General features: G+C 41.5%; 2 protein-coding genes, 1 long non-coding RNA gene and 2 pseudogenes across 5 annotated transcripts; 3 read left to right on the forward strand and 2 right to left on the reverse strand.

Moving 5' to 3' along the window:
- Positions 1-15,704: 15,704 nt before the first annotated feature.
- Positions 15,705-17,159, reverse strand: LOC306655952 (eukaryotic initiation factor 4A-III-like; annotated as a pseudogene). The gene has a single exon. The product of its transcript is annotated as a eukaryotic initiation factor 4A-III-like (transcript).
- A 12,498-nt stretch (positions 17,160-29,657) lies between these two features.
- METTL16 (methyltransferase 16, RNA N6-adenosine) lies at positions 29,658-91,366 on the forward strand. Its single transcript, XM_079130856.1, has 9 exons — positions 29,658-29,807; positions 46,627-46,826; positions 51,563-51,703; positions 56,127-56,242; positions 61,519-61,661; positions 76,557-76,626; positions 77,546-77,635; positions 89,490-89,663; positions 89,809-91,366. Exons 1-9 carry the CDS (start codon positions 29,680-29,682, stop codon positions 90,430-90,432), a joined length of 1,686 nt encoding a protein of 561 aa, XP_078986982.1. The 5' UTR covers positions 29,658-29,679; the 3' UTR covers positions 90,433-91,366.
- LOC306656103 (large ribosomal subunit protein uL24-like) lies at positions 70,332-73,850 on the reverse strand (annotated as a pseudogene). Its single transcript has one exon. The product of its transcript is annotated as a large ribosomal subunit protein uL24-like (transcript).
- Positions 91,367-91,941: 575 nt separating the features above from the next.
- Positions 91,942-98,063, forward strand: LOC306656121. Its single transcript, XR_013762410.1, has 2 exons — positions 91,942-94,324; positions 94,404-98,063. It is a non-coding gene; the product is annotated as an uncharacterized lncRNA (long non-coding RNA).
- A 6,273-nt stretch (positions 98,064-104,336) lies between these two features.
- MNT (MAX network transcriptional repressor) lies at positions 104,337-121,001 on the forward strand. The gene is made up of 6 exons (XM_079130855.1): positions 104,337-104,792; positions 110,497-111,076; positions 111,633-111,674; positions 111,830-111,941; positions 117,025-117,217; positions 117,411-121,001. Exons 1-6 carry the CDS (start codon positions 104,720-104,722, stop codon positions 118,181-118,183), a joined length of 1,773 nt encoding a protein of 590 aa, XP_078986981.1. The 5' UTR covers positions 104,337-104,719; the 3' UTR covers positions 118,184-121,001.
- Positions 121,002-121,896: the final 895 nt, after the last annotated feature.

Below are 121,896 nucleotides of genomic sequence, written 5' to 3' on the forward strand. Positions count from 1 at the left end.
TTTCATTCTCACCAGCCATATTTCAATAGGCACACGTGACTAGTGGCTACCATTATTGAACAGTGCAGAATAGAACATTTCCATCATCACAAGAAAGTTCTGTCAGTCTCTAACAAAGATCAAAGACTTGGAGTGCGTAGGTGAAATTGAGTTCCTTGCAGTAAAATGTGATGATTAAGATGATAGCCTCTAGATCCAGACACTTGAGTTAAGATCCTGCTCTACTGCTTATTATCTATATGACTTTGGGCAACTTAATTTCTGTGCCTCAGTTTCCTCATCTGTAGAGTGTAAGATAATGATAGTCACTACTTTATGAGTTGTTATAAACATCAAATGGTTAATATCTACAAAGTGCCTAGGAAAGTTCCCAACACATGGTAAACACTTAGTAAAATACTTTGGTTTGCCTGTTAGCTACTAACAAATGAAGTTGATTATTTCAAATTAAAAACCTAAGTTTCTGGCTTTTCTTGGTGTTGTTCCTTTTGCAAGGCCTGCCAATCCTGGCTTATGTTCCTGCACTGCTATGGTTGCATGGAACAGAGTAGCAGATGCCCAGGTAAGATGGAGCACAGACTAACCAGTTGCTCACATGATTTTTTTTAGGGGGTTACGGCATCTGTTCCACTCTGAGCATGCGCCTTTTTCTATTTTGCACAAAGGCCTAGAGTCAGCTATTGGGCCACTCTGGGGGAGGTGGTGAACACCTGGATATGAAAGGATGTCTTAAGGCAAGTCATTATTTAGGACAGTGATACCTAATGTTCAATTTTAAGCTATAATCCAAACTGTTAGAGTGTTTTCATTCTGTACCTCAAATCTTCAGTAAAGTCTGATGCACATTATAGTTTGAGGATCATATACAGTATTTTGGAGGAAAAAGGAATGAGGTGGTCCAGCATGAAACAAAAATTATGGAGAAAGTAGAATAGAACTTAGAATGAAGACCAAAAATTTCAAATAAAAATGAATTGCAGTAGTGCATGCCTGTAATACCAGTTAATTGGGAGGCTGAGGTAGAAGGCTCCCAAGTTCAAAGCCAGACTCAGCAACTTACTGAGACCCTGTCTCAAAATAAAAAAGGGCTGGGGATGTGGCTCAGTAGTTAAGTGCCTCTGGGTTCAATCCCTGGTGCAAAAAAAAAAAAAAAAAAAAAAAAAAAGGAAAGAAAGAAGGAAGAGAAGGAAAAAAGAAAAAAAAACCCTTGAAAACTTTTAGGAGTTTTTTTGTTTGTTTTCCTTTAGTACCTGGGATTGAACCCAGGGAAACTTTGTCACTGAACTACAGCCACAGAACTTTTTATTTTTTATTTTGAGACAGAGTTTCACTAAGTTACTGAGGGCTGGTCTTGAATTTCCGATCCTCCTTGTCTTGGTCTCCAAAATTGCTATGCCACTGTGCCCAGCACATCAGTGATTCTTGAGGAGGGGAGACATAATCAAACTCTACACAGGCACTTCTTCAGGCCACACAGGTGCATGTATCAGTCAGGGATCAGGTGAGGAAACAATCACTTTCAGTATTTGAAAACAGAATGGATTTTTTAAAACAATATTTTTATTAGTTGTCAATGGACCTTTATTTTATTTATTTATTTACATGCAGTGCTGAGAATTGAACACAGTGTCTCACACATGCTAGGCAGGTACTCTACCACTGGCCACGACCCCAGGCCTCAGGATGGATTTTAAAACAAGGATTTTCTGACATATTTAATCTATATTATACAAAGATTATCAAATCCCTGAAAGAACAGGAGAAGAAGGCTCAAGGTTTACTTTCATGACTCCCAGAACACTCCCAGGGGAGCCATTACCTCTGTCACCCTCCGGAACATCAAGTTCTAGCACGTACTGTTTTATCTACAATCCATGTACCAGGAAGCTGGGAGCAGGAAGTTGGCGCCACTGCCCCAACCTGGATAGGAATGTAGAAATCTGCCACTGCTACCTCTGTAGCTTCATTTCAACATCCTGGAACCTGGAGACCTGACATTGACATTGAATGACCTTGCTTGACAGAAGCAGACAGCCAAGAGCAGCAAGAATATGGCATGCTCTCCACCTCGCTTCTACTTAAAAAAAAAACAAACAACCCCCCTACAACTGAGTACCCAATTTGCACCCAGATTCTGAGCTGCATGCCACCTTAAAGTGCAGTTTTATCTTTCCAGACTGTGCAACTCAGGAAGACCCACTGGAATAGACACTGAGAGCCCACATGCCATATTCAACATAGAGATTCTTTTAGTCTGTCACCTCTAGGAAATCATCCTTTTTTGCATTATGGGCAGAGCTATTTTGCCCTCTCTGCTATCTATGTCCCTGTCTTCTAATAATAGTCCCCTGACTTTCCTTTAAGGAATCACCTCTCCCACTTGCAGTCATGTGGATGGGTGAAACTGACCCCAGGCCCCAATCCCAAAGCAGGGCATATGTCCCAGCCATGAGCAACTAGTGCACCATTTCCCATTCTTGTTCAATATGTAATTCCTTAGAGAACATGTGAAGGGGTGTGATATATCTCTGAAGACAGCCAGGAAGAGAAGGGACAGCCACATATCCTAGACTATTGAGATATGTACTAACCTAGAGGCCAGGGGCAGAATACTATGATTAATTGCCGTTTTCTGAGATTTGGCAATTGTCTGATTACAGTGATCCAGGTGAGCAAATCATTCACCGGTGTCTTTCAGAATTCCAAACTATCTACAAAGAAGACAATCCTTATTTCAAATATTTTGCACTTTGATTAAATAAAGCATTAGCACACCGTCTCAATATTTTATTTGAAAAGTCTCCATCACATCTTTAGACTCATCTCAACCTTCCCTCCAACACCACACACACACACACACACACACACACACACACACACACACACACACACACACAGAGCTCTATCATTCACTTTCATTCTTTTTAGGTTATGGTCTTCAATCTTTAGAAGTTGGATCACTCACCTCTCCAGTTTTGAACACATGAACACTCAATTAAAAGAAAGAAGTAGAGATGTAGCTCAGTGGTAGAGGTCTTGCCTTGCATGCATGAGGTCCTGGGTTCAATCCTCAGTACTATCAAAAAACAAGATAAAAAGGACTGAGGATGTGGCTCAGTGGTAAAGCCCCCCTAGATTTAATCTCCAATACCAAAAAATTATTATTATTATTATTATTATCATTAAAAAGAGAAAAGAGTGGCAGAGAATAGTTACGTGCTTACAAAGTTCCCTGGTGACTATGTATACTTGGAGAGGCGAGACTGCTTTCCACTTGTTCAGTCCGGTTCTGTTGAGGGCCTGGGCAGGCTACAATGGAAACAGCTGTGAGTTGAGACCAGTGGTCTGACTCTGAAGAGCCAAATGAGTAATTCTCTCTGAACCTCAATTTCTCATTTGGTGAAATAAATGGATTAGAGCCCTTTATTTTTTACTTTTGATGATTAAAGTCATATTAGGTCAGTAGTAATTTGAAGGTATTATAACGCAAATCATAGAATAGTTTACTTTAGAAACACCCTATAAGTGAAAAAGACAAATAGCATTGTATTAAAGCAAGGAACTTGCTCTGAACTAGGAGTCAGGAAACTGGGGCTTCAGCACTTGCTATGTTATAAAAGGAATATCGCTGGCCAAGCCATTTGGCTTCTCTAGGCTCTAAAGTGTGGGGAGTTGCCACAGGTGATCTCTAATGGCTTTTCAGCTCTGAGACCCCATATAAGTTCATGATTCAAAATCACCAAGAGGGTGCCAGTCCCAATGTTTTGTTGAGGAAGTGAATCAGAAGGGAAAGTGAATGCTCTCAGTGGCTAAACAGGTTGCACCTGAGAGATTTCTGTATTCATAGTAGGTTCCCCTGCCATTTGTCACCATCTCACTCCCAAAGTCTCATATTCTGACTTCAGGATAGGAGCTGGTGCATCTGAAGCCTGAAGTCAGTTAAATGAGCAGGACTTTGAGTTCTGCTGAATCTTTCCAAGGCTGGAGTCCAGGGGTTGACAACCAGATTTTCCCAGCAGTTTATCAGGGCCCATTATTAGCCCAGCCCAGGTGACTACATGGCAGTGGACTTTGTTAAGTGTCCCAGAAGTGCCACTTTGGCTGGCACCCTCATCCATGTCAGGCCTTATGCCCCAGTGGACCTGTCTCCAAGTCTGTCTGTAGTGAAGGTCAGTAATGCACCCTCCAGGAGATTTTTCTAGACAGAGAGGTGACACTAGGGGCAGGCAGCAAGCCCCTCCCCTCCTTTTTTTTTTTTTGTTTTTGTTTTTTGGTGCTGGGGATTGAATTTAGGAGCTATATCACTGAGCTATATCCCCAGCCCTTTTCTTTTTAATTTTTTTTTTAAATTGTCAATGAACTCTTTTATTCTATTTATTTATTTATTTATTTATTTATTTATTTATTTATTTATTTATATGCAGTACTGAAAATTGAACCCCGTGCCTCACATATGCTACGCAGGTGCTCTACTACTGAGCCACAACCCAGCCCTCCTCAGACCTTTGCATTTTTTATTTTGAGAAAGGGTCTCCTTAAGGTACCAAGGCTGGCCTTAAACTTGGAATCTTTCTGCTTCAGCCTTCCAAATTGCTGGGATTACAGGCATGAGTCACTGGCCCTGCACCTGAACAGCCAAGGTTCATTTTTAAAAGAATGTTGACTAAGGAAACCTGGTAGGGAGAGAATATGGATTGTGGGAAGAAACAAAGGAAGGGGGAGGGGGAATAAGAGTGGGGAATGCTGGAGTTACCCATGGAAGAAGAGCAGGGTTCAAACCGAGTGAAGTGAAAAGAAGCAGGGAGTCCAACAGTTCTATTTGTATGCAGTTAGATCTTGATGTGAATAAGATTAAAATGTATAAAATATCAAAACATCATGTTGCCACATATGCTTTATTAGAGTATCTTAGTTCTGTTAATCCACTACAGAATGTGATTGGAAATAATGTGGTATGAGAAAGAGACTAATAGATAAAATTTCAGGATTGTCATCATTTTCAATAACTGCATGATATCTGATTATATAGATGTATGAAACATTTCTTTATTACTAGATATTTAAATCCTGTCTATTTCGAATATTATAAACATGCTTCTTTGAATCTCCTGGCATTATATCCTTGTATACCTACCTGATTATTTCTTTCAGATAAATTCTCAAAATTAAGGTGGAAGGTCAAAGTTTTTGTTTGTTTAGTACCGGGGGTTGAACTCAGGAGCACTCAAACACAGAGCCACATCCCCAGCCCGAGTTGCTTAGAACTTTTTGCAGTACTGGGGATCGAACTCAGGGCCTTGATGCTTGTGAGGCAGGCACTCTACCAGCTGAGCTATCTCCCCACCCCTTGAAACTCGTTTTGAACTCCTGATTCTCCTGCCTCAGCCTCCAGAGCTGATGGGATTACAAAGTGTATGCCACTGTGCCCAGCTTCAAAGTATTTTTTTATAAATATGAACATACTGACAACTTTCCTGCAGAAATATTACATTAGTTTTTTCTCTGCTAACCAAGTCTAATGCCTGATCACCTTTGAATTAACAGCTTTGGTACGTTTGGTATTAAGATCATGGTTGAAACTGGGCATTGTGATGCACGTCTATAATCTCAGCAATTTGGGAGACTGAGGCAGGAGGATCGAAAGTTTGAGGTTAGTCTCAGCAACTTAGTGAGACTGTCTCAAAGTAATAAAATAAAAAGGGCTGGGGATGTGGTAAAGCATCCATGGGTTCAATCCCCAATACCACCAAAAAAAAAAAAAAAAAAAAAAAAAAATCATAGTTATACCTCTCCTCCTCCTCCTACTCCTCCTCCTTTGTCTTCTCCTCTGCCGCCTCCTCCTCCTTCTTCTTTTGCTGAACCCAGGGCTTCATGCATGCTGGGGAAGGACTTTACCACTGAGCTATATCCCCAGTCCTTGCACTTTTCTTCTTTAACATCAAAACTGTATATATTTTATCCTTTGACTCAGTAATTCCATTTGTGGAAAATTTTTCATAAAAATATTCAAACTGCACACACATCAAGGGTTTATACTGATAGATACATAGGTAGATAACAAATTTTTCTTTCTCTCTGAGGAAACCAATTGCTTTGGGCAATGACTCCTTTTGTTCCTGAGGACTGGAAAGGGTAACCCTTAATTGTGCCAGAGCCTTCTCCCATCTTTGTTCACTGAGAAGGGAGGGGTAGGAGATTACCTCCAGGTCCTTGGACAGAGCCACACTGCTCCAACCCTCAGTCTGCAGCATTCCTCTCTTGAAGGGGAAGCACCTGCATATGGCACTTTCTACCCTCTGCCTCCAGACTCTTGCCTCACCCTCCTCTGATGCCAGGCTGGTACACAGCTGTCTGTCCCACCCTGTCTGTCAAAGGTCACAGATGACATTTGGTGCTCAATGCTTTTGCAGCATTATTTATGACAGAATATTATGTATTAAATGTATACATAATGTATATTAAATATATACATATTATATATTAAATATATTATGTATTAAATATATACATATTTATGCATGTAGGTGTGTATTATTTTGAGCCTGATTTGATGCATGGCTAAGTTTTGAACAGGTTGGAAGAGAAGGAGAATAAAGGGTTTTTTCCCCAGGGACTGGGGTTGTGGTTCAGTGGAAGAGTGCTTGCCTAGCATGTGTGAGGCACTAGGTTTGATTCTCAGCATCACATATAAATAAATGAATAGAATAAAAGTTCATCAACATCTAATACAAACAAAAGGGGGTGGGGTTTCCAGCCTTATTTATCTCTGTCCCTCTGAGTGACTTTAAGTTAGTCTTCAGTTGTCTCCTTCTTGTTGCCTGGCAGGTAAATAAATGTCAGGTGATGTCATGGACAGAATTAGTCAAGAAATGACAGATCTGTTGAATGGGAAGCTTTGTTCATGGGCAAGACAGGAAGACTGAGTAGTCTGAATTTTAAGTCATTGTTTCTCAAAGTGTGATCCTTGGATCAGCAAGTCTCAAACATTTCTTCTTAGAAATGCAAATTCTCAGGCCCCACCCCAGATCTACTGAATCAGCAATTCTGGGGTACAGCTGGCAATGAGTATTTCTAGCAAGCTCTCTAGGGATTCACTAAAGTCTGATGACTACATTCTTTGTTTTATTTTTTTTTAATCAAGGCCTTTTTTTTGTACAAGGATTGAACCAGGGGCACTTAACCACTGAGTCACATCCCCATCCCTTTTTTATATTTTTATTTAGAGATGATCTCTCTGAATTACTTAGGGCCTTGTTAAGGTTGCTGAGACTGGCTTTGAACTCAGTCCTCCTGCCTCACCTCCCATGCTGCTGGGATCGCAAGCATTTGCCATCTCATCTCACCCAGCAGATCAAAGATTTTTTAATTAAAAAAAAAAAAAAATTGACAGTTTTAGACTCACAGACTTGTAAAGATAGTATAGATAGTGCCATGTACTTATTCTACACCCAGTTTCTCCTATTAATATCATATATTAATATGGTACATTTGGAGAAATACTTTTCTAATTAATAATCACTGAAGAGCTGGCTTTAGATTGGCCAATGGGGTGGTATCAGTCTGTAGGCTGGAAAGAACTAAGAAAGACACTGATTATTACCTTTGCATCTGTGATTAAGTGGTGATAAAGATATATGTTATTGATGTTATATAACTATTGATATTTCATGTTATTAAGGGTGACATAAAGTATTGTTATTGATATAATGTAACCATTCATATTTCATGTTATTTATTTCATTTGACCCTCAATATACATCTGTGCAATATACCAAGAAGTTATCCCCACCTTACAGATGAAAAAACGAGGACCAGAAAGATTTTTTTTTAAAGTTTTTATTAGTGTATTGTAGTTGATACATAATGCTGGGATTCATTTTGACATAATAGTTCATGCACGGAATATAATTTGCTCCATTTCAGTCCCCATTACTTCCTCTTTTCCTTCCTTTCCCTCCTCCTCCCTCCCCCATGCTCTTTCTATACTTCATTGGAGACCACAAAGATTAAATAACTTGCCCAACATTCTACAACTAATAAAAGCTGATGTTTATTGAACTTTTCCAATGAGTCAATGAGTTAAGTTTTACTGATAATCTACCAGTAACATATTAATATCTTATGTATCTATTATCTCATTTAAACCCCAACCGAATTTTTATAAGGGTAAGCACTACTATTATATTTCTTATAGACAAGTCAGTGGAAACCTGGAAAACCTAAGAAGCTTACCCTTGGACACACTGAAATAAAGAAGCTGCAATTCAAACTTGGGAAGTCTAACTCAAGGGACCTGCCTGTAAACCATTAAACTATAGAATAAGTATGGTGGTTTGTAATGTATTAATCTGGACAGGCCAAATTATATTTCCCAGAATCCCTTTCTGGTGCATTTCTAGGTAGAATGGGCCTCAAGAGAGATTATTGTGGAAGATTAGTAGGGCAGAGGTGAAGCAATTTTGTAGCTGACACATTGGTTGCTGCTGTCTCATCTCACTTGGTGTGGAGCAGTGGCCATTTCTGTTAACTGCTTTACCTTTCAGTAAGTCCTTTTTTCACTTTGTCTGAATCCAGGTCACATGTGGGTGTCTAGCTCTGTGCAGAGAGCACTGGCTTCTCCAGGCTATCTACACACCAACTAGAAGCAACAAGGACTTGCCAGGCATGGTGGCATTCACCTGTAATCGCAGCAACTCAGGAGGCTGAGCCAGGAGGACCACGCATTCAAGGCCAGCCTCAGCAATTTAGGGAGACCCTCAGCAACTTAGGCAAGATCCTGTCTCAAAATAAAAAATAAAAAGGCCTGGGGATGTGGCTGTGTGTTTATAGCACCTCTAGGTTCAATCCCTAGTGCTCACAGGTACACACACACTCAAAAGAACTAACATGGGTTTGGGTTTGTTTTTCATGGGCTCCAGCTTATGCTTGTGAATTTCAGCTTATTCTTGTTTTCTTCCTTTTTACCAATTGCCTACCCTGTGGACTTCAAGCTCCAGCATCAGCTGTGAGGACAACTGCCTTGTACAAACTGCTTAATCAGCTGTCTTCGTTTTGCATGGCAATTCAGGACCGTAGAAATTGACTGCAAGCTGAAACCACGCAGAACTGTCTTAATCAATGAGGGGAAAGCATGGTTAATCTGTGAACTTTCAATATTTTGGTTAAAAACAAATTAATTTTATTTTTATTTTTTTGGTACTGGGGATTGAACCCACGGGCATTTTACCACTGAGCTACATCCCCGGTCTTTTTATTTTTTATTTTGAGGCAGAATTTCACTAAGTTGCCAGGGTTTGGCCTTCAATTTGAAATCCTCCTGCCTCAGTCTCAAAGTGGATGGAATTACAGCCATATGCTACTGTGCTGGGTGGTAAAAATATTAAAAACTCTCTTACTGTCAGTTGCTAATTAATAGGGAAAATGAAAAAAAAGTCTAGTATTTATTTAGTACACTATAATTGAACATTAGAAACCATTGAAAATTAAGATGTCAGCCAGGCATGGTGGTGGATGCCTGTAATCCCAGCAAGTTAGGCTGAGGCAGGAGGCTCCAAGTTTAGAGACTGCCTCAGCAATTTAGTGAGACCCTATCTCAAAATAAAAAATAAAAGGAGTAGGGAGCTGGGCACGGTGGTGCACGCCTGTATTACCAGCAGCTCTGGAGGCTGAAGTAGGAGGATCATGAGTTCAAAGCTCAGCCTCAGTAATTTACTAAGGCCCTAAGCAACTCAACAAGATCCTGTCTCTAATGAAATATAAAAAAGGGCTGGGACTGTAACTTAGTGGTAAGGAGTCCTGGGTTCAATCCCAGTACCAAAAGAAAAAAAAAATATATTTTTTTGGCTGGAACTTAGTGGCTTGCTTCTATTTTAAAATACAGTGGAATGGGTGCAGCAGCCCATGCCTGTAATTCCAGCTACTTGGGAGGGTGAGGCAGGAGGATTGCAAGTTCAAAGCCAGCATCAGCAACTTAGTGAGACCCTGTTTCAAAATAAAAAATAAAAAGGAATGGGGATGTGATTGAGTGGTGCCTCTGGATTAAATTCCCAGTACCAAAAAAAAAATATATATATATATATATATATATTTAAATTATATATATATATTTTTTTGGGGGGTGCTGGGGATCGAACCCAGGGTCTTGTGCTTATAAGGCAAGCACTCTACTGTCTGAGCTATCTCCCCAGCCCCCTATATATAGTTTTCAATACACACACATACACGTATATGAGAAGTAATGGTATTTGACTTCTGAGAGAATGTCATAAAAGACATTGAGGTTTCCTCTTGGCTTTCTCTCTTGGATAATTCATTCTGGGTGTTATCATGATCTACCATATGGTGAGGACACTCAAGCAGCCCCATGAAAAGGTCTACATGGCAAGGAACTGAGGCCTCCTGCCAACCCCATGTGAATGAAGATCATGAAAGTGGATTCTGCAGTCCTAGTCACCTGTAGATGAGTGTAGATCTAGCTGACATCTTTAGTATGTGTGTTTCTTTCTTTTATAAATGTTTTATTTCATTTTTTGATTGATATAATAATTACACAAATTTATGGGCTATAATGTGATATTTTGATACATGTATACATTGTGTAATGATCCAATCAGTGTGATTAACATGCCCATCATCTTGAGCATTTATTGTTGTGATAAAACATTTGAAATATCTGTTTCTCACTGTTTTGAAATATACAGTACATTAAGTTTAGTTGCCGTACTATGCAATAGAACACCAGAACTGATTCCTCCTATCTAACTATAACATTATATGCATTAACCAACTTCCAGTTCATATATTTTTCTCCCCCAGTTGATATCTGACTGTAACCTCATGAGAAATCATGAGCCAGACCACTTAATTAAGTTCCTCCGAAATTCCTAGCCCTAGAGACTGTGTGAGATAATAATGATTATGGTTGTTAAGTCACTATATTTTGAGGTAATTTGTTATGCAGCAATAGATAAAATCAGTAATTAGATTAAATAATCCAATTATAAGAAAAGATTCTCAAGGTGGATGAAAGAAATATATGGACACACACACACACACACACACACACACACACACACACACGAACGTCTTATTATGTTGCCCAGGCTAGTCTTGAATTGTGGTCTATTCCCACAATTAAAAATAAAAAATTACCCCATTTGTGTACAATGAATCAATGTGTCTGTAAAAATAAAATATTTTAATAAAAAAATTAAATTAAGAAAAAATTAAAAAAATAAAAATTAGGGGTTGGTTTGCGACTCAGGGGTAGAGCGCTTGCCTAGCATTTGTGAGGCATTGGGTTCGATCTTCAGCACTGCCAAAAAAATAAATAAAATCAAAATAAAGGTATTATGTTCATCTGAGAACTAAAATTTTAAGTAAAATAAATAAAATAAAATTAGAGGTAGGACCCTGGTGGCACATGCTCGTAATCCTCGAAACTCAGCAAGCTAAGACACGAGGATTACAAGTTTGAGGTCAGATAGGGTCATTTAGGGAGAACCCTGATTCAAAATAAAAATATAAAGGTCTGTGGATATAGCTTAATGGTAGAATGCAACGCTTAGCATACGTGAAATCATGGGATTGATTCCTAGCACCAAAGAAAGAAATTAATTTCAAAGATTCACTGTTCAAAACCTACAGGAAATTTTTTTTTTTTTTTTGGTGGTACTAGAGATTAAACCCAGGGGCTATCTATCACTGAGCTACATACTCAGCCCTTTTATTTTTTTATTTGATTTGCTTTGCTTTGCTTTGTTTTGTAGTACTGGGGTTTGAATCCAGGAGTGCTCTACAGTTGAGCGACATTTTCAGTCCTTTTATTAAGAGACAAGTTTTCCCTCAATTGCCTTATGAGCCTCATATTTTGTGATCGCCTACCTCAGCCCCCTGAGTAGATGGGATTACAGACATGAGTGTCTGTGTCCAGCTATTTAACCATTTCATTCAGAAACTATTCTAACTATATTATACCCACTTCTTTCCTAAGTGTATGTTAACAAACATATTCTTTAGCTTCTTCTTTAGGCTATACAGTTACAGCAATATCAGTTATTCTAATATCAGAGAAGCAATTAGAGAAATTAAAATATACATAACTATTTGTTCCTGTACCAACTAAATCTTTCCAATTTTCTGTGATTTTTAAGTTCTTCTCTGCCATTAAAAAAAAAAAAAAAAAAAAAGTCTTTTCCCTACATTTCAGACTATTGGCAGTCACCTTAAGTATTATGTGTTTTCTTAAGCAGCTGCTGACCAGATTTTTCTAATTTACTACTTTATTTTTTTTTTCCTGAGAGTTAAGAAAAGAGATTATCAGGCAGATTAGAACTTCAAATTTGCAGTTCTCCTGCCTCAGCCTCCTGAGTAGATGGGATTATAGAGCTACCCCATTGCACCTGTTCTGACCAGGGTTCTTATAACCTGATGTCCTTAAACTTGAATAAGAAAATAATTACATCTCTATTTTCACTAACCAATATCTGAAATGTAGCGTTTCTTTTAATTATGAATGTGGGGAAACAATTATTGTACTACCATGCCGTTTTTCATCAGTAATCAGATAATTTCATATCATATTGTGGTTGCTGCTATTGTTGAAATACTGTTTATGCTTATTGTTACTTCAAAAGTATAAAGTTACTAGATTCAGGGCTCGGTTTGTGGCTCAGTGGTAGAGCACTTGCCTAGTATATGTGAGGCACTGGGTCCGAGCCTCAGCACCACATAAAAATAAATAAATAAAATAAAGGTATTGTGTCCATCTACAACTTAAAAAAATTGTTTTAAAAGTTACTAAATTCATCACTAGATCTTCATATTTAATGTGCTTTTCAAAAAATCATACATTACTATATTATATCTGGTTTAAAAATATTTAATTGTCATACACCAAATTCCCCAGACTGGTAGAAGAAACAAAGGAAAGAACATAGAGGGGCTTTGAGACTGAGAGCAGGAGCCCTGAGTCCCCTGGAGAAAGAGCCGAGAGTTTCCGTCACCAAGCAGGGCTTGGAAACAGCCAACAAAGTCATTGTGACCTACGGGGACCAGCGCTTGAATTGCATGATGGGTCCCCCCAACAAAAGCCCTCCCAAAGCCAACTAGGCAGCTAAAGCAGGAACATGACAAGTTTGAGGCCAGCATGGGCAACTTACTGAGACTTGTCTCAAATAAAAACAAAAAAAGGCTGGTGATGTAGCTCTGTGGTAGAACACCACTGGTTAATCCTCAGAACCACTACCAAAAAGAAAAAAAATGAAAAGAAAATACTCCTACCCAAACTGTGCATAACTCATGGAGATGAGACTCCAAAAAAACCAAGCCCTATTTCTTATACAACTAAGGCTTTAGGGCTGAAGTTTGTGGTAGCTACAAAGGTCCTTCTAGGGACTGAAAATCTTATAGGTCTTTTGTGCATTGTAAATACAAACAGTATGAAAAAACATATGAATGCCTGGTGTTCAGAATTGTAAGATCTCATTTGGAATTGTATTTACTGTAACATTAAATGAAAAACAAGAACTACCCTTTGTATTAAAGTCATGTGGCCTTATAAATGATAAACAGTTGAATAATTAAAAAAAACAAACCCCTCTAATTGGATTGTACTCGGTCTTTGGTGAGATTCCTGAATAGTGAGTGGCTAAGTTTCAGATGGGGACTGAAGCATAGCAGTCTTTATGCCTGGGCTGGGAGAGGACATGTCCCTGGGAGAGCAGTCCTGGCCTCTCCAACTGCTGCCTCCAAGGTCAGGGAACCAAACTAGGATTCCAGACATCCTTCAGTGAGTCTGTCTTCACTCCTTCTGGTAGAGACTACATTGGTAGCCTTACTGCCGAACTCAGTCCTCTCTTACCTCCCATTTCTGCATTTCATAAACTCTCAATACATGGAGCTGAAAGAAGGAACCAGGCAAAAGTTTGCTTTCTTCCTTTTCTCCTAGTTTTGTCCATAAATTCCCTCCCTGAAACATAAGACCCCTTTGGAGGTGACAAGGAGAACCAACCCTGCCCACTTCGAGAGCCTCCTTTCCCCACTTCTGTTTGCATTCTCTGGGCCTCTTCTACCCTCAACCTACCCAACGCTGGTAGGGAGAAGCATAGGGTGGGGGGTAGGACCAGTGTCTAACTTTTTTGTGATTTCCTGAACCCTGACCTGTCCTCTCTACAGCAAGGACTAGTATGGAAGAAGAGTCCTAAGTCTCTGCTTGTCAAGCTGTGCAATGAACCGACTGACAGGTAAGGCAGTCTCTTCCCACCCCAGAAGGGTGTCAACCTCATGAAACAATTTTAATATCCAGAGTCTTCTGGGGTTTGAGTGTCTTGGCCCTGGATGGAGCTTGGGCAAGACTGTAGATCCTTCTCCCTTATTTTACGCAAGCAACAGGGAGGCAAGGTGATAGAGACAAAGAGAACTGAGTTCAACTTCAACATCTGCCACTAAAGAGCTAAGTATCCCTGGCCCGTTCCAGTCTCCTAGTCAGTTTAGGCTTTTGCTTTTCCATCTTTAAGACAAATGAGGAGCTGGTGTGGTGGCACACACTTGAAATCCCAGAGACTCAGGAGGCTGAGGCAGGAAGATCACAAGTTCAAGACTAGTCTCCGCAACTTAGTGAGACCTTGTCTCATAATAAACATAAAAGGGCTGGGGATGCGGCTCAGTGGTAAAGCACCCCTGAGTTAAATCCCCTGTACTGGGGGGGGAAAAAAAAAGAGTCTTTTGATGGTCCACACATATTATTAAAGTTCTAAAAGATAATGCTCTTTATCTCACAGGAAGCTCAACAGACTCAGAGGGGTTGAGGAGCCTGCCAGAAGCCACACAATCAGGCAGGGAAGGAAAGGGGACTGGAACTCACCTATTTTGAATCCCAGTTTGTTCACTGAATTGTTCAAGTCAAACTTCACCTCAGGAGTTCTGCACCTTACTTCCAAAGGTCAGGTGATCTTTGAATTAGGAACATGGTAGAAGGAACACTGTAGGCCAGCTGCTGAACTCAGGAGCAGTGAGGAAGAGCTGAAAGAGGCTCATCACCAGGGATGCAAATAGAAGCCTGGAGACCCAGCCAGATGTGGGACTGGCAGATGGAAAAGAGAGGGTGCTGAGATACTTTGGAGACATTAGAATTTTAAAAATGGTTGCTGCCAGGTGTGGTGGTGCACACTTGTAATTCTAGTTACTCTGGAGGCTGAGGCAGGCCCCCTCTTTGGGCCTAACATCTTACTTCCTGTTCCCTGTGCTTGTTAGAGGAGAGATGAGATACAGAGGATAAGCAATCTTGAGAGATCATGGGGAATTTCATCTTTTCTCTACTTTATTTTTTAAATTTTAGAATATTTGATGTAGTCAAAGGAATACATATTGTAAATATGTAGATTGTATGCAGATCAAAGAAACATCTGTGAACCTACCATCCAAGTCAACCAGAACACTACCAGTTCTCTAGAGCCCTCACCCCCTGCCTTACCTGCAGGTGTCTGCCACCATTCTGAATTTGTTCCACCATCTTTTGCTTTTCTTTATATTTTTCCATACATGGATCTCAAAACAATAAGTTGTTCAATTTTGCTTCTTGTTTTAATATAACAAGAATGCATTCATTCTATGAATTACTTTTTCATTCTTTGTGTTTCTAAAAGCATCCATGTGATGTGTGTTCATAGTTCATTCATTTGTATCATATATGTATTTCTTTTTTTTTTAAAGTTTAAATGTTTAATGAAAAAGACTTAGAGCAATGCATTATTTACATGTGGATAAGAAAAAGTGGCAGAGTCCCCAGCTCTTCCTGGGGGCTATAAGAAGAGTTCACATCAACCCCATTAAATAGAAGCTGCTCCTACAGAGTTTTCAAACGGGTGTACAAAACAGGTCACAGTCCCCAGTTCATCTTCAGCACAGGGGTAGGGTCTTCAGATTCAGGTCAGCAACATTCATAGGCATCTCGTCGATCTGAGTGGAGTAGTACTGCTCGATGTCTCTGAGGATGCGGATGTCATCATTCTTCACAAAATTGATGGCCACACCCTTCCTGCCATATCGACCCGATCTCCCGATTCTGTGTATGTACAGCTCCCTGTTGTTGGGCAGGTCATAGTTGATGATGAGGGACACCTGGGGGACATCCAGCCCCCGGGCCCAGACGTCTGTGGAAATGAGCACTCGGCTGGCGCCAGACCGGAAACTCCTTCATGATGGACTCCCGCTCCTTCTGGGGCATGTCTCCATGCATGGAGGACACGGTGAAATTGGCTTCCCTCATTTTCTCTGTCAGCCAGTCAACCTTCCTCTTGGTGTTACAGAAGATGACCGCCTGGGTGATGGTCAGTGTATCATAGAGGTCACACAGGGTGTCGAATTTCCACTCCTCTCTTTCCACTGCCACAAAAAACTGTTTGATGCCTTCCAGAGTCAATTCATCACGCTTCACCAGGATGCGGATGGGGTCTGTCATGAACTTGTTGGTCATCTCCAGGATCTCGTGGGGCAGAGTGGCGCTGATGAGGACCACTTGTGTGGCTGGAGGCAGGTACCGGTACACATCATAAATCTGCTCTTTGAAACCTTTATTCAACATCTCATCAGCCTCATCCAAAACCAGCATCTTGATTGCACGTGTCCTTAAACTCCTGCGACGAATTCATATCAAAGACACGCCCGGGGGTGCCCTGCCACAACATGCTGCCCGTAGTCCAGCTTTCCGGATGTCCTCCCCGACGTTGGTGCCCCCGATGCAGGCATGGCACTGGACATTCATGTAGTCTCCCAGAGCAAGCAGGCCCTTCTGAATCTGTACAGCTAACTCTCTTGTTGGAGCCAAGATCAAGCTTGGGTTTCTCGAACCTGAATGTCTAAACACTGGAGAACTGAAATACTGAAGGTGGCTGTCTTGCCTGTGCCAGGACTGGGACTGTGCAATGACATCTCTCCCTTTAATTATCTGCTTGATAGCTCGCTGTTGGATTGCTGATGGTTTTTTCAAAACCGTAGGTGTAGATGCCGCGCAGCAGGTCCTCCCGCAGGCCCATGGTGTCGAACGTGGGCGTCACGTCCACCTCCTCGCTGGTCTCGAACTCCACTTTGGTCCATGTCTTCCTCTTTGAGCAGACGCTTCCGCGCCGAGCCGAGGTCGCCATCGTGGCCGTAGCCGCCATAATTCCGACTTGGCCGCCATATATGTATTTCATTATGTGAAAATATAATAATTTATTTACCTGCTGAAGAGCATTTGTTTTCTTTTTAGATTTTTACTGTTTGGGACAATTCTGCTAAGAACATATTAGATACTTAAATTTTCTGGAGCTCCCATGTAAGGGTTTCTTTGGGCATATATCCTAGAGAGGAATTATTGGGTCAAATTATTTTTCAGAGTAGTTGAACCAATTTGTGTTCCTCCCTGATCAGTGTTCCTCTTTATCACATTTCTCTCCAAGGCTTGGTATTGTTCTCCCACCTTCTAGCAACATCTCTAACCTTGGGTATCTCTGCAGGTGACGGTGAGGCAGTTCTTTCCTTTCCAAGTCAGAGTCCATGGTCTTTTTTTTTTTTTTTTTTTCTTCAGTATTGGGAATAAAACCTAGCCTCACACATGCTACACCCCCAGCCCCTTTTATTTTTTTAAATTTGAGACAGAATCTGGTTAAGTTGCCTAGGCTGGCCTCCAATTTGCAATCCTCTTGCCTTAGCCTCCCAAGTAGCTGGGATTAAGAGGCCACTGAGCTATAGCCCCAGCCCCATGAGGGACAGTTTGAATCTCATCTTCCCCTAACTCTTCCCCTACTTCACTGCTCTTCTGACCTGGGGCAGCAGGGATTAGGAAACCCCTTAAATTATAGCATTCCTGTATGTAAGACCTATCTACCACCATTGTTTACAGGAAAAAGAATCTTAAACAATAGAGGCCAGTAGAGGTCTGGTAAGCTATGTAATGGTACACGTTTCTGATGAAATATTATGCAACTGTTAAACATAACTTTATGTCTTTATTATCGGATACCCACTTTCACTGAATCTTAACAAAACAAAATACTTTTAGCCAAGTATCATGGCACATGACTGTAATCCAATGACATGGGACGCTGAGGCAGGAGAATTGCAAGTTTGTGGCCAGCCTCAGCAACTTAGTGAGACCTTGTTTCAAAATAAAAATAAATAAGGGCTGGGGATGTAGCTCAGTGGTAAAGTACCCTTGGGTTCAATCCCCACCATACCCCACATAAAAAAGCTCACTTTGAAAGTATGTTAAGGGGCTGGGGAGATAGCTCAGTTGGTAGAGTGCTTGCCTTGCAAGCACAAGGCCCTGGGTTCGATCCCAGCATCGCAAAAAAAAAAGTATGTTAAGGGTCAGCCCGATGCAGGGTACACGCCTGTAATCCCAGTGACTCAGGAGGCTGAAGCAGGAGGATTTCCAGTTCAAAGCCAGCCTCAGAAAAGCCAGTACTGCAATAAAAAAAAAAAAAAAAAAAAAAGCAAGCCACTAAGCAACTCAGTGAGATCCTATCTCTAAATAAAATACAAAATAGGGCTGGGATTGTGGCTCAGTGGTAGAGCACTTGCCTAGCATGTGTGAAGCACTGGGTTTGATTCTCAGCACTGCATGTAAATAAATAACACACACACATATATATTTTATTATTATTATCTTTCCAGTACTGGACCCAGGGGCATTTTTACTAGAGTTACATTACCAGCCCTTTTTATATGATTTATTTGATTATTTATTATTTTATTTTTTGTACTGGGAATTGAACCAAGGGGCACTTAAATCACTGAGCCACATTCCCAGCCCTTTATTTTATTTATTTATATATTTTTTGGTACCAGAGATTGAACTCAGGGGAACTCAACCACTGAGCCACATCCCGGGACTATTTTGTATTTTATTTAGAGACAGGGTCTCACTGAGTTGTTTAGTGCCTTACTTTTGCTGAGGCTGGCTTTGAACTGGAAATCCTCCTGTTTCAGCCTCTGGAACTGCTGGGATTACAGGAATGCCCCCCAGCACCTGGTTTACTTGTGAAATTTATTTTGTTTTATTTATTTTTTCTTTTCATGGTGCTGGGATCCAACCCAGGGCCTCATGCATGCCAGGAAAGTGCTCTACCATTGGGCCACTCCAGCCCCTGACCTCAAACTTTTGATCCTCCTGACTTAATCTCCTGAGTCCACTGGGATTACAGGTATGCACCAGTGTAAATATATTTAAAACACTGAATTGCACACTTTAAAATGGCCAATGAGTTTTGTGTCATGTAAATTTTATCTAAATTAAAGATGCATTCAGTTATAACAGAACACCAAATTCAAACTGCCTTAAACAATAAAAAGAAAAAAGCTGTATTTCGAGTTAGGAGTATTTAAAAACAAAACAAAACACAATATGCATGTTTATCTATTATTCTTCCAGGGCCTAAAATCCACTGGGCCTCGAGACTACTGCAACACAGGACTCTGAAAGTAATTTGAGGTCTGCAGAGTCTCCAGGAAGGACAGTACAATGTACCGGTGAGTGTCGGAGAGCCAGACGGTATAAAGTTTCTGATTCTGCCACTTGCTGGCTGCAGGAGGCTTGTTCTTGCTCATCACTAAAATGGGGATAATAACAGCTCCTATCTTATCCAGTGCTTGTGAAAATCAGAAAAGATAACACTTGTAAGCCTCAGGAACAGGGCCTGGCCTGTAGTAAACACTTAGGTCAGTTATCAATGTTAGACAACCTGCTAAACACGGACATTTTGGGAACGCCCCTCCGGCTCCCAGAGTGTGCAGCTTAAATATGCACAGTAGAGCAGAACAGGTAGCAGAAGAGGATTTCAGGCAAACGCAATAACATCTAACATTTACTTAGCGCTCAGTCCTTGCTGTGCCCTGTTGGAAGACCTTGTGTCCTGTTAGCTGGACGCCCTAGGCTATCCACAGAGCAGGTCCGCCCCCTGAGTCACCCAGAGGTGCCTTTGGGGCCCAGGATGCCGGCTGCGGCCCTCTCGGCGGGGCGGGGCTGCAGGATGGAGAAAAGCACGGGGACAGAATTGGGGTTGAACTCTGTGGAGCGAGGAAAGGCTTCGCCCCGCTGCCCTGCCCGAGTGGCCTTAGCCGACCCTGCGCTCAGGTTGCAGCAGGGGCAAGCGACCTCTAGGGACAACTGAATCGCTTCTGTCTTGCGTTGAGTGCACCTGCTAGAGCCCTTTGTGGATTCGCCGCGTGGGGAGGGACTCCGGTGACTTGACGACCTAAGGGGCTGGAGGACAGGGACCGGGAACCCTGGGATCACTAAAATAAAAAGGGGGGCATGGGGAAACTGAGGTCAGAGGGGATGGGAAAATGGACATCTGAAGCAACAACGTTGAGGAGCCCGGGGAAACCGAGGGATATTGGAATCCCTGGGGCAGTGCCCCTGGGTCCGGTTCTATGACACCTCTCTTGTCAGTGCCCTGTCCCCTCCCTTAAAGCTCATGTCTTAGGGCTCTGTGTACTCACTTCTTTCCTTTTTCTAGTCCAAAATTGTTTGTCAAGTTTTTTCTCTGTTTGGACAAAGGATCCACACTGTGTCCCTCACATCCGCTTCTTGAGGGTAGAGCTGGACTTTCATCTCTTAATCCCCAGTGCCTCACCCCTGATGGACTCTCAATAGAATGTGGTTTAGTACACAGTGAATACTGCACAATTCAACTGCCTTTCCATGGTTGGGCAAAAGTCTCAGCCTTGGAAAGCTAGAAGAAGAGGTGGAGAATTAGGATGGTTAGCCTTACTCAGTAGGAATAAGAAATCAGCTACTGTAATCCTTTATATATATATACATTGGTGGGCAATGTCAAAGCTCTCATTGCTCTTTTCTCTTCCGGGTCTCACACTATCCTTGGAAGTAGATGTGGCTAAAGGTTTAATTTTCATTTTGTAGGTGAGGAAAAAGACTCAGAAGAGTAACCCAGGTAGATGGCACTTAGCTCCCAGTCTTGCCTGATCTCTGGGGCCAGTTTTCTGGGGCTTTTACAACAGGCTTTAGCTATGGATGAGCAAAGAGCTGACATTTCTCCTGCTTCTTCCTTTAAGGACTGCAGTAGTCAAAGCAGTAGGGAGCAAAAGGAGGGCCCTGGTCTGAGGATTCTGGCCATAGCAAGTGGTGTGGTAGAAAGGGTATTGAATGGGGAGAGCAATGTTACCCATTTATATTACCAGTACAAGTTGATTCTGTGCAGATGTACTTACCAAATCTTTCCTGGGGTAAATACCTAGGGAAGAGTGCAATGATGAATGATATGAAGCTTACACTCAGGCAGGGCAGCAGCTCATGAGTTTTCTCTAAAACAGTGTTTCTCAACCAGAGGTTCATGGAATACCTGTGGATTTTCTTTTCTTTTCCTCCCCCCCACCCATATTCCTCCCTCCCTCCCTCCGTCCCTCCCTCCCTCCCTTCCTTCCTTCTTTCTTTCTTTCCCAGTAATGGGGATTGAATCCAGGGGCACTCTACACCATCATACCTTTTTGTTATTTTGAGACAGGTCTTGCCAAGTTGCTAAGGTTGGTCTTGAATTTGCAATCCTCCTGCCTCAACCTCTGGAGTTGCTGGGATTACAGGCATGCACCACTGCTCCTGGCTCGGTGGAGCTTTTTAAGAAAACGTAAACAGTTGGGCCTGATGGCATGTACCTGTATTACAACTATTGGGAGTCTGAGGCAGGAGGATCATTTCAGCTTAGAACTTAAGAGGCCAGCCTAGGCAACATAGTGAGACCTTGCCTTGATAATATAAAAGTAAATAAATAAAAAGAAAAAGGAAACTAAAGATATAATTGACTGGACACTTATACTGTCCTTGCTGGGATGTAGAAGTTGAACAAACGTTTCTGACAAGATTAAATCCTTAGGTATGAGGGTAAATCAGGGAGATAGCTCCTAAAAGTCAGTTAAATATTTTATTAATCTATTTTGCAGCATTTCCAAACAACTTTCATTTCATATTTTAAAAGTTTTAAAGGGCATACTTTATCATTTTATCACAAGATTTGGGAGTAGGCCATACCAGTGGCTTGAAAACAACCTATATACATCTGTACGGGAATTAATTAAAAAAAAAAAAAAAAAAGTGGTACATCCATACAATGGAAACACTCATCACAAAAGATGATAAAGAACAGATACAATGGCATATACCTGTAATCCCAGTCACTTGGGAAGCTGGGACAGGAGAATTCCAACTTTGAGGCCAGCCTAGGCAACTTAGCAAGACTATTTCAAAATTAAAAATAAAAAGGGCTGGGGATATTGCTCAGTGGTAACGTGCCTCTGGGTTCAATCATAGTACTAAAAAAAAAAGGTATAAGAATTTTATTAACTAAAGTAGGAGAAACTCCAAGATTTATATTTGGGTTTATATATCCTTATGATTATACAGAGGTTTAGAAATAAGGTTACCAAAATTTGGTGGTGACTGGCTCTGAGTGGTGAAATTTTAGATAATTTTTCCTCATAACTTTCTGTAATATTTAAGCTACTCAAAAATTTTTAATTATGAAAATGTTTTATCTTTATGAAATAATTAAAAAAAATGGAAACTAGAGACATTATAAGGAATAATAATAAAATTAGAAGTTTACTATGACTGGGCATGGTGGCACATGTCTATATTCCTAGCTATTTGAGAGGCTAAAGAAGGAGGATCACAAATTTTGAGGCCAGCCTTAGCAACTTCAAGAGGACACTGTCTCAGGCTGGGCCTGGTAGAGTGCTTGCTTGCCTAGCATGTGTGAGGCACTGGGTTCAATTCTCAGCATCATATAAGAATGAATAAAATAAAATCCATTGACAACTAAAAAAATTTTTAAAAAATGAAAGGAAAAGAGACCCTGTTTTAAAAATAAGGTAAAAAGAGGGGTTTGTGGATGTAACTTAGTGGCAGAGTACTTGATTAGCATGCATGAGGCCCTGGGTTAATCTCCAGAATCACAAGAATAAAAGACGTTTACTGTGTATTAAACATTTTGGTAAGTGTGTTTTATACATATTATCTGATTTCTCACAACCCTATGAGATTATTATCCTGTTTTGCAATCAAGCAAACTGAGGTTTGAAGAGGTTAATTGTCCATAATCACAAGGTTAGTAAGCAGTTGGTACAGGATTTAAAGCCCACGTTTCCTGACTACAGAGCTAGGTCTCTCTGGTCTGACAGACAGAAAAGCAGGATCTTCCTTTGGAGATAAAGAAATTTAGCAAATTTTGTGTGTGTGTGTGTGTGTGTGTGTGTGTGTGTGTGTGTGTGTGTGGTGCTGAGGATGGAACCCAGAGTCTTACACATGCTGCTAGGTAAGCACTCTACATCCCCAGCCCTATGAACATTTTTTTTTTTTTTTTTTTGTACTGGGGATTGAACCCAGAGGTGCTTTACCACTGAGCTACATCCCCAGCCCTTTTTTATTTTTCATTTTGAGACAGGATCTCACAAAGCTGTTGAGGGTCTAAGTTGCTGAGGCTGGCCTTCAACTTGTGGATCCTTCTGCCTCAGCCTCCCAGGTCGCTGGGATTACAGACCTGTGTCACTGCACCTGGCCCCCCCCAGTCCTACCAACATATTAAATACAATCTTCATCAACCTCACCAGTCATACTTCCAAAGACAATTTTTCTTTTGCCTTTTCAGAAGGAAGAACTACATACTGAAAAAAATAGTACCAAATCATTATTGTTTTTTAATTTTTAAATTTTTTGGTACCAGGGATTGAACCCAGGGGTGCTCAACCACTGAGCCACATCCCCAGTTCCTTTTTTTATTTTGAGACATGGTCTCACTAAGTTGCTTAGGGCCTCCCTAAATTGCTTAAGCTGGCCTTCAACTTGTGATCCTCCTGTCTCAGCCTCCTGAGTGGCTAGGATAATAGGCCCTACACTATGCCTGGCCCCAAAGTCATTATTAACTAAGACAGAAAATTTCTCCAGTACTGCAAAGGAAAAAAGAAGGAAATAAACTAAGCTTGCTGTGGTATTATGCTGCATCAGTGGCCCCAAAGAACTATGCCTTTGAATAATGGAAGGTAACATGGCATAGTTTCTTTTCCTTGAATCTAGGCTGGCCCTTTGATAGACTTTAATCTACAGAATACAGTGAAAGTGCCAATTCTGGGCCTAAATCTTAAGAAGGCTTAATAGCTTCCACTTTTGTTTTTTGGGAGTACTGAGCAAACATGTAAGAAGACCAGTGCTCTTCTGGAGAGATTGTGAAGAGAAGCCACATAGTGAGGGAGAATGTTTTTTTTATGTCTTTTTTTTTTTTTTTTTTTGAACTGGGGTTCGAACGCAGGGCTTTGCAAATGCAAGGCAGACGCTTTGCCGCTTTGCCACTGAGCTACATCGCAGCCCAGTGAGGGAGAATTTGAGACTACAAATTCAGCTGAACCAACCTCCAGTTAATTCTAGGACCATTGACAAGGACAGCATAACAGCTGGGCTGATTACAACTGACTGCAAAACTGTGAGTAAATAAAATGGTAGTTGTTTTAACACATATGTTTTGGAGTGGTTACACAATGGATAATGGAAACATCTCCTGAGTTTTCCTTGGATTGGTACACTCAATTTTGCAAAAAGCTGAAGTTTCTATTCTTTACTTTCTGCTATTTCCCTCTTAAAAAAAAAAATTGTACATGGACAGCATGCCTTTATTTTGTTTATTTTTATTTGTGGCTAAGGATGGAACCAAGTGCCTCACAAGTGCTAGGCAAGCACTCTGCCACTAAGCCCCAGCCCCAGCTCCTATTTCCCACTTTTATGATAATAGTTTGTCAGAAGCTTTTGCATTTACCTGGGCAAGCCATTGTTTTGTTTTGTTTATGAGGTGCTGGTGATGAAACCCAGGGCCTTGTGCATACTAAAAAAGTGTACTGTACCACTGAGCATACCCCCCTTTTTTAAATATTAGAGGTTATAGGTCCTGATGTTAGATTGTTAACTTTTCTGTTTCAGCTGTAAAATGGGAAGGCTAACCTCACTCTACTTAACCAGGGGGTAAAAGTAACCTAGCTGGAAATGAAAAGCATTAACAGAACTTATGGCTTAGTAGACAGGTGGGGAGATACAAAGAAGGTGAACTCTATGTCATCTGAATGTAAGATTTTGAGAACGACTTCACATCTCTGATCCTCAGTTCTTTCACTGTAAGTGAAATAATAATCCCCACATCTCACAGGTTTATCTCTGATGAATAAATGTTGTATCACATAGAGCTCTGCTGTACAATAAGTGCTAACTGCCCACCCATAAACCCAAAGCCTTCATATTCTAGCCCAATTCCAGAGTGCTTTAGTAACTCTAAAGTGGGGTCCAGAAAGCCACTTAAAAACAAAAGAAAGCTGGGTATGGTGGCTCATGCTTATAATCCCAGTGGCTGTGGAGGCTGAGGAGGCTGAGGAAGGAGGATCACAAATTGGAGGCCAGCCTCCTAATTCAACATGACCCTGTCGCAAAATAAAAAATAAAAAGGGCAGCTGGGAGTGTTGTCCCACGCCTTTAATCCCGGTGGTTCCGTAGGTTGAGGTAAGAGGATCACAAATTCAAGACCAGCTTCAGTAATTTAGTGAAGTCCTGAAAAACTTTAGACACTGTCTCAAAATAAAATAAAGCTGGGCACAGTGGCGCCGGCCTTTAATCCAAGGGACTCAAGAAGTTGAGGCAGCAGAATCGCAAATTCAAAGCCAATCTTGGGGGCTGGGGAGATAGCTCAGTCTTGCCTTGCAAGCATGAGGCCCTGGGTTCAATCCCCAGCACCGCCAAAAAGCCAATCTCAGCAATTTAGCAAGGTCATAAAGTAATGAGGCCCCGTCTCAAAAAAAAAAAAAAAAAAAAAGGTCCGGGGATGGGGATGTGGCTCAGTGGGTAAGTGCCCCTGGGTAAAAAATAAAAGGTCTCAGGATGTGGTAAACTGACCCTGGATAAAATCCCCAGTACTCTAAATAAAAATAAATAAATAAATAAGAAGGGCTCGGGATGTAGCCCAACGGTAGAGTGCTAGAGTGCCTCTAGGGTCAATTCCCTGTACCGCAAAACAAAACAAAAATGCCGTATTTTCTAGAAGATTCGAGAACCGGTTCCCTTTGCGCCACACTGCAAAGGACTCTGGTTTACCACCAATCCACAGCTTTCGGTCAAAAAAGGAGCTCCAAATTCCAGTTATCGCGACAGTTTAATCTTCCTTCAGAATAGGTCATAGATACCGCGAGAGGAAGTTGTCCAATCACGAGGCTACATAGCTTCGCAAGATGGCGGCGCGCTGGGAGCGTAACATCTGCGTTTCTTGGAGCTTCACGCTGCGGGAGGCTTAAGATTCTGAGATTTTTTACAGGCCACGCCAGAACATCGGTTTCAGAGGTGAGTCTTACCGTCTCTTTTTGCCGGTTCGCGATCATGGGTCACATCGTTAGCCTGAGCTCTGTAACAACATGCCATGGATCATTTTGGGCTCGCGCGGTATGCTTTAAGGGTCTCGAAAGGGAGACCTAATGCAGGTGGGTGTTTTCGCGGTCTCGTATTATGGGTGGGTGGGTGGGTGGGAGGTGAGAGAGTGGGTTGAAGTAGGGAAGACCCTCCGGGGCTGGTATTAAAGAGAGATCTGAAACAGAGGCGGGAAGACAAACGGAGTGGGTAAGATGAGGATGTGGACGGAGTGGAGGAGCTGGAGAACTGGCAGTGGTGGGACAAGTGGAGAAAGTCGGGCTTACGAGGGGAGGAGAGAAGAGAAAACGGAGGTTAGGATCGAGGTGGAAGAATTCGACTTTCAAAAAGCAGAATTTAGTCAATTTTACAAGCTTACATATTAAGAGAAATGGTAGTTGAAAGTTAAGGGTTATGAGGAATCAAGGAAACAGAAGCATAGAAATGAGAAAGATGAAAGAACGTCCATGCATCATCCTCAAGAGTACAAATACTTTACTTTTCTGGACTGACTCAGGTAACCGGGGAGAAAAGGTTACAGCCCTTGAGCTGAGCTTTTTTTGAGACTCAAGATGGGGGCTGCCAACTCAGTAAGGGTTGACCTTGACAGTCAAAAGAATCCCCCGCGCCCCCCACCCCATCGTTCTTTCAATCTACAAAATAGTAAAGTGCCTGCTCTCCTGTTTTAGTAAGGTTCTGTGATATCAATGAACAAAGCACACAAAATATTTTTCCTCATGAAGTTTACTTGGAGGGCGGATTTTAAAACATAAGCAAAATAAATGTCTAATGGGTACTATATGTAGAAGACTAAAGCTAGGAGGTAAAATAAAATGTGTTCATTCATTGCACCTTTAAATGGGATACTTAGGAAAACTGTTAATGACCAAAGACCTGAACAAAAGGTGAGGGTACTTTCAGTGTGTATATTTCTGGGGGAAAACAAACAGTTCAGGCAGACTGACAGCAAGTGCAAAAGCCCTAGGACATGAATGTTCTAGACTTGATAGACAACAGCAAGAAGACCAGTGTGGCTTCTTTATTCTAGAGCAGAATAGGTCTGGAAAAGTAGATTAGTTAGAGAAAAGTGGGGAGTGACAAATGCTGATGTCAGGTAAGAGTTGACACGTGGACTGGGGTTGTAGCTCAGTAGTGGAGTGCTTGCCTTGCAGGTATGAGGCAGCCTCAGCACCATATAAAAATAAATAAAATAAAGGTATTGTATCCATAAAAAAGAGTTGATACCTTAATTTGGTCAGATGTTACCTTCTCATTGACATTTGTTTCACACAGGTTCAGAGTGTCATGTTGTATGTGCACTGATGTCAGCTGTGTAGTCTTTATTTTTTTTTAGAGACAGGATCTTGCTAAGTTCCTTAGAGTTCACTAAGTTATTGAGGCTGACTTTGAACTTGTGATCATTCTGCCATATGTGTGTGTATATATATATGTATATATATGCATATATATACTTACATACATATATATAAATGCACACATACACACTTTTTTTTTTTACAAATTGTTTTTATAATCATTTGTTGATGGACATTTGGGTGTTTCCACCATTTTACCTTTGTGAATAATGCTGCATTGAACATTGATATACATAGATTTATTTGAGTTCCTGCACTCAGTTTTTTTTGGGATATATGTTAGGGTGTAATTACTAAATTACATGTAATTACATGGTAATTCACTTTTTCTTGGTACGGTAATTGAACCCAGGGGTGCTTAACCTCTGTGCCACTTCCCCAGCCCTTTTTATATTTTATATAGAGACAGGGTCTTGTTAAGTTGCTTAGGGCTTTGCCAAATTGCTGAAGCTGACTTTGAACTTGCTATCCTCCTGCCTTAGCCTCCCAAGCTGCTGGGATTACAGGTATGTGCCACCGTGCCCAGCAATATGGTAATTCCTGTTCAGTTTTTTTTTTTTTCCCCCAAAACACAAATCCACTTTTAGTTCTTTACTTTTCATTAGTTTAAATACTTGAAGGATACAACATCACATAGCTTCTATGCCCAGTGGGCTTAAGAAATTTGCTTTGGAATTTGGCATGAACCATGTCTCTGTTTCCAAGGGTACAAGCTACCTTTTCCCAGGTACTCTGGTTTTATTCATTTTGCAACCAGAAGTTACTGTGTTGTTCTTTGCTTTGTATATACAAGTGTATCTCTTGCCTAGTTAGAATTCAGTTTCATCTCAAGCATAAATACCTTCAATTTTTTTTGATGATGGTGCTGCTGATTGAACTCAGGGCCTTGTGCATCCAAGGCGAGCACTCTACCTACTGAGCTATATCCCCAGCCTGATACCTTCATTTTTTTTTTAGTTGTAGATTGACACAATGACTTTATTTTTATGTGATGCTGAGAATTGAACCCAGTGCCTCACACTTGCTAGGTGAGTGCTCTACCACTGAGCCACCACGTTTTAAGAAGAGCTAGGTGTTCCCTTTTGTTCTGGGGACTCCACTTATAGCCAGCAAAAATGAACTTGCACCCCAGGCTTCCAAACTTTTTGAAGTCCTATTCTCAGTAGGGCTATACTGGCTCCAAGATGGCAGAAAGAGTCTATGTTTAGCTTGTTAGTTTTTTTGTTTTTTTTTTTTTCTTTTTTTAGCAGTGCTTGAAGCTTATGTTTAACTTTATTTTTAAAGCTTTTTTGGGTACCAGGGATTGAACCCAGAGAGTCTTCACCACTGAGCCACATCCCCAGTGGTTTATATTTTATTTTGAGATAGGGTCTTACTAAGTTGCTTACGGCTTCAACTAAGTTTCTGAGGCTGGCCTTGAACTCCTCCTACTTCACCCTCTGGACGTGCTGAGATTACAGGTGTGTGCCAGTGTGCCCAGCCTGTGTTTAGAGTTGCCAAACTCTTTTTTCCACAGCAGCTATGCCATTCTATTACTTTACTACCAGTAATGCATGAGGTCTTCAGTGTCTGTACATCCTTGCAAACACTTGTTTTTTGTTTTCTAATATTTATTTTTTGTTTATAATAGGTATCCCAGTAGGTGCGAAGTGGTATCTCCTTGTGATTTTGATTTGTATTTCTCTAATGACTAATGGTGTTGAGCATCTTTTCATATGCTTACCTGTGTTCGTTTTCAAAATGTAATTTCTACGTTCTGAATTGACTGGAAAAGATGTGTTGGCTATAACTGTTGACTTGGCTTCCATAACCTTTCCCTATCAATGTTTTCAACTAAATATGCTGATCTTTTCCCCTTTTTTTCTATTTTTTTTTTTTAAGATGGCTCCGAGTAAATCAATGCATGAAAGAAATAGATACAAGGACATACCTCCTGATTTTGCTTATCTGGCATCCAAATACCCAGATTTTAAGCAGCATGTTCAGATAAATCTGAATGGAAGAGTAAGGTAGGTAACAGATGAAAAGTCATCAGTATTGCATCATTCTAATATGATCTGAATGGACATTATGTAATGGAAAACAGGCTAGACTGATTGAAGTAGACATTTCATTAAACATTTCGTGTGATCTTGGATAATCACTTAATCTTCTTGGGTCTCTCTCTTTTTTTTTTTGTATTGGGAACTTAACCCAGGGGAGTTGTACCACTGAGCTATATCCTCAGTCCCCCCGCCCCCCCACGTGCCCTTCTATTTTTTATTTTGAGACAAGGACTCACTAAGTTGCTGAGGTTCTCACTAAATTGCCAGGGCCAACCTCAGATTTGTGACCTACCTTCCTCAATCTCTTAATGACTGGGATTATAGGTCTGTCACTGTGTCTGGCCTCAATTTTTTTAATTAAAAAAAAAAAAATTTTTATTTGTGAAATGAAAGGATTGAACCTGATGTTTTTGAGCTTTTTTTTGAGTTAAATTTTTTTTTTCGATGTTCAAATCATTGTTTACAGAGATCTCAGAGTGACTGTAGAGACTAAGATTGTGCTCTGTATCTAAGACTGGTGAGAATCTAAAGGCATTATTTTAAGAAGTGCATGTTTATCTTTATCAGCCAGGAAAATAATAATCAGAGTATCAAAACTGATTTCACACATATTTTACTTAAGATGTTGCTACATTTAAGTTAAAAGGTTAATTATAAGGTACTGTTTTTTTTTTGTACGAGGGATTGAACCCCAGGGTACTTTACCACTGAGCTATATCTCCAGTCCTCTTTATTTTTATTTTGAGAGAAGATCTTGCTAAGTCCTATTGGTCCAGCCTCCCAAATTGCTGAAATTACAGGTGTGTGCTCCCATATGTGGCAAATGGTTAATTTTTGAAAATTAAGAAAATAGGTCTGGGAATGTGGCTCAGTGGTAGAGTGTTTGCCTTGAATGTGTGAAACCCTGGGTTCAATCCCCTGTAAAACCCTCCCCGCAAGCAACAACAACAACAACAACAACAAAATCTCTAGCAACCCCCCCCCTCACCAAAAAGGAAAAAAATGTATGTATGAACGTCTTAGGAAATGGCAAAAATTATGATAAAGCATGGGATGTATGTACTGATATATGTATTATACCCAAGAAAAGAAGTCATCTTTGTGTTCCTAAACTCTGTGGCACTTATTTAGGGAATTGGAAAAGCAAGCCTTTTTGGAAAGTGTGGTGATTCACCTTTGGGGAGAAAGAGGAGAGGAACCGGTTTTTTTTTTTTTTTTTTTTTTTGGTACTAGGAATTGAACCCAGGGGCGTTTGACCACTGAGCCACATCTCCAGCCTTTTTTAAATGTTTTATTTAGAGATAGGGTCTCACTACGTTGCTGAGGGTGATCTTGAACTTGTAGTCCTCCTGCCTCAGTCTCTCAAGCTGCTGGGATTACAGGCATGGGCCATCATACTCAGCCAGCAACAGGGTTTGAGGAGAAGAGGGAAAGTAATAGGATCAGAGAGTTTCAGGCGTTTTGCTGCTTCTTTACTCCAAGCACTGTCCTTATGGCTTTAGAAATGGAGGTGCTAGGGTAGGTCTTAACGTGAGAGCCTTGATAAATCATATTAATCTTAAAATCACATTAAGGTTTTTTTAAAAAATAGGTTTGAGGGCTGGGGATGTAGCTCAGTTGGTAGAGTGCTTGCCTTGCAAGCACAGGCCCTGGGTTCAATCTTCAGCACCGCAAAAAAAAAAAAAAAAAAGTTTCCATTAGTTTTTCTGGGATATAATTGATCCTTAGCTTTCATGAGATTCCTAGAGGTATCCGTGATACCAGATCTCTATAGAGTATGCAAAGGTTGAGAGCAAATGTCCTAGAACTATGTTTTCCAAGCTTTTATGATTATCTGCTCCACTCAGTTTAAAAAAAAAAAAAAAAAAAAAAAAAATTAAGCATAGCTGATAAGTGAAATCTTATACTGTGTACTGTTGCTATGGAAGCACATTTGAAAGTGTACTTTGAAACAAATTGAAAATATATTTAAATGGAAATTCTAACATTTTCTTTGCATTTTGGAGATCACTTCAAATGGTTGAATTGGCATTTTTCTTTGTTTATAACATTCCTACCATTGTTCTTAAACCTTTGGTTCATAGTTACATGTGTTTGTCAGTGTTCTGGTGCTGTAAAAGATACCTGAGATAGTGGGCTGGGGAGATAGCTCAGTCGGTAAAGCCCTGGGTTCGATCCCTAGCACCGCCAAAAAAAAAAAAAATAAAGATACCTGAGATAAACCAATTTTTAAACAGTAGTGCATTGCTGGGCACGGTGTACACGCTTCTGTTCCCACTGGCTCTGGAGTCTGAGGCAGGAATATGGCAAGTTCAAAGCCAGCCTCAGCAACGTAGTGAGGCCCGGTCTCTAAGTAAAATATAGAAGGGCTGGGGGTGTGACTCAATGACTAAGTGCCCTGAGTTCAATTCTCAGTGCCAAAAAAAAAAAAAAAAAAGAAGAAGGAGGAGGAAAAAAAGCAGGGTATCATATCTGGGAGTCTGTGGTGGGGCAAAACTGCTCATCCTTAATCACCTAAAATCTCCCATTAGGTCCTTCTTCATAATGGCTTTATCACCTCCCAGTAGCAACAAACTGGAGAGCAAGCTTTTAATGCAGGGCCTTTGGGGGACATTCCTGATCTAAATTATAGCACTATGTATGTGAATGTTTGTTTTTCCTAGTATCTTTGGGGAAGATACAAATTTTTCTTCTCTGTACCTACTATTGTACTTAATAAATTATTTAACTAAAATCTGTTAATTAGCCACATTGTGCTCAGTGCTTGGAAAATTAGGATAAACTACAAAGACAATGCCACATTTGGAGCTTACACACTGGTGGGGAAAGTGGGCAAATACATAAGCAGTTAAACTTGCAGTGTGGCACAATCTGTGGGATATACATGGTACTCACATAGAAGGAAGATCTGATCCCAACTTGGAATTTAGAGAATGATTTGAAACAGAAATGGTGTCTTGGTTGTGTTCTGAAGAAGTAAGTGTAGGCCAGGTAGAAGAGTTCCAAGCAGAAGGAGCAGCATGTGCACAGAGCTCTGAGTAGTAGTGGAACTGAAAAAGTTGAGCATGCTCAGGGTGTAGTGGACAAGAAATAGGCGATGAGGCTGGGAGGATTATACTTAGAGTCCTTAACAAGGCCCACTAAAGGAGTTTGGAGTTTATTTTAACGTATTACAGAGTTATTGTCCTCATCCTTATCCACTAGTTTTAAAGCAGGGCAATAATATGTTCAGAATTTTGTATTCTAGGAGCATTGTGGAGGACAAATACAAGAAGAGTTAAGATGAGATAAAGAGAGGTAGGTAGGAAATTGTTTTAGTAACACAGATTAGGTGTATTGGTGGCCTGACCAGGTAGAGACAGTAGGGATATAGATCTGGGTGAGAGAAACTCATGGATAGAATTAGTAAGACATGGAAATGAAGGAAAACAAAAGAGTTATGTATGGTATTGGGGTTCCACCTCACCAAGAGAATAGATGGTAGGGACATTTACTGGAGTATAGAATCAATGAGGGAGGAAATGGTTATAGGGAGATGAGTTTTTAAGATTTGGGTACATTGAATTTAAGAAGTCTATGAAATACTCAAATGGAATATTTTATAGTAAATAAAAAAATAGAAGTCTGAAGAGAAGGACATAGCAGTGATGGTGGGATGGCTTTTGAAGTTGAATACCAGAGATTGAATGGAAGTGGGGAAGGAATTCCAAGTGTAGAACATAGGCGTGGTTAGTTTGGAGAATTTTATGTAGATGTTGCTGAAGTGGATATAGGATAGCAGGTTGGGGAATAACAGAAGGCAAGACTGAAAGGAAACAAAGACCATATTACAAAGAGCCTTTCATAGCTTGCCAGTTAGAATGGACTTGATTCCTCAGACCTTGAGGAGCCAGAGGAAGGTTTTTTCTCCCACTTCCCTGAATTGAACCTACGCCCTCAGATGTGCTAATAAGTGCTCTACCACTGAGCCACATTCTTAGCCCTCTGAGGCTTCTAAGGTAAAATATAAGCAGGGTGCAGTGGTGCGTGTCTATAATTCTAGCAGCATGGGAGGATAAGGGAGGAGGTTCACAAGTGTGAGACCAGCTTTATCTGTTTAAATGTGGTGCCAAGGATCAAACCCTCACATATGCTAGGCAAGCGCTCTACCATTGAGCTACAACCACAGCCCTAGAAATTTATTTCTCAAAGTTCAAGAGGCTGGTAAGTCCAAGATCAAGGCCCCCGCATTTGATGAGCGCCTTCTCACATAGTAGAAGGTAGGAGGAGGGGACAAACCCACTGGAGCAAGTTCTTTTTATAGTTGCTTTAATCGTTGATGAGGGCAAAGCCCTCCTGACCTAAATACCTTCTGTTCATTCCTACTTCCCAACACTGTTAAATTAGGGATTAAGTTTCTAACACGTGCGTTTGGGGAGATATATTCAGACCATTATCACGTGCCTAAACAGTATTATAGAAAAATGAAAAATAAAGAGATGAGAAATATATTCTAGTTAATAAAAGTTCTTTAAATCAAAGTAGAATAGAAGGCAGAAAAGTATCATATTAGAAAAAGAGGGTGAGGGGGCTGGTATTAAAAGAAAATCAGGATGAGTTTACATCAATAAAAATATACTGGTGAGGATGTGAAGAAAAAGGAACCCTTACATTCTGTTGAAAGGAATGTAAATTGGTACAGGCTCTATGAAAAACAGTGTGGAGGTTGCTCAGAAAATTAAAAATAGAACTACCATAAGGTCTAGTTATTCCATTCCTTGGTATATGTCTGAAAGAAATGAAGTCAGCATATGAAAGAGAGAGCTGCATACAATGATTGTTGCGATATCACTCATAATAGCTAAGAGATGGAATCACCCCGGTGCCCATCAACAGATGAATGGATAAAGAAAATATGGTATATATACACAATGGAATATTGTTGATCCATAGAGAAGAATGAAATGTAGGAAAATGGATGTATACGAATGGTTTCATGTTAAGCAGAATAAACCAGATAGAGAAGAATGGCTATCATGTTTTCTCTCATATGGAAACTAAAAGCAAACAAAATAAGAATTGAAAGTAGAAAAGGGATTATTAGGAACTGGGGACAAGAAGAGAGAAGAGACAGAAAATAGTAGGGTGGATGGATATGATCAGCACACAGTGTTTTGCACATGTGGAAATATCAGTGTTAATAACGACGACTTTCAGGGGCTGGGGCTCAGTGGTGGAGCACTTGCCTTGCATGTGCAAGGCACTGGGTTTGATCCTCAGCACCACATAAAAATAAATAAATAAAGCTATCGTGTCCATCTACAACTAAATAATATTTTTTAAAAAATGTGTTTGAATCCAGATATTCCGGTGCACCCTTATAATCCTAGCAATTCAGGAAATGGAGGCAGAAGGCTTTCAAGTTCAAGGCCAACCTGGGCAGCTTAGTGAGATGTCTCAAAATAATAAAAAGAACTGGGGATGTAGCTCAGTGGTAGAGTGCCCCTGGATCCAGTACCCAATTCTGGGGAGGGGGATAAAAGATACATGTATTACATAACTATACATAAATAAGTATATCTAATAATTAAAATACATTTGATGTAATTCATAGACATTTTCCTTACATTTCTAACCAAGTAGGCAGAAATAAAGAGGAATGACTCTTACAGACTTTCAAAGTCAAATGATCCGTGAATGCTTCAGACAATTACATAAAAATACTTTTTGTATGCTATCTTCTTCTTGAGGAGGAAGACTTAAAATTTTTAACAGTAATTTACAACTTCAGTTGTTTTGGTCCTGAGATGGGATCTCATTGCGTTGGCCAGGTTGTTCTTGATACCTTGGACTCAGGTGATCTTCTTGCTCTCCTGCCTCAACCTCCCAAGTGCTGGGACTATAGGTGCACACCTCAATGTGTGACTTACAACATCACTTTTAATGCACTCATTGACCAAAACAAAATTTTCACAGGCTTTTTTTTTTTTTTTTTTTTGGTACTAGGGCTTGGACCCAAGGATACTTCATCATTGAGTTATATACCCAGCCTTTTTTATTTGTTGCTTTATAGAGACAGATTCTCACTAAATTACTTAGGGCTTTACTAAGTTGTCCATTGTGTCCTTAAACTTGCAATCTTCTGCCTTAGCCTCTTGAATAGATGAATTACAGGAGTGCTGTCACTGTACCTGGCTATTAATGAATTATTATGTATTTTATTTTTGGGGTACTGGGGATTGGACCCAGAGGTTCATTACCACTGAGAAATATCCCCAGTCCTTTTTTTATAAATTTTTAATTTTAAGATAGGGTCTCACTAAGTTGCTTAGGGCCTCACTAAATTGCTGAGGCTGACTTTGAACTTGTGATCCTCTTACCTTAGCCTCTCAGCCACTGGATTACCAGTTGTGCCTCCATGTCTGGCTAGAGTTTTAAGTGTACAATCCAACGTTTTTCTAACCACAGTAGTGTATAGCAGATCTCTAGAACTCATTCATCTTTTTTTTTTTTTTTTTTTTTTGGGGGGGGGAGGGGTGCTGGGGGTCAAACCCAGGGCCTTGTGCTTGCAAGGCAAGCACTCTACCGACTAAGCTATCTCCCCAGCCCCCCATTCATCTTGTATAACTAAAATATTTTACCTGTTGTTGAGCAAACTCTTAAGTCTTCTCCCCCAACCATACCCTGGCAACCGCTATTCTGTTCTTTGTGTCTGTAATTATTTTAGGTGCCTCATGTAATTGAAATCATATGATTATTTATTTATTCCTGTTACTGACATATTTCACTTAGCCTGTCTTTAAAATTTATCCATGTTATTGTATATTGTAGAATTTCCTAAGGCTGAATAATACTTATATTCCAATGTATATACATACCATAGTTCATATATCCATTCATCTGTTTATGCCCCTGTGTTTCATCTACCACTTGAGTATTTTGAATAGTGCTACAGTGAGCATAGATATGATGGTATCTCTTTGAAAGCCTAATTTCAGTTCTTTTGGATAAATACTCAGAAGTGAGATTTGCTGGCTCATGTTAGTTCCAAATTTGATTTTTTGAGGAATCTCTATACTGTTTTCCATAGTGGAACTATTTTTGGGTAGCCACCAACAGTATAAAAGCATTTCAACTTTGCTGTATCCTCACCAGCTCTTGTTGTCTTTAATTTTTTTGATAGTAGCCATTCTAACAGGTGTGAGGTAATATCTCATTTTGGTTTTGAATTACATTTCACTGATGATTAGTGACTTTGAGTATCCTTTCTATTTAAGTCCTTTAGCCATTTTAAAATCCAGTTATTAGGATTGGGGTTGTAGCTCAGTGGTAAAGCACTTGCCTAGCAGGTGTGAGGCACTGGGTTCGATCCTCAGTACAACATAAAAATAAATAAACAAAATAAAGTGTTGTGTTTATCTGCAACTAAAAAATGTTTTTAAAAAAAATCAAGTTATTATTTCCTTTTGAGTTGTAGGATTTCCTTATATATTTTGGAAATATTTAACTCCTTAAATATTTAACTCCTTAATCAAATATGGGATTTACAAATACATTTAATGGATTTGCTTTTTCATTCTGTTGATTGTTTCCTTTGCTGTTATTTTTCTTAAGTACCAGAAAAAAATATATAGGTGAATATCTATATAACTTTAGGTATAGGGAAGCTCTTTCTAAGCATATGGTAAAGGTAGAACTCATGAAAGAAAAGAGAAATGGATTCAACTACATAAAAATAATTTTAGCCACGCACAATGGTGCTTGCCTGAATTCCAGCTGCTCAGGAGGCTGAGGTGGGAGCATCGCAAGTTCAAAACCAGTCTCAGCAATTTAACCAGGCCCTAAGCAATTCAGCAAGACCCTATTTCTAAATAAAATATTAAAGAAGGGGCTGGGGATGTGGCTCAGTGGTTAAGTGCCGCTGGATTCAATTCCTAGTTTAAAAAAAAAAGGTTTAACACATAAGGAAATACATAAGTAAAAGATGTCAAAACAGTATAAATACACCATATGTCAAGGAATTAAGTTCCTTTATATAGAGAACTCTAAGAAGACATTAAGAAAAAAGAACAAATCAGTAGATAAAAAGATTAAGGCTAGGCATGGTGGTATGTGCCTGTAGTCTCAGATACTTGAGAAGCTGAGAAAGGAAGATGGCAAGTTTGATGCTGTCCTGGGCAACTTAGTGTTTTAGTGAGGGTCTTTGTCTCAAAATAAAAGAAAGAATTGGAGATGTAGTTCAATGGTAGAGTATACCTGGTTCAATCCCCAATAATTTAACAGCAAAATAAATAAATAAATACATAAAATTTTTTAAAAAAATTGCATAAAACTAGGCAGTTCAAATTCACAAAAGGAGAAAGACAAGTGGACCAGACTTGCTTACTTACCTACTTATTTATTTATTTATGAATGATACTGGAGATTGAACTCAGAGGTGTTCCACCATTGAGCTACACCCCATCTTTTTTATTTTTTTTGGTGCTGGGGATTGAACCCAGGGGTGCTTAATCACTGAGTCACATTCCCAGCCCTTTTTAATTTTTATTTTGAGACAAGGTCTCCCTATGTTGCTTAGGGCCTTGCTAAGTTGCTGAGGTTGGCCTTGAACTTGTGATCCTCCTGCTTCAGCTTCCCCAGTTGCTGGGATTACAGACCTTTGTAACTATGTCTAGTGCGCACGCGTGTGTGCACAAACACACACACACACAAATATATAGATAGATAGATTTATTTTTACAGGGAGAAGCACACACAAAATGTATTACATGCCTAGGGCATGGGAATATTAGACTTCAATATGGCACTTTTAGAAGAAACCTATGATAGCTATAGGAGAGATACGTGCTTTTTTTCGTAAATGACCTAGCTGTTCCTGGATATAATCTGTCTTCCTGCTCACTTAGGTTGGAGTTGTTGATAATTCTTTGCATTGATAGAATGTTCCCTCATTTTTATAATGACTTATGTAACTCTGTGAGATGTATGAAAGAGGGCTGGGGAGATAGCTCAGTTGGTAGAGTGCTTGCCTTACATGCACAAGGCCCTGGGTTCAATCCCCAACACTGCAAAAAAAAAAAAAAAAAAAAAAAAAAGATGTATGAAAGAAGAATCACCAAAATGTAAACATGTAAACTCAACTAATTATGGGAAAGGAATATCAGACAAAATCTGAGACCTGAGGTGGGTTGGAGTGTCATTTCTTTGCTCAACTCTTAAACACTTTCTTGAGGGAATAAGTGGGTGTTGTAGATAGTGGAGATACTTCTAAGTCAGTCATCCCCAGTACCAGTCTTGAGGGTGCCACTTACCAACTGTGAGATTTTAGATAGTTTTCTTAGTTTTACTACAAAAAAAAAAATAAAAGGATGTAGATCGAGTGGTTGTCATAAAGGTTAACAGTAATGCATATATAGCACATTGTAGGCACTTGCTTAATGATTTTCAATTGTTTTTAAGCCTGGTATAATTAAGATGATGAATATTGGTGTTGTGATACATCTGTTTTTCTTCCCTGCACCTGTCATTGCTTTGTTCTAATCGTATCAGACCATTGCAGTTAAGTTTTAGTTTGTGCTTTTTCATAATAACAGCTTCATAGGGACAGTCTACATTTTACCTGAATTCCATCAGTTGAGTTTGAAGAGGGTGTGACACTTACCTGATTTGTCTCTAAACCGAAGACCCAGTATTGGTGCTTGGTGACTACCATTTTTAGCACCTCAGTGATGATCCAATAACTAGAAAACTACGTTGGAGTAAAGTTGGGACTTTGGCCTTTGTTGATACTAGATCAGATTCAGTGTCTATAGTATTAGAATGGTGGTTGTTCAACTGTGCATTATAGAAACGTACCCTCCCTCTGGACATGGTAGTACAAGCCTATAATTTCAGCCCTTGGGAAGTTGAGGCATGAGGATCACAAGGTCCAGACCAGTCTGGAAAAGTTAGTGAACCCTGTCTCAGAATTTTAAAAAGGTTGGGGATGTAACTCAGTGGTAGAGCACCCCTGGGTCAAACCTTGGTAGTGGGGTAAAAAAGTATCATTCCAAAAACCATCTGTAATGTAATACTGTGTTCATCAGTAGCAGTGCAGTAGTCCTGGGCAAATGGGACTTGATTAAGTCTTGACAATAGTTTGTTTTGTGAAGCTGGTTGTGTTAAACAAATAACAAAGACTGATGGAATGAATAAATTGCTGATTTCCACATGATATCTAATTTTAGTTCCTAGGCCTCCTGTGATCTTGGAAATGAGAATTAAAAAAAGATCTTGCCTGTGTTTGGGATTTTTAATGTCTCAGGGTGTTAATGTGTCCTAGATATTTAACTAGTGAAGTTGGATGACTAGACTTTGTCCTTCAAAGAGTGATGCTAGGACTAATGTATATATTTTCTTAGATGTTAAAAATGAACATTCATTTTGCTAACAAAGTCTAAGAATCAGCTCTCAATTTTCAGTTGATGTCTTTTGTGTTTTGATGATTAGGATATAGTTCCTCATTAATAAATTGTTCATCACTGAATATGTATAAATATTTTTGAAAACAAGAATTGTTTATATAAACAACAACTGTTTGAAGCTCCAGTGAAAACATAATTGTATTGCTATTTCTCTTGCCCTGAATGTCTCATGAAGCTGTGTGATGGAATGCTCGCTCAAGCTGCAGCACTATCTTTTGGTGATTGCTGTCAGTGTTGGAAATATCCTGATTTGGTTGTCAACAGAATTGGCCTTCAGTCATGGAAAGCAAGTACTCTGGAACCAAGAACTGTTTTCTCTTCTTTTGAGTGTGTGTTGCTGGGGTTTGAACCCAGGGCCTCACACATGCTTTGGATCTTTCACAGAGCTATACCCCCAGGCCTTTTTAAAATTTTATTTTGAGATAGGGTTTTGCTAAGTTGCCCAGACAGACTTCAAACTTGGTGATCATCCTGCCTCAGCCTACCCAGTATGTTTTTAAGAATTTGACTACTTTAGACTCCTCATATAAGTGGGATCATGAATATTTGACTTAAAAACATTTTTTTTATTAGTCATTGATGAACCTTTTTATTTTATTTATTAATTTATATGCAGTGCTAAGAATTGAACCCAGTGCCTCATACGTGCTAGGCAAGCACTCTACCACTGAGCCACAACTCCAGCCCAAAGTATTTGACTTTTTGTGACTGACTTATTTCAATACCACGTTTTGTGGTACTGTGGATTGAACCAAGGGATGCTTCAACCTCTGAACTACATCTCCAATCCCTGCCCTGAGTCCGCCTTTTTAAATTTTGAGTCAAAGCTAGTGTTGACCTCAAAATTGCAATCCTCCTTCCTCAGCCTCCCTAGTCTCTGGGATTACAGATGTGTACTATAGTGCCTAGCTATATATACATTTTCTTTATTCACTGATGGACATTTCGATTGCTTCTACCTGTTGGCATTTTTTGGCAACAAACATAGGTATGTAATGTATCTTGTATAAATGTATCTTAAAGATCCTATTTTCAATACTTTTTTTTTCTTCATTTCTAAAATTTGAAGTTGCATATATTTAAGGACACAGTGGTGTGTGTGTTCTTTTTTTGTGGTAATGGGGATTTTTATTTTGAGTCAGGGTCATAATATGTAGCCTTTTGTGACTTTCCATTGACTTTTTTTTTTTTTTTAAGGAAAAGCAGTCTTTGTTTTTTTTTTTTAAACCTTCATTTTATTTACTTATTTATTTTTATATGGTGCTGAGGATCAAACCCATTGCCTCACATGTGCTAGGCAAACACTCTACCACTGAGCCACAACTCCAGCCCCTCCATTGACTTTTAAACATATTTTAAGTTTTCCATTAAAAAAAATTAATTAAACCTCTCCATTACTCCTACTACTACCGTTCCATCTTTTTTCTTTTTTTATGTGATCCAACTTCTTTAAAGAATTATTTGAATGCTGGGCATGGTGGTGCTTACTTGTAATCCCAGAGACCCAGGAGACTGAGGCAGGAGGATCACGAGTTCAAAACCAACCCTCAGCAACTTAATGAGATCCTGTCTCAAAATAAAAAATAAAAAGGACTGAGGATGTGGCTCAGTGGTTAAGCGCCCCTGGATTCAATCCCTGATACTTCCTCTACCCACCCAAAAACAAATCAGTTGTTTTTACTCTCTCTCTTTTTCTCCTCCATAATCTTTAGCTCATTCTGGGTGGTTTGTCTATCTTGTCTTTGTGGGTGTGTGTGTGTGTGTGTCTGTCTGTCTCTCTTTCTCTCTCTCAGTACTGGGAGTGTGATTTCTAATCCTACCTCTACCACAGCTGCTCTTGAAAAGGTTTCCAATGGTCATACCATTTATAGTTCTCAGTTGACTTCTGAGCAACAGGTTATGCTGCAGCTACTGTTCTCCTTCATGGACACCGTTTTCCTTGTCATCTCTGGCACCATATTGCTCTTGATTTCCTTGTTCTCACTGTGGCCTCCTTTGGTCTCCTTGTGGAGCTTCCTCTGTAGTGGTTGTGTGTATAGCTTTTAAAACATTCCTTAAGACTTTCTTTAAGTTTTTGTTTCATCCCACTTGGTTCTGGGGAATTGAACCAAGGGGCACTCTCCTTTTAGAAAAGTTCTGGATTGGGGGATAAAATTATAATGTTCACTCTAATTATAAGGTACTAGGAATCTGGTCTCCATCTTCCTTTCCAGCATCTTTTTTTTTTTTTTTTTCTTTAGTTGTCAATGGACCTTTATTTTATTTATTTATATGTGGTGCTGAGAATCGAACCCAGGGCCTCACAGATGCTAGGCAAGCGCTCTACCACTGAGCCACCACCCAGCCCTCCAGCATCATCTTGAACCTTGCATACTTACTTTGCATTTAAGACATAGAATGTTGTGTTCCCTTGCCCCAGTTTCTTTCCTATGTTAATTTTCCTTCTACTCTCAGTTATCTCTCTCTGCAGGGAAACCTTTCCTGACCTTCTTAAGGCACATTCACTCATTAACTGGGTCTCTACCTATTTTTTTTTACAGTATTTGTCACAGAATTACATGTGTATTGGATTCTACCAGACTCTCCTTGCTTATTTCAATTGATAATAAATGTCTGTTGAATGAAGAAAGGAATGCATGTCAGCTATCACATCTTCTTAAAAATTCTAACCTACTCTATATAACTCAGTTGAACAAAGTATTGCTAAAGAGAGGGAAGCATTTTTATACTTCGCCTTTAAAAATGTGGAGTAAGTTGGGAGTATAGCCCAGTGGTAAAGTGCTTACCTAGCACATGCAAGGGCCTAGGTTCAATCCCTAGTACTCAAGTAAAAGAATAAAAATTAAGAAGCCAGCTACCCTCAATGGTGCATGCTTGTAACCCCAGCAGTTTGGGAGGCTGGGGAGACTGGGGAGGCTGAAGGCTGAGGCAGGAGGATCACAAGTTCAAGGCCAGCATAGGCAACTTTTAAGACCCTCAGCAACTTAGCGAGACCCTGTCTCAAATTTAAAAAATAAAAAGGATAGGGGATGTCACACAGTGGTAAGGTGCCCTGGGCTCAATCCCCAGTACCAAAATAATAAACAAAACCTATAGAGAAACCAAATACACCCCACTTTCTTTACATTTCTTCTATTTACAATAGAGGGTCCAACCTGTCAGCCTGTGAGTTGTGTAAAATCTAGTTATTATTTACTGACCATATAGATTTTAAGAATAGAAGAAATTTCCTATGAAAATAAAGATTGCTGGTTTTGTTTAAAAATAATAGAGATCTGGCAAAACTGGACTGGCAAGCCTACTTGATGTTAATTATCTTGAAATGGGTGTGACTATTCTGTTTTTTTTTTTTTTTTTTTTGCAGTGCTGGGGATTGAACCCAGGGCCTTAGTGCTTATGAAGCAAGCATTCTATCAACTGAGCTATATCCCCAGCTGTGACTATTCTTTGAAATGGTCATTTGTGTCATCTGGCATAGTGTTACTAAACGTGTAATCATTCAGCTGGCTGCAGTTGGACATGGTGGCGTATGCCTATAATCCTTCCTGCTCTGGACGCTGAGGCAGGAGGTTTGCAAGTTCAAGACCAGTCTCAGTAACTTAGTGAAACGCTGCCTCAAAATAAAATATAGAAATATAGGGATGTAGATGTAACTCAGTGGTAGAGCACCCTTGGGTACAATCACCAGTACTGCCAAAAAAGAAAAAAAAAATTGACTGCTCATTTGTTACTGTTCATAGAGATAAAGACTTTGTGCCATTCATTTAGTTCATGTGACATTTCAAATTTGGCTGTGTAACTCTTCAGTGCTTTGGTCTACATCTGGCACAAGCTCATTCTCCTATCAGGAACTGGCATTTTTGAGTAGTACTGATAGCTGTTCCTTGTAAACATATGAGTTTGCATCCCCGATTTTCATGATTTCTTTGAAATGCCGCTACAAAATAGCATTCAGAAGTTGAAAGGTAATAATTATATTAATAAGTACTGCTCTTAGATAGTACTGTTCAAGTTTTATAAGGTATCTAGATTGTTGTTTCTTTTTCTTTTTTCTTTTTTTTAACATTTTGTAGTCCATCTTTATTTTTTTATGTGGTGCTGAGGTTCGAACCCAATGCCTCACATGTGCTAGACATTCTACCACTGAGCCACAACCCTAGTCCTCTAGGTTGTTTCTTTAATAGAAATTTTCTGAAGCTTTATATTTGAGATTTTAAGACTTTGAACGTAGACATTATATTGGGATATTTCCCTTTTATATGTTTAACAATGAAGCTTAATAATAGATTGGGCCACCATTATCAAATAAGGGACACGAATGCATTTGAATGCCTTAGTGTGGTGCTCAGTTGTGAACTTCTTTCCGTGTATAAAAATTGACATTAAGTCCACTGGCATTGAAGGAAATGGAGCTGACCCATATTTTTCATATTTGACTGGTATCATGAAAAATAAAATATAATATTTTTATTAGAATAAAAACTAAAGTTTTTAATAAGTTCCATACTTTTTTATTGCTGTCATTTATTATTTATTATTGTTGTTGACCCCAAGTTTGTGCTGCATTTATTTGAGGAAGAGGTACAAACAGTGTGAGTCTTTTCTCTCACTTTTTTTTTTATGTTAAAATTGAGGCAATTGCTATGCAGTTGAGTGAAACAGAAATGTTGCTTACCCATGGATTAATTCTCTTTTATCAGCCCCTACAAATGACAAAATTACTATATTTCTACTTCTGATATCTAATAATAGACTTAACATCCTCTTTAAATGGGCTTAATATATTTTCATGAGACTTTTTATTGCTAACATATATTTGTACAATAAACTTCTACTTTCAGTGTTCTGTAGAAAGTTTTTGAATCGATCAGCAGTTCTAATGTAAATATTAAGTCAGCCAGTTGTAAAAGTTTTCTGACCTCCATGTGGTATCTTACATTTGGACTAATCATGCACAGTTGCTTCTTTGTCTTACTTAATCCTTTTTTCCCCCCCATATTTAAGGCTATATATTGGAAGATCGTAAGTTCTATTTTACTTGTAATTATCTGATGTACTTTGACTTAATCTTTTATTGTCAATCTTTGGATCCCTTTGTTTTTGCAGTTTTTGTTTACAGCATAGCTTATTAGTTAGTTGATTTTGGCTTTGTGATATAATTTGAGAGTCAATTTGAGAGTCTTACGAGTTTATTTACATTTATTTCACATTTGTTCTGTGATGTGCTTTGTTTTTGTTGCTTCCTTTTTTTTTTTTAATTATGTGATTTGTTTTTCACCTTTCCTGTACCACCTGATTTTCTTTTTCTTTTCTTTTATAAGCATAAAGAGTTTATTGAATTGGAAGTATTTACCATATAGAGTAGGCACTCCCAAGAGAAGTGGCTACTACCCGGTCTTATTTGCTTGAGTTATTTCTCTTAATTCTCCTAGTTTTATATTCTCTCTTTTTCTTTTTCTTTCAGTACTGGGGATTCAACCTAGGGACTCATGCTTGTTAGGGAAGTGCTTTATTGCTGAGTTACATCCCAGCTATATATTTATTTATTTGGTACTAGGGATTGAACCCAGGGGCATTTTACCATGGAGCTACATCCTCAGCCCATTTTATTTTTCATTTTCAGATAGGGTCTCGCTAAGCTATCGAGACTGACCTGGAACTTGCAGTTCTCTTGCCTCAGTCTCCCAGGTTTTTGGGATTATAGGTGTGCACTACTGCTTCTGGTTTTTTCGCTTTAAGACTGTCCTGCTAAGTTGCATTGGCTATCTTTTGAACTTGTGATCTTCCTGTCTTAGCTTTCAGAATAGCTGGAATTAGAAGCATGTGCCCAGTGCCTTTCTTTGTATTTTAAGTATAATTTTCAAAGAATACTACTGTCAAAGGATGTTAATGATAATAGTAAAATATAGGTAGCATTTGTAAAATAGTTACTATGTACCAGGCATTATGCAGAGTACTATTTACTGATAATACACAGTAGTACTGTAGTACAGGTACTTCTACCCTCATTTTACAGCTGAGGAAACAGTCTCATGGAGGTAAATAACTTGTCCAAAGTCACATAGCTAAATAAGGGGACAGTGAAGAATGAGAACAGAGGCATAAAATCTCTTTGCTTGGTGTGCATTGTTTTTGGTGGAAAATTATACTGCATTTAATATGCTGTGAGGGTGTATGCCAGTGTGCTGGAAGCTGTAGATACCTATTTGTGTGTGAGTTCTTTATGAAATGAGTTCTCTATGAAATTTAGATGAGTATTTGATAATACCTTGTGGCCACAGAACTTGTACACCATAGTAAATCTTACTAATCAGTTTTTTTTCTTTTTCTTCATCCCACAGTGTTAATTTTAAAGACCCTGAAGCAGTCAGAGCTCTGACTTGTACTCTCCTAAAGGAAGATTTTGGACTTTCAATTGATATTCCGTTGGAGAGACTAATTCCCACAGTTCCGTTGAGACTCAACTATATTCATTGGGTGGAAGATCTGATTGGTCATCAAGACTCTGACAAAAGTACTCTACGAAGAGGAATTGACATAGGTATATAGTTTTAAATTCTTTTGTGACTAAACTTGAGTTTCTTAAGTTTTGCAAGGCCAAATTCTCAATAAACTTATCTACTGAGTATTTGTTGTGTGTTAGAAACTGACCAGAGATAACTACTATTCTTATTCATTGTATCTAGGCTTTTCTGCTGTTGATTTCTCCTGAGAAGGGGTTTTCAGTTCCAAATAGGAAGCGAGGTGGTAAAAGAAGTACTGAATGAAAGTGAAGTCCTTGTCTTAACTTTGCAGATTCCCATGTTGATGTCCATGACTTTTGGACCTTATCTTTATTCTGAATCATTTGATGTTAGTATAGAAGTCATTGTACTGAGATTTTATGGTGATAGCCAGTTAATAAAAGATCATGTTGGCCTGAACACTTTCAGAACTCTCTTGGGTAATTATTTGTAGAGAGGATATTCAATCCAAGATTAAAGACAGGAAAAAGTTGAGTTCATGTAAGATGTTCTCTTAATTATAAACATTTATAATAAAGAAGGATATCCAGTTTTACTCACTTGGGAGAATGAGTAGAGGTATGGAAGGACCTGAAGCCAGGGCATGTTTTGTGATTATAAATGTAAGGGGACAGTTCAGGAATTTGAATAGAGGTGCTCTTTATTTCTTAATGGTTTGTTATACCCACTATTTTCATTTGATAGGGTTTTAATTTTTTTCTTTTAATTTTTTGTCCTTAACTAGCTCTTTATAGGAAAGATTGAATTAACAGCTCTGTGTCTGTTTCTAGAAATAGTATAGTTAATGGGCACAATGTCTAGATGGTAGTAAATGTTTAACTTTGACATTTGCTTGTGTTTTCAGTGAACTCTTTTGAGTCTTCATCTTACATGACTTTTTCAGTAGCATTTTTTTGACTCCTCTTTTCTTTCGTGTACTATTCTCCACTTGCTTCCACAGACTCCTCTGGTTTTCCTTGTTTGTTTCTATTTACTCTCATTTCACTTTTCAGGCTTACCTTCCTGTATCTGACTATTTAATACTGATAATCCTTACTTAAGTCCTTTAAATCTTTATTCCTTTCTCATTTAGTACCCTACCCTAGTAATTCCACTCATGTCTGTGACTTTCCTTCCCCCATGCAAATAAGTCCCATATTTATGTATTCTTCCAACTTGGATTCCTTTATCTTTTTCTTTCTTCTTTTTATTTGAAATTAAATTCTTTTTTTTTTTTTTGGTACCAGGGATTGAACTCAGGGCCACTTGACCACTGAGCCACATCCCCAGCCCTATTTTGTATTTTATTTAGAGACAGGGTCTCACTGAGTTGCTTAGCACTTCTGTTTTTCTGAGACTGGCTTTGAACTTGCTATCCTCCTGCCTCAGCCTCCCAAGCCTCTAGAATTACAGGTGTGTGCCACCATGCCTGGCAGATTGCTTTTTCTTGACTTCTGGTCTCATACAACTGAGAAACTTGGATATTTCAAAAATGTGTTAGACTTGCCATATTCAAGACCAAATTCATAGTCTTTCTTCTTAGTGCTGGTTATTTCAGTGAATCTGCCACAATCAACCCTGTCATCTGTGATTTTTCCTTCTCATTCTCACTGAGAATGTCCATCACCATTTCCTATTGATTCTGTTTTTTTGAGACTGAGTCTTACTGTATTGCCCAAGCTGGTTTTAAATTCCTGGGCTCGAGTGATCCTTCTTCTCAGATTTTCAGGTAGATGGGACAATAGGTGCCCCCTCCATGCTTGACTTTCTTAAATCAATCTTCTGTTCCTTCCTTCGTTCCTTCCCTCCCTCCCAGCCTCACACATATTGGGCAAGCATTCTACTACCAAACCACATCCCCAGCTCCCTTAAATATTTCTTAAATCATCTGCTTCTTTCTATCTCCACTGCCACCATCACCAGTCCCAAGTTTCATCATCTTTTACCTTGTCTGTAGGACAAGCTTCTCAGCTGGTATGCTGTCATTCACTCAATTATCCCTCCATTCTATTCTCTGCCCTGCATTCAGAAAATATATATAAATCCACATCTGATTGCATTTTCACCACTAATGGCTTCTAAGTGCTTTTGTGGCCTTTTAGATTTACCTTTATTTGATCCTTGCCTTTTTCTCTAGGCCTCTCTAAGCCTCATCTTATATGATTCTTCCCTGTCCCATCTCTTCCTTTCTGTACTTTGGGTTGAACCCAGGGGCACGCTACCACTGAGATACACCCCTTTTAATTTTTTATTTTGAAACAGGGTCTTATTAAGTGACTGAAGTTGGCCTTGAACCTGTGATCCTCCTGTCTCAGCCTCCTGAGTATCTGGGATTACATTGTATACTACTATTCCTGAACATTGCCTTGTTTTCTGTACTTTTTTAGGTCTTCTAATAAGGCATCATAGCCCCCAGACCTTTGTATGTTATTCCCTATGCCTGGAAGTTCCCTTATCCTTACCTTGTTTATTTTTATTTGTACAATATGGTACATGTCAGCTCAAGAAAAGCTTTCTCTGATCTTCCAGACTAACACAAGTTCCTTGGTTATAATCAGTGTTTCCAAAAGCCTTGTTTCTTTCTTCATGGCATTTATTTTCTGTTTAAAACTGTACTTTTTCAATTATTTGATTAATGTTATTCTCTACCATTAGTTTGCCAAGTACAGTGCCTATTAATTTTGGTTATTATAATATTCCAAAGCTAGCAAAGTTTCTAGCATATAACATTTGTCCAATAAATGATTTGTTGAATGTTGCTGGATAAATACATCATTCTTCAAAATTTTGAGCATTCTATAGGAGTTTAAGCACTGTAAAACCATTGGGATTTTCTTAAAAATCTTATCCTTTTATATTCATGGCAGAGGACTGGCTGATGGGTTCTAGAAAACTTTGAAAGCTTGATAGCCTATTTGGTACTAATTTGATTTTAATTATGCCCCAAACCCTCTAAAATAGCACTTGGGGATATAGGAGGTTAATGGATTTTAGCTCTTCACAAGGGGTAATACTTAAACTGAAATCACATTCATTCTAATTAGGATTTTATATAAATTCTCCCCCCAGTCTCCATTAGCCTGCTCTAATTCTGATTATATACTTTCCATTTTTATTTATCATTATAAAGATTATTACCCACTTAAAAATGTCATTTGTCTTTCTGAGGGCATTAGAATGTCAGAATGCAAGTTTTTTTGGTATTGAGAATCGAGAAAAACTTTTGGGAGCAGGCAGGGAATGGATCTTTTACCTACATTTATTACCTTGGAGGGAAGCACACTTTTTTCTTTGAAATGAAATTGTAATATGAAGAGAGAAACTGTTGTATGATAGTCAAGGTCCTGGAACCTAGTCGGGATTTTTTCCCTACAGAGCTGAAAGTGCTACTGAAATTCTCTTATTCCAGATGACTCTGGTTCACTAGAATGGCCAGCAGAGCTAAATAATTGTGGGTCCTGAGAGGACCCTTCTTCCCTCCCCACTTAACAAATCCCTGAAAATTTGTTTGTCCAGCTGTTCAGGACTAGGAGACTTGGACCTCAAAGAGCTAAAATGTTGTAGCCATGAATCATCCTGTCTTTTCCTAGCCTGTTCAGAATATCTTCCCTGGTTTCCTCTGGGTTAGGAGCTCCTCCAGGCTCTAACCACTTCCTCCCAGATCCCTAGGGACTGACTGTATGTGGTCAAGGGAAAACAGATCTGGAGTGGCTGGTTTAGGCTGACTGCTATAGGCCTTCAGGAGAAACACTGACTTTCCTTCTCTCAGATATACTCTCTAGGATCTAATTAACCAAGATTAGTCAGTGGTTGTAAAGGCAATACTTATGTTTAGTATGTAGGACAGTCTAGGACTAGTGGTTCTTCATGTCAGTTTAGGACCAAACCCTAGTTGTCAGAGAGCAATTTTTGCCTGGAGTATTTGCCTGTGAATATCTCCTTTGAACTTATGGTGGGGCTAGCCCATGACTGATGTTTTAGATCCAAATGAAATGTTTTTCCATGTCTCCAAATCTAAGAAATGAGTTCTCTCTCTCTCTCTTATTTTTTTTCTTTTTTTACTTTTTTTAATTGAACTGTTTGATGTGAAACTCTTACATCCTGCATATTTTTTTCTGCTTTTGGAGAATGGGAAGTATACATTGACGTTTTAAGATGTTACTATGGTATTTTAACAAATAGCATTGATTTTTTTTTTTTTTTTAAGAAAATTGAGTTTGTGTGAGATTTAAAGTACTGACACTTTTTTCTTTTGGTACTAGGGATCAAACGCAGGGACACTTAGCCACTGAGCCACATCTCCAACCTTTTTTTATATTTTATTTAGAGACAGGGTCTCCTTGAGTTGCTTAGGGCCTCTCTAAGTTGCTGAGGCTGGCCTTGAACTCATGATCTTCCTGTGTCAACCTCCCAAGGTGCTGAGATTACAGGCGTGTGCCACTGCACCCAAGTGATGACCTTTTATAAAGCATTAAATTAAATTGAATTTGGTGCTTAGTCAGTTATATATTCCTTGACCTCCATTTATGTACACTTCATTTTACATACAACACACAAAAGAGGAGGACAAATAAGAGTTCTGTCTTCAGTGGAGCCTGACTCTACTTACAAGACTAACATACATGAAATCGAGAACCCCGGAGCCACAGTATGTACCAGCTTGTGATTTACATTGTGAAAGCCATGAGAAATCTGAAAAGAGAAGAATGGTATTTTCATCGTGATTTTCACCTTTTCCTCGTGTAGAATGTGTTCTGAATTTTTATTTTGCTAGGTACTGGGGCATCCTGCATCTATCCCTTACTTGGAGCAACCTTAAATGGCTGGTATTTTCTTGCTACGGAAGTGGATGATATGTGTTTCAACTATGCAAAGAAAAATGTGGAACAGAATAACTTATCTGATCTCATAAAAGGTTAGCTCAACAGAATAAATTCCCCTTTAGTCTTTGCTTATTACCTACCTTTCTAAGTTAACGTGTCTTGTTGTCTTTGGCTTTAATACATAGACTTTGATAATTAAAAAAAAATATGACACATTGTAATTGGGTTTGCTGTTTTGATACCAGAATTAACTAAAGAAAAAAAAGCAACAGTACGGTTGATCCTCATTGTTTCTGAATTCTGTATTTGTGAATTTGCTTACTTGCAGAAATTAGTTTATTTAAGTAGATGTTCTTGAATCTATAATTTGCTGATGTTCATTAGTGGTTTTGATTTGTATTTTAATATACTTTATGTTATAGAGCAATTCATAGCAAAATTGAGTGGAAGGGACACTTGTGGTACTAGGGACTGAACCCAGAGGCACTCTACCAGAAGCTATGTACATAACCCTTTTTATTTTGAGAAAGGGTCTCACTAAGTTGCTGAACTTGTCCTCAAACTTGTGATCCTCCTGTCTCAGCCTTTCAAGTAGCTGGGATTTCAGGTGCACCACTACACCCGGCAGAGTTCATACATTTTGGAAATTTTTTTTTTTTTTTTTAATTTTTTAGTTGTAGATGGACACAATACCTTTATTTTATTATTTTTATGTGGTGCTGAGGATCAAATTCAGTGCCTCATGCATACTAGGCAAGCGTTCTGCTGAGCCATAATCATAGCCCCTGGATCATAGTTCTTTATCACATGTTTTCTGCAAATATTTTCTTATAATGTGGGTCTTCTTTTTTCTTCTCTTGATAGTATCTTTTCATAGAGCAAAAATTTTTTTTTTTTTTGCGGTACTGGGGATCGAACTCAGGGCCTTGTGCTTGCAAGGCAAGCACTCTACCAGCTGAGCTATCTCCCCAGCCCGCAAAATTTTTTAATTTTAATGAAGTCCAGCTTATTGATTCTTTCCTTTGTGAATCATGCCTTTGGTGTTGCATCTGAAATGTCATCTCCATATCCAGGATGATCTAGATGTTCTCCGATGTTATTTTCTAGGAATTTTATTGCTTTGCTTTTTTATTTGGCTCTGTGATCTGTTTTGAATTAATTTTTGTTAAAGGTCCATGTCTAGATTAATTTAAAAAATTTTTTTTTAGTTGTCAATGGGTCTTTTATTTTATTTGTTTGTATGCAGTGCTGAGGATCGAACCCAGGGCCTCACACATGCCAGGCAAGCGCTTGCTCTACCATTGAGCCACAACTCCAGCCCCCTAGATTAATTTGTTTGTTTAACTTTCTTTTTTGTAGACTTTTGTCTCCCTGTTTTTTAATTGGAGCATTATAGTTGTATGCAGTGGTGGGATTAATTGTTACATATTTGTACATGCACACAATGTAACAATATAATTTAGCCAGTATCATTTCCCAGTATTTCCCTTTTCACTCCCCTCCTCCCTTGCCTGGTCCCTTCCTCTTTTCTGCTGATTTCCCTTCGATTTTCAAGAGATGCCTCCACGCTTCTTTTCCTTTTTCCTTTTTGGTGTCCACATATAAGAGAAAACATGCCACCCTTGACTTTCTGAGTTTGGTTTATGTAGCTTAACATAATGCATAATATTATTGATTTTGTACTGGGGATTGAACCCAGGGTTGCTTTACCATTGAGCTAAGTCCCCAGCCTTTTTTATTTTTAAGTTGTTGATGAACCTTTATTTTATTTATATGCAGTGCTGAGAATTGAATCTAGTACCTTACACATACTAGGCAAGCACTGTATCACTGAGCTACAACCTAGCCCACTTTGCTGAATTTTTTTTATCAGCTCTACAAGTTTTCTGGTGAAGTCATTTTTTGGGTCTTTAGATATAGGATCATGTTATAAGCAAACATAACTGACTATTCCTATTTGTATTCCTTTAATTTTCTTCTTTTGTCTGATTGCTCTGGCTAGAGTTTTCATGAGCTTTATTAGGAGTGGTGAGAGTGGACATCCTTGTCTTATTCCAAATTTTCAAGGAAATGCTTTCAGTTTTTGCGCCATTCACTATGACTTTGAATTTGTTGTAGATAAGCCTTTATAGTTTGGAGGTGAGTTCCTTCTATCCCTAGTTTCTTCAGTGTTTTTGTAATGAATGGGTGCTGAATTTTGTCGAAGATGTTTCTTTTCATCTATTCAATGCCTATATGATTTTTTTCTTAATTCTATCTGAGGTGAATTGCATTTATTGATTTGCATATGTTAAACAACCCTTGCAACCCTGGGATAAAACCAGCTTGGTCTTGAGGTAAATCTTCTTAATATGTGGTTGAACATGATTTACTAATATTTTATTAAGGAATTTGCATCTTATGTCCATCTGATCTACTGGTATGTAGTTTTAGATTCATTTTTTCCATGTGGATGTCTAGTTGTTCCAGTACTATTTGTTGAAAAGACTACATAACTCCATTGTATTGCTTTTGTTCCTTTGTCAAAAATCAGTTGACTACATTTTTGTGGTGGGTCTATTTCTGGAATGTCTATTCTGTTCCATTGATCTATTTTTAGTGTCATACTATCTATCAGTGTCATACTATTTTTTATTGTAGCTTTCTTTTCTTTTAAAATTAAAAAAAATTAATTATAAATGGACACAAGACCTTTATTTTATTTATTTTTATCTGGTGCTAAAGATTGAACCTCTCATGTGCTAGGCAAGCTCTCTACTACTGAGCCACAACCCCAGCTGCTTAAAATATTTTTTGATTTTTAAAATTTTTTAAATTTTGAGACAGGATCTCACTAAGTTCCCCAGGCTGGCCTATAACTTGTGATTGTCCTGCCATAGCCTCCCAAGTTGCTGGGATTACAGGTGTGCATCATAACATTCCTGGCTATCTTGTTTAATATAGCTTCATAATAAGTCTTGAAGTCAGGTAGTACCAGCTTTTTGGTTTTGTTCTTTTAGTATCATGTTGGCTATTTTGGGTGTTTTGTCTCTCCAAATAAACTTTAAATTGGTTTGCTAATAGCTAAAATTTGTTTTTAAACCCAAATAGTCAAGGTGCTTTTGTAGTTATTCACAGCCATGTGCAAAGTGGCAAAACATTTCAGTCACCAACCGTGTATAACTGAAGGAGACGGTGCTCTACCTTCTTATCTCAGTTCTCATACGGTGAACAAGTCTTGTTTTTGTGGTCTATTTAGTACCACATTTTTTTCCCTTGCATTTTTGTGTTTTTTCGTGGTGATTTTGCTATTTCAAGTGGCTCTTAAACATAGTGTTGAAGTGCTATCTTCTTTTTCTAAGTGCAAGAGGCTTTGATGTGCTTTACTGAGAAAATAGATGCCTTAGATAAGCTTCATTCAGACAATTATAGTGTTGTTCTCATGTGTTCAATGTTAATCAATTAGCAGTATATATTAAATGAGGTGTGTTTAAACTGAAACACACATAAACCAAGGTTGCATATCTATACTTGATGAAAATATGATTAACCCTCTATTTCCCCTAACAGGCAGTGATTCAATATACATGTAACTGTCTTGAATAATGAGACTTGACTGTGAAGTAACATAGTTACCAGGATTTTAAAAAGAAACTATTGTTGGTTAACTATACTTTTAAATTTTAGCACATGGATCTATGCTAGATATAGTCAAATTCCTTTGTGATTAGTACATTTTTTGTGTCATTGTATAGATGAAATGCTGTTAGTTTTTCTTATTAAAAATATTTTATTAGGGCTGGGGTTGTGACTTAATGTAGAGTGCTAGCCTATCACGTGTGAGACACTGGGTTCATTTTTCAGCACCATATAAAAATAAATAAATTAAAATAAGGTTCATCCACATCAAAAAAAAAATACATTAAAAGAAAGATGTTTTACTATATCTCTTTAAGAAAGAAAGCTTTTTCGAGTAGTATTAAACCTATTGAAGGAGAAATAGTAATATTGTTAATGAATTTGTTTCAGTTCTCTGTTGCTGTGTAGCATATTCCTACAAACAGTAAGCATTTATTATTTCATAGTCTCTGTGGGTTAGGAATTTGGGTGTGTCTTTGTTGGATGGTTCTGATTTATTGTCTCTCATGAGGTTACACTCAAGTTGTTAGCTACACCTGTCACTTGAAAGACAGGTGATAGAGAACTTCCATAATGGTTCATTCACATGGCCTTTTGGAAGGAAACCTTACTTCATTGCCACCTGGATTTCCATAGGCTACTAGAGTATTCTTACAGCATGCCAGGTGGCCTCTCCTAGAGCTAGTATTAAAGATAAAGAGCAAGGAGAAAGCCCTGCTGCCCTATGACTTAGCCTATCATTCCATTTGATAAAATTGAGTCACTAAATGTAGTTACTTTCAAAGGGTAATTAAATTCTGCCTCTTGAAGGTACTAGTGTCAAAGAATTTGTGCACGTTATTTTAAAACCACCACCACCACATTAATGTAGCTAACAGATTTTATTTTTTCTCCTAGTGGTAAAAGTGCCTCAAAAGACACTCCTGATGGATGCTCTTAAAGAAAAATCTGAGATAATCTATGACTTTTGTATGTGCAACCCACCCTTTTTTGCCAACCAATTGGAAGCCAAGGTAAACTATCTTTTGCTTTAAAGTAATTGAATATTTATCTAAATTTACCTTGTTAACGGAGATGAGAACAGCTTTTTGTGTAGAAGTTATGTCAGTTAGGATGCTTTTGGTTTGAAATATTTAAAATCCCAATTCAGACTGACATAACTGCAAAGAAAGTTTATTGGCTTATGTATCAGAGAAATCCAGCAATAGGTTTTAGTCTTCGGAAACAATTTGATCAAGGAATTCACAGAAACACCAGACTGAGGCTCTGTTTTTCCAGCTTTCTCTTGGCTCTAACCTGGTCCTTGGCTGTTTTTGTTTTCTGACTGGTTTAGTCATGATGAGGTAATATATATGGGGTTGCAGGGTGAGGAGAGAGCTCTTTTATTTCCCAGCCATTGAACTTTTGATTTTTTTTCCAGTTGGACCAGTTTAGATCATAGTCTACTCTTGGACTAAGCCTGGTTTTTTTTCTTTTTTTTTTTTTTTGGTATGGGGATTGAACCTGGGGTGCTTCACCACTGAGCCACATCCCCAGCTCTTTTTATATTTTACTTAAAGACAGAGTCTCACTGAGTTGCTAAGTGCTTCGCTAAGTTGCTGAGCCTGGCTTTGAACTTGCAATCCTCCTGCTTCAGCCTCCTGAGCCTCTGGGATTATAGGCATGTGCCATTATGCCTGACTGGACTAAGTTTGTTGAAGAGAGGAAATCACCATGTTTGCTACCACCTGTCATTTAATAGTAACTCTATGGCCTACTTTGTCTTTCTGATTTCAAGTGAAAAATATATTTGCTCATAAATATTGAAAGATACATGGAATAAAAAGAACTAGCATATTAAAAACTCAGTGCTAGGGCTGGCATGCAGCTCAGTGGTAGAGCACTTGCCTAACATGTGTGGGATCCTGCTATCAGTTTTCAGCACTGCAAAACAAAAACAAACCAAAAAACCTTCCATGCTATAACACCTTACTGATTTAACGTAAGTTTTCATTCATCTAGTGAACCCTTTATTAGTAATGAAGAGTGAGTAATATTAATCAGAGGAAATAAGGCGTATGTATGCTTAAAACTTGAGAGAATAAGTTGTTTTTAGAAGTATTCAGATACTCTAAAAATACCATATAAATGACTCTTAACAAAATGTAGATGAATTGAATTTTTTGGGAGAATAGAGAACATAAACTTTTTTAGCAGTACTGTCATTCCAGATTGGAACATAAAGTAAAACGTGATGTAAGAAACTTAAATTTTAGCTGGGTGTGGTGGCTCATGCTTGTAATCCCAATGATTCAGGAGGATCATAAATTCAAAACCAGCTTCAGCAACTTAGCGAGACCCTGTGTCTAATAAAATATAAAAATGAGCTGGGGATATGGCTTGGTGGTTAAGCGCCCCTGGGATTGAATCCCTGGTACCAAAAAAAAAAAAAAAAGAGATAAATTTAATTTAAATTTTAGTCTTCAATGCAGATATGGAATATAAGTTTTTTAACTTGATGAGATACCACATTTATACAAAAAAAGTGCACACTAGGAGCTAAAGGTACAACTCATTAGTCGATAGGTTGCCACTAATGCATGATATCCTTGGCTTGATCTACAATACCAAAAAAGGTGCCTATGCCTTAAGTATGGACTATAGAACCTGCATCCAGATGAAGAAATGAAGAAGTAGAGCATTATTAGCACCAGACTAAATGTCTTTTTTTTTTTTGCATACTGGGATTGAACCCATGGGTGCTTAACCATTGAGCCACATCCCCAGCCACCTTTTTAATATTTTATTAGAGACAGGGCCTCTCTGAGTTGCTAAGTGCCTTGCTAAGTTGCTGAGACTGGCTTTGAACTTGAGATCCTCCTACCTCAGCCTCCCGAGCTGCTGGGATTACAGGTGTGTGCCACTGCACCGGCTAAATGTCTTTTTATAATAGCTTTTTGAGATATATTAACATACCATATAATTCAGTCACTTAAAGTATAGGATTTAATGATTCGTAAGTATATTCACAGAGATGTATACCCATAATCATAGTCAAGTTGAACATTTCATCCTTTCCCATAGAAACAGTTTTTCCCCAGCATCCTGAGGCCTACACAACTATGAATCTACTTTTTTGTTTGTTTAGATTTGCCAGTTTGGGGCATTTCATATAAATGGAATCATACATTATGTCATTTTTTTGCAACTGACTTCTTTCATCCATGTCACATGTATCGGTATATCATTTTTTTAAATTGTTGTTTCTACTTTTTGCCTCTGATAAATAGTGTTAAGTATTAATGTAAAAAAAAAGTATTAATGCAAATATATTTCTGGTTTTAGGTTTTCATTTATTTTGGGTATAATCCCAGAAGTAGAATTACTGGGTTCTATGATAACTATGTATTTAGTTGTATGAGGAACTGCTGGCCTATTTTCCAAAGTGACTATATCACTTTATATTCCCATCAGCAGCATGAGGGTTCCAGTTTTCCACATCCTCATCAACACTTCTTATTAACTGTCATTTTGATTATGGCTATCCTAGTGGATGTGAAATCATATCTCATTGTGGGTTTTTTTCCCCCCACATTTTTCTATGGGCACAGTATTATTGTACATACTGATGAGATTTGTTACATATTCATACATGCACACAATATAGCAATATAATTTGGCCAATATCACTCCCAGCACTTCCCCCCTCCCTCCTCACTCCCAGCCCTTTGTCCTTTTGTTGTTCTCTCTTTGATTTCTGGGAGATCCACCCCTACTTTTGTTTTTCCATTTTCCTCTCTAGCATCCACATATGAGAAAAAACATGACCCTTAACCTTCTGAGTTTGACTTATTTTACTTAACATGATGGTCTCTAGTTCCACCCATTTTCCTCTAAATGCCATAATTTCAGGGTTTTTAAAAAAATATTTTTGTAAGTTGTAGATGGACACAATACCTTTTATTTTTATGTGATGCTGAGGCTTGAACCTAGTGCCTCACATGTGCTAGGGTGGTGAGCTACAAACCCAGCCCCTCAGTTTTCTTTATGGCTGAATAAAACTTCATTGTGACCAGGCACAATGTCATGCCTATAATCCCAGCAGCTTGGGAGACTGAGTCAGGAGGATTGAGTGTTTAAAACCAGCCTCAGCAACTTAGTGAGGTCTTAAGCAGCTTAGAGACCCTGTCTCTAAATAAAATGCAAAAAAGGGCTGGGGATATGGCTCAGTGGTTAAGTACCCCTAAGTTCAATACCTGATACTAAAAAGCAAACCACAAAAAAAAAACACTTCTTTGTTTATATATACAACATTTTCTTATCCATTCATCCATTGATGGATACCTTGGCTGGTTCCATAGTTTGGCTATTGTGAATTGTGATGCTGTTAACATGGGTGTACATATATCACTGTAGTAAGATGACTTTGATTCTTTAGAATAAGTACCAGGGAGTGGTACAACTGTGTTATATGGTGGTTCTTTTGAGGAACTTCCATACCAGTTTCCATAGTGGTTGTACTTATTGTGGTTTTGATTAGTATTTCCCTGATGGCTGATGATGTTAGGCACCTTTTCCTGTGGTTATTTGTATATCAGATTTGCCTATTCAGATTTCCTACCTCCCTCGCTTTATTTGTAGTCCTGGGGATTGAACCCAGGGCCTCACACGTGTGAGCAAATGCTGTACCACTGAACTACACCTCCACCCCTCCTGCCCATTTTTGTTTTTCTATTTTTTCAAAGTATTTTTTAGATGTTGATAGACCTTTATTTTATTCATTTATTTATATGTGGTGCTGAGTCAAACCCAGCGCCTCACACATGGTAGGCAAATGCTCTACCACTGAGCCACAACCCCAGCCCCACTCTTGCCCATTTTTAAATTGTTTTATTTAATTACCATTAATTTATAAGGATTTTTTTTATATCTAACAAGTAACTTGTTAGATAATGATTTGAAGACATTTTCTCATATTCTATGGGTTGTCTTCTCACTTTTTTGATGTGTCCTTTGCAACTCTAATTTTTTTTTTTGTACCGAAGATTGAATTCAGGGGCACTTTATCAATGAGATATAGCCTTATTCCTTTTTATTTTTTATTTTGAGACAGGATCTCGCTAAGTGGCCCAGGCTGGCCTCAAACTTTGGCCATCCTCCTGCCTCAGCCTCCCAAATTAATGGGATTACAGGTGTGTGACACCACACCTGAGTGCAACTCAAAAGTTTTTAATTTTGTTGAGGTTCAGTTTATCTGGTTTTTTTTTTTTTTTTTTTTTTTAATTTTGTTCTTATGCTTTTTAGTGTGATATCCAAGGTAATGAAGATTTCTTTCTACATTTTCTTCTGAGAGTTTTATAGTATTGACTTTTACATTTAGGTGTTCAACAGATTTTTTTATATTTGGCATCAGGGATTGAACCCAGGGGCACTTAACCACATCCCCAGCCCTATTTGTAGTTTAGTTAGAGACAGAGTTTCACTGAGTTGCTTAGGGCCTCTCTAAGTTGCTGAGGTTGGCTTTGAACTCATGATCTTCCTGCCTTATTCTGCTCAGCTGCTGGTATAACAGGCATGTGCCACTGTGCCCTGCTATTCCTCAACAATTTTTTTTAATGCATTATTTTTTAGTTGTTGATGGACCTTTATTTTCTTTATGTTTTCATATGTGTTGCTGAGAATCGAACCCAGTACCTCACACGTTAGGCAAACAGTCTACCACAGAGCCACAATCCCAGCTCTCTTCAACAGATTTTGAGTTAACTTTTTTTTCATATGGTGTGAGGTAAGAATGGGTTAATGTAAAAAGCAAAACCATAGCCAGGCTCAGTGCACATGCCTGTAATTCTAACTACTCAGGGGGCTGAGACAGGAAGATCAAAAATTTAAGACCAGCCTAGGCAAATTAGTGAGACACTGTCTCAAAATAAAATTTTTAAAAATCCGGGGCTATAGCTCTGTAGATGTTTGCCTAATGTACACAAATGCCTGGGTTCTATCCCCAGTACTACAAACAAAACAAACACCCAAACCATAAAAGTACTAGAAGAAAATAAAAATCAATATTTAATCTTTGGGTAGATTTTCTGTGGTTTGGTATCAAGACAGAAAGTATAAAAGAAAAACAACAGATTGGCCTATAATAAAAAGGTTAAAAATTTTTTAGTGTCTGTGATTTTTAAATTCTAAATCTTGTATAATATGTGGAAAGTAAAATTATATTTAAGCATTTTATGAGCTAGATTACATTCAAAGACTTTGTCTTCATGTGTAAAAATTTTTCACCAGCGATTTTGTTTTTGTTGTTCAGGGAGTAAACTCTCGAAACCCTCGAAGACCTCCACCTAGTTCTGTAAATACAGGAGGTATCACAGAGATCATGGCAGAAGGAGGTGAATTAGAATTTGTTAAACGGATCATCCATGACAGTTTACAGCTTAAAAAAAGATTAAGGTAAGTGGGTTATTACAGCATAGGAATATTTTCCTGTCGTGTAATTCCTAAAGAAGTTATTTCACTCAAAGGAAAAGTAATCTCTGAGGTCTAAAGAATAAACACATATAGATTGAAAACAGCAGATCCCATACTGTGAAAAGATCGTGTTTCTGAGGATGCTGTCATGCTTCTAATTGGTGTCTGTTTCCCATAGTCATCTATACCACACAGAATGAAAGAGGAAAATACCATATGATTATATTGCTTAGTATGGCCCTGTGATGGAACAAAACAGATTCAAGTATGGCTTTTGATTAGAAAACAGATGGGTTCAAATATGTCCCATGAACCAGAATAAATTTGTTGCCTAGTCCTTGAAGCAATTTATGTTCTTGGAATCAGTCTCCCAAACAGTGACAGATGGGAGGACATTGAGCTGTCAAGAACTTAATGAAGGAAAACAGATCACTAACCAGTTCCAGAGAAGAGTTAAGGCTATTCCTTTTTAAAAGCTAATTATTTTGGACAATGCACCTGACATTAAGCAGCATAAGGTACTCATAAAGAGCTGCTTGTCTCACTTGACTTCGCACCCTGCCACAAGTTGTTGATGTTATGGATAATGTAATAGTCCAAAGCTAAAAAAACCTTCCAACCCTAGCATTTTTAGCTTTGGAACATAGAGAACATTTGGAACATTTTTTTTTTTTTTTTGGGTGGTGGTAAATACAGGTAACAAAATTTACCATCTTAATTGATGGTTTGTTTATAGGACTAGGGATTGAATTCTACCACTAAACTACATACCCAGCCCTATCTTAATAGTTTTTTGTATATAGTTCAGTAGTGCTAAATACATTGTTGTGCAAATCTCTAGAACTGTTCATTTTACAATAACTATAACTCTGTACATATTATCCAACTCCCCATCCTCCCATCTCCTGGCCTCCACAGTTCTATTTTCTGTCTCTATCAATTTAACTATACTAAGTACCTCATTTAAGTGAAATCATACAATACTTGTCCTTTTGTAACTGACTTATATCAGTTAGCATAATGTTTTCAAGGCTTAGCCATGACTTGTATCATGTGTTATAATTTCCTTCCTTTTTAAGGCAAATATTAATTTTCCATTGGTTGTACCACATTTTATTTATTCATATATTGATGGACATTTAAAATTGTTTCTACCCATTAGCCCTGTGAACAAGGCTGTATGAACACTAGTATACAAATGTCTCTTTCAATTCCTGCTATCAGTTCTGGATATATACTCAGAAGTGGAATTCCTTGGTAGGGAAGAAAATTTTTTTTCCTCTTCTTTTGGACTAAATAGGTGTTTGAACCTGCTTATTTTGGTAAAAGGCAATTTCAAAATCAACAAGTATCTTGATTTGTTAATGTGAGTTTATTTCAGTGTTTATGGAAAACAGCTTGGTTAATGGATAGTCTGTTCCTCAGAAAAGTTACACACTGATGAAGCCAAAATACATTTTGCTTTAATTAATTTCTTCAAAGACACATTAGGGTATGTTAAAGAAGAGTAAGACTTCAGTTATACTGAGCATTGAGAAAAATCTGAGTAAGTAATATAAACTTAAGAACGTAACTGAAACTTAGGAAGAGGTGACTAGGCTGTGTAGCCATTTCTTTACTGTTGTCTTTTGAAGTTACTGGAGCCAACCAGGAAAATGAAAATGGGTAATTTTAAGTGGCTCTTTTAGGCTACAGTATTTGTGGGGTTGTTTTTAGGAGGATTTTTTTTTTGGGTGATACTGAAGATTGAACCCAGGGCATTTCTACCACTGAGCTACATTGCCGGCCCTTTTAGTTTTTTATTTTGAGACAGCATTTTGCTAAGTTGCTGAGGCTAGCCTCAAATTTGGACGACTCCTGCCTCAGTCTCCAGGTGACTGGGATTATAGTGATGTACTACCATGCCTGGCTAGAGACTTATAAATAGTAAATAGTAAATTTCTATTGGCTTCCAAAGTCCCATTTGAACTACAAAAGTAAGTTTTAAGGGAACACCATTCTAAAGGATAGAAACTGATTCAATCTTCAAGTCTGCCTTAGCTGTCTCTGTAGCAGCCAACAAATTGAATACAACCTGTAAATTTTCAAGGAAGGATAAATTAAGAGCCCCTTTGTGTCTCTGGTTAGTTAGCCATTTCAAACTGTATCATTTATACAATTTGTAATTTATATAAAAAGTTTTCAGGTATCTGTGCTACCAGGACTCAGGCAGATTGAGAGGGAAAAAATGGAATGTTTTTTATTGAAAAGAGAATAGTGCAATACTGTGTGAACAAATGTTGCTTATAAATACTGTTTCAAATCTCACATCCTAAAGAACTATTTAACACTTGTACGTATTACCAGTTCATGTGTATTTTTGTAGTTGAAATGATCACGTTTACACTGGTATGTGACTCAGATTTTATGCTGTGAAAACTGCATGTTGAAGCTCTAAGAAAATAAAGATTAAAACAAGTGTCTTAACCCTACTATCTGTTTGTTATCCCTCTAGAATATTTTCCTTTTTTATCCTCAGAGAAATATAGACGCTAATCAGAATTAGCCAGGCACAGTGGTGAATGTCTATAATCCTAGCCATTTGGGAGGCTGAGACAGGAAGATCACAACTTCCAGGATAGCCTGGGCAACTTAATGAGACCCTGTCTCAAAAATAAAAAGTAAAAATGGCTGGGGAAGTAGCTCAGTGGTAAAGCACCCCGTGGGTTGGGTTCAATTCCTTAGTGCAGCCAAAAAAGGAAGGAAGGAAGGAACTAAGCAGAATTTGCAAGATTATACGGTAAAATGAATTAAGTGGCCTGATCTCAGGATGACCTTCAAGATGCTTCCCCTACCTGTGCAAGGTGGTACATGGCTGTAATCCCAACTATTCTGGAGACTGAGGCAGAAAGATCACAAATTGGTGGCCAGCCTCAGTGACTGTCTCAATATACAAATAAAAAGGGTTAGGGATGTAGTTAGCGATAGAACATTGATTGGCCTTGCATATGAGACCCAGTACCACAAAAAAGGAATTTTTTGGAGGCAGGGAGGTACTGGGGATATTGAATTCACTCAACCACTGAGCCGTACTCCCAGGCCTGTTTTTAAATTTTTATTTAGAGACAGGGTGTCACTGAGTTGCTTTTTATTTAGAGACAGGGTGTCACTGAGTTGCTTAGTGCCTCTCTTTTGCTGAGGCTGGCTTTGAAATCAAGATCCTCCTGCCTTAGCCTCCCGAGCTGCTGGGATTACAGGTGTGTGTCACTGCGCTTGGCTGTTTTTCTCTTAAGGGAGTTTTGCAGCTGGAAGGAACTTGAGAGAAAAGTTTATCCAACCTCTCGGTTTTACCAGTTAGGAACTTAGATTTTCTGATGGTCTACACTGTATTTGGATAAGTAGACAGCCTTTTTATCATTGATGAAGATATATAAGGGCTTGCCACCCTTTCTTTAACTTTTTATGCCTGCTGCTTGAGCTTTAATAGCATTTTCTTTTTTTAAAAAGAGACTTACTCATCTAATATGGATAAATTACCAGACTTTCTCAAATTCCTCATGACTTCCAGTGGTTCTTAAGTCTATAGACCATGCCCTTTGGGCAATAACTTTATGACTTCTCCAGAAACCAGTGATCTGTATTTTAAGCACCAACTTAATACTGGTTTCACCCATTCTTTCTCTTTTTTGCTTTTCCTTTTCTATTCCCCACTCCCAGCCAGATGGTAGGTATATTTAATAGTTGGGCCTGTTAAATGTGATAATTTGACTTGTGTTTGAAATTTTTGTTTCTTAGGCGCAGTGGCACGTACCTGTCATCCCAGTGACTTGGGAAGCTGAGGCACTAGGATCTCAAGTTCAAGTCCAGCTTTGGCATTTTTTTTTTTTAATTGTAAACAAATGGGATACATGTTGTTTCTGTTTGTACATGGAGTAACAGCATACCATTTGCATATTCATATATTTACATAGAGTAATGATGTTTGATTCATTCCGTTATTTTTTTTTCTCCCCCACCCCTCCCACCTCTCTTTTCCCTCTGTACAGTTCCTCCTTCCTCCATTCTTGCCCCCCTCACACCCCCCATTACGTGTCATCATCTGCTTATCAGTGAGATCATTCGCCTTTTGGATTTTTGAGATTGGCTTATCTCACTTAGCATGATATTCTCCAATTTCATCCATTTGCCTGCAAATGCCATAATTTTATTATTCTTTATGGCTGAGTAATATTCCATTGTGTGTGTGTATATATATATATATATATGTACACCACAGTTTCTTTATCCATTCATCAATTGAAGGGCATCTAGGTTGGTTCCATAGTCTGGCTATTGTGAATTGAGCAGCTATGAACATTGATGTGGCTGTATCTCTGTAGTATGCTGATTTTAAGTCCTTTGGGTATAGGCCGAGAAGTGGGATAGCTGGGTCAAATGGTAGGTCCATTCCAAGTTTTCTAAGGAATCTCCACACTGCTTTCCAGAGTGGCTGCACTAATTTGCAGCCCCACCAGCAATGTATGAGTGTACCTTTTTCCCTACATCCTCTCCAACACCTATTGTTGCTTGTGTTCTTGATAATCGCCATTCTAATTGGGGTGAGATGGAATTTTAGTGTAGTTTTGATTTGCATTTCTCTTATTACTAAAGATGTTGAACATTTTTTCAGATGTTTGTTGATTGCTTGTAGATATTCTGTGAAGTGTCTGTTCATTTCCTTAGGCCATTTGTTGATTGGGTTATTTGTATTCTTGGTGTAGAGTTTTTTGAGTTCTTTATATATTCTGGAAATTAGTGCTCTATCTGAAGTATGAGTGGCAAAGAGATTCTCCCACTCTGTAGGCTCTCTCTTCGCATTGCTGATAGTTTCCTTTGCTGAGAGAAAGCTATTTAGTTTGAATCTATCCCAGTTATTTATTTCTTGCTTTTATTTCTTGTGCTATGGGATTCCTGTTAAGGAAGTCTGATCCTAAGCCAACAAGGTGAAGATTTGGACCTACTTTTTCTTCTATAAGATGCAGGGTCTCTGGTCTGATTTCAAGGTCCTTGATCCATTGTGAGTTGAGTTTTTTGCAGGGTGAGAGATAAGGGTTTAGTTTCTTTCTGTTGCATATGGATTTCCAGTTTTCCCAGCACCATTTGTTGAAGAGGCTATCTTTTCTCCATTGCATATTTTTGGCACCTTTGTCCAGTATTAGAAAATTGTATTTATTTGGGTTTGTGTCCGTGTCTTCTATTCTGTACCATTGATCTACCTGTCTATTTTGGTACCAATACCATGTCGTTTTTGTTACTGTTGCTTTGTAGTATAGTTGAAGTTCTGGTATTGTGATACCCCCTGTTTCATTCTTCCTGCTAAGGATTGCTTTAGCTATTCTGGGTTTCTTATTCTTCCAGATGAATTTCATGACTGCTTGCTCTGTTTCTGTAATGTACGTCATTGGGATTTTAATTGGAATTGCATTGAATCTTTATAGCACTTTTTATAGTATGGCCATTTTGACAATATTAATTCTGCCTATCCAAGAACATGGGAGATCTTTCCATCTTCTAAGGTCTTTCTTAATTTCTTTCTTCAGTGTTTTGTAGTTTTCATCGTAGAGATCTTTTACCTCTTTGGTTAGATGGATGTCCAAGTATTTTATTTTTTTTGAGGCTATTGCAAATGGAATTGTTTTCCTCATTTCCCTTTCAGCTGTTTCGTTGCTTGCATATAAAAATGCTTTAGATTTATGCGTGTTGATTTTATAGCCTGCTATTTTGCTGAATTCATTGATGAGGTCTAGAAGTTTTCTGGAGGAGGTTTTTGGATCCTCTAAATATAGAATCATGTCATCTGCAAATAGTGACAGCTTAAGTTCCTCTTTTCCTATTCGTATCCCTTTAATTTCTTTAGTCTTCCTAATTGCTCTGGCTAGAGTTTCGAGGACAATGTTGAATAGAAGTAGTGAAAGAGGACATCCCTGTCTTGTTCCTGTTTTTAAAGGGAATGGTTTCAGTTTTTTTCCATTAAGAATGATGTTGGCCTTGGGCTTAGCATAAATAGCCTTTACAATGTTCAGGTATGTTCCTACTATCCCTATTTTTTCTAGTGTTTTGAGCATGAAATGGTGTTGTATTTTGTCGAACGCTTTTTCTGCGTCAATTGAAATAGCCATATGATTCTTATCCTTAAGTCTATTGACATGATGGATTACGTTTATTGATTTACAAATGTTGAACCATCCTTGCATTCCAGGGATGAACCCCACTTATGGTGCACAATTTTCTTTTCTTTTCTTTTCTTTTTGGGTGCTGGGGATCGAACCCAGGGCCTTGTGCTTACAAGGCAAGCACTCTACCAACTGATCTATCTCCCCAACCCCCACAATTTTCTTAATGTTTTTGGATACGGTTTGCCAATATTTTGTTAAGGATCTTTGCATCTGTATTCATCAAGGATATTGGTCAATATTTTGTTAAGGATCTTTGCATCTCTATTCATCAAGGATATTCCTTGTTGTGTCTTTTCCTGGTTTGGGTATGAGGGTGATATTAGCTTCATAGAATGAGTTTGGTAGGGTACCCTCCTTTTCTATTTCCTGGAATACTTTGAGAAGTATTGGAATGAGTTCTTCTTTCAGCTTTGGCATCTTAGTGAGCCCTTTTCTCAAAATAAAATATTAAAAAACAAGAAAGGACTGGGGATGAGTTAATTACCCAACTAAACAGCTAAAAGGCTATTAATATTAAGATCTACTGTGAACTTTTATGTGCCTTTATAAAATGGTAAACTATTTTGTTAATCTTTTTTTATAAGTTTGGGATAAAACCATTTATAGTTATGAGAATTAAGTGAGGTGCATGTAGACTGAAAAGTGCTGTGAAACTTTAGGTAATATTACTGTTATTTATAATTTTATTATCTCTTAATGTAACCACACTTACAGAAAATTAGAAAGTGAAGTAAGCATTGATCCCAGCCCTTGGACAGTTTATTTTGGTTATGCTTCCATTCAGTTCTTTCCCTCCTACTCACAAGATTGTACCCATGAATACAGAGTTTTGTGTTCTACTTTTGCTTTTAAGTATTTTTTTTTTGCTAATGGCATGCACAGCAATCATTTTTAAATAGTCCATAATTAACTGGTTCCTTATTGGACATATAGATTACTTGTTTTCACTATTACAGGGAATAGACTAGTTTTCTTGTTTCTTACTGAACTGCCATCTGTTAAGACTATTATGGATAGCTATTTTTGACCTCTGGTTTCATCATTGCAAATCAAGAAAACTGTTTTTTGTTTTTTTTTTTTGGTTTTTTGTTTTTCTAGGAATCATTACAAAGAAATGTACCCCTTGACTCCCTACACAGGTAAAAAGAGAGAAATATTGAGGGACACGTGGTATACTAGCTTGTTCTCTAAGTAGTACAGTATTTTTGCAATTTAAATATGAAGGAGCAGTTCCCAGTTGTGAGCTCCACAGGAGGCAAATGCTGTTATTTTGATTTCTTTCCTTCGTACTAAGGAAGGAAGGATAGCAGCATGAAAGATAAGGGCTACTTTATATATTTATTTATATTGAATTAGGTTATGTGTTTTTCTTCACTTTAAGTATCATGCTTAGTTTAATTACCTTTCTAGATTTAATGTGGGAAATTCTCATTGGCATCTTGGGAAGCAAATGCTGGATCCAGTGACTCATGCCATGATGAGCAATATATCAAACTTTTGTGACATTTTAGTCTACAGGAGGTAGTAACTGGTTGCTTCTCTGTAGATGGTCAAAGAAGAGAGTTAAAATCAGCCAGCATGTATTGAGTACATCAGGCAGTCTGTTAAAAAGGAATAACAAGAAATTAAAAGACTTGATTCTACTACCTCAGAGAAGCTCTTTACAGTATAGTGGTTCTTACCCATATAAAAATTTCTAAGAATGTACTGGGATTGTGACTCAGTGGAAGAGTGCTTGCCTAGCATGTGTGAGGCACTGGGTTCGATCCTCAGCACAACATATAAATAAATAAAATAAAGGTCTATCAACAACTATTTAAAAAATATTTAAGAATACTTAAAATCACTTATTAATAAGAACACAGGAGCTGAACATGGTAGCTCATATCTGTAACCTCTTAGAAGGATCAAAAGTTTAAGCCCAGCCTGAGAATTTAGTGAGATTATCTGAAAATAAAAAATTTAAAAGGTCTGGGAATGTAGCTTAAAGGTAGAGTGTTCCTGGGCTTAATACCCAGTACTGAACAACAAAACAAAAGAACATGGGATAAAAGTTTATTTTTAGCCATGTAGATTTGGAATTTTTAATAGTTTAAATGATAAATTGTAAGATCAAGCAGATATCAGGGCAGCTCTGGTCAATACCTAGGGGCATTTATTCTATTTATTTTATAGGCAGCAAAGTGTTGGGTTCTGCTTATAGGTGGTTTTAGACTAGGTTCATTTAGGTTCATTGCCGTTTATACCACAAAGCTCTGCTTTCATATATTTTTTCTAGATTACATTCCTTTCTTCTTTTTTTTTTTTTTTTTTTTTTCCAATTTTGGCAATACTGGGGATTGAACCCAGGGTTGCTGTACCACTGGCTGTACCACTGACCTATAAACATCCCCCGCCACCCCGCCCCTTTTTTTTTTCATTTTAGCAGTTTTTAATGCAAGTTGTAAATATGGTTACTTTATTCCTGCATCTTCTCAATTGTTATATGAGCCCTTTATATTTGCCCTTTTCCTTTCCTACTTGGCGAGACTTGGCCTTCCGTTCCAGGATCTTTTTGCGGTCTTTGTCCAGTTTTAGTCTGATGATAACCACCTTGCTGGGGTGAATGCCCACGTGGACAGTTGTGCCATTAGCCTTTTCCCGCTGCACCTGTTCAATATAGATGACATATTTCTTCCTGTAAACCTGGACACTTTACCAATCTGCTGACCTTTATAGTGACCTCACACAACCTGAACTTCGTCAACCTTTCGGATGGGCATAGATTGAACATTTTACTTCTGTCTCAGCTTTTTGGACATAATCTTCCTGTGAATGTGTGAAGGTGCATTGAGATGCCTTTTGCAGTTCTCGCTTCGGTCAGAAGTCACAAAAGGATTGAACTTCATTTTAGCCGATGATGGCTGCAAACCCCTCCTCTCCCCTTTTGAGACAGGGTCTCACCAAGTTGTCTGGCTGGGCCCCGAGCTTGTTATCTTCATCCTCCTAGGCTGCTGGGATTATAGATGTGTGCCGCCACGCCCAGCCTCTTTATTACTTTCAATTTAAAATTTGACTTAAAAGAAAAAACAGTTTCTAAATAACCATTCCCCACTGAAATGAGCCAGAATTCCATGGAGAAATGGTTGATTCCAGTGCTGGGTGGGGATGAATGAGTATGATGAGCCTGCAGTATCTCCCAGCATGATAAAGTAAGGAAGTACTTAAAAGGACAAGTTAGAAGGATATAGGAGCCAGTGCAAGCCAAGTCTGGGATAATATGAATTTCAAAGTGAATAATTATGGTATGTTATAACCCACCAAATAATATAAGCATATGAAATACATAAAGGGGATACTAAAAGTTCTTCATTACAAAGCACAATGCCAATGAATAAAGAAAGAATAGTTAGAAAAATCACCGTTTTGTAGTCATCTTAGCAGTAATTGATTCATGCATGAATCAACAGTAGGAAATTTGAAGAACAGGATATTGGCTGGGTATGGTTCAGTTGTGGAGTGCATTTATAGAATGTGGACCCTGGGACCCCCCAAGTTTCTTTTTTTTTTACATAAAGTATCTCCCCACAGATATAAAGTGGAGAAAATGAGGAGCCACTATCTTTTCCAGGTGATCATCTCCTGATATGTACACTTAATATGTACATGCCTAAAAATGTGTACCTAGAATCTTGTGGAAACTTCAGATGGACCAAATTGAGGGATTTTGTAAAATAATTCTTTAAAAATACTAGGGTCTTGAAAGTTTGAAAAAAAGAAAACTCTAAGGAACTATTCCAGATTGACATGACAAATAAGCGAGGAGCACAGTCCTAGGTTGAATACTACATCAGGCAAAAAAGAACTGGATAATTGGTAAAATTTGAATATGGACTGTGTTCTGGATCATAGTAGTGTACAAATATTACATTTTCTCAATTTAATAATTGTTCTGTGGTTACCAAAGATGATGCCCATGATTGTAAAATGTACACACCTGTATAAAGGGTGGTATCTGTAGCAACCTTTTGGTTGTTTAGGAAAAACACATAACAACAAGCAAATAGGGGAAGATGTCAGTTGGTAAATCTGGGTGAAGGGTATACTGGAGTCGTTTATACTAATCTTGCAACTCTTCTTGTAGGTTTGAAATTATTTCAAAATAATTTTTCTTGAAACCTACTTTCTCAGGAATTCCTAAATGCTGTAATGAGAACAGTGCTACTTTCATCATTAAAATAATATAATGGGTTCAAAATCCTGGGACAACTAGATTTTCTTTTTGTTCCTTTTCTTCTACTTACATTTTGATTAGTTGTCACAGATGCCTGTTGAGAGTAGAATCTAATAGTTAGGCACTTTTAAATATGAAACTATGAAACTACAACAGGATTTTTAATATATCAAGTGACTTTTGCTTTTTCATTAAGAAATGTAATTTACAGAAAGTAGTAAGTATATTAATGAAATTTTAAAAAACCTACAATGTAGTACTCAGTTTAAAGCAAGGGTTAAAAGAAATATGTCAAATTTATAGTAAGCATCAGTGACATGACTCTGTTACTAGCCTTACTTTTCTGTTTGCTTTTCTTCATCTCCTCTTACTATCTTTTTTTGTTGCTCTAGGCCATTTCTTGGCTTCTGGTGGTCTGATCTAATCTGTTCAGGAATGCTAGTTTTAAAGGAAAGGTGCTAATGAATCCATTTTATATTGGTGGTACATATGCACTAATTGCCACTGATTTCTCTTCCTTCATCTTGTTCCTAACATACCAAAGGCTTTTAGGTCCTGATTAATGATTACTCCATTTATACATGTCTTTTTAAAAGGGAGCATATTTTTTATCTTCCAAATATTTTAAACCATCAAATGAAATTGATTAGACTTTAAATGAATTTACCTAGGTTTCTTTAAAATAGTTTAGGCGGAACATTTTTTTTCTTCTTCTTTTTGAGATAGGATTACTCTGTGTTGCCTGCGCTGACTCAAATGATCTTCCTGCCTCAGTCTACCAAGTAGTTGGGACTACAGGCCTGCAGGAATATACCACTATACCAGTCCACCCTCCCCTTTTTAAATTGCTATTGCATTAAATATATAGATCAGGGTTTGGTGTGTGATTTAGCAGTAGAGTACTTGCTTAGCATGCATAAGTCCGAGGATTCAATCCCAGCACTGCAGTAAAAGAAAAAAAGAAAAACAAAAGTATATACGTGTATGTGCGCGCGCATGTGTGTGTAGCATGCATGTGAAGAGGATTGGTATTTCTTTTGTTTTTGTTTTTTCTTTTTGTACTGGGATTGAATCCAGGGATGCTTTATCACTGGCTACTCTCCAGTTCTTTATTTTATTTTATCATTATTATTTTTTTATTTTGCAGGCACATACCTGTAATCCCAGAGACTCAGGAGGCTGAGGGAGGAGGATTGCAAGTTCTAAGCCAGCCTCAGCAATTTAGCAAGACCCTTTCTCAAAATAAAAAGAAATTTAAAAAAGAGACTGTGGATGTAATTCGATGTTAAATTACCCCTGGGTTCAATGCCCAGTACTAAAAATAAATAGTACTAAAAAATAATAATAATAAAATAAAAATTTTGAGAGACAGTTATGTGAAGTTGCTGCGTGTCTCTGTAAGTTGCTGACTCTGGCTTCAAACTTGCAATCCTCCTGCTTTAGCCTCCCATGTAGTTGGAATTAGGTGTGTGCCATTGTACCCAGCTAGAATCGGCTTTTCTATAGTATTGATTCTTCCTTTTTTTTACTTACAGCGCTAAAAATTGAATCCAGGGTTTTGCCTATGCTAGGTATGTGCTTAGTCACTGAGCTATACGCCCAGCTCTCCATTCAGTTTTGAGATATATAGTACATTATTATTACCTGTAGTCACCATGCCATGCAGTATATCAGTATAACACATTCCTCCTGTCTAACTGAAACCTTGTATTCTTTCACCAAAAATCCTCCCTTTACCTATGTCACTCCCCTTATTAAGAATTTTATGTTTATTTTTATTTTATTTTGCAGTGCTGGAAATTTGCCTTGTGCTTGCTAGGCAAATGCTCTACCACTGAGCTATATCCCAGCTCTTGTAGGGCTTTTACATCTTATGTTCATGAAGTTCTTAGTTTTCTTATGATGCTTCTATTAGTGTAATTCTGGTATTATAAAATAAGTTTGAATGTGTTTGTTCCTCTTATATTTTCTGGAAGACTTTTTATAGAATTGATAGTATTTCTTCCTTAAATGTCTAATAGAACTAACTCATCAGTGAATGACTGGAGCTAAGAAGTTTTTGTTTTGTTTTGTTTTGGTACCAGGGATTGAACCTAGTGAGGCTTAACCACTGAACTACATTCCTAGCCCTTTTTATTTTTTATTTTGAGACAGGGTCTGGCTAAATTGCTGAGGCTGACTTTGAACTTGCAATCCTCCTCCCTCAGCCTCAGAAGCCAGGTGTGGTGGTACACACTTATAATCCCAGCTGCTTGGGAGGATGCGGCAGGAGGATCACATGTTCAAGGCTGGCCTCCAACAAGTTAGGGAGGCCCTTAGCAACTTGATGAGATACTGTCTCAAAATAAAAAATAAAAGGGTGGGGCTGGGGTTGTGGCTCAGTGGGGGAGCACTTGCCTAGCATGTGTGAGGCACTGGGTTCGACTCTCAGCACCACATAAAAATAAATAAAATAAAGGTTCATTGACAACTAAAAAATATTTTTAAAAAAGGGTGGAGATGTGGCTCAGTGGTTAAGCCCATGTGTCAGATCTTCAGTACCCACCCCCCAGCAAAAAAACAAAAACAAAAACAAAACAAAAAAAGGACAAATTCATTGTTTTAAATTGATATGGAACTATTCAAGTAATCTATTTCTTCTTGACTAAGTTTGATAGTTTGTGTTTTATAAAGAATTTATTTCAGCCTGGGTTTGTGGCTCAGTGGTAGAGCAATTGCCTAGCATGTATGAGGCACTGGGTTAGATTCTCAGCACTGCACATAAATAAATGAATAAAATAAAGGTCCATCAATAACTGGGAAAAAAAAGAATTTGTTTCATTTGGCTATGAAATATATTGACAAGAAGTTGTTTTTGAATATTTTCTTCTTACCCTTTTAATGTTTGTAGGATTTGTGTGATGTCTTTTTTTAAGTTTACTTATCTTTCAGTCCTTTTGTCTCTCACCTCTTTCAGTCCTGATATTGATAATGAATGAATCAGTGTCTTTTTTTCTTGAGTTAAATTTTTTTTTCATGTTCTTTCTTTCTTCTTCTCTTTTTCTTTCTTTCATGATACTTGGCAATATAACCCAGGGGCACTCTGCCACTGAACTATATACCCAGCTCCTTTTTATTTTTCAATTTGAGACATTTTGCTAATTTGCACACCCTACCTTTGAATTTAAGATCCTCCTGCCTTAGTCTCCCAAGTAGCTGGAATTATAGATGTATGCTCTGTATCTGGCTTGGTTATTATTCTGGCTTGGTTGTTATTATACTTTGTTTTATTGATTTTCTGTTTTCTCTCTCTCTCTCTCTCTTTTTTTTTCTTTCTTTTTTTCTTTTTTGATAATCAGGGATTGAACCAAGGAACACTTAACCACTGAACCACATCCCCAGCCCTTTTTTATATATTTTAATTTGAGACCAGGTCTTGCTGAATTGCTGAGGCTGGCTTTGAACTCACAATCCTCCTGCTGTGTCCTCCTGAGCCTCTGGGATTATAAATTTGTGCCACAGCGCTTTCATTGTTTCTTGTTGTAATCTTTATTATTTCCTTTCTTCTTGCTTGGGTTTAATTGGCTCTAGTCAATTTGCTTTGCAAATCCTATCTAGCCCCAGCCCCCTCTGAACTCTCACTTCAATATGTTCAATTCAGCAAGACTGTTGGGCTGTTTGAGTTTCCTTTCCCTGCACTGTAGCCTGGAAATTTCCTTTAAGCAGTAAACTCTGGCAGTCGTGGAACTCACCTTGTTTGTTTCTCTTTCTGATATTATAGGTCTGTACTACCAGTTGTCTGAAGAAATAGTTGTTTCATTTATTTTGCGCAGTTCCTAGTTATTTATGGTGGAAGGGCAGTTCCCATACTAGTTAATCCTTCATGGACTGAAGTAGAAGTCCTGTATATGTTTTATATTTTGCAAAATTTCTAGAATAATCGGAAGAAATAAATTCTGTTCCCTTACCTTTTAACAGGTTCACCCCATCTTTTCTGTACTCCCTCTTCTGGGTTTGCATTTATTTTCGAACAAATGGTTTCATGATCTGCTGAGTCTAATACAATATCTATCCTTATATTATTTGCAGGTTGGACCATCTCAACAATATAGGATTTTACAGGTTCTCTCAGTGTGGTGTAGGTGGTGTTTATACCTGTTTTTAATGTTATTTATTAACTAATTTCTGTCCTATAGTTAAATGGCCTTCATTTTGAGCATGACAGATATGACCTGTCACCTTCACTCTCTTTCCAAGTAAGAATAGCCCTGAAGCATTAGAGAGGCTAAGTGGTTTTTTTTTTTAAGTTGTTTTGGGCTTGTTTTCCATCACTAGATTTAGCCTTTATCCATATACATTATATGCAATTCTTCTTGTCATTTGTAACTTAATATTTGTTTGTTACTGTTCTCATCTTATTCACTTGGGTGATGCTTTAGTTTAGAAATATCACCACATAAACAGTGTTCATTTGTCTGAATTTTTTCCTAGGTGGTATAGCTGTATGCTGGGAAAGAAATGCAGCCTGGCTCCTCTGAAGGAAGAACTTCGCATTCAAGGGGTAAGGCTTTGTCATTATCATTCCAATATGTCCACTTTTGATGGTAGTTGGGTGTAGAATCTTTCTTTATACCCTAAAGCTCTAAATGTGGTTGTGGGTTTTTTTTTTTTGTTTGTTTGTTTGTTTGTTTTTGGTTTATTTTTAAAAGTCTGTATTTGTAGGGCTAAAAGGGACTTTTTACATATTATTAAAGCAAGACCTTTTTTTGAAATTACAGTACAAAAAAGGTATGGGAAAACAGGGTAAGTTGAATGTCAAAGAGAAACATGAAATTAAAAAATCCCAATGTGGGGTTGGGGAAATAGCATGGTGGGTAGAGTGTTTGCTTTGCAAGCCCTGGGTTCAATCCCCAGCACTGAAAAAAAAAAAAAAAAAAAAAAAAAAAATCCCAATGTTTGCCTCTGATCTCACATCTGACTCTTTATAGATGTAGAAACTGAATGCTAGATAAGGGATTTGCTCCAGGTCACATAGTGGTTAATAAAGAACAGTTCCAAAGATCTGCTTTTTTTTTTTTTTTTTTTTTTTTTTTTTTAGTTGTAGATGGTGACAATACCTTTATTTTACTTATTTACTTTTATATGGTGCTGAGGATCAAACCCAGTGCCTCACACATACTAGGCAGGTGCTCTACCACTGGGCCACAACCCCAGCCCCAAAGAACTATTTCAAATGTTTCTTCTATTTGATCCTTTGAACCAGATCTTTAAATTCTCCCTAATGTTTTATATGGGGAAAAAAATAAAACTATTGAGATATAACTTACTATCTGATATTGGGCAGCCATACATAACCATTCTTTGGATAATAATGTTTGTTAGCTAATTAAAAAGAAGGACAAACATAATTTAATAGGAAATAGCAGCCAGAAACTTGTAGAACAACTAAGTTTGATGAGATGCTGTGTTTGTGGTTTCAGGTTCCTAAAGTTACCTTCACTGAGTTTTGTCAAGGTCGGACAATGAGATGGGCCTTAGCTTGGAGTTTTTATGATGATGTCACAGTACCAGTAAGTAGAGACTTTACTTGGGCCTCTCCAAATGCCACCACATGCTGGGGTTTAGTGGGTCACACATAAACTAAATTAATATTGTCCCATTTCCTTGAAGTTTGCCCCCAAATGCTTAAGGCAAAATAGAAAGTGGGTTGTAAGTAAGGCACAGTCTTGGAAGGCTGACTAGAGGTCATGGAGCCTTTTGTGGGTTTGTGCAACACAGAAATTCTTGTTCAGCAAACAGAAACACATGTTTTAGGAATTAGAAACATAGGTATTATAGCCTGTAGGAATACTTCATGAGTGCAGTGGTTCTGGTTGACATTGCTCTGCAATTGAAATTCAGTTGAAGTCTTTTTTCCTTCACCGCTTCTGTGTTCCTAGGGTAACTGCCTCCTGGGGCTCCTAGTGAATTTAGAAGTTTCCTTTTTTGAAGCTGGGCATGGTAGTACACACTGTAATCCCAGCCACTTTGGAGGCAAAGAAGGAGGATTGCAACTCTGAGGCCAGCCTCAGCAGACTAGCAAGGCCTTCAGCAACTTAGCAAGACTGTGTCTCAGAAAATGAAATTTGAATGGGGTGGCACACTTCTGTAATCCCAGCCACTTGGGAGGCTGAGACAGGAGGATCACAAGTTTGAGACCAGCCTGGGCAACTTTGTGAGACGCTTTTCAAAATAAAAAGAGCTGAGCATATGTAGCTCAATGGTAGAGTGCCCCTGGGCTCAATCTCCTTTACCCCCACAAAGAAGTTGTTGTTTTGGTTGTAGCCTTCACCTCCATAGCCCCTGTGCTAGGGATTGAACCCAGAACCTGGCACATGCTAGGCAAACATTCTACCACTGAGCTACACTTCCAGCCTCCATAGTTTCAGCATTTTGATTTGTAACACTTGGGATCATTCTAGTGAATGATTCTCTTTCATCTTTAAGATTAGCCCTAGAATATTAACTAGTTTTGTAGGTGGGTGATAGATCATGATCCTATTTTCTCTATTTTGTATACTTCATCCTTCTCTGGATAAGAAATTTTATGTCAATGGTTTGTTCACAGATGTTTCTGTCATCTGTACTGTTGTATGTAAAGTAAAAAATGTGTCTGAGTTGGCCAGACCGTGTGAGTTTTTTGGGTTGTTCTGGTGAGTGTTGACTGTGTTAGCCAGCTTATTGTTGCTATGACCACAATACCTGATGCAAAACCCAAAGAAGGAAAGATATATTTTGGTTCATGGTTTTAGAGGTTCATTCTATAGTTGACTGGCTCCATTGCTGTGGGCCTGAGTTGAGGTAGAGCTACATTGTGGAAGGACATGGTGGCAGAAAGCTACTTAGGTCCTGGCAGCCAAGAAGTGAGGTGGGTAGAGAAAAGATACAGTTCCCGAGGGTACTGTTCCCTTCAACCGGGTCCCACCTCCTATAGTTCCCAATAATGCCTTAAGATTATTAATCTACTGATGAAGTCAGATCATCTAATCAGGTGGTTTTTTTTTTTTTTTTTTTCCCAATTTTTTTAATTGGTTCATTATGGTTGTACATTCTATCACTTTCCAAAAGCCACACCTCTGAACATTGCTGCATTGGGGACCAAGCCCTTAGTGCATGAGACTTTTGGGAACATTTCACATTCAGACCATAACAGTACTAGAACAGCATCTCTTTGTCCTCACACTTCCCTCCCAGAGTGGTTGACGACTTGTTGCCTGGTACTGGCGGCTCAGCACGTTCTCCTTCTTCCCATAGTGTTTGTGGAAGCTTAGTACCTGCCTCTGGGGATTCTTCTCCCATGGTCGTGACCACTCTTGGTCTCTAAAGCCATCTTAGTTGATGCTGTGTCTGAGTCCCTCCCTGCTCTTATAGGGCAGACACATGGAGCACTATAGGATAATGTGCTGATGCCACCTTATCTCTGAAAATATGAGCTCAGATTTAAGACTGAGAAGGTCCTTTCTGCACCCTGCAACTAGGTGTGCTACTGAATTGAAATATGCTCCACAGTTTGGCCTTTTCCATGGAGGGCTAGGCTCAATTCTATGACATACAGTAGTGTACCTAGAGCTTAGTGTGTGAAAAGTCACTAGTTAAAAAGATGTCTGCTTTTTTCACCTCCCTGAAGGATTATCCTTTCTTTTGTCTTCTAGAATACCAGGACTTATTCACCAGATGGTTAAAATCATTAGTAATGCCCTGAGTTATCCCTGTGCAAACATGAACAGCTGCAGGAAAGTGGAGCAGCACCTGACTCCAAATGCTTTCTGCTTAGCCTGCTTCCCACATTTGTTGGCACTGCAGCTGAAAGAGCTGATAATGGCCACTGGCACTGTCCACAACAGCTCAGAGACCAGTTGCCCTTGCCCTTTTGGATTAGTAATGATTGCAGATTGAAGTGTCAAAGGGCACTGTGTTTCTGTGTGAGCAAAATCGGCTTATTTTGAAAAGGAGCCCTTGAGCCTCCCTCCCTTTCTTTTCTGGCCTCCTATATCCCTGCTCATAGTTTTCCAACCATCATAGAATGCCTCTGACTAAGGCCTTCAGATTTTTCCCTTGCTGGAGTATTCCTCCCTCCTTACCACTGCTTCCACCCCAAAGATGTTAATAACGCATTCCCAAGTGTTCCATTAGATGCACTTAAACTGCTGAGAGAAAAATGGCAGTTTCTGATTTGTAGTAACCCAGCAACAGTTTCTTAGCCCTAGTGCCCTTGATCAGCAACTGCTTCCCTGGGGTTACTTCCAGGTTACTCAGGAGATTTTGATTTGGCCTTTACTCTACCTAGACCTTTACCCATGCCCTGCTTTTTTGAAGAGTTCACTGGATGGGAAAGGAGGTCCTGGCAGCCAAGAAGTGCTGTTTTAGATCCTTGGAGAGGAAACCAAGGAATAGAACTAGTTAAGCAGAAATACTGACCTACTTCCCCACCCCCACCCCTGCCATTTTAGGGTAAATGTGCAAGTTACTATGGCAACTTCTGTTTTCACTTATCTCAGGCCTACTGACTGCTTTCTGTTGGTCCTGAATGCTGAAACATTCAAATTCACTGGTGATTCTCAAGTGCCTACACTAAAGGCTTTGCTGTTGTCTGGATTTATTTTAGCAACAAAAAGACAGGTCCTGGTGACAATTTTTATACCATCGTTTCTAGCTGATGAGGAGTATAAGGAACTGTGTAGTGAGGACTGTTTTTACAGTATTCTAACCATTTAGAAAGCCTCTTTGTTCCAGTTCTCTAATTGCTCATGGCATTGATTTAGCTTTGCTTTGGTTTGCTTTAAGGAAATTTGGTGTTCATTAAAATACAAAGGGAGGTGGGGGATGGAACTCTTATTAAGTTGTGTACTCTTGGTATGAGCATTGTCTAGGAATTCTCTGGTTGAGTAAGTATTTCCCTGAGCTGTGCAGTGGCACAGACCTGTCATCACAGTGACTCAAGAGGCTGTGACAGGAGGATCACAAGTTCAAGGCCTGCCTCAGCAACTTAACAAAGCTTTGTCTCAAAAGAAAAAGGACTGGGCATATAGCTCAGCAGTAGAGTGGCCCCCATTCAATCCCCACACCGCGAAAACAACAACAAAACCTGTAACTACAATCAAGTAAAGTAGATGGTTGTGTTCCTATGTTATGAATGAGAAGACTGGAGGCACTAGAGAGGTTGGAGCTACAATTAGTATGATTTCCCAACTCAAACCATTAGTTACTCTGATGGTCTCCCCCCACGTTACTGCCTTTATTTCAACCTAGCCATAATAACCTACTCTTGTGGGCCTTCAACCTCTTGTGTAGGAATCATCCCAATAGCCTTTCCTCTTAAGAGTCCCTTGGATGCACCCTCACTTCACTATTCTGCTCAAAAACTGTGTAGTGACTGGCCACTTACTGCCAGTGGGGTGAGGTACAGCTCCTTACTTGGCTTCATGAGTTTGCAGATTCATCCTGCCCTTTCTCTTCCATCCTAGTCCCTTCATCTTTTCCTGACGGTACTGTCTTCTACCATCTTAACCTCCACAGAATTCTCATGCTCCCTGAATTAGATCTGACTTTGTACTACCTTTGCTTACAACTGGTTTTTGACGATGCTTCCCTCCTCTGCAGCCCAGGTCAGTTCCAACTTCAGCTTAAAGTTTTTTTGACCATTCAGCCTATAGACATCTTTCCCTTCTTCTGGACTTTTATCTTTTTTTCAGTTATCTGTACTCTGCATCAGCTTCTCTTGTGTTAGTACTTTGTTTAACTCTGGCATAATGGATAACAAACTCAATTGCAGAGCATGAGGGAAAAGGCCTTTTGTGAGATGGTACCTATTTAGCTTTATGTTAAACAGATACCACTTTAAGCTTTAGTTTCTTCATCTACAAAATGGGGAATGATAATGTACCTACCATGTAGGGTTATTTTGAGGATTAAATGTACTCTTAACATAGTGCCTGGGTATAATAAGTGTTCAAGAAAATATATTTTCGTTCCTTCCACTCACCTGTCTGTATTTTATGATCCAGTAATGTTGAGCTACTGCTCTCAGATCCAGTGCTCAGAGGTTCCTCCTCCATCCATCAGACTTCTCACACATCAAGTCTTGGTTCACATGCTACCACCTGTGTAGTTTGCCATGGTTCTTCCTGACATTGATGGTCCTTCTCTTGTGTTCACAAGACTTTGTCCCTGTTCCCATTATTGTATCTTTTATGTAGCATCAACCCAACATAGTGGTATGATACAAAGGCCCTCATAAATAATTGTTGAATGAATGAAAATGAGGGAATAAATGATACGGTATGGTGATTCTAACTTGTCCACCAAAGTATCAGCTATGGTGGATTATTAATAGTTACTGACATACCCCTGGGGATCAGAGTGGCACAATAGAAGTTCCAGGAAGAACTCTGTGCTCAGAAAGTCTCTTTCTTCTCCTTGAAGTTCACTTGAGGTCTGGAGATATAACTCAGTGGTAGAGCACTTGCCTAGCTTGTGTGAGGCTGAGTTCAATCCCTAGCACCACCCATATACACAGACAAATTCACTTAAATTTTATAATTTATTCCATAATATGTTTATTTTAATTTTTTAATGTAAAAGAATTCACTATTTAATCAAATAGACCTGAAAAGGTATATATTTTATTTGGTTCCATTGTTATTTCTACAAAGTATGACAAGTATAATAAGGTTATTTTTATAAAACACGAAAGATAGGTTTTATACATGTATTTTTAAAACTTGAATTTTTTGGTGCTGGGAATCAAACCTGGGGTCTCACACATACAGGCTTTTTTTTTTTTTTTTTTTTGGTACTGGGGTTTGAGCCCAGGGGCACTTAACTGCTGAGCCACATCCCCAGCCTTTTTTATTTTTTATTTTGTGAGCGGGTCTCACTGAGTTGCTGAGGCTGACCTGAACTTGTGATCCTCTTGCCTCTGCCTCTTGAGTTGCTGGGATTACAGGCATGCACCGCCACACCTGGCTTTATGTGGCTTCTTAAAGTATTTTAATAAATAGTCCTCCAGTGGTCCTTAATTCCTTTAAGGAGATGGTACTTCATTGAGTGTGAACATACTGGGTATTTAAATGTTTACTTGAAAGTCAACTTTGCTGATTTATATTTTATGCCACATTTTGATTTCTCTATTAATTTGGAAGTTCCCAGAGGGTAGAAATCATATATTCATTAATTTATCTTACAGTTTTTGAGCAGCCTTACTAAGTGCTTACATAAGCATGCTCAAAAACTATATTTGTTGAACAGATACCTAAACTACAATTTCTTATCCCTTTTCTCTATCTTCCTTCCTTTGACAAAAAGTTCAAGCCACATTTTAAAAAAGCTTTTGCTTTATTTATTTTTTCCTGTTCCCTTATGGTGAACATGTCAGAAAACAAGGATAATTTTTTTTAAAGGAAGAAAAAAAATCACTCTGAACTTTATCCAGCGATAACCACTGTTAATAGTTTTGGTGTACTTCAAGCTTTCTCTTTCTTTTAAAATCAAGTTTTAATTTCTTTTTTTCTTTATTTCTTGTGATACTGCAGGTTGAACCTAAGAGGACTCCACTACTGAACTACATCCCTAACCCTTTTCCTTTTTTTATTTTGAGACAGGGTCTTGCTAAATTGCTGAGACTGGCCTTGAACTTGTGATCCTTTTGCCTCAGCCTCCCAAGTCTCTGGTATTACAGTTGTGTATCACTGTTCTGCAAAATTTAAAATTTTAATTTCTGTGTAACACATACAGAAAGTTACATATTACTTAGTGTAGAAGATTTTATAAAAAAAATCTTGGCCTTAACTAAGCTTCTTCACTCACATTGTCCCTTCCCCAGAGAGGAAGTGTTCTAGTGGTTCTTTGTTTCATGGTGGCTGCTTCTTCCATAGCTTCTTGATCTGTGCTTTCCAGTGTGACAGACACTAGTAAACAAAAGTAGCTGGGCATGGTGGCGCATGCCTGTACTCCAGCAATTTGAGGTGCTGAGGCAGAAGGATCGTGAGTTCAAAGCCATCCTCAACAACTTAGCAAGAGTCTGTCTCAAAATGATAAATAAAAAGGATTGGGAATGTGGCTCAGGGGTTAAGCACCCCTGGGTTCAATCCCTGGTACCAAAAATAAATAAATAAATAAATAAATAAGTTGAGATTCATTTTGTCCATCTCACTCGCTGTGTTTCAAATGCTTTATATCCACATGTGATTGGAAATTTCTGTATTGAACAGTGGAGATTGGAAACATTTCCATCATCGTAGGAAATGCTTTTGAATAGTACTGTTCTACATAAAAACATGCATTGAAAGTGGAAATAGATATCTCACTGGTAGAGTATGTGCAAGGCCCTGGGTTCAATTCCAGCACTGCAAAAATAGACAACAATAACCAAAAAAACCCACTTGCTTTTAACTTTGTTTCTTGTTTCTTGGTTTATCAACTTTAGACAGTTTCAGTTGCCTTCCTGTTTCTATTCAGATGTATTTTTAGAAATTTCTTTTAAAATTTGAAGTGTACAGAATATTTTTTAAAAATTAAAATATAACAAAAACATATCTTCTATAAAGTTTTAGGTGGGTGTGCTGGCTTCCACCTGTAGTCCTAGCTACCTGAGAGGTTGAGGCAGGAGGATCATTTGAGCTGAGTCTAATGCTAACCTGGGCAAGATTCCATCTCAGAAAAATAAAAGTTAAGTCTTAAGAAATTTCCTCTCATCATCCCTCCTAACTATGAACCCTTCTCTCAACATCCTGACTTATGTAAATTCTTAAGAAGTACCTTTGTTGTTGTTATTTAATTTCATATTATAATTATAAAAGATAATTACTTGGTTTCAGAATCAAATTCACACACTCAAAAGTCTTTTTGTCTCCTATCCTAATCTCACCCTTTCATTGTTATTGTTTTGCTGTGTTGGGGATTGAACCCAGAGAAACCCCCAGACCTGTGATTTTTTTTTTTTTTCCCCCTTAATTTAAGGAAATATATGTATAGTTACAACCATTTCTTCTAGATAGGTAGAGTTGTGTATAAAGTTTTCTTCCCCCATTTAAACTTTTTGCTCTTTTTGCATATATCCTGTGGATGATTTCAGGACATTTTAAACAATAACCTAGCAGATTATGATAATAACTAAAAATGTCCTCTGGGCTATTAATAAAGAAGCAACCCTCTTAGTTAACAAGGTGCTTAACTAAATAGTCACGTTCATGGCAGCTCAGCTTATCCACATTTGGATGAGGGCCTCTTGGAAAGATAGTCTGCTGTCCTTCCCATGCCACCTAACTATATCTCTGCCAGGTGTCAGTGTTTTCTGTTTCTTCAAAATTAAGGTAGCCTATACTAAGTGACATCTCACGGGCATTCTGATTTTTAAAATTTATTTATTTATTTATTTTTGTTTTGATTTTTTTGGGTTTTTTGGTACTAGGGATTAAACCTAGGGACACTTAACTACTGAGCCATATCCCCAGCCCTTTTTGTTTGTTTGTTTGTTTTTGTTAAAGACAAGGTCTCACTGAGTTGCTTAGCTAAGTTGCTAAGGCTGGCTTTGAACTCACCATCCTCTTGCCTCAGCCTCCCCATCCACTGGGATTATAGGTGTGTGCTCCATTGTGCTGGGCCCATTCTGATGGTTTCCGGAGGACCTGGGAAGTATCCATTCAGAGTGGCAGAGCAACAGAGACTGCAGTGGCAAAGAGGACCTCTTTCCCCTCAAGGCCATTCTAGAAGCTACTTTGCTCCCACCAAAAAAAAAAAAAGAAAAAAAAAAAAAAAAAAAAAAAGAGAGCTCTTTGGCAAATGCTCTCTTCTCTTCTTCCTTACAGATACAATGATTTTATGCAGCAGGTGACTTCATTGTGTGTCTTTAAGAACCAGTTTTGTCTAATTTATGGCTTAATCTCATGTTTAAACACTAACAAAATAACAGTTGAAGCTCTTCCTCTTTTGTTATCATTTATTGACACCTTGTAGTTCAAAAAATACAGAACCTGTATCCCCTGTGGGACCCACAACTCCTTACCAGACTTTCACATTGTAATTTTAGTAGTGCATATACAAGGGCTCAGTCCATACAACCAAAAACCAACCAGCTATCCAAATAAACAAAAATATTTTTGGTTTCAGATTACAAGCATGTTAGCAGAATAAAACCATTTCAGTTGGAGAAAAACAGCTTTTCTATACTGGTATTTGTGTCAGGTTGTAAAACAGCCTAATATCAGAAATCTGTGGGGTGTGGGGTTGACTTTATTAATTTCTTAAGACCTGGTCTTGCAGCCAGGTGTGGTGGTGTGGTCATGCATGCATGTAATCCCAGATATTAAGTCAGGAGGCTGAGACAGGACTATTCCAAGTTTGCAACCAGCCTGGGCAATTTAGCCAAGATCTGTCTCAAAAGCTAGGCATGGTGGTGCATAGCAGTAATGCCAGCCACTCAGGAGGCTGAAGCAAGAGCATTGAAAATCCAAGACCTGTTTTAGCAACTAACAAGACTCTTGTTTCAAAATTAAAATAAAAAGGGCTGCAGCTTAACAGCTCTGTCTGCACCTTTAGAATTTCATGTTTAGAATTTGTGAGCATGAATGGTTGCTATGTTGTCAGAAGAAATATGAGGAAAGATAACGAAGCACTATTCTTTTAGTCATACTTGTAGATGGCCTTTGGTATGCTGGGCGAGCTCTTAGGGATGGCCCCATTTCAATGAGCTTTCCATGGTAGCAACTTTGAATGTTGAGAAGAGGAATGGGGAATACAATTTTTTGTACCCCATCATCCTCCCACACACTACCATCCTTTTTCTTCTCCAGCTTAATATAAATCTTATTTCAAGCTACTTAAAATACAAAGTATTAAGCTCTAAGTATACTATGGAAATTATGTCTCTTGTGTAGAATGATTGAGCAATAACAATACTGCTTGTCTTCAGTGTCAGTGTGAATTTGTCTCATCTTGTCTGAAACAACTGAAGAAGTTCAAGCTCAGACAAGTCTTAGAATTCACTATTCATTTCTCAAAAGCACTTTCTTATACATACATGCATACCTTTTGTTTTTTATTCTTTTCTCCCGTTTAAGCTTGTTTCCTATTCTTTAATTCTTATTTTTTGTTAGTTAATTTCTGGTATAGAGAAAATACAGGGCTAGGGCTGTAGCTCAGTTGCCTGACATACACAAGGCCCTGGGTTCGATCCCTAGCATCACACACACAGAAAATATACATTGTTTCTTAAATGATTTATTTTTCTTTATTTTATTTAATAAAATAAAACTGGAGATTTCAGAATTGCTTTACCACTGAGTCACTTCCTGAGCCCTTCTTATTTTTTATTTTTGAGCCAGGGTCTTGCTAAGTTGCTTAGGGACTCACCAAGTTGCAGAGACTGGCCTTGAACTTGCAGTCCTCCTACCTCACCTCAGGTGTGCACTTCTGCGCCTGGCATTAGACTCATTTCTTTCTTTCTTCTTTTTTTAATAACTTTATTTTATTTATTTTTTTGTGGTGGAGAAGCTCAAACCCAGTGCCTCACACATGCTAGGCAAGTACTCTACAACTGAGCTACAATCACAGCCCCCATTAGACTCATTTCTGTTATGATTTTAAAAGTTTCCTCCTAGCATGGGATAAACTGACTTTTTTATTCTGTGTGTGTGTGGTGTGGGGCTGTTGGTTGCTTCTTATAGGGCTTTACCAAGTAATTTGATCTTGCCAAGTTTATACACATAGGCAGAATTGGAGTTAGCCGCAGCACAGTTAACAGGGATTCCTATTTTCAGGAAAGGATTTTTTTTTTTTTTTTTTTTTTTGTAAATTTTAAAAAGAACTAGGGACTGAACCCAGGGCACTTTACTATAAGTAGCAGCCCTTTTAATTTTGCCTTTTTATGTAGAGACAGGATCTTGCTGAGTTGGCCTAAAATGTGACCTTCTGCCTCAGGCTCCCAAGTGATTGGCATTACACCAGCTGCACCAGGCTGCAAGAAAGAATTTTCAAACCTAACTAGTGTTTTCTCTGAGCCTTATCCTCACTATCCTTGCCTGCTCATTTTGCCTCTGACCATAGAATTATCTTAATTTTGTTTAAAGTTAGTGAGTCAAGAGGTTGAAATCCATCTCTTAAAACAGTATCCATAATATGTAATGGTCTTAGACAAAAGTCATTTTTTAAAACACCATTTACAAAGTTTTTACTATAAAGAAATACTTTTTAAGTACAGTGGTACCTTTAGGTTTTTGAAAGTGGAACTTGAGTCCCTCTAGTGGGTAGGGTGTAATTCACCTCCTAACCTTAAGATAGAAAGAAAAGAAAAATTTGGATTTTCTTGAAACCAGCTTTCATATCCAGTGCTCTCATTGGTACTATTATTTTCTGTCCTCAGCCAAGAGGCAGTTCTCAGCTAGCCCCTAGTTTGGCCCACCCCCAGCCAAGATTCAGAAATCTTCCTTCCACCTATGTGATTTTAGTGGCCCTGAAAATTGCTAGTCTATGATCACACAAGTTCACTGGCTGCTTCATTTCAAGCTTCAGCAAGTATAATTCAAACCTTTTATAAGTTGGTGATTTTATGCCATTAAGCTTTTTTTTTTTTAATTCCCCTGATACTGGGTATTGAGCCTGGGGTTTTTACCACTGAGCCGTATCCCCAGCCCATTTTATTTTTCATTTTGAGACAGGGTCTTATTAAATTACTTAGGGCCTTGCTAACTTGCTAAGGTTGGCCTCGAACTTGGGATTCTCCTACCTCACTCCCAAATTGCTTGGATTACAGACCTGTACCACTGCATCTGGCTTGCCATGAAGTTCTTTATAGAAAAGACCACAGCACCACAGTGTCTTTAAGTTGCCATGAAATAAATAATTGTGAAGGCCTGCTTTGGGCACCTAGGTGAGGACATTTAGCAGTTGGAGAAATTCTGTACCGTTGGGTAGAACAGAGAGGCAGGATGGTGTGGTTGCAAAGAACGAGGGTTTGCTGGGAATGGTGGCAGCCTGTAATATTGGACTTGGGAGGCTGAGGCAAGTTTGAGGCCAGCCAGGGCAGCTTAGTTCAGTGCTGGAGTGCCCCTGGGTTTAATCTTCAAAATTGGGCGGCGGGTGGAGGACTTGGTTTGGGGTTCAAATCTCAACTTTGCCACTGTAGACTGTGTGTGACCTTGAGCTGTGATCACATGCCTCTCTGTATCTTAGTTTTCCCTTTTGTAAAATGGAGAGATGGTAAAACTGTCTCAATAGGGTTGCTGTAAGTATTGGAAATGTTGTGTAAAGGCCTTTGTGTTTTTGGTGCTCTGTGATTGGTAGCAGAAGTCTTGGAAATAACCCCTATTTGAGTCCCAATAATTAAATATATGGAATTTTATTATTTGGATAACTTTTCATCTTTTCTCTATCCCTTCTTTTTTCTTTCAGTTACCACCAAGTAAGCGAAGAAAATTAGAGAAGCCAAGAAAACCAATTACATTTGTAGTGTTGGAGTCTGTGATGAAAGAATTATCCCTCAAAGCATCATCTTTGGGCTCTGAGACAGTGGAGGGCATAGTGGTTGTGACAACATGGATAGAAAAAATTCTCACTGATTTAAAGGTACCTGGTGAAGCACATTGACTGCTCAATAACTTCCCAGCCAATCTGCCTGCCTGCCTTCCCTTCCCTACTTACCCTTCCCTCCCTTTTATTCTCTTCTTCTTTCTTTTAATTTCATTAAAAATTCTGTTTTTCCTCCACATAGGTCCAGCATAAACGGGTTCCCTGTGGAAAAGAGGAAGCTAGTCTTTTCCTGACAGCCATAGAAAACTCCTGGATTCATTTAAGGAGAAAGAAAAGAAAGCGAGTGAGACAACTGAGGGAAGTGCCTCGAGCTCCTGAGGATGTCATACAGGCCCTGGAGGAGAGAAAAGCCATCCCCAGAGAGTTGGGCAGTAGCCAGGATGTGGCCCCAAACCCCCAGAAGGGTACCCTTTGTGGGTCTTCTCTGCAGGAGGGCGAGTCTGCCACTGTTGGGGGCCACTGCCCAAGCCAGGAGTCACTGTCCCAAGAGGAAACCCCAGAATCCATGGAGGATGAAAGGAGTGAGGAAAGGGGAGGAGATGAGGTTGTAGAAAGTTGTAAAGTCTCTTTCAATGAAGCCCAGGACCTAGAAGTTTCTGAGCAGTTTAGCAACCCAGGGGCTGAGAAGGGGAAGCCCCTCCAAGGAGCAGCTGGACATTACCTATTTAAGTGTTTGATAAACATTAAGAAGGAAATGGATGATGCCTTAGTTGAAATGCACTGGGTTGAGGGGCAGAACAGAGATTTGATGAACCAGCTTTGTACCTATATACGTAACCAGATTTTCAGGCTTGTTGCTAGTTAACTCTAAACTTCTTTCTGTTAGAAGAGTATCTGTAGAGGACTGGGGTTGTAGCTTGGTGGTAGGGCAAGTGCTTAGTATATGGAAGATCCTGAGTTCCATCCCCAGTCCCCCATCCCCAACCAAAAGAAAAAAAAGAAAAAAAAGTCTTTTTAACAGATTGTTTGGAGTGGCCTGTGGGGTGGCAAGAGGAATTTCACCACTGACCCATTGGTAGCATTATTTGGAATTATCTTAAAAAGCAGAAATCAATTGATCCATTTTAAAGTTAAAGGGAATTATAGTACAGTAGTTTAGGAGGAAGAATTATGGTTCTCAGCAACAACAAAAAGAGTCTGTAAACTCAGGAGGGATTTTAAAGCTGACTTAAGCTGGTCACCTCAGCTTTGGACTGATTTTATGAGGCCAAGGTATCATTTGTGGCATCTGGTCTGGGTCAGCACTTCCCAGAACATCATGTTCTCAGTCCCCCAGAGTCTTCATGTGGAGGGGGCACTCTTGTCCCAATGGAGAGCACAACAGAAAGGCCCCAGAGCCCACTCTTAGAGTCACCTTTAAGACTAAACCTCTGCACCCTGGGTACACATGATTGATTAACTGTGTTCCAGTCCCCAGAGATGAGCTGGCCTGATGGTAGGTGGGAGGAAGAACCTAGTAAAATCAGGAAGAAAGGCCTGTCAGGGGAACCTGGGAAATGGCACATTGCTGACTCCTGGCTATTTTGACATTGCTTATTTCAGAAGCAGAATTAGGTGGACAAAACTCCTAGATGTGTCTGAGACAACAAAATACATCCATACTCCGATCTCCAACCTGTTGGAAGTACCATTTTGTAGCAGTTTTGCTGCTGTTTGATTTTTGTTAAAACATATGAAGTGGAACTTGTTTTATTTTTAATATAAGAATATTCAGAATTAAACTGTCAATACTGTTTGGATCCTGGGATTAGGGAAAATACTTTCATTGGTAAGTGATGATAAAAATGTGAAAGAGATCAGGGATTGTGCGGTAGAGTTTAAGAAAGCCCCACCTATTGGCAGGTCATTTGTTGCTGATCAAGTGCTGCTTTTTGTGTCTTCCCTTGTAATTCCCTCTGTGCATTTACCTGCTAGCATTGGAGCATTCTGGGGTCAAGCTAACCATGTCATCAGAACAGGTTTCTAATCAGAAAGCCAGGGTTCAACAGATAATCTCTGGAAAGGATTCTTAGTTTTTGTTTTCTTAGTGTCTCAGTTAACTATCTCTGTGCTTGACTCACAGCTCAATTTTGCACAGGTACCCTGGTGTTGTGTTGAGTTAAATCTTTGAGTCTCATACCAAAGCTCCTTGCCCACTTCAATGACACTGGCTTAGTTTAGCCTCCCTGTTGAGAGGTGGCTGTTAAGGCAGAAAGACTGTGGCATGTTTTGGTGGTGACTAGATTAGACCCTCTGCAAAGGCATAAGGGAATGAAAATATTTCGTCTCATTTTGGCAGTGGAACTAGGAAAAGAGGTTGTTTTAAATGTGTGTGTGTGTGTGCATTATATACACGTATTATGTGTATATATATGTATCTGTATATTTTCTTTCAGTACTGGGGATTAAACCCAGGGGCTCTGCATACTAGACAAGCATAATACCACTGAACTCTATCCCCAGCCCTTTATTTTATTTTAAGACAGGATCTTCCCACGTTGCCCATGCTGGCCTCAAACTTGTGATACTCTTGCCTCAACCTCTAGAGTCCCTGGGATTATAAGCTATATTGCATTTTTCATTTAACATCTCATAAGTATTTTTCCATATTATAATTGTAATCTATTTTCACTCCTTACAATATCCTTCAGGCACAGTATGAACCTTTATTTGGTCCCCTTCACAGAGATTTTCAGAGAATACTCTTTAACTAGAGGCACAAAAGGTGTGTCTGTATGCGTTTCAATCCCAAGTTTAAGGCTTGGCATCATAGAAGAGGTTTTAAAGGTGTTGAACTAATGATCCTGGAATTTTAAAGAATGTGACAAGAGTAGCGATCACAGTCTTCGTAAAAGTAGAACTATGAGTGCCTTCTTTGCATTTGGATCTCATTTCCTTCTCTGAGAATAGTTTATATTTTTTTTCCTACTGGGATTGAACCTGGGCCTTGTGCATGCTAGGCAAGCTCTATTCTCCAGCCAGAGAATAGTTTATTTCTTAAATTATATAAGGAGAGGACATTAAAAATCTTATAAATGGACATCTAAGAATTATGTTGTTTATGAATATGTTTTCGTTTTGTAATGTCTACCCCTGGCATTGGGGGAAAAGGTTTTTTTTTTTTTTTTTTAATTAAAGAAACAGATTACTGACCCACGTGTGCAGTGTCAAGTGACACTCTGTATCTGGAGGTCAAGTTCATGTTAGTGTTGGTAGATTGGTATGAAATTAAATCTTTGTGGTGTTATCTTAAATTCTATTCTGGTCCCTGGAATTGGCTTCTGATCTCCCGATAGCTAAAATGGGAACAGAAGCTGAGCTTGTTTTCCGAGGCAAACTGAAGCTGCTTTTGTTTTCCATCAGTTTGGTTTCTTCACCCCACATCCTTGCCCAACTGCTCCTACACCAGAGTTCTGCATGCATGTCCTGGCAGGGTTGATGGCTCTGTGGTGGGGTTTTCTGCTAATCTTAAAAGAGTTCATGTTCATTAGTATGCATTTAAAAAAATATAAAACCCATCTTTTCTTGGTGGAAATCAAGAAACCTTCTAAACTCTGGAAAGAATAATAACCACAGGTGTATAAAAGATGCAGAGCTTGTGGGGACTGAGGGCTTTCGAAGAAGGGAGCTTTTTAAAATTATTGAGTGCTTCTGGGCCCCTCCATCTTACCTAGCCCAGCATTTCCCTCAGTAGCCACATGGGGGCACCTTTGGTCCTTTTTTTTTTTTCAAGCTCTTTAACTTCACTGTGGGAATGGATAAAATTGTGACCATAGTATTTTCTTGAAATATCCAGTTGCTACCCAAATATTTTCACATTAAAATTTTTGAAAAATAAAAAAGGAAAAACTACTGTCCATGATCTTTTTATCCAGCACAATTCCTTTCAGACTTCTTATACTTTTTTTCTTTGTAGTCCCAGTTAACTTTCTTTTCTTTCCATCTCTTTTCATACTGTAGAATGTTTTCAGGTTGGACGGGGCTACTCCTCTGGATCAATTTTTTTATTGGTATGTAGCTAATGAGGATCCTGGAGTGGGAAGGTTTAGTGATTTTAAAACAATAACTTCTCAAAAGCCATATATTCCAGGACAAGTAACAGAGTGCCAAGAAAGAAATGGTTATTCATGTTCTTTTGTTGATTCATGTTTAAGGTTCATCTGGCTGACTAACCGATGTGCATGTAATGTGTTTTTAAAAAAAAAAAAAATACCAAAAGTTGGTGAGGATTCTGTTATTCACATTATATAGGTCAGCTGGGCCTTGTTTCTTAGAAGGGTATATCTATGTAGAACAGGAGTATTACTAACCCTAGGATCTGTGTGGCTCAAGAAACAGTTGTATCTACTCTTATTTTATGGCACAGGATTCAGTGTGAGCGGCTACTCAATTGATACAGTTTGAAATACTAAGGAGCCCCCTGAACAAGGTGCCACCTAGGGTATGTCCAGAGGTAAAGAATGTGATCACATCATTTAGGGATGTTGGTGCTCCAGAGATTTGGTTTCTTGAATGGGCACTAACTCAGTAGAACCCTGTACTATTCAATTCAAGAATGAATTGGCTGAGTGGAGCACGCCTGTAATCTCAGTGGCTCAGGAGGCTGAAGCAGGAGGATTGCACTTTCAAAGCCAGCCTCAGGAAAAGTGAGGTGCTAAAGTACAAAATAGGGCTGGAGCTATGGCTCAGTGGTCAAGTGCCCCTGACTTCAATCCCCAGTACTCGAGAGAGAGAGAGAGAGAGAGAGAGAGAGAAGGGGGGGGGGGGGGGGGGGGGGGGGGGGGGGGGGAGGGAAAGGAAGGAAGAAAAAAGAAAGAGAAAAAGAATGAATTGGGGCTGGGGCTGTAGCTTAGTGGCAGAGCACTTGCCTAGCACATGTGAGGCACTGGGTCCAATCCTTAGCACCACATAAAAATAAATAAATAAAATAAAGGCATGCTGTCAATCTATAACTACAAATGCAAATTAAAAAAAATAAAGAATGAATTCGCTGGAGGCTGAGGCAGAAGGATCACCAAGTTCAAGGCTAGCCTTAGTAACTTAGTGAGGCCCTGTTTCGAAATAAAAAATAAAATGATCTAGGGATATGGCTACAGTACTTAATTAAGCACCCCTCTGGGTTTAAAAGAAATGGCATTTGCTACCTGGAGTAGGGCATTGATGATTTTGAAGCTTTTCAGTAATTCCAAGTACGTACCCTTTTTGTGCTAGCACCAGTCGCTATTAGAGAGCCCTGCACAGGGCTTACCCCACAAGCAATGGAGCCTCAGACGTACACACCAGAGAGTTACTGCTTTGCTGTGATCTCATTCAGATCCTCTGCTGTGACTCACCCAAATGACTAAAAGATGGGTTTATTTCTTTAATTGCTGGTTGGAACAGCTAACACTGCCTTTTGGAGGCTGTGCTTTTATTCCAGGGAACTATGTTGTGACTAAGTGAAGACCTTGCACCTCTGAATGCCCTTCAAGGTGTGGACATATCTGCCTATCTCAATTTAAGGAGAAACATCAGGGCCTCTAGACTCCTCAGAGAAGTAGATGATTGCAGGTGTTCATTAGGACTGAGGGAGCTGAGAGAAGAAGGTGTAGAGCAGAAAGTGCAGTTGCATTTGGCAGAATTGGCTTGAATGTGATGCTCTGAAGAGGGCAAGCGATGTATAAATCCAGCTCCTTATGTAGGGTACATCAGTCTAAGCCTTGGCTTCCTATGCCAGACTAAAGACTTCTTGCTCCACAGGTTATGGCAAGACTGCAGTGAGAGAAGGACTTGAGCATGCAGGGGAGTAGTCTTCAAAACTTGCTTTTCTCCTTGTTCTGCTGGAGTTTTCAGTTACTGGTCAGAAAATCCACCAGTGGACTCAAATGAAAAGGTTGAAACCTCAAATGTATAACTGTAGGTGTAGGGTATTACCTAGGAAAGCTTCCATGTTATGGAAGGAGGGATGGAGAGACAATAATTGACTATCCATCTTCAACTTAGATTGTCTCATTTAGTAACCCTTTAAGGTGGTGTGGTATCCCTGTGTGATGAGTGAAAGGACTGAAAACTCAAGAGTGCTTGTTTAAGTGACTTGCCCTAAAGTTATTCATAGAGTCAAGTCATAAAAATAGGATTTGAACTCAGGTCCAAGAAGCCAAGACTGGGATTTTGTGCCAAAACCCAAAATTTTATTCCAAAAGCTGCACTTAATATGGAAATGTACATTCAGTTCCATTTGACCCACCTCTATAGCAGGAGGCTTCAATTATATAATACAGGGAAGAGAAGAAGAGCATGTCTTAACCCAACTTCACAGTTTAGCACTTTAAGGTAAAACTATTTCCAGTCTATGATCAATGAGTGAGATTTAGTAAGTGAAATTACTTATAATTACTTCTTAATTTATGCCACCAGATCTTCACAGAATCTTGTATTTGGCAGCAATGCAGATAATTAAGTAGTTAATGAAACCACAAAATAAAATGTCTAGTCAAAGCACATGTTGGACCAGAATCAATGTGAAATAACTGGTAATTATGTAATGACTCTTTGACAATACATAATTGTATAATAATGGAAGGGAGGTTTAATTCTTTTTTAAATAAGACAGCTCCAAATATTTCACTTACGGAACAACACAAACTCGATGTGCTTTTTGGAAAAAGGTAGAAAATCATAAAGTCCTCTTCCCAGGTAGTGCATGAGAACTAGCATAGATCTGGAAAAAGCAATGCTGCTGCCTGCCATCTGTTGGGCCTTCTCCGAGAGTGTGGCCCAGAAGTCTAGGAGAGCCAAGAAATTCCCAACGGGGGGACTTGGCTGGCTTCAGCCCCTAAGGGAAATGGCAACTTGTGCTGCTACTGTCCAAAAAGAGCAAGTTACCCAGAGACCTCTGCTGAGAGGGACCCCTCCAGTGACAGTGGGTGAATCTGGACCTATTCCCATGGATTTGCCATTCAGGGACTTGGTATCTCTTGCTGAGAGTAGGGAAGTCCCAGTGTGGTCTTATTTCAGACATGATTTTCCAGGATTCCTGCCTTTTGGCAGGGTTTTATAGACCGACCCCTGGTCAGGATTTCAGTGAGCTCTGGACTAACACTGGTAAGGACTTTTTCATTTATAAAGAGAAACAGCTGCTTATCTTCTACACAAGGAACCAGGCAAGAAGGGAAAAAGCTCATACCTTAACTAAAATGGAGTACCTTTGGTTCCAGTGCTGCTGGTTACTGCCATGCTAAAATAGGGACCCAGCATTGTATCTTCTGAGTTTTTGAGGAAGACTGAAATCCAGATTTATGAGAAATGTCCTTAATTGTGAATTTTCACATTTTTTTCTTTTTTTTTTTTAAGCAAGACAAAATATGGTAGACTTTCAGTTTGTGACTTCTGCCACTGAGTGGTAGAACTGTACATGTATATGCTGCCTCCGCATTTCCTGACTTATGAATTCACTTCAGCTTCTGAAGTCCAGTTGCCGTCTTTCCTTATGTCTTTTCCTACTTCTTAAAGGGAAATCCTAAGGAGTCTGTCCATGGGCCTTGTTCATACTTTTCTCCCACTCCTATGACTTCATCCACTGCTATCTGCTCTCCTCCCATTCATGGTGCTCAAATTCAGACCTGTCTTGAACTTTCAGCAGCCATATGCCCAATCACCTTTTGGACATCTCCCCAAGGATCATGCACATGTCTAACTCAACTTCCTGTCCGTACCTGCTTCTGTATTCTCATCACCTGGTACCCAGCTGCCCAGATTAGGAATCTGTGCTCTTCTCTCTCCTTTACCACCGCACTAAAATCTTCCACTAAATCCTATCAATTTTCTCTTAGACATCTTCCCTAGTCCATCCCTACACTTCACCTGTAGTAACACTGCCTTAATGTGGTTCCTTGTGGCTCACCCGAACTTGAAGGAAAGCATGACTTCAGGGGAGCTTCAGAGTAAGGCAGCAGAAAGAGCAGATCTAGATTTCTTGGGCTGGGGGAAAAACAAGATAAAGAAACCTGCTTTGGGGGAACTTTCACAAGAAAGAATAGGATGAGGAATAGAGCCACAGGCACGGATGGGATCAAACACCATCAGATCCAGAATGGGCAGCCCTTCCTGAGTAAGCACAGGCTAGCCTTTTCCCCTTGAATCACTTCATTTTACAAAAGTAGTACATTTTCATTATTAAAACTTTAGAAAATAAAAAAACCCTACAATTCCACTGCTATTACTATAATGAAATTTTTTTACATCTTGTTGTTTACCTTAATATTTTTATATGCATATATATTTTAAATAGCAAATGTGGAGTCATTGTATATTACTTTTATAATCTTTTTCATTTACCAATATATTGTGATAACTTTTCTCTGATTATAAAACTAATATGTGGTGCAAAAAACGTGAAAATAAAATTACCAGTAATCACACTGCCCAAAGATAACCGCTGTTAATATTTTGGTGTATTAAATAACCTTGTTTCCTTTACATGGTGTAATGTATTGTGAGCATTGCTTCACTAAGCCAATTGTTCCTAGCTGGACATTTTAGATTTCTGAAAACATTTTCACTATTATAAATAACACTTTGGTGAATATCTTCATATAAAAGCTTTTGTGCATTTTTCTGATTGTTTTAGGATAAATTTGTGTACGAGTTGCTGAGGCAGAGGATATGCCCCTTTTAAAGGCTCTGCTTGTATATTGCCAATTTCCCCACTAAAAAGGCTGTGCTAGTTTACATTTCCATGAACGCCTGTTGTTACCACACTTGATAGAACTAGCAGTTGAATTTTTACAAATTCTTTATCAACTGATAGGCAAGAAGTTATTCCATTGTTTGAATTTTATTATGCCATTTGCAAGGTTACACATTTACACAAATTTGTACTTCTGTATTTATATCTATTATATATTTATTGTTTTATAAATTTTAGATTTATGTTCTGTATTTGTTTTCTATCCAGGTGTTCCTTTCCCTATTGAATTACAAGGGCATATCTTGCCAAGAATTCCCTCCATTTCATCATTTGCCTTTAATTTTATTTTTCTTTTTTTCTTTTTGATACTCGGGATTGAACCCAGGGACACTATAATCACTAAGGTACATCCCCAGCTCATTTTGATTTTGATTTTGATGCAAGGTCTTGCTAGATTGCAAGAGTCTTCAAACTTGTGATCTTTCTGTCTCAGTCACCCAGGTGGCTGAGAGCTTTGTGTACCATGCCCGGCTTTTTTGTTGTTGTTGTTGGTAGTGGTAGTTGGTGTTTTTTTGATAGATGATTTTGTTTTGAATTTACAGTTAGGCGCTTCTGGAAGTAATCAAATCTATCACACTGTGCCTTCATGTTTTCTTTGTTTGCCTTTATGGTTAGGTAGAAAATTCCTTCACTACCCTAGAGTAGAAAATTGTTTTAACCTCTATTTTATTATGGATGTTTTTGATTTTTACATTTTAGCACTTGACTTTATGCAGGTTAATGGTATGAGGTTTAAGGACCTGAGTTCAGCCAGTGGATCACAGTTACCACAGAGTAACTACAGAGAGATGGCCGGTAAGCTCCAGCATTCCTGTCTAAGGTGTTGCTGATAGGGGCAGGGACTGGGGCAGGCTAGGGTATGGGCATATGTACTCTCCCAGTTCCCAGCCTGGGCCTTGTCAAACTTCTGAGAGAGCATCATTACTAGCATAAGCAACCAGTCCTGGGTTTTGAAGACTTGATCCTATGGCCAGGCTTTTAGGTGTGAACTTGGTTTGCTAGAATAATATAGGCCTTACCCGTTTGCCTTGGAAGGGGCCTTCCCTGTCACTGACATCTCCAGCTCTGCATGATCCAGCGGGCTCTTGACTCATGGAATAGAACTCCTCCTCTCTTTACTCATAATTTTGCCCAGTTCCTTGACCTGAATTAATTCACTGTCATAAAGCCACCTCTCTTTTCCTTTAAAGGAGTATACGAAGTCCTCATCCTTCTCCTTGTGCCTTTCCACTGGATCAGCTTCCTCCACCAAGTTTCTAACCCACTGGCATCCATAGCCCCACCTCCAGCTGCATAGTTTAGCTCCACTCTGGTTTCTCAGAGAAGCCCAGAATGCTCAGCTCCTCCCTTTTTTCTTCTAAACCACATTTCTTTATTACTCAGTGTCCACACCCAGGGTGGCTGCCTGGATAAAAATCTGTCCCTTTCCTCCAGTCACCCTTTCAGTCCAGACGTAAGCACCAGTGGCCACCTTCCCAGACCCAGTTAGAGTCTCTCAACTCATAGTGGCCTAAGGCAGAACATTGTCCTCTGAGTCACTAACCTCCTGGATCCCAATTCTGATTCTCACTCCTTGACCAAGCTTGTTTATGGAGCACCACTAAGCAGTTAATGATTATTCTTGTTGTTAACTAGGAGGGGAGGAGCTCACTCCTAATCTTCACCGCTTCTGTGAGGTTTTCAGGACTGGACATTGACAGCACTTTCTCAAGCTGGACTGGCCCAGACAGTCAAAGGAGAGAGGACCAGGCTATTCTCAACTTGCTAGCTTGGTGACCTTTGTTAAGACACCTTCTTTTGGGAGATCAGACTAGATCTCAACTCTTTGAGCTGTGACGGCTTAGAGGGCAATGAAGAAGGGAAAGTACATGCATGGGAAGGTGGAACTCGACTGTACAGTTGGGTGGGTTTGAGAGAGGTCCTCTGATAACTCACTGGGTGTGGGGAGATAGGTGAAGATTCCTGTGGGAACTTATAGCTCTGGGGAGCACACTTCACTGAGGCACCGGTGGGTGACTTGTAGGATATACCTCTGTCACAGTAATTCAGAATCCTGATCATCCTTTTGACTGGGCTTGTTGGGGATCAGGTTCAGTTGGCTAACCCAGCCCTTAAACCCACTTAATTTCTTTTTATCCTATTAGAGAAATATGATACCATGAGAACTAAAATGAGGCTTGGTGTGGTCCTGTCATCTCTTCTGCTGCTTCCAATGTGGTGGTAGAGAACCAAAGTAACCTTCCCCAGTATGACTGTTGTTAGGAATTCTGTCTGTAGCTTACCAAAGGTCACCAGACATTAGCCACAGAATACCTAGCCCACTGCCTGGCCCATGTTAGGTGAACAATAAATACTCGTTAAGTCAGTGTCGCCTAGTATATCACTGCATGTAGCAGTCTTCCACCCCTTTTCATCCTGCAGCTATCTCCCTTTGGTCTTATTTGAATTATGAATAAGTAAAAAGCCCCCTAAACCACTAGCAAAAGATGAGAAGTTAGGCCTGAAGGATTGGGGCATCTTCTAGGATCTAGTGGGGATATTTGTACTCTTAGTTTCACACCCTTTCCCTAATTTTGCTTTTGGAGTTGTGTATGTAATATGTTGTTGGGGTGAGTGGTGGGGAGATATGAAGACAGTCTAAGAAAATGTCTGGCTCAGTATATGAAAAAATTGGGAGACAGTTGGGCACATTGGGATACACAAGATGGGAGCAAGAAGACTGAAGATAGAAATCCCCTTATAACAAAGTGTGCAATGATGGATAACCCAGGTTTCCTCCTGCCTTAAAGGTCCTAAGCACCTGTAAGCTATAATGAGATGTTAGGAACAACTCTTTGGAGATGGCTTACCTCAGGATCATTCCCCAAACCTGCTAATAAGCTTTCTGTTGAAACATCAAAAAGACTTATCTTGTTGGGTATGGTGGTGCATGCTTAATATCCCAGCGACTCAGGAGACTGAAGCAGGAGGATCACAAGTTCAAGACCTACCTCAGCAACTTAGCAAGACCCTGTCTCAAAATAAAAAATAAAAAGGTCTGGGGATGAAGCTCAGTGATAAAGCATCCCTGGGTTTAATCATGGGCACCAAAAAATAAATAAACCCAACTTCTTTTCCCTTGAGAGAATACACTCGCCAGCTTCAACCCTGGCTTCACTCCCCTTGGAACAGGAAGCTTGTGCTAAAATGTTAAGCAGCCCTCTTATTCATTCCCTGTACTTTAATGCCCCACCCCCATGGGGGTCTCCATCCCACTGTTTATTCCTAAACTGGGGGAATCTAGGTTGATGAGAAATTCTGTTTTGACCATTTTCAGACTCCTGTGAGCAACAACAGGCCCAGTAAAAGCCTCCTTTCTAAAACCTTGCTTTTGCCTAACATCCCCTGGCTGCTGTCCCCATATGACCCAAATAAACAGATGATCATGTGAAGCTGGTAAGGCTGTTTGTTTTAAATAGCAAGCATCTCTACTAAGCTCTGGTGCAGATAGAGTATTGGGGGCAAGAGAGAGGCTGGCATCCAAATCTGTTTGACCCCACTTTTGTCTCCCTGAAGAAATACTACTTCAGAGATGTGCCTATTTGGTACAGAGTTGGTTCCTGAAAACAAGTCAGAAGAAACTGGACTGCCTCTAGAAGACTCCAGGGTCCTAAGAGTGCCATGACCACTGAAGGACGGCAGAAAAGAACAGACTGGATGGCATCTCAGGTCTCTGTGATGTATACTATTTAGCTCCCTGCTTCCCACCTACACATTACCTTTAAATTTCCCATTCTTTCTAACTACAGAGTGGTCCAGGCCCAGCCACACCTGAAACAGGTGACAGACCCTTAGAGGAATCATTATCAGGACCAGCACCAACCTAGCCTTTTAAAAACCCCAACTGGGCTGTTGTGTTCTAATCTCCCTTTGCTCCAGTGTATTCCAAAGCAAAAATCGGCAGCACCCAGACACTCGTGTGTGTGTGTAATGACCTCATCATGCTCAGCTCCAGATGCTGGGGCATTAAATATGCCAAGATCAAAGGCCCCAATTTCAAGGTTCTTGATTTCCAGGATCATCTGTGCAGGGATTCCCCCCCCCCCGCCCCCCAGGGCACCATGGTGCCCTCAAAGAAAGGAGCGAAGTGTTCTTTCTATGCTACTGGCTCTTCTCCAGTTAGTTCCGGAAATAGGCAAATATACCTCTGAGGACGCAGTCTGAATGGGATGGATGGATTGGCAGGATGGCCTTTTTCAGTGGCCCTTATAAAGAGATTTGCTTTCTGGCAGTGCTTGATGGTGACACCCAGGCTCCAGATCCTGAAAGCACTGGCATTGCTCCCTGTTCCTTAGACTGGTTAACCAAGGAATCTGGGGCCATAACTGAGGGTCCTATACCTAGGATTGGGACGTTACAGCTAGACAGTTATGCTCTAAGGTACCCTAAATTTTCCTTCGGCCCAGCGTGTATCTGTCACCACCAACCATATACCAATGGGGATTGTGGGACCTCTACCAAAGAAGCATAACAATAGAATTGGGTTTCAGGTGTTGATTTTTGTTGCCCAATCGCAATGTGTCAAGTGGTCAGCTCTCTTACTGCCCAGCAATTTGATACCTCTTTTCCCCCACCCCCTAATTGGGGGACCTGCCTCAGAACTGACTTCAGAGTAGCTCATGGGGTCGGGGATAAATGGCTCCTCCTCCTCCTGTGGCGAGGAGCAATGGAAAATCAAATAAACTCAGACAAGTCCCTTCCCTTCTCTGGATTTATTTCCTTATTTGTAAATTGAGAGGATTTGGACAAGTTAACCTCTAGTGTCTTTCTGATTGTAGCCCTCTAACCCGGGCTCCCTAAGTACTACCGCCAAGGAGAGGCGGGAGGGCGTGGGCCCGCCTCCGGGAGAGCGCTGTTAAAACCCAACGCAGCTACCCCGCCCCGCGCGCCCCACGCGCCCCACGCGCCCCACGCGCCCAGCGCCCAGTCCCGGGTCTCGGTAGCCCGGCGCCGGGCTTCCGTCATCCACGTTGTTGTTCCCGATTTGGGCCACGCCCCCTTGGCCTGGAATATGGACGCTTCGCCTGGACTTCACTAACTGGTCCCCTGGGCAAAGGGTCGTCTCTGGGGTGGTACACTCGGAGTCTCCACCCATATCAGACACTCCTGGACAAAGACAAGAATTTGGGGGAAGGAAAGAGAAAGGCTTGGCTTTCAATGGGAAGGTGGTGAAAAGTACAAAGCAAGCCAGGGCATGACTGTGGGATTCCCCTTTAGGTGTCTCACCCTGTGTTCACCCAGTGGCCCCATCTGCACCCGCTAATGTGACCCTGCAGACACTGGCCCTTTAAACAGAAGGCTGGCGGCGCGGGGTGTCCATGTGGAGCTGCTCCATGCCGTGTTGTCCTGCCCGCCTATTGGCTGGCGGCCGGGTGACGTAGCCTAATAGGATGCGAACGCACTGCGGGGGGAGGAACGGAGACAAAAAGTGGAACCGGAACACGACTCCGCTTCCTCCGCTTGTTCTCTTTTAGTCTGCACCCGTCAGCTCCGCCCAGAGGCGGATCCCAGGGGAATTGCAACAGTCCAGTGGTAGCGGGATTTAGGTTACTTGTGGGTGGAGAATGGAGACCCAGCAGTCAGACTAGACTCTGCCAGCCCTGTTTCCCTGACCTGGAATTTCCTTATTTGAGCTAATTTAAGTCTTGCATTTTCCATCCTTCTCTTCAGCAGAACAGATTTCGTTGTGAATGACCCGAGCACGCACCCCTTGCTCAACTTGTGGCTTGCAATCGGGGCGGGGCGAGGCGGGAAAGCGGAAACATAGCGCGCAAACCTGGCTCCTTCTTCCCCCACCCCCACCCGGGCCACGTGTGCGCGCGCCGTCGAGTGGGCGGGGCCAGCACCACGCGACCCCGCCCCTCTGTTCGTGAGACGCCGCGGCCCTGCGGGCGGGGGGCTCCGGTCCGGGCTTTGGCTGCGGCCCCGGTGTAGTAGCGGGGGCGGCGGCCGGGGGCAGCGCGGCTCCTTCCCTTGTTGTGTGTGTCGGTGCCTCCTCGCCATCTTGTTGCAAAGCCCTTTCTTGTCGGCGGGACTCCCGGGGACCGCGGGGCGGGAGGCATCAGAAGGGAGGAAGAGAGGGAGGGGAAGGAGAGAGGCAGTGCCGCCTTCTCTTTTTTTTGCATCAGATTTTTTTTAATTTGCAAATTTATATTTTGCAAATATTTTGGGAGACTGATTTTTCTCCCCGTGCTCCCCCGTTCTATTCTGAGGAGTGCGCTGCGCCGCCCAACCCTGTCGCCCCCCGGAGGTGATCCCTCCCTCCAGCCCGCCCGCCAGCCTGACCTGTGCCTGGCTCGCGGGCCGCAGATTCGGCCCCGGCGCGCCCCCGGCCGCTCTCGGCGCGATGAGCATAGAGACGCTACTGGAGGCGGCCCGCTTCCTGGAATGGCAAGCGCAGCAACAACAGAGAGCACGTGGTGAGCGGCCGGGCTGGGCCCCTGGGGCACCGGGAAGGGGATGCGAGTGACCCCGGCCCCCGAACCCACACGAAACCGTAGGCAGCCCCCCCTCTTCTCGGGTGGCCTGAGAAGGCGAAGAGCACACGGCTCCCCGCAAGAGCGGCCGCCTGGGAGGAGTGATGTGGGCAGTAAAAATAATTAATGAATTCATTAACATGCAGCCAGGGATCCAGCTTCTGCGGGCGCCACCCCAACTGCCTGGCACCCCTGTGCACCTTCCGTGGGGAGGGCCCCTTCACGGGGGCCGACTGTGCCCTTCGTAGCGCTGAGGGTGTGTGAGCCGGGGGGGGGGGGGAGATAGGGTGAGGAATGGTGTTGCGTGGGGGTGGCAGACCCGCGTGTGCGTGCGTGTGTGCACGGGGATGTATGATGGGAGCCTCGGGAGAGGATGAACGGACGTGTACACGGACGTGTGTACAGCTCACAAGTGGGCGTGTGTGTAACGGGGTGGGGGTGGAGATTACTCTACGCCGAGCCGCTCTCCGGCTTCCCTGGCCCCGGCGGGAGGGTGCGGGGGGCGCTCCCCGCAGATCTACGCGCCGCTTGGGGCGGAGGCGGCCTTTGCAGAATGAAATGACATCGCGTGTCTTATGATCCTGGCCAGCCCCGCTGACCCCGCCTCCCAGAGCTGGGCTGGGTCGCGCGTCAGGGGTTTGGGTGTGAGCCAGGCTGATTGAGTGTCTGCGAAGTGGCCCGCGGGTCGCTGGGGGCAGTCCCCGGGCCCCCTCGCTCCGCCGGGCTTTAGCGGTGTGGAATGTGGCTTGTCTGCGCGTTCCAAACCCGCTCTAGGCTGGAATGTTGCGTGTGCCTGCGTTCCAAGCCCGTTGGTTACACCGGGTGGTGACGTGGACGGGCCCCGCCCCCGACCACGTGCACGGGGGACACTCCCGCTGGGGACGGCTCGGCCCGGCCCCTCCTAGCAGCCCTCGCGCTCGACCGGGGGCGGGGCCTGGGCGGGGGCTGGTTAGGGGCCTTTTGCCCAGTCGGTGGCCGGGCCCTGACCGCTGGGCATCTCCCACGGAGAGCCTTTTTCTGGGGAAGGAGGAGCTATGCTCCTCGTTTTTCCTCCCGAGCCTTGTTTTTATCCTAAGGTGAAGGAAACCTCAGATTGCAGGACAACGAGACACTTAGAGCTCAGATTTCACATCTTCCCATTAAACCCCGACCGTTCCATTAGGGTCTCCAGGCACACCCCCCGGTCATACTCTGGAATGCGCCAAACTGAGAAGGGGTAAACTTTGTCGTTCCCTCCCTAGGAGAGATGAGAATTTTATGGTTCTAGCCTCAAGCGCCCTTTAGTGGTAGTCTGTAGCTTCAGGGTGCTGCAGAAATAAAGATTGAGGGGAAAGATCTCTGTTTTCCGGACTACTGTGAGGCCTCAGTCTGGGAACAGTTGTGTGTGCAGTTCTCGGGGCTTCTGTGTCCTCTCAGAACCCCTCGACTGGTTGGTTGTGGCGGAGAGAGTGCTTCGCCTTCCTTTCCTTTTTCTCTGCCTATTGTTGCTTCAATGATGAGTCATGCAGGAGGTAGTAGTGTGGGGTGTGTGTGTGTGTGTGTGTGTGTGTGTGTGTGTGCGCGCGTGCTTGCGCTGCGCGCGCGCACTCGCCTCCCTGCGGCTTGTGCCGCCGCCACTGTTTCCACGATGGGCAGGGGGAATGGCAGCGGTCATGGGGTGGGGGAGCTGCAGGTCTGTAGGCTTAGACGACCAGCCAGCCTCTCAAGGTCAAGAGTCGTTGGAGATATTCGAGACCCAGATACTTGGACTTTGCAGAACTGATGGGCTGGGACATCCGCCCACGTGCCCCTCCCCCTTGTCTTTGGGGTCCAGAGCAGGGTCAGGTAATGGACAGTGCTGGTGGTGACCCAGAATGTCCTAAGCATGATTCCAGCAGTGAAGAGAGGACTGTGCACACGGTTTGTACAGTCACCTGCTGCCACCATCAATATATGCAATTCAAGAGTGCCAATGTGTCCCCACTATGTACCAGGCACTGCTAGAGATGAACCAGATTGACCCTGCTGTTTCCCCAGGGAAGCTTCATTTCACTCTCACCTTACCTGAAGGCTACCCAGCCACATGGGAAAGGGGAAAAGACCCCATTGTCAACCCTTCCATCCTTGCCCAATTAAGTAAGTCCAGAGCTGACCAGTAAAATCGAAGGGGATGATGTATACAGCACTTAAAAGAGAACACTAAAAAGCAGCTTTTCCTAAGATGTTGCAAAGGCCTGCTCTTCCCCCAAGTGGTGAGAAATAGGGGCAAGCCAAGTTCCAACGCTGGGTCATAGATTCTTGGTACTGGATCAGGGGGACTTGGGGATGGGTGAGTGCTGGAAAGCTAAATCTACTCCAAGAACTCATGTGTACATGATCAGACCTTCATTTTCTTCTTGAGGTTCTGTCCTCTGACTGGAGTAGGAAGAATTCGAGAGAAGAGAATGAGATGTGAACCTGATGAGCAGCTCTGAACCGGGGTCCTCTTGTCCATTCCCTTCTTTCTCTCTTTCTCTCTCTCTCTCTCTCTCTCTCTTTCTCTCTTTCTTTCTTTCTCCCTTTCTCTCTCTTCTCTTCTCTTCTCTTCTCTTTTCTTCTCTTTTCTTTTCTTTTCTTTTCTTTTCTTTTCTTTTCTTTTCTTTTCTTTTCTTTTCTTTTCGTGTGGTGCTGGGGACTGAACCCAAAGGCCTTGTGCTCAGAGGCAGGCACTTTACCAGCTGAGCCAGCCAGTCCCCATTTTCAACCTCAAGGGCAAGTTTCCTGGCCTAGACCAGACAGTTTGTTCCCATGATGAACCTGAGGATGTATATGCACTTGAGCAAGTGTGAGAAAAATGAGTAAGGAAAGGGCAAGGCCATCCTGGTGCTCTTTAGTAGGGCCTGGTCTTTCCTAGTATTCTTGGAGGTGACTTGGACTGGACCCTCTTCTCCCAGGGTGCTGACTGGAGTGTCCAGAAGCTGCTGACTATATCCTGTCTTGGGCCTGCCATATGAGCAAAGCTCTCTGGTAGCATGTGTGTGAGGACAATGCTTGAGCACATTTGGGCCTACCCAGTTTTGGACCCCTTCAGCTCCCAGCCCTATGCCCACTGAGTCCCTAGGCCACAATAGCTTGGGAAGGTGGCAGGCAGCACCATTGTGGGCTAGAGCTGTGACCCCCGGATTACCTCAGAGGGTCATGCTAAATTCTTTGGGGACAATATATAGGTAGAGCCAAGGGAACATGCTTGAGTATGCATGTGCATGAATAAGGGAAGGAGAGTGTACCTGTGGGTGCAGCAGAACATTCTTCTAAAGAGCCTAAACATGGATTGCTCCTGATGGAGGCCCCAGCAACCAGCAGTGTACTGCTGAATGGGAAATGAATCAGAGCTGGGGAAAAGGGGCAGGAATCTTTGGTGGGCTGCTGTGGCCTGGGGCAACCCTATTCTTCACTCTTGTTAAGAAATATAGGGCTGGGCTGGGGAGATAGCTCAGCTGGTAGAGTGCATGCCTTGCATGCACAAGGCCCTGGGTTCAATCCCCAGCACCACAAAAAAAAAAAAAAAATGCTGGTTCAGATGTGATAGACCTTTTCCATTTTCTTGGGTATTTCCTGGCACCTGTGGGGCACACCTGCCTGGCTCTAGGTGAGGCAAAGAGAGAGAAGGAAGGGAAAAAGGAAGTTACCATCTCCTAGGTGAGCTTTGGCTTGCTTTAAAATACAAGATTTGAAGTATAGCTCAGTAGTAGAGCACTTGCCTTACATGAGCAAGGCCCTGGGTTCCATCATCAGCACCTCAAAAAAATATGTGTTTTCCATTCAGTCTGGGCTCCCAGGGCACCTGTTCTTGGACCTTGGGGTGCTGTCCCAGTAAGTGTGAGCTTATCTCAAGGCCTAAGAAAGTTTAGATTCTGGGTCAGTCAAAGGAGTGTAGGTAGGGGCTGTGTTATGTGTTAAGAGCTTGAGGACCTTGTTTTGCAGTAAGCATACTGGGGGTGTCCCAGGCTGGGCCTGAGAGGGGTTCTATGACTGGAGCTTAGCAGTCTTCCTTGCTAGTGTGGTTTGTGGGAATCTGGACCACAGGGGGCTGGTTTTCTCTGGGGCTGTAACATAACATAAGCCAATGCTGGTGGGGAGAAGCCAGGGAGAGAAAGGCCTCTCCTTATTGGAGCAGGCCTGCTCCATCTTGGTAGCTCTCCTTCCTGAAGGGCAGGGGAGATAGGAAGAGGCCCGTGGATTGGCAGCCCTGAACTCTTGACTGCTGGGAAACCGCTGAGCACTTCCCTTCTACTTCCTCCTTTGCCTCTTCCCTGCCTTGGGAGGGGCTAGGAGCAGGCCTGGTTCACCTTGGATTAGCTCATTGGCCAAATGGCCCTGGAGCCTCAGGTTTTTCTGGTGCTCCTGAGCCAGTGCTCTCCTCCTCTCTAGGGAGGACTTAGCTTCCGCCCCACCTCATATGAGGTGGCTTGTGTGTTTGGGGTGTATCTATCAGCTAGTGCTGTCAGCTTTGTTAGTCAGCACAGTGGTGACTGGGGGCAGGAGAGGGCTGACTGTCCAACCCTCCTGGTCTAGAGGCGGCCCAGCTCTGTATCCAGGGAACTTAATGGTAGGGCCTGAGAGATGACTGGGCAGTGGGGAGATAAGAGGGGCCTCTGGATCAGGAGAGGCCTCTGCCCCTTCCCCTGTTCAGCCAGCTCCCTAGCAGGCCTCACCTTCCTGCTGGGCTTCCAGCACAAATGCCGAACCAGTCTGTTGCCCTGCTAGACCTTCCTTTCTGCCTACTTCTTTCTAGCTTGTGCTTCTGCTGCTGGGGATGGGGGGATTTGAGAGAAATAAGTCCTAACACAAGAAGGTGCAAGTGTGTTTGCTGAATGGTCTCTGAGGAAAATAGGCCTTGACCTAGCCTGTGAGTCCTGGGCCACTTCCTCTTGAGGTAAAGGTGATGTCCCTGCCCTGTGACATGGGGCTCTTGTGAGAATGGGAGGAGGTAAGTGTATGTGAGAGGACACATGCTGAACTTGTGTTGACACAGCAAGTATCAGAAGTACTGGACATCCAGCTAGGTGTCAGGAGACTTGCTGGGTTACCCTCGACAAACACTTTGCTGCTCTGAGCTCATTTATCAAATGAAGATTCTGTCTGCATTCTACAAGGTGCTTGGAAACTATTGTGGAAAGCCTTTCACAGAAGCCGTGATCTACCAGTGTCCCCCTCCATTCTTCTGTGTTAGCCTGAGCAGTCTTTTGTGGCCTGGCCTCTGCTCAGCTCTGTGACCTATCTCATCTATCCCTCTGGGTTCATCAGCCCTGTTGCTCCTGACCCTTCCTGCTCATCATCTGTGAACCCCCTCAACCTTCAGCTTGCCAGGTCTGCAGCATCCTGTCTCTCCACTCTTGCTCTGCCTCCCCACATCCCATCCCTCCTCCAGTCTGGTCTGGCATCCCATCACTTGTCATTCCACCCTCTGCCCCAGGTTGTGAACTCCAGTGGCAGGGACCAGGCCTGCTTTGTTTGTTCACTGCTGTGTCTCCAACATTTACCAAATCCTTCTCTGGACATGGTTGGGTATGTGTGGTGGGCAGGGCTCATTGAGCAGAGTGGGATAGGATCAGAGGATGACTTAGGGTTGGAGGACAGAAAGCCCTGCTGAGGAAACCCTACCACCACTCGTATTTTCTCTGTGTAGAGGAGCAGGAGCGGCTTCGCTTGGAGCGGGAGCGGGAGCAGGAACAGAAGAAGGCTAGTAGCCTGGCCAGGCTGGCACATGCTCTGCCTGTGGAGGAACCTCGCATCGAGGCACCACCCCTCCCCCTGTCCCCGCCAGCACCCCCACCAGCACCCCCACCCCCACTTGCCACCCCCACACCACTGACTGTCATTCCTATTCCTGTAGTGACCAACTCCCCTCAGCCACTGCCCCCACCCCCACCACTGCCTCCTGCAGCTCAGCCTCTGCCCCTGGTACCTCGTCAACCAGCCCTGGTCAGCACCCCTGGACTCAGCATTAAGGAGCCAGCCCCCCTGCCTACTAGGCCACAGGTGCCCCCCCCTGCTCCCCTCTTGCCAGACCCGAAGACCACTGTTGCACCCACTGGCAGCCCCAAGCCTTTGCAGCCCCTCCCAACACCCATCCTAACCATAGCACCACACCCTGGAGTCCAGCCTCAGCTGGCCCCCCAGCAGCCACCCCCACCTGCGCTTGGGACCCTGAAGTTGGCACCCGCTGAAGAAGTCAAATCCAGTGAACAGAAGAAGAGGCCTGGGGGGTGAGTGAGCTATGGCAGACTTGGGGCTGGGGGGTTGGACAGGAGAACTGTCCACCCTGTGGGTTGTGTGTGTAAGAGAAGGTACCTTACTGAACTAACCTTTCTAGGCATATCCTGCCTAACCTAAAAGCACCTCCTATATTTGGACACATTCTCATTGTGCCATCTGTATCCTGGAATGGATGTATGGCCTTTGCCCTCTGTTCTCAGACTTTTGTGTCCTGACTCTTTCCAAGGTTAGGGTTTATGGCATTTCCAGGCCTTTTCAGACTATTGACTTATGGGCTTCTCGGGTAGGGTCTGGCTCAACTGGCTACCTCTCTGAGACCAAGGAATCCTTCTATGCCCTCAGTTGGACAGGTGGGATGAAGGGTTACAAGAGTTGAGTGTAGATGTGCCCTCCAGGGAGTGAACACCTTCCACTGCTGTTTTTATAGCTCCAGAGAGAATGTTGGGGACAAAAAAACCTGTGGCATTTGGGGTTTGGCGGCAGGGGGTCAGGAAGGCAGCCTAATCAGGCCCTCCTCCCTGAGCCTCCTGTCTGTCTGGGTTTCAGGATCGGAACCAGAGAAGTCCACAACAAATTGGAGAAAAACAGGTGTGTGTGCGTGCGTGTGTGACTTTGGACCCATCCCGCCCGCCCCCCGGACTCGCCCATCTTTGGTGCCCCAAATCTCCCCCTGGGCCTTCCTTCTCCGCCCCCCCCCCGCCCCTCCCGGCGCTGGCTGACCGGTGCTTGCTCCCTCTCCCCAGGAGGGCCCATCTGAAGGAATGCTTTGAGACCCTGAAGCGCAACATCCCTAACGTGGACGACAAGAAGACCTCGAATTTGAGTGTGCTGCGAACCGCGCTGCGGTACATCCAGGTATGGGGGAGGAAGCAGGGCCGGGCGGTGCCAGCGACGGCCCAGAGCCAGCTTCCTCCCGGCTCCGCAGTCCTCCTCCCTCTAGCGGCTCCGCCCCGCTCTCCCGCGCTCTTGGGCTCCCCCGCCCGCCTCCACGCGGGCGCTGAGCACATGGCGGGCTGACGTCAGCGGGGCTTCCCAGCCCGGGAGGGGGCGGGCAGAAGGGCGCGCCTGCGCGGGACGGCCACGACGCTCCACTCCCAGGTCTGCCCCTCCCCTGTGCGGTTCGTTTTTTGCAGCCCCCGCAGCCCGGAGTTGCAGCGCTGTGGTCTGTAGGCTCACTCCGTGCAAACCCTGTGTCCACCCCTCACTTTGTGCCTGTTAGTGCACCAGGCCAGTCGTCTTCTCGCTCGCAGTCCCTGGGCGGAAGCCCGGATTAGTCCCGAGTGGCTGTCGCTAGTGGCTGTTGCGGGGGAAGGGAAGGGGGGACACTTGGGCGTGGTCTCCGTCAACACTGTGGCGCTCAGGTGAAGCCCCCGCATGTACCCCACAAAATGAAGATATTTTTGGTTCGAGCAATAACATGCCATGACCCGAATTTGGGAATTAGGGAATGCTGCGGTGTTACGTGGGTAGCTAACAACTCCGGGGTTACAGAACCTTTAAAAAAAAAAAAGTCACGTTTTTCTTCCGTCTCCGTTGAAAAGAGGGGGTTCTTTTCTGGGTGCCCTCCTAGCCATGTGTCCTCTCCCTTTGGGCCGTGACTCCGCTCTGCAGTAGTGGTGGCTGCTGCCAGATAAGACAGTTGCCATGACGGCCTGGAGTTTCGGTTTCCCTGGAAACCGGCTAGGGTTTCCGCGTGCCGAGGGAATCATGGGGGATGGGCCTGGCGGCCACGCTCGACTGCCGCGGAGACCCGGAGCCGTTGGGGAGTGGGAGGGACTTAAGGCTCCCTGCTGCGCGGGACCTGGGGGTTGGGGTGAGCCCCGGGTCTCTCTGTGAGTCCACTTGGGAAGCCTGGGGGGAATGGACGGCGTCACAGCCCCAGTGGGAAGGGTGGCCAAGAGGGGGTGTGGCGTCTCGCCAGCCACCTTGGCTTGGAGAGCAGGGTCACAGCTCTGAAGTAACTGGAGCCTGAGTTGCCGGAGGTGGGGGCGGAGGCCCTGTTCGCTGCTGCGCCTCCTGGCCGCTCCCTCCATGCCTCCTGCAAACGCGCGCCTTTCCGCCCGCCCTACCGGCAAGAGGGAGGGACTGGCGCGCATCCAAGCCGCTTCCCGGCAGCCGGGAGGGGTGGGCCCGAGCTCACCGATTGGCTGGGCCGGGCTCGGGGCGGGACTCCTGGGCGCGCCCAGGGAGGGTGCGGCGGATGGGGAGTGACGCAGCAAAGCCTGTCCGCGTGGGTGCGCGCGTGCTCCAGGAGGGGCGGGGCCTTGCCGGTGGCCTGAGTACCCGGGAGTGCCCCCTCACCCCCGCAGAGGCTGTGAAAGGCAGGATAGCTAATTTCCGGGATATTTTTGCAGAATTCCGGCTTAGGTATAATTTATTCGTTCTTGACCATGTGATCTCTTAGCAAATCCTTGTCGACATGCGGTGACATTTTCTATGAATATCAATTTTTTGTTTTGTATGGTGATTCTAAGTAGGAAAAAGGTAATCGTGCCCCAGAGATATTAGGAGGATTGAGATTGTTCAGGCAAGTAATTCGTGGTAATGTAAATTCAGTAGTCGAGAAATAGCAAGGATAAAATGGCAAGTTCCTCTATAGGTGCATTCTTGGGGCGGGAAATCCAAGTATGAAAATAATTCAGAAATAGAGACTCTGGAGTCTGTCCAATAAAGCTCCTTAGTACGGGACTTGGGCTGAGTAGGAAGTGGGAGGTACCTCATGCTTACCATAAATGCTTGTGTGGGTGTTGCAGTGGAGGCAGGAACAGTAGAAAACTCACAAGACTCTAGAAACTCTCGAGTTCACTGATTTATTTCTTCCTTCAGCTACTTTTAGCCAGGCCCTGAGACTGCTTCTAAGGATGCAATGGAGAGCTGAGAAGAAAGGGTGGGTTTCTGTCCTGTAAGGTTTGATCTTGTGGCAGATTGTAAATGCACTAACAGAGAGGATTATGCCATGAGGGTACAATAGGGACAGGGTTGTCAGGATCTGCTCTGGGAAGTTAGGGAAGTCATTGCTGAAAAAAGGACATTGGAATTGAGACCTACAGAGTAAGTTGAAGTGAATGTAGCAAAGTAGAGGACAAAGAGCCCAGGATAGGCCGCAGTTTCTCCAGCAGGAGGAAGGAGGATGCATTTTTGAAAGTAAAAGATGGTCAGAAGGGTTGTCATGCAGAGACATGGACTGCAGGATGAGAGTGAAAAGTTGGAACCGGTTAGAATAATAGAGCCGAGTGGTTGGAGTGCTGTGGTGATATATGGAGAGCACGAGGCTATAGGAAGGCATAACCCTCAGCTGGACTCCAGTGTTGCTTGGAGGTGGTAAAGGTTTTGAGGAAAACCTAGGTGTGGACACAGACAGGAAGAGGAGACATATGCATCCAGGTAGTCAAAGAAAGGAAGTGGGTTTACAACAAAGTGTTGAGCTGGGGTGTAGTTCAGTGGGTAGAGCACTTGCCCAGCACGTGTAAGGCCCTGGATCCCGTCCCCAACACCATAGAAAGCAAAAAACAAAGCAGTGTGGACTAACATTAGATCCTGGGGAAACTTTGCAGTGGCCTGCATGTAGGCCTTTGGGGAACTGGATTAGATGAGAAGAGGTTTTGGCCCCTGACACTCTCTCCCTCTGACCCAGAAGTCTAGCCTCCCTGCAAGTGGGTAGAGTTCAGGATGACGCTTCCAGCCCCCAGCCACCAGGTTCAAGTGAGGGCTGAGTCACCAAGGGCCTGTCGATGTTGCCTCATCTGATGTCCTGTCCAGCCCTCAGGGGCAGAGCCAGGTGAGAAGCCACACATGGGTGTGTATGTGTATAGGGGGAGGGAAGGTGTTTACTACTCTTTCTAGCAGAAATATGGGGAGAAGAAGGTTAAACAGTGCCAGGGTGATAGATGGGGGTCTGAGTGGTCAGGGACTGAGGTGTCAAGACCAGTATAGGACATGGCTCTATCTGGGTATGTGTTGGAGGTGCTAATGGTTTTCACTGTTGAGGTCAGAAGTGCAAGGAGTTGGGGCTGCAAGAGGAGTGTAAGGAGGTTGGGCCTAGCAGGTAGGTGGGGTTGAAGACATTGCTGTGCCAAGTCAGGAAAAAAATTCTGCAAAACTGCAGACTTCCTCAAGGGAGTGGAAGCAAAGGAGACTTGAGTCTGCTGGGCTCCTGTGATTCTCCTGCCACAAAGGGGAGAGACACAACAGAGGTGGGAACTAAAGTGCTCACTGGAAAACAGGGCAGCAGGCTCACAGGTCTTCCCCTGGGGTTGAGAAAGCACCCTGAATAGCTTCTGGCCACTGGTAGGATCAGGGGTGAAAATTAACAGAACAGTTCTTACCTTCACTTGAAGGTTGAACAGGAACAATGTGTGTAGAAATGGAAAGACAAAACGTCAACACATGAAATTTTGGGTGATCTTATGAGCCAGTGTCTGATTCAAAGTCCCATCTGACAGTCTCCCATTTAATAGCTGTGTGGTATAAGTGCTGAGAAGGGCTTTGAGGCAGGGGATATCCTGGTGAGGCCTTAGGCTCGGGAAAGACAGTGGAAGAGGTGGGGACTCAGGTGTGGAGCAGGAGCAGGTAAGACTGAGGATTGGAAGCAGAAGGATTTACACGTGAGGGTCAGGACAGAGAGGGTTCAGAGAAGAAAACTAAGACAAGCTGTTCATTTTGGTTTGTGAAGAGCCTGTGCGTGCTCTACCTAGATATGACTGGCAAACCTTGGAAGCTAGGTGCTTCGGAGCAGATGGAGAAAGGGACTCAGGAGGCAGCAAGAGCAGGAATATCTGCCTTGTCTGGTGGATACAGTGATCATGACATGCCTAGGTAAGGAGAAACTGCTAACAAGGAAGCCTGTGAGACATAAAAGAATTGGGTTAATGAAGTGTCAAGAATCAGACACACTCCTGACTGGTGTAGACAGGAGCTTAGAAGTAGGATATGAGCTGGCCTTTTGGAGATGCTAAATAAGCCTGTGCACAGGAAAACCGGAGATGCTTATGATAGAGCAGTCATGCCTAGTGTGAAAGGTCAGCACCTGAGAGGTAAAAGGAGATGGTACCATGGATAAGGGAACCCCTCCTGTGTTCTTAGGAAAGTGGGTAGTATCGGCATGGTAGGGAAGGACTGACCTGGAACCTATGGAGGACAGAAGCTTCTTCAGGGGTACTCAGCAGAGTCAGGGTGCTATCAAGTTCCCTGGGAACATTTCTTGTTGGCCAGTGGGGCACATTCCAGGATTTGGGGGCCCAGCAGCCTATGGATTCCAGAAAGCTATGGGCAGGGTACTGGGTGGGGACCAGAGTGTAAATAGCATTGTGTAGAGGCAGCACAGGTGGGGAGTAGCCAGGAGGTCAGAAGGGAGATGTAGATCCAGAAACTGCTCAGGAGGAGATGGGGAGGGGATACTGTCACAAAATACAGTGGGTCCTATTTTAAGGATGTTGAATTTACTAAAGGATGAGTAAATGATGGGGTGGAAAGAATTTGAGGATTGTTTGGGAAATCTTTGGGAATGGGTTGTAAGGAGGGTAGCTTGTGGCATCAGTGACTGAGCAGAGTGGAATGAATGGTGATGGAAACCTAGGGTGTGACCCTGGAAGTGGAAAGGCTACAAGGAGAGATGGGGCAAGAGGCAGTGAAGCCCCTCAGGGCCGAGTCAAGGTGGAGGATGAGGAAAGGCCTCCCTGCTTGGGTCAGAGCTGTCTCGGACCTGTGCTCACTTCAGTAGCACCTGCCCAAGAGCCCTCTGCCTGAGACGCTGGGCCTTGCTGGCAGAGTCATGGAGGAGAAGTCAGGCATGGTCTCCAGCGACTTCACTCCTGCTGGGCCCCCTGGTCACTGCAGACTTGTTCCTGTGGGCCTGCTGATGTGGAGAGAGATTTTGAGATACCGTGAGCTCTGTGGCTACTGCTCAGGGTACCCTGCTATTCCTTGCCCTGTCCCTCAGTCCCTGAAGAGGAAGGAAAAGGAGTATGAACACGAGATGGAGCGACTGGCACGGGAAAAGATTGCCACACAACAGCGACTGGCAGAACTCAAGCACGAGCTGAGCCAGTGGATGGATGTGCTGGAGATTGACCGTGTGCTCCGGCAGACGTGCCAGCCTGAGGACGACCAGGCCTCCACCTCAACAGCCTCCGGTGAGCCCTGGCCCCTGCACTGTTCCCACCATGCTCAAATGTTGTCCCCAGCTCCCCTGGCCAGATTTTTGCCTGGTAGAAAAGATGCCCCCTGCCCCAGCCCTGTTATTTCCCCAAATTCCCTTGGGCATCAGTACCTTCTACCACTTGTTTCCCAAACCCTCTGACATGCTCCCTGCCCTGTTCCCCACAGAGGGTGAGGACAACATAGACGAGGATATGGAGGAGGACCGGGCAGGCCTGGGCCCACCTAAACTGAGCCATCGTCCCCAACCGGAGCTGCTGAAGTCCACCCTGCCACCCCCCAGCACTGCCCCTGCACCTCTGCCTCCCCACCCGCATCCCCACCCCCATCCCCACCCAGTGGCCCTGTCTCCTGCTCACCTGCCTGCGCAGCCGCAGCCGCCACAACAGAAGACCCCTTTGCCAACCCCTCCTCCCCCACCAGCCACTCCTGCCCAGACACTGGTACCAGCCCCAGCCCATCTGGTGGCCACTGCTGGGGGCGGCTCCACAGTCATTGCCCACACAGCTACCACTCATGCCTCAGTCATCCAGACTGTGAACCACGTTCTACAGGGACCAGGCGGCAAGCACATTGCCCACATTGCCCCCTCGGCCCCTAGCCCTGCAGTGCAGCTGGCACCTGCCACACCTCCCATTGGCCACATCACAGTGCACCCTGCCACCCTCAACCATGTGGCCCACCTTGGCTCCCAGCTGCCCTTGTACCCACAGCCTGTGGCAGTGAGCCAGCCAGTGGCAGTGAGCCACATTGCCCACACCCTCTCGCACCAGCAAGTGAATGGCACAGCCGGACTGGGGCCCCCAGCTACAGTCATGGCAAAGCCAGCAGTTGGGGCCCAGGTGGTACACCACCCCCAGCTGGTGGGCCAGACAGTGCTCAACCCTGTGACCATGGTCACCATGCCCTCCTTTCCAGTCAGCACGCTCAAGCTGGCTTGAGGATGAGGCCACTCAGGCCCCCGAGTGGGGGCGGGGAGGGGGACATGTCCCTTACTCTCTCACCCACCAGCTCCACACATTCCAGCCAGGCCCAGGCCCACCCCACCCATACACCCCCAGGCCTCTTAGGGGAAGGGGGTACAAAGACTCTGAGCCAAGGAAGGGGGTGCCCCAGGGAGTTGGGCACAGGGCAGGGAGTTACCCCACTGCACTGGGACTTGATGACTGATGTGGACATACTAGTGGATGTGCCACCCATCCGGCCTGGTGCCAGCCCCATTGCCACTCCTGCCTGTCCCCCACGATCAACACGATGTGACATCGTGTTCTCTGGCTTCTCCCTATCCTGCCCACCTTGTACTGCTGCTGCTATTGCTCTCTCTGGGGGGTGGCTGAGCACCTGGCCCTCAAATCCCAGCCTCAGTGTTTTCTTCCCAGGCCTTTGGAGGGGAAATGGGGAAGCAGAACTGAAGCCACTTGGCCCAGAAGGCTGAGGACAGGTAGTGAGTATAGGTGACAGACCCTAGGAAGTGGCTAGTCTGGAGTCAGACCCAAATAGGTGGGTGCCCATGCATGGAGCTCTTTGACCTAGTTGGGGGTCACTATGATTTCTTACCGTGGAAACTATTTAAAATGATTTTTTAGCAACAATAAACAAAACCCAAGCTGTTGCCAAGCTTTTCAACCCTTGCCACTGGCTTTTGGCCTCTGGAGGGCAGGCTGAGGTTGGGGCTGGGGAAGGGGGAGCTTGTCTCTCCGCCCTCCTCCCCTGTCCCTGCAGCTTCCCAGGCCTGGCCTGGGAGGAGAACTAATCTGGTCCTCCATCCCCATCCTTGGCTTGGCCTTTGATTTCAGAAGGCAGCCGGGAGGTGCTGTCTACCATTCACTCCTGGTTCCCTTATCTTTGCTCTGTGGGGCACTCTCCCAGGGCATGGGGAAACCTGGGCATCTGTGGGTTTGGGGCCTCCTCCAGCTTGGAAGACATGGATTGGCAGGTGATCTTGCTTCCAGGCGCTTAGAAATCTCAGCCTTAAGGCATCAAATCCAGGGGTGTGGCCAAAGCCCTGAACCTTTCCCCAAACAGGCCCTGGGGACTTAGAGATGGCAGCCAGGCCAGAACTGGGGGTTAGTGACTCAGGAGCTGCTGTTTCTGCTCCCTCCTGTTTCTGTCCCTTCTTCTCCCTTTTTCTAGTGTGCAGTTTTGAGGGTCCCCTCCCTTGTTGGTGCTGCAGCATACCACCACCTTTCTCTGAGGAAAGGGCCTTAGTTGGGTCAAGAGGAGGACTGAGCCTGGGGCAGGGAAAAGCAAGGGATTCTGTGCTAGGGGATGCTAAGTTCCCTGCCTCTTCTGTTTTGGCTTTTCTTTATGTGGATATTTATTACAAGTGGCCTTGTGTCAGACACACTCAGTTACACGCACACGTGCACATTCAGCTCCCCACTGGACACTCACCGATGGCCTTTTGGTTGTGGGGGGAGAGAGGAATTGAGTGTCCCTAGGTGTGAAGTTTGCGTTGATGAGGGTTCTGGGCAGGCAGAACCAGGAAGGGAGAGCTCAGGACCCTGGAAGTGCCCTGCCTGCAGGCGCTGAGGCGGCCAGCAAAGGTTTTGAATAGGTTCTCCCTGGAAATAACACTTCTTAGATGCTCTAAGAACCCTTCCAGTTCTCCCCTCGTCCCAGAGCCCTCCCAGGGGACTTTGCTTATTCTCATTTGACTCCCTGGAGTGGAGAAGGGGCGGCCTAGGACCAGGTCTCCCCTGGGACCTGTGGGAGGACCTTGGCACTCTCCCTACCCAAACTCAGCAATCCTGCCCCACAGGCTGGCTTCTTCCCTGCCACTGAGGCCACCTCCACACTGACACCCTGGCTCCAGGGGGTCAGCTTTGCTGTTAGTGTGACAGTGGGAAGAGCAGAGGTTGGTGCCTGCACATTCAGAGCACTTTGGCGACACCCCCACCCAGCCCTGTGTTCACCTCTCCCAACGTCCTGAGGCCAGTTCCAGAGTTCAAACTTGTGTTGGCCAGTTGCCCTCAGGCCCACACAGATACCTCATCATCTACCCGCCCTTCCCCCACCCCCCAGTAGTGGGGGCCTCCAAATCTAGTGCCGAATGACTATGTCCAGATTGGTGACAATGGGTGTTGTTGCTGTTTTGTTGTTTGTGAACGCTGTGATGCCGTGTGCCCAAGTGGACAGCCACCTTCCAGCCCTTCCTTGGGCATCTCCCTTCTGAGCTGTTAGGACCACATCTGTCCTCACCCTGTGGGACCGCCTGGCCCTTCCCTCCCTAGCCCTTCCAGCCTGGGACACACACACACATACACACACATCTTACCTCTCATGCGTGTTTTACCTTTTGATGTTCAGAGTGGCTCACTGGCTGGGAGTCTTTACCTCGGGGAGAGGGGGAGGACGGTTCCTTGGGGGGCCAAAGAAGAGCAGCAAATGCCTGGAGGGTAGTTGGGTCCCCATAACCCCTGCTCTCTGGGAACAACTGCTTCTCCCCCCATCCCAGGGTCCCACCCCCAAACCCCAAAGAGGTGGCCCTTGTTTACAGTGAGGACTCGGTTACTGTGTCTCCGTCTCCTAAAATATAAACTGTAGCGACCCCAGACTGTAGAGATTTTTATGTGTTTGGATACATCTGCTGTGTGGGAAAACAAAACAAAACAAAAAACTACAAAAACCCCTAATTTTGTACATATTGTATTTTTACTATTGAATTGTATTCTAGTGGCTGTTCATGCTCCAAGACTTTAGGTATTGAGACATGAATACTATCCATGTAATAAGCACTTGCCTGGAATAAAACAAAACTGAAATAAACCTGCACTGAAACCTGAGCTGGAGCTGCCAGCCTGCAGCATCTGGGTCATTTTATTGCAAAAGGAAATGGGCCTGTGGGGAAAGACATCCAGCAAAGGACCTTACCCTTGGACATTTGGGGGACACAAATAGACAATATTAGAAAAAGAATTGGGACCTTTCTGTTCTGTGCTCCAAGGCTGTAGTTCTGGTCTTCCTAATACTTTTGCAAAACTTTATACTTCCTCAAAACATTTTTGCAAACATTATCTTGTTTCATCTTTTAACAACTCAGTGGAGTAAATAAGCCAAGAGCTGGCCCGTTTGGCAGATAAGGAAACAGGTTTGAGGTGGTTGAGAGACTTGTTGAGGTTGCCTGGGACATTGTAAGAGCTACAGTCAGATCTGTTTCACCTCAGTGCAGAATTTTCCCCTAGAACTTGGCATCCTTGTCAGGTCCTGCCAGGGAATCAGTAGGAAAGCAGAGAAGACTGTCCTGGGATCTGGGTGCATAGGCTTTTGGGGTTACAGTAATGGGGACTCATCTGGGAAGTCCATAAATCTGTCCCTTCAGAGGGGAACAGGAAGGGGAAGAGGTTGGACTTAAGGGGCCCTGTACCCTGTTCTTAAGGGGCCTGGAAGACCAACTGCCCTATAGCTGTTATCTTCTCCCCAGCTCAGGCATTTGGCAGACTGATGGGTAGCAAGTGGTGGTGACTTGAGGTCAGGGAGCAGTCATTTGGTCCCGAGGTGTACACCAGGCCACATTTTCCCTATCTGCACCTAACACCCAGCCCCAGCAGGGGCATTGACTCTGTTCTTCTGGGATGGGTGTGGTGGAGGGTTTACCCTTATGGTGACCACAAATGTCTAGGAGTCCTGCTTTCTGAAGGAGAAGGGCCAACAT

This window comes from Sciurus vulgaris, assembly GCF_902686455.1.
Source record: "Sciurus vulgaris genome assembly, chromosome: 3".
NCBI classification, from domain to species: domain Eukaryota; kingdom Metazoa; phylum Chordata; class Mammalia; order Rodentia; family Sciuridae; genus Sciurus; species Sciurus vulgaris.

Coding starts and splice junctions, on each gene's coding strand:
- METTL16 (XM_079130856.1), top strand. CDS start 29,680: ATGGCTCCGAGTAAATCAATGCATGAAAGAAATAGATACAAGGACATA. Junction 46,827..51,562: donor ACGAAGAGGAATTGACATAG/GTATATAGTTTT, acceptor TTATTTTGCTAG/GTACTGGGGCATCCTGCATC. Junction 51,704..56,126: donor CTTATCTGATCTCATAAAAG/GTTAGCTCAACA, acceptor TTTTTCTCCTAG/TGGTAAAAGTGCCTCAAAAG.
- MNT (XM_079130855.1), top strand. CDS start 104,720: ATGAGCATAGAGACGCTACTGGAGGCGGCCCGCTTCCTGGAATGGCAA. Junction 104,793..110,496: donor GCAACAACAGAGAGCACGTG/GTGAGCGGCCGG, acceptor TTCTCTGTGTAG/AGGAGCAGGAGCGGCTTCGC. Junction 111,077..111,632: donor CAGAAGAAGAGGCCTGGGGG/GTGAGTGAGCTA, acceptor TCTGGGTTTCAG/GATCGGAACCAGAGAAGTCC.